The sequence below is a fragment of the Bos mutus genome, chromosome 21 (genome assembly GCF_027580195.1).
Source record: "Bos mutus isolate GX-2022 chromosome 21, NWIPB_WYAK_1.1, whole genome shotgun sequence".
Lineage (NCBI taxonomy): Eukaryota > Metazoa > Chordata > Mammalia > Artiodactyla > Bovidae > Bos > Bos mutus.
Genome location: NC_091637.1, coordinates 57498329 through 57641703, shown reverse-complemented (window position 1 = coordinate 57641703; position 143375 = coordinate 57498329). Strand labels below are relative to the sequence as shown.

Below are 143375 nucleotides of genomic sequence, written 5' to 3'. Positions count from 1 at the left end.
GGCTACAGTCCATGGGGTTGCAGAGAGCCGGACACGACTGAATGGCTAACACACACACCTTCCCCACTGCAGCCCTGATGCCCATGTCACCGGCACTGACTGTGGCTCCCTGACCAAACCCAGGCTGATTCAAATCTCAGAACACCACAGCGTGGGTGCTCCTGCTGGGCCTGATACCTCCCTAACACTGCCCTCGGCTTCCAAGGTGACATGGTCTTTTTCAAAAGGGCAATAAACAGGGTCTTCCCTGGTGGTCCAGTGGGTTAAACTCCTCGCTTCCAATGTAAGGGATCCAGGTTCAAACCCTGCTCGGGAACTGAAATCCCATATGCCAACGTGGTGCAGCTAAAAAATAAATTAAGAAAAAAAAGAATAAGAAAAATAAAATATTTCTTAAAAACAAACAAACAAAGGAAAAACCAAAAGTGCAATAAACAGGCCACCGGAAGCAGTTGGCAGATCTCTGAGCTGTTCTCTCACAGTGACAGTCAGGGTGATGGGCACACTGACAGGTGAATTTCCATCTCTCAGCTGTTACGGTGACCCTCGGTCATGCCCCCGCCTTCCCGAGAGAGCCCTCTTTCGGGGGTGACCTCATCACTCACTGGACAGAAGCAGGGACTGCATCCTAAAACACCCTGGCTGCTACTCACAAGCTGGGAGGGATGGGAAAGCTTTCTTAGCTGTGTATGTGGCCACAGACACCACATGGGTTGGAGGGCAGCGAGGGCAGTGGGCTCCCAGCAGATTCCACGCACCTTCTGCCACCCGTCCTGGGAGAATGTTCCAAGGAGAACCAAGTCGTGAGGTAAGTCGCCCAGCAAGGAAGGGTCAGTGCCAAAGCTTCTACAGATACCTCAAAGGTCTGGAAATCCAGAGGGAGCCTGAAAGATCTAATACAAAGCCCACAAGGGATCCTCAGGCTCTGAAAATGCCCACACTTGCCTTTGACCTCCCCCACCACCCTGAGAGCTGCTGCTCAGGGTATCTCAGAGCACCTGGGACCCCGAGCCTTGTATCCCTTGCTTACCCTTTTGTTCTTGGCTAGCTGTTCACCCTTGCCTAGCCATGGGCCAAGAGGCAAGCATTATTATCCTCATTTCCCAGAGGGGAAGCTGAGTCCCAGAGGGGCTAAGTGATGTGCTTGACATCCCCCAAGGAGTAGGTAGTGAAGTTGGAGACAAGACTCCGCTTTCATCATCAGAGCTGTGGTTTTCAAGCTTCGGTGAGTGGATGCTCATGAGTGAAATGCAGATGCCTGGGCCCCACTCCCAGCGGTTTGACTCAGCAGGTCTGGCTGAAGCTCAGGAACAGGTGAATCTGTTGTAGCCGGTCCAGGGTCCACATCTGGGGAAGGGTTGGGCTAGGTGGTGGTCTCCACAAGGATGCTCCGCCTGCACCTGGCCGCCTTCTTCTCCAAGAGGTTTACTGGAAGGAATCTCTCCCTCTGCACACTCCAACAGAGCATTCTAGCCGAGCCCCCATTCGCTGAAAGTGGTTCAAATACCACTTGCTCCGCTTACCAGCTCTGTGACATTGCCCTGACTTTCTTACCTGTAAAGTAGGAAAAACACCACTACCTGTCTCAGAGTTGTTCAGTTCAGTTGCTCAGTCACGTCCGACTATTTGTGACCCCATGGACTGCAGCATGCCATGCTTTCCTGTCCATCACCATCCCAGGGCTTGCTCAAACTCACATCCAGGAGTTAGTGATGGACAGGGAAGCTTGGCGTGCTGCCGTCCACGGATTCGCAAAGAGTGGGACACGACTGAGCATCTGAACTGAACTGAACTGAACTGATGTCAATTGAGTCAGTGCTGCTGTCTAACCTTCTCATTCTCTGCTAGCGCCTTCTCCATTTGCCTCCAATCCTTCCCAGCATCAGGGTCTTTTCCAGTGAGTCAACTCTTCACATCAGGGGCCAAAGTATAGTTCTGGTTAATGGCTATTATTACTACAGAATGATTTCAAGTGTCTCTGTATCGTCTACATGATAAGATTCTAAACTCCTGAAGAGCACAAGGCTTAGCACAGGCTGGGATATGCAGTAGATATTCAGTTAATATACTCACTGAGTGTATAAAGTCATCATTAAATGCCTAAGTATTCAGATCTTATCATTAATGTGTGGCAGAATAGATAATAATGGTTACTGAAACAATATAATAAAAAAGAATATTATGGATCACTTGTTGATTGCTTAATATATGACAGGCTTCCCACTAAGTACTTTACATGAATATCTCATTTAATCGTTACAATTACTCATGAGACGGGCACTACTTGCAGTGAGAAAACAGAGGCACAAAGAAGTTAAGCAATTTGAGCTACTAAGTAGTTGGGCTGGTATTTTACCCCAGATTGTCCTGGGGCAAGAGCTCATTAATGTAGGAGCACAGTGCTGTGTGCTGCTTTTTTTGTTTCTAGACTGGAAGCTTATCCAGGGGAGCAGTAGAATCTTGTTCATTTGTTTCCCTAGGGTCAGGCAAAGGTCTTCACATAAAGTAGATGCTTAAGGAAATGTCTGTTGTCTGTGTTTGCATGCATGGATGAGTGGATGCATGGGTGGATGGAGAGATGGGTGGATGGATTGATGGAGTGGATAGATGGATGGATGAGTGGATGGGTAGATGGATGGATGGATAGATGGGTGAATGGATGGATGATGATGGATGGGTGGATAGGTGGATAGATGGATGGGTGGATGGATGGATGAGTGGGATGAAGTGATGGATGGATGGGTGGATGGGTAGATGGAAGCATAGATGGGTGAATGGATGGATGGGTGGATAGGTAGATGGATGGATGGGTGGACAGATGGATGAGTGGAATGATGGGTGGATGACTTAATAGATAGCTGGGTGGGTGGATGACTGGGTAGATATGTCTTTGGGACAGCAGGTGGATAAATGAGTGTTCAGACAGAAGAGTGGATGAATGGATGAATGCATGGGCAGATAGGAAAATGAGTAAGTGGTAGAAAGAGAAGATGGGTGAGTAGATGCAGAAGTGAAAGAATATCCTCCCCATGTTACTCTGCAGAGTAACACTCAAAGAATCATTAGAAAGGGAGATGTAGGAAACAGGTGTTCATTTTTTTGGATAAACGAAGCTGAGAAATAATTGCTGGCAGCGCTATTCCTGGAAGGGTGGTGGAGGCAGGGAAGGCACCTCTGGGTTACAGGAAGAGGCGTCCCTCCTCGTTCAACATCTTTAGTCTGAAAGGGCCCAGGGCTCCACAGTGAAGGCACTAATTAGATTTCATTAGAGTGAAATAGATTTCCTACCTCTGGAAGAACTAGCTCATTAACTGAATACATGCTCTACTGGTGGAAGGCACAGGGAGGAGCGACCAGCCCCAGCTCACCTGGGCTAAGGAAAGAGCTGGGAATGCTGCAGTATGCGGCATCACTAGGGTTCTGAGCCCCTGCTCTATGCCAGTGCCTGGGATGGCCACTGGGTATGCAACGATGAATCAGATACCATCACTACCTCCAGAAACTCAGTCTCAGAAGGAGGCAAAAACATAACAAGGCAGGACGTGCACAATGGTAGGGCACTGGACAAGGAAAAGCAAAGTAGACTGTCTGATCTATGCCTCTGGGGTCCTGGGGGTCGGGTGGAGATAAGGCATGGAGAAGGATGAAGCTGGCACAGCTGGTATAAAGGTCATGGACCATGATTTGCAGAAAGAAGGCTGCTTGTTCAAAGTGGTGATGGTACAAAACCAAGGAAAAGAGAAATGGAATGAGTTGGGGGGGTTGTGTCCATCCAATTGTTCAAAAATACTTATTCAACACCCACTCTGTATTAGACATATTATAGATACTGGACATACGATGGAAAAAGCTGACTTGGTACTGGAGTTAAAGAGAGTGGTCTGGGTTGAAATTTAAAATTGGGGAGTTTTGAATATACAAAGAATGGTTAATGCCCCAGCCCAGATGCAGTCTCCTGGGGAGAAAAAAGGAGGAGAGGTTCATCTTGGTTCATTCTTCCTCGTAGAGCAAGAATTCCTTCCACGGCCTCCCTGACAAGTGGCCACTCAGCCCCTGCTTGGATGCTCCAGTGACAGGGAGCTCACCACCAGTCAAGGCAGCCCTGCCCGGCTTTGGAAGTTCTGGTTGATAGCAGATCCTTTTGTCTGTGAACCAAAACCTCCCTCTTGATCTCACTCTCTTGTCCTGTTTCTGTCTTCTGGAGACCAGCTCATCCAGTCACCTCCCACATTGTCATGACCTGCTAGAACCAACCACATCTTCCTTCTGTTTATCTCCTAATAGCAGGGCCCCAGGTTTCTTCTGAGGGTGCCATGCCTTCCCTACTGCCATCTCCCACCTCAGGAAGTGGGTGGGTGGATGGAAGGAGTTTCATTTTAATATCCAAGTCGTGATCTCAGAGACAACAAGGAAAGATACTTAACAATAAGACTTTCCTTCTTGTTCCTTCACTAAAAATGCAGTTCTTGCGTGTGTGCATGCTAAATCACTTCAGTCGTGTCAGACTCTGTGCAACCCTCTGGACCACAGTCTGCCAGGCTCCTCTGTCCATGGGATTCTCTAGTCCCTCTGTCCATGGGACTCCCATTCACTGAAGTGGGTTGCTGTGCCCTCAGGGGATCTTCCAGGGATCAAACCTGCATCTCTTAATATCTCCTGCATTGGCAGGTGGGTTCTCTACCACTAGCGCCACTTGGGAAGCCCTATCCCTCTTAATTGTCTGAGGATTTCTTCAGCTTGTTTATTCCTCTGGGTTGGAAATCGACTCACGTGCAACAGTGGTTGTGCCAAGGGCCACAAGTGGCTGGATGTACCATCCACCTCAGCCCATTTTTGGTTGCCCCTCATCTTAGCATCATTAAAAAATATATATTTTAACTTATTTTTGGCTGTGCTGGGTCTTTGTTGCTGCATGGGGGCTTTCTCTAGTTGTGGTGAGTGGGGGATACTCTAGTTGGGGTGCACAGGCTTTTCATTGCAGTGGCTTCTCTTGTCACAAAGCTCCAGGCTCAGTAGCTGTTGGCACACAGGCTCAGTTGCCCCATGGCATGTGGAATCTTCTCCGACCAGGGATGGAACCTGTGTCTCCTGCATTGGCAGGCAGATTCTTAACCACTGGAAGTCCAGCACACCCAGCATCTTTATAACAACATCCAACCCAGTTGAACTTCCCTCCTTGAATGGATGTGCTCATCCTCCGAGGTGCTTTCCTGCCCTCAACTTCCCTCAGTCTAACTGGGTCAGGCTCCGGGTCAGCAGCTGTCTCCTGCCAGCCGTGACCCAACTGGGCCAACTTCTCTCCTGCCCCCTCTCCACCAGTCTTACCCAGCATGGAAAAGAAACCAGGCTCTGAGTTCTGTCTGAGTTCTGCTGGCAAAGGGCTGGCTCGCAGCAGGCCTGGGTTGGCCACACCCTGTACCTTCCAGAGAGAAGTCTGGCCCTGGATCAGTTCCTGAGACATAACCTTTTCACCCTGGAGATATTCTTCCCAACACTAGTGTCTTGGGGCCATGCCAGGTTGTCTACACAAACAATGTGATTTATGGTGGGGGCTTTGGGCCACGTGGTACCAGTTTGATCTTTGGAGGGGCTGGAGACTAAGGTCAGCCACATCTACACAACTGATGTGGACCCCAAAACTCAGGTGAATATCTTCAGCTGTCACATGTTGCTACATGAATCAGCCCTGTCTGTAAGTCTCTGCTGGGAGATGACAAAGGGAAGCTCATGCCTGGTGTCTCCTGGCCCCCAGCCTGTGCCCCTTAACCCCTTAATCAGTGTCCTATCACTGTTATAAAGCATAACCATGAATAAAAAATAGCTCTCTGAGTCATGTGAGTCCTATCCTAAACCTAAACGTGACCTTGGGGACTCTTGACTGTGTCTGCTGCCACAGCATCCATCCTGCTTTATTAGGTGTCTGTACACCACCCTCCACCCACCTCCATCCTAGCCCATGAGCTAGGATGTTCATCCCAAGTTCCCACCATCCACACTAATCCCTTGTCCCTTGAGCTGAATTCAAGAGACAAGGCTCCAGCTTACCATAGCTTTTCCTTGAGCTACCTTCAGATTTTTGCTTGACAAATGGTAAACCTGGGTTTCTCAGGCCATCGCTGTACCGACTGGCAGTTACACTCAAGCACTGTAGATTTCATTCTTGGATAATAGCTCTGTTGGCAGCTTTTATGGACAGCTCCTGGGTCTTTGATTCTGGATGGAAATCCACAATGAACTAAGCTGCACAAGCTCAGCAGAACCTTGAAGCCTCCTTGCCCCCAACCCCATCCCCATTGCTGATTGAGCTGCCTCCCTTCACCTCACAGCTCTGATCCCAGAAAAAGTCAAAGGCCCCTGGGAGCTCTGAGCAGCACTTCCATTCATATCCCAAGCCATGGAGGGCCAAGGTGACCATGGCCCTCTCAGCACGGGTGCCCTTGGGTACCCACCCCCCTCTCCCCAGAGAAAGGCCAGAACTCCCCTCTGTAGGATGGGAAGAGTGCAGAATCTTCCAAGATTTGGTTTCCTTGGCAAGATGTAAAAAAGAAAAAAAAAAAAAAAACAGCCAAGTTCAAGAGCAAAGAAAATCCTATTTGGTGACTTCATAGCTGAGCCAGAGCCTGGCCTGGCCCCACCACAGGACTGGCTGGAAAGGGCCACTGTCCTTATGACCTGCAGCTGTGATGAGGCCACCTCCTCTCATCCCACCCCTACCCCTTCTCCCCATGTCCCTAACTTCTAAGGAAGGAGACAGCCTGAAAGGGTTTTGCCGGCTCCTCGTTAATGGAGGTCTGGGGATATGAGAGGGGCATATTCAGATTCTTTTTTTTTTTTTTTTAATTTAATGTTTCTGTTCAGGCAACTGGCTCAGCCTCTTGAAAGAAGACAGGAATCTGAATAATATTTATGTTTTATGAAACACTTTTCCAACCATTATCCTACTTGATCTTCATCACAATCCTGGAAACTTGGCAGGGTAGGAATTTTCCCTCCTCCCCCACACTCTGCCCTTTTCCAGACAAGAAACAGGATCAGAGAGATGATGTGGCTGAAAGGGCAGAGTCGGACTAAAATCGGGGTGTCTGTATGCCGGTGCCATGGTGGACACTCTCACCAGAAGCACTGGCTCTGGGAGGAAGAGAGCTGGAGGCAGAAACAGGTCCCAGCCCCCAGAGAATGGTGCTGGGCTCTGCCGCTATGCAAAGCTTGCTCATGCTGTCCCCTCTGCTGGGACCCCTCTTCTTGTTTGCTAGTTGGGCTCCTCCTCATCCTACAAAGCCCCACCTAAATGTCACTCTAGATAAAAGTTCCTGGGTACTTGAGGGCCAGCTGGATTGTGTAGCTCCCTCGGCTGTCACAGCTTCTGGGATGACTTTATCACTCTGGACTGCCATTTTTTGTTTGTCATTTACCTTTCTCATGGGATCCTAAGCTCCGTCTTACATCTCTGCAGCTCCTGTTCCTAGACAGGGCCTGTCCCAGAGGACACACAGTCTTTAATGTCTATTGGCTGAGTGGGCGAATGAATGAGTGAATCAATCAATCAAATCAAGCTGCCACTCCATGTATTTATTATCCACAAAGCAGATTTTCCATTTTCTTGTTGCTTTCTTATGCATTGACTTTTAACTACTAAAGAAGCATATGATTATATTCTTTCTTGTAAGCAACTCAAGCATCACAGAGAAATCCCAATTTCCCCTTGTCAACCTCCACTCCAGCCATATCCTACACCCTTCTCCATTCCAGTCCTTTCCCTAGAAGGAACTCCATCATTGGTTTGGGGTGTCTCCAGACCTCTTATGCAATTACAGACATTTATAACTGCATAGGTAAGCATAAGGCATTATGTATCTTTTAAGATCATTTTTTTATCCCATTTTATATTCTATTCTACAACTTGCTTTCAGCATAAAATGTTATAGCTTGGACTTTGCTCCTTGTCGGTCTCAGAGAGCTCCCTAAACATTTTTTTTTTTTTTTTTGTCTGCACTGGGTCTTCGCTGTGAAGCAAAGGCTTTCTCTAGTTGCAGTGTGCCAGGGTAGTTGCCCCATGGCATGTGGGATCTTAGTTCCCGACCAGGGATCGAACCTGCTTCCCCTGCGTTGGAAGACAGATTCTTAACCACTGGACTACCAGGGAAGTCCTGTCTTAAGCCTTTGTAGTTGCTGATCTATTGTCTATGTATCTAGATCTTTCTAGATGTATATCTATGTATCTAGATGTATTCTAGATCTATCTAGATACATCTACATATCTAGATGTATTCTAGATCTAGATAGATCTAGATGGGCACTTAGGCTTTCCCCAACTCTTCTCTCAGGGGCTTCCCAGGTAGCACAGTAGTAAAGAATCCACCTGCCAATGCAGGAGACTCAAGAGATGCAGATTCATTCCCTGGGTTGGGAAAATCCCCTGGAGTAGGAAACAGCAATTGACTGCAATATTCTGGCCTGGAAAAATTCCATGGACAGAAGGAGTCTGGTGGGCTACAGTCCATGGGGCCTCAAAGAATCAGACATGACTGAGTGAATGAATATACACACACACACAATTCTTCACTCTGACAAACACAGTGACGGTGCCACATTCAAGACATATAATTCCCTTTTCCGGGTGAGTCCCTCCCAGGTCTGCACTGGAGCCCCAGGTAAACTCTGGTCTCCCTCCAGCCCATGTGCACAGCACACTGGTGGAGGATGGTCTGAATCAAGTGCTCGAGACCAAAGGCATTTAGCCCAACCCTCATCTGAGGTTTGTTGCCATACAACAACATGAGTCACTGCTTCCCAGGAATGAAGCCCTTGTCACCTCCCATGGGAAAGTTGCTTCACTGCAGCACAAACAGACATGCTAGGCTTTGGGGCCTTAGGAAGCTGGGGGCTCAGTCTCAGATCCCTGTTCTAAAGATGGAGGGTGGCACTCCCCGCTTCCAGGGCTGCAGTGAGGATTAAAGGAGATGAGACATCCACTGTGCCTCACTTCGCCAGCTCTTCCCAGATGCTCACCACCATCAGCTACCAGATCCACACCCATCTTCTGAGGCTAACCATTTGAAGCCCAGCTCAGCCCCGCCCTGAGCTGCCTTCCTTTCTGGCCTGTCCTGCTTCACCCACTCATCCTTCATCCTGCCTCCATGATCTGATGGTAGGTCATAGCTAAGGAACGGTTTTCTGGGAAGTTTGGAAATATGAGGGCTTCTCTGGCGGCTCTGTGGTAAAGAATCTGCCTGCAATGCAGGAGACCCAGGAGACACAGGTTCTATCCCTGGGTCAGGAAGATCCCCTGGAGAAGGAAATGGCAACTCACTCCAGTATTCTTGCCTAGGAAATCCCATGGACAGAGGAGACTGGGAGGCTAGAGTCTGTGGAGTCACAAAGAGTTGGAAGCAACTGATCTCACACACATATTGGTTGGTTGGAAATATGAGCTTTGCATTTCCTTATGTAACACAGGGTTAGAAATTCACCTGCCACCAAAGTCTCTGACAGTCAGTGTTCCAGGACTCAGAAAGATCTGTACTGGGGCCAGCTCCTTCCCTCACCTCCTCCTGGCATAATCAAGCTGAGCATGGAGGAAAAGGAGACAGATCAGCGAAGGACCTGCTAGGGCCAGGGTGCAGACTCCCACCCCCACAGCCTGGGCCCCGACTCAGCGCAGGGGGTTCTGGAGTCATGTGGGGAGTTGTCCAGAGTCACCAAGCAAAGAGTACCAGGGCCAGGAGGAGGGTGAGGGAAGTGGTACATCCCTTCTGGAAGGAGAGGTCCCTCCCTGGAGGAGGCTACGGGTGTCCCAGGGCAGGGAAATGTGGTCAGGTTGAGTGACATGAGCTTCACTAGTTTACTATGAGATTTTAGGCAAGTCAGTCACCCTCCTTGAGTCTTGGTTTTCTCATCCGTGAAGTGGGAACAGGCTGTTCTCTCACTGCCTTGTTGCAGGAGCATGTGTCAAGTTCTTGATGACCTCTAGAGTCTACAGCATCAGGCAGATGCTAGATTTTCCTGCCAGAACACCCTCAGAGGGCAGAGACAGCTTGCAAAAGACCAAGATAATAGAATTGGTCCTCAGTCAGAAGATAACAAGAGGAGTCACAGGGTGAGTGACAGGAGAGAGGGGAAGTAAAAATGTGGACAGGGAAGAGAAACAACAAAGTGCTTTCTGAAGCCCATTTCCACTCTTCTTCCCTTCAGTGTTGTTTATGTTGATCCTCGGCTCCTGTGGTCTGGGCTGATCTCTGGCGGTGTTTGGGGGAGCTGGTGGGGACTGGGTGCCACCCCAGGCAGCCCGGCCCCACGTAGCCCACCCTGCACTTGCCACCGGAACTTGGAAGCTCACCCTGCCAGGACTTGGAAACTCACTCCAGCTGCGGCATCCTGATCCTCTGGCTCTCTTCATCCTCCCAAGGAGAGTCTCCAGCTCTCCCCTTCACCCCCACACACAGCTTCCCACGTCACCCTCCCAGCCCCCTGGCTCCTGGGAGAGGCCAAGGAATCCCCATCCCACCCTGGGCCTCAGGCCAAGGAGGAGGGGACATGAAATAAAGAAAGAAAAAGGGAGAGAAACAGAGAGATGAGGGATGCGGGTGGGGGTGGAGGTGGGGGGGCTGGCTGGAAGACAGGTGGGTACTCAAGGAAGAAATAAACAGAGACACAGAGATGCAGGAAGGAAAAGAGAGAACTGGAAAGACAAAAATACCAAGGAGTAGGGTTCCAGCCCATCCTAAAGGACATCAGTCCTGGGTGTTCATTGGAAGGATTTATGTTGAGCTGAAACTCCAATACTTGGGTCACCTGATGCGAAGAGCTGGCTCATTGGAAAAGACCCTGATGCTGGGAAAGATTGAGGGCAGGAGGAGAAGGGGATGACAGAAGATGAGATGGTTGGATGGCATCACCAACTCAATGGACATGGGTTTGGGTGGGCTCCGGGAGTTGGTGCTGGACAGGGAGGCCTGGCGTGCTGCAGTCCATGGCGTCGCAATGAGTCAGACACGACTGAGCGACTGAACTAACTGAGGGTTCCAGCACTGAAGTCTAAGGTTATTCTGCCAGATGGTCCTAGGTGTTGGGGATGGGGTGGGGTGGGATGGGGGGTGGTTCTGTCGTCAAGCAAGTCAGGTGGAAAGCACAGGCTACAGGAGGACCCAGAAAAGCTTCTCCTCTACAGGGCAGACCCTGTGGCCACTGACGTGAGTGCGGTGAATCTCCAAGAGGGGGCTCTAGGGCTCCCCAATGACTGTCACCACCAGGGACAAGAAGGACCGAAACCCAGCACCGTGACATACACTGGTTCAGATTCAGAGGAAAACGTGGACACAGAGAGAGGGAGGCTTAGAGATAAAGGGACAGGCAGACAGACAGAAGGATATAGAGGGACAGACATAAAAAGAGCAGGGACCCAGGGAGAGACAGAGACAGAGAAACACACACACAGTCATTCAGGTTTCAATGTAAAGGGAGAAGCAGGGACAAGGCAGAGGCGAAGGCTGATGCTGAAAGAGAAGGGCAGAATCCCAGGGACAGGGGAGCAATAGAGACAGGGAACCAGAGTGAGAGACGTGATGGGCAGTGCCCCTCTGAACCTCAAACCCAGAGAGGCTCTTGTTTGTTCTGAAATGTGGAGCCCCACAGGCTCTGCCCCTCCTGCAGCTGGTCCAAATACCCCTTCTCCCTCGGCGGGCAGCACAGCGTCTGCCAGAACCAGAGGACAAACTCCCCGGAACATCACTTGACCTGCAAGAAAACAAATTCAGCCACCCCTGTACAGAAGGCCTGAAGAGACATCAATACCGCAGCAGACTGAAGATCATTCCCAGCTTCTGGAGAATTATGACAAGGCATTAATAGTTGCCCCCTGCAGCTGTGGCTTGGCTTTCAGAGGGCAAGGCTGAAACAAAGCTCCGAGAGTTAACTGAACCGATTTTAAATGATTTGCCATTAATTTTATGGGTTTGTGAGAGCTTTCGAGATGAGAGATGGACTGGGTGACTTCAGAGACTGTTATTTCATGGGTGTTAATGCCCACTCAGCCCAACAGGCCATCGGCTCTTTTAATCCCTTGACTCTGTGCTTGTTCTGACGGAGAGCAGTCCTGAGGGATTTCTGTGGACACAAGTCCCCGTCACGGCTGATCTATGTGGATCTTTGTACCCGACAGCCCCACTGGTTTCAATTTATGCTCCAGGCAAGATGTACCAAGAAGTCTGCTGCTGCAGGGGGTGATGGTTCATGACCGTCACGTGGCTGCTCTCTCCTGCTCAAATGCCTTCCATGGCTCCCACTTACCACTCTGCCTGCCTGATCCCCTTGCAGTCCTGGGGAGATGTTTAGGCCTCTCTTCTCTTACATCTCTGAGGCCAGTGTCTCCCGTGCTCCCCAGGAACCCTGGATATTTTCTGCACTGGCTTCACGTCCTGTGTTATAGATTGGCCTGTGTTCCCTCCTCCCTTGTTTTCCGGCCATCTTGGGCTGGCCCTGCTTGTCTCTTGGACACTTGATGGGCATGGTGAGAAGGTCCAGCTCTCTGGCTCTGGACTGCAGGGTTCTCTGATGCTGACGGCCCCGGCGGGTGTACACAGGGTCTTGTATTAGACTATAGGCTGAACTATTGGAACACAGCATCCATAAGGAGTGGTAGCATATGGTAAGCACAGCCTTCACCCTAGAACTCAGTTATGCCTCACACTCTAAGCCTTTACATGAAGCCAAACACACTAATCACTAGGCAGAGCCAAGGACCTCTGGTTACTTCTCAAGAGTCATAGATAATATTTTGAGCCATATCCTGTGAGCTGTTTTTCAGATACTGAAGCCCCCTCACCAGGTGGAAGAAGGTGACTACGTGATGAGAAGATGACCTCATGATGACCAGACAAAAGCTGTGACATAAGCCACTCCACTTCCAAGAACTGTCCCCAGGAAGCTGGGACAAACACTGAAACTGGAGACTAACTGTACTGAAAACAACGAAGATGATGCTGAATGGGCTGCCACATCGCTGATATCAAGATGACTATCGGAGCCGACTGTGACCATCGTCACCAATATTGAGATCACTGCAGGAGCCAACTATGACCATCATCACCGATATCGAGATGACTGTCTAAGCTGACTGTGCCATCCTGCTCCCACCCTCTGTCCATATAACCCTGAAACGCCCCCTTAAAAATGTCTGCCTCCCGAGCAGCAACTGGGAGTTGGCTCTCAGACACAAGTCCACCTTGTCCCCCCGTTGCCAGCATCTGAATTAAAGCTTCCTTCCCTTTCCTCCCAACCCTTGTCTCTCGAGAATTGGCTATCGAGTGGTGAGCAGTCGGACCTGGGTTCAGTAACAATATGATAAAGGTTTGACTCTTTCTCATGTAAGTTTCTAAATGTAAACAAACATGGTAAATTATTGGCCTATGTCATCACACCTTTCTGTACTTCTCTTTGCTGCCTGTCTTTGTACTCTCCCCACTCAAGGTGCCAGGTACTTCCCTGCACCGTGATTTGATAATGCTCAGTGACTTGACTCACTGGTGCTTATGGGTGAAAGCTACAATGTGCCTGTGAAACGAGGCTATCAGAGGTCTTGCTTGACTCTCAGCTGGCCTGAAGACATGTGAATGGAACAAATGCTGATTGCTGGGGGCTACGCAGATTTTGCAGTTATCACAGATCCAGGATGGGGAGTCAGCTCCTTCCAGGCGAAGGCAGTGCCTGGCGAGGGACTCAGCTGTGAGCCACCAGCAGTTGGAAGTCCCACCAGCAGAGAGAACAAAGGAATGCCTGGGTCCTGCAGGGGTGTCTGGGTGGTGCACTGTGCAGGTGCTAATTCCAGCTCTGACCACCTTAGCCAAGCCTATTTTCTGTCTCTGTGTCTCTCTCTGCAGACCTGGGGCACACTTTGGCCCATGGCTCCAAGAGACACATAAATAACCAGGCCTTAGCCTCTTGGGCCTAGGAGGAAACTTTCTCTTTTGCATGTGAGATCTCTCGAAGTGTCCACCTAAAGGACTCTTCTGGAGCTGCCTGGGTGTGGCTGCTGAGGAGGGAACCTGGCCCAGCTCTCAGCTCTCCGTGATGGACTCTCCTGTCCTCTCCTTCCACACCCCTAAGTGAGCCCATCTGTGGGCTCAGGGGAGCAGTGAGTGAGAGCGGCCATGCCAGCCAGGGTAGTCTAAACCAAGCTTAACTCTTCCTGGGCTTCCGGGCTCTCTGGGGGCTCCCCTTGGCTTCTGCTAAGGTGTAGGCATTCTTAACTGTCTCTGTCTACAGACCCCTGAGTATAATGTGATGGAGCCAATCAACCCCTTCTCTGAGTAATGTTTGTAAAATACAGAATTACAGAAGTAAATTACAGAATTACAAAATTACAGAAATACAGAATTATGAAATAAAATACAAAGAATTACAAAGAAGAACGCTGAAACAATGACATTGGAATAAACTTCTCAGAACGCTGTAAAAACCAATTTGTGATCTAGTACTGCATGTGCGTCTTCAGTGCATTAATGATAAGACTGGGAAAGAGTAAACTATATCTAAGAGTATCTGATAGCAATCATAATATCAAAGCAGTGATAAGCAGAGATGATATTTTGAGATATCTGTGACAACTATAATACGATAACAAGAATATATGTGCTTTGTCTTGGTTTCAAAGTCCTACTAACGTTACTGTGGTTTGTTGCCTGTGACATGATTTTTCCTACCAAGTTCATGGACACCCTTGAACTCTATCTACAGACCATCTAGGGGTCCAGAGACCCCAGATTGAGAACCCTTGTGCCTTAGTGAGTAACTAGCCAGAAAAAGCTGTGCCCAGCCTTGGAGCCAGGAGCTGGACTCTGTAGTCCTTCCTCCTCTTGGCAGCTGCAGGACTGGTGATTGGCCATAGCAGTCATTCACCATGCAGCCTGGAACCAACTTGTGCATCCATCCATCTGTCCATCCATCCTTCCATCCAGGCATCACTCAACAGATATTTATAGAGATGGGCTCTGGGCTGATATGTCTTTCCCCAACATGCTGGGGAAGTTTCAGGATGCAGGGGGCAAAGAGAAAAAGATGAGAAAAGAGAGAAAAGGATGACAAATCCAAATGCTGAATTTCTCAACAGAGACAAGCAAAGCCAGGAATAACGGAGGAATACCTTCAAGATTCTGAAGAAAAATGACCTCTGATGTAAAAATATGCAGATGGTAGACTATCATTTGGAGAAGGACTTGGCAACCCACTCCAGAATTCTTGCCTGGAAAATCCCGTGGACTGAGGAGCCTGGAGGGCTGCAGTCCATGGGGTCTCAAAGAGTCGGACACGACTGTCTAACACACAGACTATCATTAAGTCTATTACAGTTAGACTCTCAGAAATGCAAGGTCTCAAAGTGTTTGCCTCCTGTGGTAGCCAGTCCCCAAGATGACCCCTGTGACCCCTGTTTCTTGCTTTTCCACCCCCTGGGGGAAGCCAGCTGCTCTGTTGTGAGGATACTCATGCAGTGCCGAGGAGAGGCTCATGTGACGGGCAAATCAGAGGACTTCTGCCAACAGCCAGCAAAGAACTTGGTCTCCTTCAACAGCCATGTGAGAGAGCCATCCTGGCAATGGATTCCCCAGCCTATGTCCAGCCTTCAGACGACGGCAGCTCTGCCTGACAGCTTTACTGCAACCTCACGAGAGACTGATCCACCACCCACTTAAAGATGCATATATGTGGGATCTGAGAGAATTGGTAGCGACGATCTTATTTACCAAGCAGAAAGAGAGACACAGTGGTAGAGAACAGACATATAGATACCAAGGGGAATGGGAAAGATAGAATGAATTGGGAGATTGAGATTGACACATATACACTATTGACACCATGTATAAAATAGATAATTATTGAGAATCTACTGTATAGCACAGGAAACTCTACTCAATCCTCTGTGGGGACCTAAATGGGAAGGAAATCCAAAAAAAGAGGGGATATATGCGTACGTATAGCTGATTCCCTTTACTGTACAGTAGAAAGTAACACAACATTGTATTGCAGCCATACTCCAATAAAATTGTTTTGAATGTTAAATAAATAAATAAACATGATGACTGACCTGGAGGAAGTCCGGGGGAAAAGTGATGGGGGGAAACTCCCTCACCTTTAGGTCCTGAGAACTCCCTCTGAATCACATGTGAAAATCTCTTACACTAATTAGGATGGATTTGGCAGCAAGTAATCACCCAGGCACCCACTCCAGTGTTCTTTCCTGGAGAATCCCCGGGACGGGGGAGCCTGGTGGGCTGCCGTCTATGGGGTCATACAGAGTCGGACACGATTGAAGTGACTTAGCAGCAGCAGCAGCAGCAATCACCCAGACTCCCATTCCATCAGTGAAGCTGTGAGCGTATTTGTATTTTGCAGTAGGAAGTCCAGAGGCAGGTGGTTCCAGGTTAGTTAATTCAGTAGCCCAACCATATCAGCAAGGACCCGATTGTTACCATTCCTCCCCTGGGCCATCCTCAGGGCACAGCTCTGGTCCTCAAACCGCCACCCTCTGGACTCAGATAAGGAAGACCAGGCAATGGATCTGAGAACAAAAAAAACCAAATCACTGGCTTGGATTATTTTCCGCACTTGGCAGAAGCAGAAACTGAAGCACAGAGACTTTAAGTAGACTTTAGGCACAGAGACCTAAAGCAGAGCCAGGTCAGTCTTCTTTTGAAGAGCTCTTTCCACTGGATTATATTGCCACCCATCTCCTACCTGTCCTATATCCAACTAGAGCTTATCTCCCTGCTCCTTGTGCAAGAAGGAGCAGTAAACAGGACAAAAACCTCCAAGATTTGGGAAAAGTCACCCTCTCATGTCACATGACGATGGGTTTAATGCAGAATGTTTTAAACATCTCTACAGTTGCTGTCTCCTTCGTGTCTGAGAACGTCCGTGTATGCTCAGTGACTCAGTCATGTCTGATTCTTTGCGACCCCATGGACTGTAGCCCTCCAGGCTCCTCTGTCCATGGAATTTTCCAGACAAGAATACTTGAGTGAGTTGCCATTTCCTGCTACAGGGTATCTTCCTGACCCAGGCATCGAACCAGTGTCTCCTGCATTGGCAGGTGGATTCTTTACCACTGGGCCACCTGGGAAGCCTGTCTGAGAATGTAACGAGCCCAAATAAGGCTTCAGAGAAATGTGACTGCGAACTGAATATTGGGTCATTTTGATGAATTATAGTTTATGGTATTAGATGAAACACTGAGGTTATGCAAGAAAATAGCCACACACTCCTCTTTTCTGAGATAAAAGTGTAAATATTCATGAGTGAAATGACATGAAGTTTGCAATCAGCTTTAAAATACTCCAGGGAAAAGATGGGAATGTGGTGGGAACACAGCTATTGTGCAAAGTTCTGAGAGCTGCTAACACTGGACGCTGGGCTCATGGCAACTCACCATTCTCTCTACTTTTGAATGTTTTGAAATTTCACAATAAAAATTAAAAATAAATTATTTCTAAATAAACAGCAAAAGGGCCTCCCAGTCACGCTAGGAATGAGTCCTGTAGTCAGTCAATGGAAACAGAGGGGCTAAAAATAGCAGAGAGATTTATTTGGTTTCTCCACATGACATCTTTGATCATTTATCATCGATGCTCACACTTACCACATTTGTTCTCTAGATGTCCTGGATGGAGCTTGGTTTCAGGGAGAGAAAGAAATATTCCCCCATCCTCACTTGAATAAGTGCTCTTGCAACTTCTGATGGTGGATTGGAAGGAAGTGATTTCCCTGCCCTGCCCCTCACTGTGAGCCTGTTTCCCCCAAGAATATGAAACGTGAGGGTACCAGCTTTGACCTCCTCCAATAGGGTCCTTGCAAGGAGCAGAGGAAATGCTAGAACTGAAAACACTGTTTTTAAAAGTCTTAATTTTTTTATTCATAAGTGAGACATGCTCATTGCAGAATATTTAGAAAACAAGATAAGCAAAATAAAAATCACTCACCATATCACCGCCAATATATAACTAGTATTATGGTGGTTGTTTACTCTGCATATGTTCTATTGCTGTAAATTTACACAAACAGGCTCAAATTATGTTAACATTTTATTTTCTAAACACATTGGGGACATCCTTTCATATTGTTACAAATTCTTCCACAGTATTATTCTACATTTTAATTGTTATTCTGTTTTCCATTATGTGCCTATATGGTCATTTATTTAATCAGTCTCGTTGTGTTAGTTTCCTCTAGGAGCCATTTCAAAGTGCCACCTGGTGGCTTAGAACAAAAGACCTGTATTTTCTCACAATTTTGGAGGCCAGAAGTCTGAAATTGAGGACTGATTCCTTCTTGGGGATTTAAAAGGAGAATCTGTTCCATGCATGCCTCTCTGATAGATTCTGGTGGCTGCAGACAGTCCCTGGGATTCCTTGGCTGGTGGCAGCAGAACTCCAATCTCTGCCTCTGTCACGACGTGGCTTTCTTCCCTGTGTGTCTCTGTGTCTCTCTCTTCTCCTCTTCTCGTAAGGACACCAGTCATATAGGATGAAGGATCTCTACTCTTCCCACATCACCTTAACTTAGCTAATTACATCAGTGCTGACTCTATTTCCAAATTAATTCATATTCTTCAGTTTAAAGAGTTAGAACTTCAGCTTATCTTTTTGGGGAACAGAAATTAATCACATTGGTGGGCTTTTAAAGCTCATTTGCTTTACTTCTTTTTCATTTTGTTATCACTAATGTCTCAAATTTTTTAACACATCTATGATTATTTTCTTAAAGTAAATTGTTAGAGGTGGAATTTCTAGGATGAAGATTGTATCGGTCAAAGTTAGGTCAGGAAAAGAGAAAGCATAGGTACTGCAAATGGAGAGGATTTAACATAGAGAATTAATTACATAGGTGGTAAGAAGATGAAAAGCAAAAAGATGCTGAGATAAATCAGAGATTAGTAACTGCAAGAAGCAGCTACCCTCCTCAGGACTTGGGGAACCAAAGGGAAGAGGTGATGTTACTAGGACTCAGGAGCGTGGAGAAGAAGCCCTCTAAGCTCATGCTTGGACTTCTACAGGAGACACAGCAAGGTCAGTGCTTGGAGCTCTTGAGGGAACACTAGCAACTGGTGCTCAGACTTCTGAGAGGAGGGCCCTCAAGTGATCTCTGATGGAGCACCATGTGTCTGATGCTTGGACTGCTGGATGCTGCTACTTCCAGAGGGTACAAATGGCATGGCTGCGGCTGGTGGCATACAGGCCTCAGTTGGAAGCCAAAAAGCAGTCATTTCTCTCTCCCTCTCAACTTCCTCTTTTCACCATTGTCTCCTATTGGCCAGTTAGAAGCCAGCAAGGTGTCTGGAAAAGATAGTTTGCAGACTTCTAGCTCCAGCATCACAGAGCAGAAATGAGGGGGCAGGGGCATGGAGATGAAACACAAGAAATTAACTGTCTTAAAGGCTTTTGATATGCATTATTTCATTGTCTTCCAAAAATGTTGTACCAACTTACACTACTATTAGGAGGGCATGGAAATGTCTAGTTCCAAAGCTCAATAACATGAATTGTTGCTGTTGTTCAGTCACTGAGTCGTGTCCAACTCTTTGCAATCCTATGAACTGCAGCACACCAGGGCTTCCCTGTCCTTCATTATCTCCTGGAGTTTGCTCAGAATCATGTCCACTGAGTCAGTGATGCCATCCAACCATCTTGTCCTCTGTTGCCCACCTCTCCTCTTGCCCTCAATCTTTCCCAGCATCAGCATCTTTTGGAATGAGTCAGCTCTTCAATTAGGTGGCCAAAGTATTGGAGTTTCAGCTTCAGCATCAGTCCTTCCAATAAGTATTCAGGATTTATTTCTTTTAGGATTGATTGGTTTGATCTCCTTGCTGTCCAAGGGACTCTCAAGAGTCTTCTCCAGCACCACAGTTTGAAAGCATCCATTCTTTGGCACTCAGCCTTCCTTATGGTCCAACTCTCACATCTGCATGCGACTACTGGAAAAACCATACCTTTGACTAAACGGACCTTTGTTGACAGTGATATATGCTTTTAATACACTGTTTAGGTTTCTCATAGCTTTTCTGCCAAGAAGCAGGTGTCTCTTAATTTTGTGGCTGCAATCACTGTCTGCAGTGATGTTGGAGCCCAAGAAAATGAAATCTGTCACTGTTTCCGCTTTTTCCCCATCTCTTTGCCATGAAGTGATGGGATGGGATGCCATGATCTTCATTTTTTGAATGCTGAGTTTCAAGCCAGTTTTTTCATTCTCCTCTTTCACCCTCATCAAGAGGCTCTTTAGTTCCTCTTCACTTTCTGCCATTAGAGTGATATCATTTGCATGTTTGAGATTGTTCATATTTCTCCCAGCAGTCTTGATTCCAGCTTGTGAATCATCCAGCCCAGCATTTTGCATAATGTACACTGCATGTAAGTTAAATAAGCAGGGTGACAATATATAGCTTTGATGTACTCCTTTCTCAATTTGACAGGAAAAAATTATAACCTGTTTTGCACTTCTTAAATTTTTAGTGATGCTGAATATATATCTTATGTTTTGGGCCATGATGTTCATTACTTGTTTTGTGACTTATTGAAATATGAAGCTAAAATAATTAAAATGTCAGATTTTATGTTCTTTACTCATTTTTATTACAATATTCACCTTTATCGTATCAATTCATAACACTACTTTATGCATTAAGGCTATTAATCCTTGCTCTACAATATATGCTGCAAATAATGCTTTTTCATTGTGGTTTGACATTTAGTTTTATTTATAGTGGTTTTGATGTCAAGCTTTTCAATTTATATGTGGTCAAACCTATTAATCTTTTCTTTTATGGATTTGTCTTTGGTTTATGCTTAGAAAGTTCTTTCCCAGGCCAACATTACATAAATATTTATGTTTTCTTATTCCTCATGGTTTTTATATTTTTAATATTAACTTTTTTTTACATTTTAGTTTTTGTATGGAATTTATTTGGAATATAGTATAAAGTTAGAAATTACTTAAGATCAATTTTCCTCTATAATTTGGAATGCCATCTTTGTCTTTATTAAATTTATATACGTGCATCTGTGTTTATTTCTGGACTATCTCTCTTTTTTTTTTTTTAGTATTTTTTAAAATTTTATTTTATTTTTAAACTTTACAAATTGTATTAGTTTTGCCAAATATCAAAATGAATCCGCCACAGGTATACATGTGTTCCCCATCCTGAGGACTATCTCTTATTCCATTAACCTGTCTTATTTTATTACATTCTCATAAAAATGTAAACTCCATGGCAATTATCTTGGTACCACCAGCATCTAGCTAGAATGGTGCCTATCACAAAATTAGTACTCAAGAAATACATGTTGAATGATTGAGTGGACTATTTCTGTGCCAGAATCACGTTTAAAAAAAAACAAACATGATTTATATTTAGTAAGATGTTTGTTGAGTATTAATTTACATACAGTAAAATTTTCCCTTGTTAGTGTCCAGTTTAATGAGTTTAACAAACACACACAGTTGGGGAGCCACCATCATAATCAATATATCGAATAGTTCACCTCCTCAAAAAAATAAAACTGTCTTGTATTTTTAAAGTTAGTTTTTTAACTTTAAAATACAGTTTTAAAAGCCTCATATAACATAAAAGTTGCCATCTTAACCATTTTTAAGTGTACAGTTCAGTAGTGTTAAATATATTTACATCATTGTGCAATGGATTGCCAGAACTTTTACAGTTTGCAAAATTGTAACTCTGTACCCATTAAATACAACTCCCCACCCTGTCTTCCTCCAGTGGCTGGCTACCACCGTCCTGTTCTCTGTTTCTACAAATCTGACTGCATTAGATATCTCATGTAAATGAGATCACACAGTATTTGTCTTTTTGTGACTATTTTATTTCACTTAACGTAATATCCTCAAGGTTCATCCATGTTGTGGCAAATGTCAGAATTTCTTTCCTTTTTAAGGTGAATAATGTTCCATGCTATCTATCAAGTCCTTTTGTAGTGAACACGATCCCTACCCCTCCAGCTTCTGTCTCTGCAGTTTGGCCTTTTCCAAAATGTCGTTTTAAATGGAATCCTACAGTTTGCAGTCTGCCTTTTGAGTCTGGCTTCTCTCACTTAACAAAAGGTATGTGAGTTTCATGTATGTCCCAGGTGGCTCAGTGGTAAATAATTCACCTGTAGTGCAGGAGACACAGATTCAATCCGAAGGCTGGGAAGATCCCCAGGAGGAGAAAACAGCAATCCACCCCAGTATTCTTGCCTGGGAAAACCCATGGACAGAGGAGCCTGGCAGGCTACAGTCCATGGGTCGCAAAGAGTCAGGTACAACTGAGCAACTGAACACACACACAATCATGCACATGTTCTTGCAACTATCGGTAGTTCATTTCTTCTTATTGCTGAGTAATATTTCACTGCATGCATGTTTCACAGCTTGTTTATCCACTTCCTAGCTGAAAATAAATTTGGGTTGTTCCTGATGTTAATTACTGTGGTTTCATAATGCATTTTTACAATGGAACCATTTGATAAGATGTCAAATATATGCTAGTTGTAGCCAAAACTGGAGGAGTCCATGGGGATAAAATTTCTGGGAAGAAGGAACCCACTTGTGATATCATTTATTAATTTGGCCATGCTGAGTCTTAGTTGCTGTATACAGGATTTTAGTTGTGCCTGCAAACTCGGTTGCAGCATGTGGGATCGTGTTCTCTGACCAGGGATTGAATCCAGGTCCCCTGCATTGGGTGCAAGGAGTCTTAGCCACTGGACCACCTGAGAAGTTCATTCACTTGTGTTAAATGTGGAGAGCAATGATATCAGAAGACTGGTGGGAAACAGCCAGGTCCTGCCAATCAAACTGAGCCAGTGGGTTCACAGGCAGTGTCATGGGGCATAGAGCATTAAGAACATGGGCTCTGAAGACAAGGAGCTCTGGTGTGAGTCTTTCCTCCGAGGCTTCCTCTCTGGTGATAGGGCAGCATCCTGATCTGCTGGAAAACTTGGCTTCTCATATGTAACATGGGATCATGACAGCACATTACTCACATGAAGTAGTTAGTGCAGCCACTAGTCCAGAGTAAGTGCTTAATAAATGTTTCTTTTTATTAACTACTGTCTTGGGGAAGTGAGGCTGGATGGTGAAAAAGAAATTCAGCTATAGATTCATTCAGCTGTCTTTTTTTCTGATGAGAGAATATACAAGCAAGGCCGTGATTGCGGCCACTTTTAAACATGGATGCAAATTTGTCAATGTTCTTCAAGAGACGAACCTATTTTGGTGGACATGCAACTGTTGCCACAAATAGAGTAGGGCAGAAGTGATGGCATGTGACCCCTGAGGCTGAGCCGTGGACAGCCATGTGGCACCTGCCTGGCTTGCTGGAGCTCTGCTCTTGGAGCCCTGAGCCATCATTTAGCAGGTAGTCAGAATCTCCTGACACCTGAAGCTGCAGGAGGGAGACCACACACAGACCACACAGAAGAAGAGACCCAAACGGGCAGCCCATCCCTGGGGGCCAGATGTGGGGGTAAAGAAGCTTCCAGGGGATTCCAGCTCCCCGCCATTTGAGTCATCCCTAGCTTTGGGGACTCCCCAACCAAGACCCCAGACACCATGGAGGCAAGCCATCCCCTCTGTGTCCTGCCCAAATGTCTGACCCATAGAATTTGTGCATGCAATGGAACAGTGGGGATTTTATGTCACTAAGTTTGAATTGTTTTGTTACAGAAATAGATAGAGCAGCGGTCTAGAAGGGGTTTAGGGGGGAAATAGGGGAGAACCAAAGAAGGAAGATTAATCAGTGTTCCACTAGCAGCTGGTGGAAGCCCCCACCCACTAGAGGAGGTAGGAGAGTTGATCAACCTTTTTCATGACCTCAGTGAAACATTCCCCAAGAATGCGTAACTTTGCTTCCTCTGCTTTTGTGCCTACTGAAAACCAGCAGCTAATTCAGTCATCATGGCCCGGAGTATTTGGGGCCCTGGAGAAGTTCATCAAAGCTTTTAAACCAATAACTCTGCTTTCTGGTTTATACAAAAGTCTCTCAGGACTTAATACGTGTGAATCCCTTAAGCCTAAGGCTTCTGGACCTCCTTAGCAGTACAGTGGAAAGTCATGGGCTGAATCCCAACTCTGGATCTAAGTCCCAGCTCAGCCACCATATGACCTCGGCGTGGTGCTTGGCCTCTGTGAATCTCAGTTTCCCTGACTGTGAAATAGATTCAAAAATGTCTATCTCACCCAACTGTTCCAGGGGTTAAATGAGACAGCACCTGCAAAGGTTTGACACAGGGCGTGACTCATTATCAACTGACTGCTGATATGATTTCTTTTTCTTTTAAATTTAAGTATAGGTGGCGGTGTTCAGTTTCTCAGTCATATCTGACTCTTTGTGACCCCATGGACTGCAGCACGCCAGGTTTCCCTGTCCTTTGCTATCTCCCGGAGTTTGTTCAAACTCATGTCCACTGAGTCGATAATACCATCCAACCATTTCATCCTCTGTTGCCCCCTTCACCTCCTGCCCTCGATCTTTCCTAGTATCAGGGTCTTAAGTATAGGTGGCTCAGTGGTAAAGAATCCTCCTGCCAATGCAGGAGATGCAAGAGACTCAAGTTCGATCCCTGGCTGGGGAAGATTCTCTGGAGGAGGTAATGGCAACCTACTCCAGTATTCTTGCCAGGAGAATCCCATGGACAGAGGAGCCTGGCGGGCTACAGTCCATGGGGTTGCAAAGAGCTGGACACAACTTCATGACTGGACAGGCATAGTATTAAAAAATACATATATGAAAAGACAGCCTATAGAATGGGAGAAAATATTTGCCATTGATGTGCCCAACATGGGCTTAATCTCCAAAATATCATTTCTTAGTTTCTCTCCCCACCTGCTGAAAAGCTTGAAGGCAGGTTCTGGACACAGTGACTCCCCCCAAGTTCCCCTCCCTCTCGGCAGGCATTAACCCTCAGAAAACCTGGCCATGGGGACCTGGTGTCCTCCCCTCTGACCCCTCCACCTCCAGCCTCAGTGCTTCCCGCACAAGTGGAAACTCTTGGCCTGCCTGTTGGCACCAGGCTGGCTTCCTCGCTGGACCCGGAGATGTGTCTTGACTCTGCTCCTAACCCCACAGGCTCCGAATGGAGAGGCTGAGGGAGAATCAAATAGGAGGTGACAGGGGACACGTGGCTGAGATGACAGAGGAGAGTCCCTGAAGGTAAACAGCTTTGTCCCATCAATTAGTAGGGCGGGAGAGAAGACGGGGAGGGGAAATTACAGCCCCATCAGGCTGTCATCATCTCTTGCCTCTCATGAAAGTGATCAACAGCCCTTCAACTCTCATTTTAAAGATTAAATGGGAGGAAGGATGACTCCACCGGATTTCAGCATAGGCCGCTGGCAGCCCCGAATGCCAGAGAGTGTGATGGATTGAGGGACTGAAGCCCAGAAAGAAAACATGAACCTCCATATATCACTGGAAGATGCCAATCTGATCCAAGGAGGCATGTGGTGCTTGCATCTTCCAGCCTTAGGGCAGACCCCTGTGCTCTCTTGGAGGTCCAGGCCCAGGGTCTGAAACATCAGTTTCGGGAAAGCAGGGGGATCAAATCCATTTTGATCAGTGCACATGAGGCACTCAATAAATATTGGTTGAATGAGTGAGTGAATGAACAAATACCTGTTCTATCTTTCTAGCTATGAAGTTTTGGTCAAGTCACTTGGCACAAGTCAAGTGGCCTGTCCTGGCCTCAGTTTCCTCATCTGTAAAATGGGACCAGGAATATCTACTTCCCCAGGGTGGTTGTGAAGATGAAATGACATCGCACGAAGAAAGCACAGTGGCTGGCATATGGTACAAGGTCCCTGGGCAAGAGAGAGGTCAGGTGGGAGGCTCAGCTCATGAGCCAAAGGGGTAGGAGGAGAGCCAGGCAGGGCGGAAGGATGGCTCTGTGGGGCACAGTCCTGAGATGTTTGGGGCAAAGATGGCTCAGCTTTGGCTCATTACCTTCACTCTGCCCAACTCTCTGCGTCCCGTCTGCCTCAGAAGAATCATGGAGAAGGCTGTGACACGGGCTTAGCGAATCCTTCACTCCCAGTGACATGAGAACGGTATTCACAAAGGATTCACTGAGGGGGGTCACCTTGTCAGGAACATTCTGAAGGTATCATGGAGAGAGAGACATTTGTGTCTATCTGTGACAGGCAGACAAGGCATGGCTGGTGGGGCCAGAAACCAGGCACATCTGTGGGCAAGGTGAGCCAAAAGGCCTAGCTGAGGACCTCACACTTCATCATCAAGACAGTGGGAGCTATGGAAGGTTCTAGAGCAGGAATGATGACTCCAAAGAGAATTCCTCAGCTTTGTTAAAAAATTAGGGTTTTGACTCCTCCACAAGAAGGGGTCAACAGTTCAACACTAGTGCCTAGACCATCAAGGGAAAGAAAACAGAGTGGACAGGATGGCCAGAGTGACGCTCTGGGTTCAAGCCCCAGATCTTCTGTGTATGGGCACCAGCCCCACAGGTGGCTCACTTCACAGCTTCAAGCCTTGGCCTCCTCATCCGATTTCCGGGCGGGCAGCACAAGGATTCTCCACGCCAACACCAGGCCGGCTCCAGCACAGGCCCCACTTGGCAGCAGGAGCAAGCAAGTCTCAGCTGGATTTTATTAGTATTTGTGTTAAACAGAGAAGGAGTGGAAAGTGTGGTGAAATAAGTTATCTTGAAGAGGGGAAAGAGGGGCAGGCAGGACCTTGACGTTCAGGCTGCCAGATGCGAGATCACCAGGGTGCCTCTGGGAAGTGATGGCAGCAAAAAATAACTGACCCTGGGTGGGAGGTTAAGCTCTGCTTTACCCCCAGGATTCTTCTCCTGTTCCTCTAGTTTTTCCAAAGCCCCAAGGGGCTTATGTCTGAACGAGGCGAGGTGTGGGTTTCTTCTCTCAGTGCGGGGGCAAACTGGTGGGTGGTTGGATCCTGGGTTTCCACGGGCCAAGGGCTGCCTGGTTACAGATCCCATCTGAGCCCGGGCTTCCTGCAGATACATCCCCACTCCCAAGGACAATGTGGCATCAGGATCATAAAGTCATTCTTTTCCCCCATAGAGGACAAGCAGACAGAGAGATGGGAGTGGGGATGAAGCCCCAGCCTGGGTCATGACGCAGTCTGCTGGAAAGGGATCCTCGGTCCAGAAGGCACGCTCTGCAGCCTGGCAGCCACTGGCCTTGGCAGTCGGCCGATGTTCCCAGAGCCCGTGGCATTGACTGCTTTTCTGCTTAAACAGACTGTGCCTCTGCAGAGTGAGGAGAGGGCTACGAGGCCAGCGTCTGCCTCAGCCTAGCGGGTGTGTATGTCAGTCACTCAGTCGTGTCCAACTGTTTGCGACCCCCTGGACTCTAGCCCACCAGGCTCCTCTGTCCATGGGACTATCCCGGCAAGAATACTGGAGTGGGTTGCCATTTCCTCCTCCAGGGGATCTTCCCAACCCTGGGATCAAACCCACGTCTCCTGAGTCTCCTGCATTGACAGGTGGGAAGCCACCTGGGAAGCCACCTTAGCGCAGTAGGAGGGACCAAGTCAACATGTCCAGGCAAGGTTTGCTTAAATAAACACAATGAGTAAACAAATCTCACTCCTCACTCATGGCTCTCACTTGGACCCCTCACACCTGCCCCGTAGCTGCTGTTTCTTCCACCTCCAGACTCACTGCCTGCCCGTTTACCCCAGAGCATGCTGCCAGATTTCTCTTCCCAGATCACAGCTCTCGTCAAGTTATCCTTCACCTCAAAATGTCAGCCGTGGCTAAAAACCACCAGCACTCTGCTCACTGCCGCTTCCAGGCCTCCTTGCCTCAAGGCCAAAGGCAAATGCCGCCTCCTCCAGGAAGCCTCTCCTGATTTATGTCTCTGAATGGTTTGTAACTGCCCCCCTTCACAATCCCCATCGGCTTTCACTTATACCAGAATCTGTCCCAACGCCTGGGATGTAACACGCAGAGCCAAGGAAGAGAAAAGGCAGTCCTTCCCCAGGGAAAGATGATGGCTTCCCCAGGAGCCTACAACCACACTGCCATCCATCAAATAAAGAACAAGATCACACAGAGAGTCACCCACAAAACTGAGAGGCCAGGGATGCCAAGTGCTGGAGAGCTTTGGGATGTGTGTGAGAGAGAAAGAGAGAGAGAGTACAAGTGTGTGTGAGGGAAGCCTGGGACCTGGCAACATCCCAGGATGACAAATTTAAATAAAATTAGAGCATTAGAACTAAAAGAGATCTCAGATCATCCAGTTAATCCTTTACACCCAGGGAGGCTCAAAGAGAAGGTGGGATGGATTTCCAGTTAGAGATCACAAGAGTCATCCTTTGCTTCGTCCAGTCACTCGGTCATTTGTTCTTTCAGCTATTCAACAACCTTACTAAAACTCTGTTAGATTCCCTACCTCTTGCCAGATTTTGGGAACCCAGAAGAATAAGTGGCCTGGCCCCCATGAGGCTGAGAATCCATGGGGAGTGACAAGTGCCAGTCTGGAGGTGAGCCCAAGGTGGGAGGAAGTAGAGAAGGGAGCAGAGGCCCTGCTGGTGATGGTGAGGTGGGGGGAAAAAGTGACCCTGGAAGGCTTCCCAGAGAAGGTGATGTCTGGTATGGGCATGAGGAATGTGTAGGCATTTCCTGGATGGTCAAAAGTAGAGTTAGCAGAAGAACCCAGGCATGGGGACTTCCTGCCCACTGTTCTTCCCCAGCCTGCACTGTAGGGTTTTAACATCTGAGTGCAGCCTGAAGGTTAAGGGAAGAAATGGGCCCTCTGTCACTCTAGCTTGTTTCAGCCTCCACAGAGCCAAAGCTTGAGGCCATGCAAGGCATGGCAGTGATTATGCAATTGGAAAGGCCCAGAGTGACTCAGAGGCTCTGCAGGGAAACAGAGATGAAAAGTAACTCTGCCACAGACCTTGTGTTCAACGGTTGACTCCACAGCGCAGCACTTGATTCTTGGAGAGGAAAGACTTCAGGGCTCCTTGGGACATTTTGCAGATGAAGAAATTGAGGCCTGTGCAGGGAGCACCTCCTGCTCAAGTTACACGACAAGTCAGTGGCAGAGCTGGGACTCAAAACAGGCTTCTCGGCACTCCCAGTGAGGTCCGCTGGCAAGGGGTCAAAGAAAGCAGAGTTGACTCCCTAGAGAAGACCAAAGTCTTCACGCTACTTTAAAAATCATCACGCTATTTTAAAAGTCTTTAGGGACTTCCCTGGCGGTCCAGCGGTTAGGGTTCCATGCTTCCACTGCAAGGAGTGTGGGTTCGATCCCTAGAAGGGGGGAAACTAAGATCCTGAATGCCACATGGCGCAGCATTTAAAAAATAAATTAAAATTCTAAACAAACAAATAAAAGACTTATAAAACTCACAAATGGAGACAACCAACACAAACGTAGAGGTTAAGAGCTGAGACAAGACAATTCGTGAAGGAAAGTCCTTCAGTATGCAGTGCCTGAGGTTCACTGATTCCCCTTCCCCCAGGAAGCTTTCCCTGATTCCTCTCCAGCTGCACTGGGTGCCTCTACAGAGCAACCTGGATACTGAGTACTCTGTATTCTCATCTATGTATGAAAGCCGGTCAGTTTTGTCTGACTCTCTGCGACCCCATGCACTGTGGCCCGTCAGGCTCCTCTGTCCATGGGACTCTCCAGGCAAGAATACTGGAGTGGATTGCCATTTCCTCCTCCAGGGGATCTTCCCAACCCAGGGGTCGAACTCAGGTCTCCCACACTGCAGGCAGATTCTTTACCAGCTGAGCCACCAGGGAAGCCGATTCTCATCTACACTGGAATTTAGCAGACCTCTTCTCCATGGGAGAGGAGAAGCTCCTTGAAGGCAATAAATGGAATCGTGCCTCTTTTATTGCTGTGTTCCCAGGATATAGAACATGCTCAATAAACATTTAAGTTAATCACTGCACAAAAAGAAAAAGAAATAATAAGTGATACTTCTTCCTGAAGCAAAGAAAAAGAAAGTATGGCCTCTTCTGTGAATTGAATCTCCATCCATCCATTGTCTCTCTACCCTCCCATCCCTCCTTGCATCCATCCATCCGTCATCCATCCATCCATTATCTCCTCCCTATCCCCTTCCTCCCTCCCTCCTTTCTTCCACTTCTCCATCCTGCCTTCCTCTCTCCTTCCCTCCCTCCATTAGTCATCTATCTATGTATCCAACACCATTTTTTGAGTACCACTATGAGCAGTCCCCTGAATTAAACAAAGAGGAACGGAGCCTTGTCTCTGAAGTGAAAAGCTCTCTGTTGGCAGGGGCCCTCAGAAAACCATCATCAGTGTTTTGGAGAAGGCAGCAGAATAATTTGGAAATGTGATTTAATCAATATTTACTGGTCCCTGAAATCCGTCTCTCTTAAGTGACCAATAAAAAGACAGAGACCAGAGAACCACAACTGAAAAGTGAGTGGGGAGAAAACCCAGTGTGACATCTGATGGAGAATAGACCCACCTGCAGGGTTAGGGCTGCAAAAACCCAGGAACCTTTGTTATTAGTAACAAAGGGCTCCTGAGGATGAATGCAATGTGCAATGTCCCCACACCCGAAGCTCTGCAGGCAGGACAACAGGTCTCAGATAATCGTCTGAAAATTCCTCCTTGTGGGAAGCTTGATCTCCAGCTTGACTCCTGGTGGGCCTGCCACTCGGGCCATCAACACTCAAGACCTTCCATCTCCAGAGAACCTGCCCAAGGGCAGCAGTGATGGCCGCAGCAGCCTATTCCTGCAGCAGGACATGCCTTCACATTCTTTTCTCCTTTGAACCGTTTGAAGATCCTGTTAGTCTTCCCCCTTCCCAGGTAAGAAAACGGAGGCCCAGAGGGTGAACCGACTTGACAAAGTAAAGAAATTGGCAACTGTCATCAGGAAGGCAAAGTCGGTTTCCTGATGGACTGCTCGCCTCACCAGGCTTTTTGGGGACTTGACTCAATATCAGGATAATTAAAATCCTAAATGGCATTCTCGACTTAGTACCAGGACATAATTAAAATCCTAAATGGCATTCTCCAATTGACACCTAGAGTGAAAACAGCCCAGTGCAGGCCAGGAATCTAGGAACCCGTATTAGGACTTGGAATTAACCCCACAGCAGGGTGTTTCTGTACCCCAGCCCACAGTGGGGGTGGATGGCCCCTGAGCCCTGACTGCCTTTCAGAGGCTAACAGAGTCCTTAGTCAGAGATCTGTATCATCCATTTCAAAGCAAAAAGGCATTCGCGAGGGCTGCCAGCTGTCATTTCTATAATGGAATTTGCTTTCAAAGCCGGAGGCCGTGCTAATGACAAAATAAAGCAAATTCGAGAGAAGTAGGCTCAGCTAAGGCGGGTGGGAAATGCCAGGAAACCTCGGGCGGGGGCGGAGCGCCAGGAGTCGTGACTGAGTTGCCTACACTTGTGTGTGCACACACACACACATACACACATGCACGTGTACTCACACGCACCCCACGGGGAGGCTCTAGAAACCAGGAAGAAGAGGGGATTTAACCTGGGACAGAGGTCTGGGGGGCATTTGAGAACTGTGAGTATGTAAGTGTTTAAGGGATTTTTCCCTGGGAGAGGAATCAGAATTAATTTGAACAGTGGTTGGTGCTCATTGAGTGCCTACTATGTGCCAAGCTCTGCACTGGGGGCTTTTATCTCCTCAGTCAATCCTTCCAGCAACTGTAGGAGGGACCCTACTCATTCCCATTTAATAGGTGACAAAGCAGAGGCTCAGATGTAAGACCTCTTGTCCCAGTCAGAGCATTAGAGAGGAAGGGAGTTGAGATTTGAAAGCAGATCTGTCCTCATCTCCCTAATACTTCACCTCCATGCAGAAAAAAACAACAACAAGCTATAATAAGACAAAAGGCCAGTGACTCCTCAGGCAGAATGAATCTGGGGAGATTCATTGATTCAATGATGAAGCCGCTGTCTCAATCCAGGAAAGAGCTAAAAGCCAGAGCTGGTTCTAAGTGGAACAAGTGTTGAGACTCCTGTCCCAGGAGGTATGCAAGAGGCAGTGGCAGAAACCAGTCACTGGGCTGACCCAAGGGTCTGTTGGTTCCTGAGACTGAAACCAAAAGAGCTGTTCTTCAGACTCCACACAGCACACCCACCCCCGTGGCCCACAAGCCCGGCACCGGCAGAGGCCTCACCCACGCCTGGCTCCGCAGCGCTCCGGGAGCAGCCACGTGACAGCCCGGCCCCCGCGGGCACTTCGTGGGTTGAGAGGTCCCCCAGGGAGTTCCCACGTAGGCCCTGCCCCGCGGTAACTGAGTTAGGAGCCGCCTGAGTGTCACCACCGCCCCCGCCCCCAACCCACAGCAGGCACTCGGGGGGGATCGTGGCCCTGCCCACCACCCCTAAAGGTCTCAGAGCCACCCTCACGCCCTCTGCCACAGGCGCTGTCTTCTGCCTCCCCAGCTCTGGAGCACCCTCTGAGTGCCTGCCATGTACCAGGGCAGTGCTCAGGAGCTGGGGTCTTGCAGTCCCCCAGTGCATTCCAATCGGGCTTCCCCAGGGCCACCCCAGGCCTCCCGGTTCCCCATCAGCAAAGTCTGAGGAGTCACAGTCTGGCAGGAGCCTGGACGTGACCTAGGCTGGCAGGAGCCCTAGAAGTGCTGGTGGAATAAAGGGCAGAGAAGGGTGCCCAGCACACACCAGACAGCAGTCACTACAGACTCACGGAGTCCACCCAGCAGCCTAGTGAGACGGTAAAGGAGATCTCGCTCTAATAAATGAGGAAACTGAGGCTCAGAAAGCAAAAACCACTTTCTCATGGCGAGGCACAGAGCCTAAACTGGAACCCACAAAGTTCTGACACCAGTTCCAGCCTCCTCCTCTCGTCTCTGCTCAGTCCAAACACCTAGCCACACCTCAAGTATATCCAGCAGCCCACTCCCACCTCAAGCTTCGGGTCACACCTGGGTAGGGTTGCTGTGACCAGTTCCTCTTGGCCCTTTCTACCTGGGGCTCCAGGGGGAGTTCCCACCCAGATGGAGACGGGGGGCTCCCAAAGAAAACCTTGGCTGGAAGGACAGATGGAGCCCCAGGAGGGCAGAGGCCAGCACTGGGCATCTCTGTGCTTCTAACACAGGCAAGGCAGGTTGTGAAGGCAAAGTTTGGGTGGAGTGTACCTGCTGGTTGCTTTGAGGCCACGACAAGATATCCAGCGGGATAGATGACCATCACAGAGGGCAGATGCTGGGCACAAGGAAGGAGGGCCCCGTGGGCTGAGGTTCCTCCAGTTAGTCACTGGTAACTTTGGGACAGGTCATTCCCCAGGTTTTCCATCATAAAATGAAGAGGGAAGAATTCTTGCAAGATTGTTGGGAGGATAAAACAGAAAGATGGGGAGAAATTCTCTACCCCGGGGGCTGGTATACAAAAGTCGCTTACTGACTGAGAATTGGAATTAGGGGTGGATCAAAAAGAGCTCACCTGGTGATCAGAGGCACCGTCTCTTAAACTTCCTCTGCCCTAGAGCCAGGTCTTTGGCTGTTCTGCGCCCCGTAAGTCATTCTTTTCTTAGTTCCTCGACCAGGGACTGAACCCGGGCCCTCTGCAGGCAGAGCTGGGAGAGTCCTAACCACTGGACCGCTGGGGAAGTCCCTTCCCATAAGTCGTTCTAATATTTGTTGAGCACCTACTATGGGCAAGGTTTTCACCAGCTGCTGCACTGAGGCTACAAAGGCGAACGAGGAGGGATCCCCAGCCTCAAAAAGTGTCCATCTGGGGAGCTTTGACACAAAACAGCTCAAATACACCATGTGATGCCTCCGTAAAAGAGAAGCAGGTAAAAAGCAATGCGTACAAGGAGGCAGGAAAACAAGATTCCAGCTGTGGAGGAGGCAGGGGAAGGCGGGGGGGTTAGGGGGGCGCTGGCTGAGATCAGGAAGAGCTCCGGCATCTAGGCTTCAGGGGACAGGATTTGAATCAGGAGATGGGTGAGGGGCTTTCATCTTGGCAAGCACAGCCTCGGCAAAGGTGTGGAGGCTCGAAGCCCAGATGAAGCCCCAGGAGGGCAGAGGCCAGCACTGGGCGTCTCTGTGCTTCTAAGGCAGGCGAGGTAGGTCGTGAAGGCAAAGAGTTTGGGCTGAGTGCTGGTTGCTTTGCGGCCAGGACAAGGAAGGAACCCCTGTCCACTGGATTCTTGGCTGAGGCAAGGCTACCAGCTGAAAGAGGGACAAGTGTGGCGTCGTCAACTTAGGGGGAGTGTGAGACGACTGAGGGCAAGGTGGAGACACCCAGGAGGTCGCATGCACAGGTCACAGGGTTCAGTGTGCTCAGAGCGGTCCTCACATAAATAACACTGTAGTGAACATCTTTGCACGCCAAGACATTTCCATTTCGTACACTGCTTCTTCATGATTGACTCCTCGACGTGGCTGTGGATTAAGGCCTGTGGACATTTTACAGAGGTGTGACAGATGTTGGAAGCATATTGTCAGGTGGCTTCCCAAGCATAGTTGCTCCGGCTTTCGCCTCCTCAGTGACGTGGGAGAAGATACCGGTCTCCACCGCACCATCACCAGAATGCTGTTGTGTTATTATATTTTTTTTTTTTTAAATACCCTCCTAATTGGATAGCAAAGAGGCATATTTCATTGTGGTGTGTACAGCTTTTCCATTTCTTTGATTCATGTTGGAGTAGAGTGTTTTTTCATAAGCTTATTCGTTATTTGTCTTTTCTCTGACTGTAAATTGTCCTTTTGCGGCATATTTAAAAAGTCTCCAAGGTAAGTCTCAGTGGAGTGATGGCCATACAGCCCATTAGGAGTGAAGCAGGGAGGAAGCTTGTAGAGAGGGATTTTGTGGCTATTTCTTTTTCCTGACAGTTGCAAAGGCATGAAAAAACAAAAAGCCTAGAAACTGAGTCAGGGCCATTCACAGCATATTTTAAAACTAATTTAGGAGAAGAGGCTTCTTTTAAACTGTCAGCCCTCTTTCTTACATAAACACAAACACACACACACATAAGCTGATGATAGCGAGGAATTATTTACAGAGTTCTGTCTTGGCTGAGCTTTCTGTGATGACTTTTATTAATTATTGAATAATTCAATAAATAATTCATGACTTCCCTGCTGGTGAAGGCTTCATCAAAAACTCCTGAATACTAGTCAAGCCAGCCAACTGGTCTTCCTGAAGCTGGAATAAACCCTGATTGTATTTCCATATATGTGTGAATGTATGTGTTTGTGTGTGTGCCTGAGTGTGGGCCAGTGAGTGTGGAAGCCTGATGTGAACAAGTGTGTCAGTGTGTCGGGCACGCTGCGTGAGCATGCTAGGAGGGCTCTATAGCTTTAGGTGAGAAGGAATTTCTCTGTGACTGTATTCTGCACACGGTTATCATGTCTCTGATTTCTGATGGTAAGAGCAATAGTTCTTTGTTTTCTGTATAGATCGTTCTTAATATAAACAGGTTTTAGATAAAGGAAATTGTAATAAAAATGCACGCACCTTGGGGAGCAGTTAGGAGCTGGGCGGGCAGGAACATGGGGAAAGATAAGGCATGTCACCTGCACCAGGAAACTTTGCCTGACTCCCCAGGCTGGGCTTCTCAGTGGTTGGCACTTGTTTGGGGCAGGGCTTCCCTGGCGGTCTGGTGGTTTAGAATCTGCCTGTCAATGCAGGGTACATGGGTTCAGTTTCTGGTCCGGGAAGATCCCACATGCTGCGTGGCAACTAGAGCCCTCGAGCGGCAACTACAGAGTCTACACACCACAACTAATGAAGCCCGTGTGCCTGGGGCCTCTGCTCGGCAAGAGAAGCCACCGCAACAAGAGAAGGCATCGCAGTGAGAAGTCCACTCACCGCAACCAGAGAAAGTCCACGGGCAGCAACAAGGCCCAGTGCAACCAAAAATAAATGAATCAACACACAAATCTTTAAAAAAAAAAAAAGTTTGGGACAAATCATGGAAGAGTATAAAAGATATCACAAAAAACTGGAAATTTCTGAAAGAGATGGGAATACCAGACCACCTGACCTGCCTCCTGAGAAATCTGTATGCAGGTCAGGAAGCAACAGTTAGAACTGGACATGGAACAACAGACTGGTTCCAAATAGGAAAAGGAGTACATCAAGGTTATATATTGTCACCCTGCTTATTTAACTTATATGCAGAGAACATCATGAGAAATGCTAAGCTGGATGAAGCGCAAACTGGGATCAACATTGCCAGGAGAAATATCAATAACCTCAGATATGCAGATGACACCACCCTTATGGCAGAAAGTGAAGAGGAACTCAAAAGCCTCTTGATGAAAGTGATAGAGGAGAGTGAAAAAGCTGGCTTAAAGCTCAACATTCAGAAAACTAAGATCATGGCATCCGGTCCCATCCCTTCATGGCAAAATAGATGGGGAAACAGTGGAAACAGTGGCTGACTTTATTTTTTGGGGCTCCAAAATCGCTGTGGATGGTGACTGCAGCCATGAAATTAAAAGACGCTTACTCCTTGGAAGAAAAGCTATGACCAACCTAGACAGCATATTCAAAAGCAAAGATATTACTTTGCCAACAAAGGTCCATCTAGTCAAGGCTATGGTTTGTCCAATAGTCATGTATGGATGGGAGAGTTGGACTATAAAGAAAGCTGAGTTCTGAAGAATTGATGCTTTTGAACTGTGGTGTTGGAGAAGATTCTTCAGAGTCCCTTGGACTGCAAGGAGATCCAACCAGTCCATTCTGAAGGAGATCAGTCCTGAATATTCATTGGAAGGACTGATGCTGAAGCTGAAACTCCAATACTTTGGCCACCTGATGCGAAGAGCTGACTCATTTGAAAAGACCCTGATGCTGGGAAAGACTGAAGGCAGGAGGAGAAGGGGATGACAGAGGATGAAATGGTTGGGTGGTGTCACCGACTCAATGGATATGAGTTTGAGTGAACTCCGGGAGTTGGTGATGGACAGGGAGGCCTGGCATGCTGCAGTCCATGGGGTCACCAAGAGTAGGACACAACTGAGTAACTGAACTGACTGAACTGATAAAGGATAAAGAAAAGGAGAAGAAGCTCTTTTATTTTTTTTAATTTATTTATTTTTAATTGGAGGATAATTGCTTTACAATATTGCATTGGTTCCTGCCACACATCAACATGAATCAGCCAAAGGTATACATATGTCCCCTCCCTCTAGAATCTCCCTAGGTTCATCTGTACCTTCTTTCTAGAGTCCATATATATGCATTAATATATGAAACTTATTTTTCTCTTTCTAACTTACTTAACTTTGTATAAGAGTTAGCTTTAGGTTCTTCTATCTCATTAGAACTGACTCAAATGCACTCCTTTTTATGGCTGAGTAATATTCTGTTGTATATATGCACCACAACTTTTTTCTTTGTTCATTCATGTGTCAGTGGACATCTAGGTTGCTTCTGTGTCCTAGCTATTGTAAATAGTTCTGGGATGAACACCGGTGGGCAGGGCAGCAATGGAGATGCAGACAGAAAGAGCAGACTGGAGAAGCTCCTTTAAAAAGAAAGACAAATCAGACCATCAGTCTCATCAGCAGGGCTTCTGGTGTGACCCCTTTGGAGGAGGGACCAGGGCTCAGTCTGAGGATGGAAGGAAATGGCTATGGTGGCCAATTTGAATACCTCGTGTACGGCAGTTGTTAGCTAATATGTCTATGCATCTGCCTATAAAATCTCAGTAAGAAACCCCTGCCTTGTGACCACTGAGGTTGTTGTTAGAGCCTTGAACACAAGTGAGTGCTATGTGCTTGGGGTTCCCCAGACCTTCGTGGGAGTGGAAAGAACATGAGACAGAGGACACTTCTCGGTTCCTGCTTGGTTTCTCTACCATTTGCTGGCTGTGCAAAGAGGGGCAAGTCATCTTGTTTCAATTAGGCTCAGTTTCCTCAAGTGGAAAATCGGGCATCATTAACTATGCGGTGGAAGCAGATGAAATCAAGCAGGACCGTGGTGAGAATTAATGGCTAACCCTGGCACAGTGTCTGCACACAGCTAGGTCAGGATGGTAGTTTATTCATTTCCTGTTCATCCCCAGTGGCAGCATCTGAGCCCGCAGAGAGGAGTCTAGTTGTAGTACCAGTTACTGATAAATAAACGTTACTATCACCAACTCTGACTGTAGATAGGTCCACTTCTGTTTTATGCATTTGGAAGCTATGACGTGCCACCACATTTATGATTGTTATGTCTTTCTGTTGTGTAGACCTCTTTATCATTATAAAATGTCCCTCTTTCTCCCTAATAATTGGCTTTGTTCTGAAGTCTACTTGGACTACTGTTAAGACAGTCACATACCAGCTTTTTATTGGTTAGCATACACATGGTACATTTATTTCTGTCCTTTTAATTTAAACCTATATCTTTATAGTTAAAGAACACCCTTTAAAGGCAGCCTATATTTGCTGTTTTATCCAGTGGGACAATCTCTGTTTTTTAATGGAAGTTTCCATCCATTTACATTTAGTATAATTATTGTTATGGTTGGGTCTATGCCTACAATTTTGCTTTTTTTTTCTGTTTGTCTCAGCCCTTTAGGAGAAGGCAATGGCACCCCACTCCAGTGTTCTTGCCTGGAGAATCCCAAGGACAGGGGAGCCTGGTGGGCTGCCATCTATGGGGTCGTACAGAGTTGGACACGACTGAAGCGACTTAGCAGCAGCAGCAGCAGCTCAGCTCTTTTGCATTTCTATTTCTCTTGCGCTGCTTTCTTTTGTATTAATTGATTTTTTTTTCTTTTTTAGTTTTCCATTCTGTATTCTCTATTGCATTTTTCCTGGAGGAGGGCATGGCAACCCACTCCAGTATTCTTGCCTGGAGAATCCCGTGGGCAGAGGAGCCTGGCAGGCTACAGTCTGCCAGGGGTGGCAAAGAGACAGACATGACTGAGTGACTAAGCACTGCATTTTTAGCTATACTTCTTTTTACTATTTCTACTGATTATTCTGGGTATTCTAATACACATCCTTAACTTACCATGTCCACTTAGAATCAATATTGTACCACTTCATATTTCACTTTTACATTTCTCAAATTTAAGAACATGATTGCCATTATATTTATCTTCTTATCTTTTGTGATGTTATTGTCATATATTTTACTTCTACATAACTGATAAACTTAAAATTACAATGGTATCATTTTTACTTTAAGCTGTGATTTGTTTGTTAAGTAATTAAGAGAAGATAGTAAAAGCTAATATGTTATACTTCTCAACATCTCTATCATTTTGGTGCATATCATTCCTACCCTCAGATCTGAATTTCTATCTAAATTCATTTCCATTCAGGTGGAGAAACTTCCTGTAGTGTTTCCTGCCACACAGGTCTGGTGGTAAAATTTTTTTTCAGCTTTTGTTTACCTGAAAATATCTTTATCTTCCCCTCATTTTATTTTTTTTAAGAAAACTTTAAATCTTGTATTGGAGTATAAAGAATCTGCCTGCAACGCAGGAGACGCAGATTCAATCTCTGGGTCAGGAAGATCGCCTGGAGAAGGACATGGCAACTCGCTGCAGTATTCTTGCCTGGGAAATTCCAAGGACAGAGGAGCGTGGCAGGCTACAGTACATGGGGCTGGAAAAGAGTTGGACACAACTTAGCGACTAAACAGCAAAGACATAGCTGATTAACAGTGTTGTGAAAGTTTCAGGCGGACAGCAAAAAAACTCAGTCATACATATACACGTAACCATTCTCCCCCAAATTCCCTTCATTTTTAAACAACTTTATTGAGATGTAATTCAAATCTCACATGATCTATGTATGTAAAGTATACAATTCAATGGTTTTTGGTATCTTACAATTATTGATTTTTTAAACTGTGGTAAAATATATATAACAGAATTTGCCATTTAACCATTTTAATGGCATTAATTACAATCACAATTTGTCTATCTCCATTATTTACAAAATTTTTTCAATCAACCTCAAATGGAAACTGTACCTATTAAGCAATAAGGCCCCATTCCCCACCCCAGCCCTTCTAATCTATTTTGTCTCTGTGAGTTTGCCTGTTTAGGTACCACATATAAGTAGAATCACACAGTACCTGATCTTTTGTCTATGCCTTATTTCACTTAGCATTTGTTTTCAAAGTTCATCCATGTGTAACGTGTGTCAATACTTTATTCCTTTTTAAAGCTAAATAATATTCTATTGTGTGGACAGACCACATTTTGCATGTCCATTCATCTGTAGATAGTCAGATGAATTTTGGCAATTGTAAATAATGCTGTTATGGACATGAACATACAAATATGTGTTTGAGTTCCTTTTCTCAATGGGTTTGAGTTCATTCTTAGTTTTTAAGGATACAGAATTCTGTGACAGTTATTATTTTCTGTGCTTTTAAGATCTTATTCCATTTTCCTTTGGGTTTTCCTTTATTTCTGATGAGAGGTCAGTCTTGATTTTTTGTTGCCCTCCTATTTGTGATATGTCATTTTTGCCTGGCTGCTTTTCAGACCTTTGTCTTTACCTTTGGTTCTCAAAAGCCCAACTATGATGTTTCTAGGTGTGTTTTTCGAAGATTTGTTGAGCTTCTTGGGTCATTAATTCCTAAATTTTCATCAAATTTAGGAAATTTCAACCATTATTTATTCAAATATTTTTCTACCCTATTTTCTCTCTCCATGTCTTCTGGGACTTTAAATACATGTGTGTTATGCTGCTTAATATTGGCTCAAGGGTCACTGGGGTACTGATCATAACAATTTTTTTTTGTATCTGTTCTTTAAACAGGGTAACTTCTGTGAATTGTCTTCAAGTTCACGAACTCTCCAATATGATGCTAAACCCATCCAGTGAATATTTTTTCATTTCATATTGTTTTTCAGTTCTAAAACGTTTATACGGCTCTTTTGTTGCCATTTCTCTGCTGAGATTCCTCATCTGTTTACTCAATTAGATCATCTTTTCCTTTAAGTCCTTGAAAATATTTATAGCAGCTTCTTTAGTGTTCTTGCCTGTAATTCCAACACTGGGGTCATCTCTAGATCTGTTCCTACTCAGTTCTTTTTTCTCAATTATTGGACACACAGGGATTCAGATCCCTTCTCCTCAACTCTTTACATGTGTAACCTTGGGCAGATTAACATCTATTAGAGTGTTTCCCCTTGTATCTACTAGGAATAATAGCAGTTACATTGTAGGATTGTCAAAAGGCTCAGATGTAGTAATATATGTGAAGAGCCAAGCACATAGTAGGTATTTAACGTAATGTGTTTCTCATTGACCTTCAAGATTAGGCTCATGAGACATCTCTCCCACAAGAAGCTCTTTCTACAGCCCTATCTGGTCTCAGCTGCCCCTTCTCTGCACCCCTCGATATCCTGGGCTTAGCTTTCAATGCACATTATTGTACTATCTACTCATCCCCATCTCTCCTGCTGGACTATGATTCTTCCAAAGTAGGGACAGGTTGTGAGGCTTCCTGGGTGGCTCAACAGTAAAGAATCCACCTGCAATGCAGAAGACGTAGGAGATGCCGTGGGTTTGATCCCTGGGTCGGGAAGGTCCCCTGGAGGAGGGCATGGCAACCCAGTCCAGTATTCTTGCCTGGAGACTCCCATGGACGGAAGAGCCTGGCGGGTCCATAGGGTCGCACAGAGTCAGACACGAGCACGCACACAGGGACAGGTTGTATTTGGCTCTGGACCCTGGCTCACAGTAGGTCCCAGAACACATTTGTTCCACCCAACCTGTCTCTGAGAAGCCAGGAGAAGTTTCACAGGCAGCACAATTTACTACAGTCTGTAACATGGTAGAGAGTTTCAGTGGTTCAGGAACTCCCTATGCGCCAGCAAACCTGGGGTCCCCTGTGCCTCTAGCCCTGAAAACGATAACTGAAGCTCATGCTGCATTAAGCATTGCTGGTATTAGGCCTCAAGGCAGTGCAGTTGCTCTTTGCCTCTAATATGCTAGTGATCTTTCATTTTTTGTAGCATCAATGTCTCATTATTACATACAGCTTCCGCCATGAGACCACAAATATCTGGCACATGCATTAGCCTTTTCTCCCCACATGACACTCTCGTATCTGAACTGGCTCCCAATCACCCTTCCTCCCCTAACGCAGATACCCGACTCCTGGACCACTGTTCTTTCCAGTGAATTTGCAAGGCAGGTATGGGTGACGGTGTGGATAATTATAAACAGGTTCATAAGGACTAAAGCTAATGGACTGAGGGATTACCGTGTTCCAGGCAGTGTGTGTGTTATCCCATTTAATCCTTACCAACTCTGAGAGATGAATGTCATTATTCTCATGGAACAGGAGGACTCTGGGAGCTTAGGGAAATGATGACTTGCCTAAGGTCTCACACACACAGTAAGAGAAAGTCCAATCTTGCTGACTCCTTGCACAGTGCTCTTTTCTGCTGACTGTTCTTGGTGCTCAGCAACCCTTGACTCCAGGGACAAGTGCCTGTGCCCAGTCCCACCAGTCCCATCAAGATGCCCATGGCTCTGAAAGCTCTGGAGAGTGCTGTTTTTAAAAGGGATGTGCGTATCTGTGATGAGTAAGGTGGGTGAGGTGACCTGGGAGATCTGGAGAGGGTGAGGGCTGGTCCACACAACAATTGTAATGACAGACGTCGTTTCTAGAGGACCCACTGGAGCCAGAGCACACACTGGGCAACTGGTTTACATTATCTCTCATTCCTCACAACAGTCCTGCAGGGCAACTATTATTCCCATTTCACAGATGGTGCAACTGAGGCCTGGAGAGATTCAATAACTTGCAGCTACCCTGTGGGCCTGCTCTCCCCTTTCTTCAGGCCTCGATCCGTCCTCTACCTCTTTCCCTGCCTGGTTCACCCCTGGTCACCATTTGGTTGAACTGAGAAGTCACCTTCCTGGCCTGGGGCTCCCCCAGGCGGGGTCGGAGTCCTCTTGGCCTCATAGCAGCCTTGCCCTTCACCTCATATCACGGTGCTTCACACACCACTGTCCTCGCTCATTTCTACCCTGGAATCTAAACTGTGAGCAACTCACATCCTACTTGGCTCCATATGTTTAAATGGATTAGTAAATATAAAAGCCTGACACAGTCTCCAAATGCTATTACTTCTTTTTAAGATTTTTGTTTTAATATGGACCCTTTTTAAAGTCTTTATGGAATTTGTTACAACATTCTGTTTTATGTTTTGGGTTTTTGGATGTGAGGCATTTGAGATCTTAGTTCCTTGACTAGGGATCGAACCTACAGCCCCCACATTAGAAGGTGAAGTCTTAACCACTGGACAACCAGGGCAGTCCAAACGCTGTTACTTTTATTGTCCCCGTTGCTTACCATAATTCCAGGTACACACGCAGGCATTAAACATTTGTTAAATTAAGAAATGAATGACTACCTTACAGCTGTCACTCACAGAGCCAGGGATATGATTCCTCTTATCCCCGGAACCCACACACCCACTCCATCACCCGTCCACCTGCTGCTGACATGCCTTGACCTCCTGGAAGCACCCCCACTCCTAACCCACCAGCAGAGGCCGGTGTACACTTTGGGAGCAGAAGTCTCTGCGACGGAGCTCAGAGAGGCCATGCTGAAGACCACTGCTGAAAGCACCTTGGGAATGGAGGGTCCAAATTCTGTCTCTGCAGGGCTAGTAGAGGGAAGGGAATGCTCTGCAATTTTTCTTGGAATTCTCCAACATGGAATGCTGACTCTTCTCCTCTGAAAGAACAGGGTTTCAAGATTGGATGTGTTAACTGGCCTTCACTGGTCACCTAAGCAAGCTCCCTCCTCTTGCTGTCCTCCCCTGGGAGGACCAGATGAAGGGCCAAAACCTTCATTTTGGCCCTGGCCCTACTCTCTGTCCATCCTCCATGCCCATGACCTCTGTCATCCTGAGGCAACCATTCTTCAGATGCAAGTTCCAGGCTCCTTTGTTCCTTGTTCAATTTGCTCTAATGATGCATGCCCCACCTCCTGCAGTGCAGCCCAAGGGAATTCCAGCTCCTACAGCCCAAATGCTCACTTTTCCATAAAAGACAGCTGCACTGCCAGATCCTCAACCAGTCCTCACAGAAGCAGACCCACCAGCAGGTGGGGGCTATGATTGCTTTTCTTGCCCAAGCTAGGAATTGTGTGTCCTAGGCATGTGCCTTGGCACCTGGGAGCCCAGTGGGGCTGGGATTCCCTCAGCCCCCTTTCATTGGCCAGGTTTCCTCTTCACCATCATCATCACCATCATTGCTAACTCTTTTTAAGGGCTTGGATGGGCTTACACTGTGTCAGGCACTGTTTGGAACACATTACACAGGTAAACATCATCTCATATAACCAGATCCCCACACTACCTTGGACAACCAGGACCTGGTCCTAGAAAACAGGTCCACTTGGTGGAGGCCCTGAGACCCCCACTCAGGTCACTAGACATTATAACCATCATGGACAGAATGCCTGGGAACTCATCCGACCTATCTCCAAGAACCCAGGTTGTTGCCCAGGTTCACCCATGAAGCTGAATTCCCTTGAGCACTGGCATAGCCTAGATCAGGTGCAGGAGCCTCCTAAGACCTGGATCCCGGATGTGGGTTGCAGGGTGTGCCGGCAGGCCAGTGCAGCTTTGTTTTCCTCCCCTTCCGTAACTCATGCCTGAGTTCCCAGCCTGCCTCATGGCCAAGCCCACCTGGGTTAGGACACGAATTCTCCACTTGACCACCCACAGTGATCAAGACCACCTGAAGACTGCCACCATCTCGAGCTGCATCCTCAATTCTTTTCCTCCTTCTACCCTCTCAGCTTTTATAAAAGGCAGGATGGAAATATCATGGGTGTGACTCTTGTTAAGATTGAAAAAGTCCATGTAGAGACATGATTATCTTGCTAAAATTCTAAGAGAAAATGTATCCCATTTTAGACCAAAGTTAAAGGGTCCCCTATGGAGAGGCTGGTGTTCTAGTTACTGTAGCTGTGAAACAAGCATAGTGGTGTCAAACAGCCCTTTCTTACGCTTATGGATTCTGTGGCTCAGGAATCTGGGAAGGGTTCAGCTGGGCAGTTCTTGTTTGGGGTCTTTAACGAAGGTGAAGTCTGATGCTGACTGGGGCTGCAGTCATCTGAAGGCTTGACCAGGGCAATCACATGGCTGACAAGTTGGCACCAGCTGTTGGCAGGGAGCCTTGGTTTCTCTCCACACTGGTCTCTTCCTGGTGTGGCTTGAGGGCTCTCATGACATGGCAACTGCCTTCCTCCAGAGTGAGATATCCAAGAGGCCAAGATGGAAGCTGCACGGTCTCTTATGACTCAGTCTCAGAAGTCACACATTTTCACTTTCACCATATTCTTCACTTTCACCATATTCTGTAGGTGACACAGGCCAGTCATTATTCTGTGTAGGAAGCGTTTATACAGGCACATGAATACCAGAAGCCAATAATCATTGGGATCATCCTGGAGGTTGTTGCCAATACATCACTCCCAGGGAGGAAGCAGGTTCATGAGGGGGAATGGAATTGGGAACCAAAGAGAAGATGCCACCTCCTTCCCTAGGTTCTGGAATTGGAGGTGTCAAAACGTCCAGCCATGCTCCCCTAAACTGTGGGTGTTACAATACTGTCCACCATGTGAAATAATACTGAAGAGGAGACAAAAGGACCCCGAGGTGAAAGCCAAACTGGAAATGAGTAATTGTCACAGATGTTCCGGTGCCTGCCCTGTACCCCCCACCTCGGTCACCTCTGATGCCAGCTGTAGCTGTGGTGGAGAGCTCTGGCGCCCTGCAGAGTGTCACCCACAATGCCAGACACATATTGCTTCCCTGCCTGATGCTCACTTGGCCCCCAAATACAGCCCAGCCCAGAAATGCAGAGGGGTTAGTAATCCTCTAACAACAGGGATGAGAGTCAAGTGGATACAGACCCCTTCCTCCCTTCCCTTCTAGGAACAATTATGAGGCTTGTGCTACAGAGTTCCTTGGGGGGCCCAGTGGAACTGAGCCCCAGAGGCCCACAGCTGTGCAAAAATCACTTATCATTGCCTACTTCTCCTTCCCTGTTCTCTCCCCTTCAGAATAAACTCCCTTTACCCAACTCCTTGCCCCAGACTCTACTTTGGGGGGAAGCCAAGCTAAGATAGCTTCACCTCTTATTCATTATGAGCCCCATTTCCTCCATCCGTAATATTCTCTGCTGGTGCTTTTATTCAGCAGATGCTTTTTTGAGCACTTGATCTGCACCAGACACTGAGATGCAAAGGTAAAAGACATGATCTCAGTCCTTGAAGACCTCAGCTTGGCCCATGGCAGTCCCAGAGAGAAACACTGACTATTAAAGAGAGTGGATGAGGGTGAGGACCCATGTGTGAATGGAGCCCAGAAGAAGGTCTCTACATCAGACAGGGATATAGAAGTCTTCTCAATATGTGAATGATGCTTGAGCAATTGAACAACAGTGATCTGAGGGGTTCAAAGGATGAAAAGTTGTTAATGAGACCCCACAGGGTGAGGTTGGTTGGAGCCAGGAGAAATAAAAGGGAACATCATTGCCAAGGAACTACTGATAAGGTTCTTTGTTGTTGTTTTTATAGTTCCGGAGTTTTCCTAAGTGCTCAGCCCTCGCATGGATTCTTTCTTGTAATCCTCATGATAATTTATGTGCTAGACACAGTGTTGCCATTTTATAGATGAGAAAACTGGAGGTAAGAGTTCAGTCATTTGCCCATGGTGGCTCATCTAATAAGGGCAGAACCATCATTCAAACATGGGTCAACCTGATCTCAGGTCACAAAGTCTTAGCCCTATGAATGCACGTGCTCGTTTGGCAGTGGTACATGTGGAGACAGTGAGAACAGGGCTGGGAAAGGAGGTGGGGGCTGGATCGCAGCCACAAATTCTGAGTTTAAAGGAGGGAGTGGAGACTTCCCTGGTGGCCCAGAAGCTAAGATTCCATGCTCCCAGTGCAGGGGGCCTGGGTTCAATCTCTGCTCAGGGAGCTAGATTCCACATGCAGCAAGTGTAGATCCCTAAGACTCCGCACAGACAAACAATGCTAAAAAAATAAATAAATAAATAAATAAAGGAGGGAGTGACAAGCTCACGTCTGGTATTTTCCAAAAATAATTCTGGGCGTGGTCAGATCATTCTCTTCTGGGTTCCAGAGAAAGCGAGAATGGTTTTTGTCTATACTGGGCCCAGAGGGGTAAAGGGCAAGCAGCGCCCCCATGAGGCTGGAGTGGGGATGGCAGCAGTGATTAGCACCATCCTCCTCCAATGCAAAGGGTGACTTTCTCCCAGCAAAGCTCAGCACTCCCCATTCCCTGCCCCACTACCCCTGCCCTCACCCTAAGAAAATGAATGCCCTGCAACACTAATCTTCCAGGACATGGGATTTTATTAAGGGAAGTGGCATTTTCTTTCAGGTTTATCCCTCTTGGAAAGCATAACAAGCATCCTCTAATGAGCACCAAGGGCCTCCAGGGCGCAATGCTATCCATGATGGCTATTTTTGACTCACCCTGCTTTTTTCCAGAACAATCTTAATTAAGTAGAAGGTGTCAGCAGCTCTAAAAGAATTTACCAACTCCCTCTCAAAGTAACTCTGATTAATAGCAGAGGCACAAATGTGTGGCCATAACCAGGTCACATGACATAATACAAATGACTGTCTGTTGCTATTTTTAAATAATGTTTATTAGAATCCCTTGGCGCGTAATAAATTTAATTTACAGCTGCTTGCAGCCCAACTTACACATGGCCTCCTGTGGCTTAGCTCATTAACACACTCAGGGACGAAATGAGTTTTCTTTTTAATTCTCCCATTCCATTTCTCCTTTCTAATGAGGCCAGATTGTGAAACTCTTTAGGAGAAAATTTCTCCACTGTCTCCAGTGAAAAATTGTTCTTAAATGTTCAGATTTTTAAATTATCACGGAAGCACATGGCACAAATTAATGTGAGATGGCTCGGGGCGGAGCTGGAGAAAAAAACAGTGAATCATCCATGCTCACATGAGTGTGTGCGAGCCCACAGATGGGAGGGTGAGAGGAGGAGGCCTGTGGGTACCAAGCACAATCCAGTTGGAGGTTTGGAGGCCTTTAAACAAATCCAACGGGGCTTTCCAAGTGGCTCAATGGTGAAGAACCCACCTGCCAACACAGGAGACACGGGTTCAGTCCCTGGGTTGAGAAGATCCCCTGGAGAAGGAAATGGCAACCGACTCCACTATTTTTGCCTGGGAAATCCCATGGGCAGAGAAGCCTGGTGGGCTACAGTCCATGGGGTTGTAAAGAGTCAGACACTGCTGCTGCTGCTGCTAAGTCGCTTCAGTCGTGTCCGACTCTGTGCGACCCCGTGGACTGCAGCCCACCAGGCTTCTCCGTCCATGGGATTCTCCAGGCAAGAACACTGAAGTGGGTCAGACACTACTTAGGTACAAAACAACAACAAACAAATCCAACTGTAATAAGTCCCCTACATACCAGCCTTCAGATTGCAAATTTTCAAAGACGCGAATGCGTATTTGGTTCCAACAAGGAAACCAGAACCTGTGTCATCAGGTCAGGCATGAATGAAATTTCAGCTGGCCCTCCGTCTCCTACGGAGAAGGCAATGGCACCCCACTCCAGTACTCTTGCCTGGAAAATCCCATGGATGGAGGAGCCTGGAAGGCTGCAGTCCATGGGGTCGCTGAGGGTCGGACACGACTGAGCGACTTTACTTTCACTTTTCACTTTCATGCATTGGAGAAAGAAATGGCAACCCACTCCAGTGTTCTTGCCTGGAGAATCCCAGGGATGGGGGAGCCTGGTGGGCTGCCGTCTCTGGGGTCGCACAGAGTCGGACACAACTGAAGCGACTTAGCAGCAGCAAAAGCAGCTCCATCTCCTGTTGCTGACAATCCTTCAGCTCTACCGTCTCCCACCTCCTCTCCCTCCTCAGTCAGTACCTCTTCTTGCCTGTTCGCTCAATGCCAGCCCCTGTATGCCTGCTGTTGTACTGTACGACTATACTTTTCAAGGCACCATTCTGTAAGTTTAAAAATATTTTCTTTATTTTTAATATTTGCTTTTATGTATTATTTGTGTGAAAATATTATAAACCTATTATAGTACTATATAGCCAATTGTTAGTTGGGTATCTAAACTAACTTTGTTGGACTTATGAACAAAACTGATGCTCTCAGAATGAACTTAGTATGTAGGGGACTCATACTACTGTTTATTAGCTTCTCTAGAAAGTAGAAGAAGAGCTCTGGGCCAGGAGACCAGAGACCTGGGGTCTCATTCTATTTCTAAGTTTCAATTAGAAACTCTTTTAACAATCACATTCTTCTCATTTCTGGGCCTAAGGACAAAATTCAAAGACGAAACATCTCAGTCAAACTATCAGAACAAGAGCGGATACACTTGTCCTATAAAGAGCCAGAGAGTAGATATTTGGGGCTTTGCAAGCTAAGAGGCAAAATCAAGGATATTGTATAGATATCTACATAATAAGAACAAATTTCCACGAGTAATTATTGATGAAATTAGAAATATAATAATTAAGTGTTAATTCTGTATAATAGGTCCACAATGAGAAGAATGGAATTCATTTTTGTGGGATAGCATTTGTTCAGCTGAGGTTCAAAGTAACTGTTCCCTATTATCAAACCAATTGAAAATATTCATCGTAATAACCATTCTTAGCTAGTGGGCTGTACAAAAGCAGGTGGTAGCCTAGATCTGGCCTGCAAACCATAGTTTTCCAACCACTATAGAACAGAAGAGCATCTAAGAGTGTGGGCTCTGCAGGCAAGCTCCCTGGATTCAACTCCTGGTTGTATCAATGATTGGCTGGGAATTTACATAGTCTTCTGTACAAGCTATCCAGTGACATGATAATGCTGCTAAAACTCAGTGGTGTACAATGAGAAATATCTACTTAGCTCCTGGATCTGTGGGGCCCCCTTGATCTGGGTAGGCTCTGCTGATCAATTGCAAATTGGCTGAGAAGCTTTGCTGATCTTAACTGGGATCACCTACAGGTCTGAGATTCTCTTGACTATTGGCTGATCTAGGGTGGCCTCATGTGGGAGCAACCCAATTCTGTCCTTCACCTTCTGGCAGGCTAGCCAGGGCATCATGTGGCCATGAGAAGAGAAGAAAAAGGAAGAAAACTCAGTTACACAGCACCCTCCAAGCTTCTGCTTGCATTACACTTCCCAACATCCAGTTGGTCCAAAGTAGGTCACAGAGGCCCAGAGTCAGTGGGAGGACAATACCAAGTCACATGGCATCGAGGATGGATGCCACAAGGGGCATTCATCTGCACTGGTACAGGCTCACCCATCTTTGCCAGTTTCCTTACCTATAAAATGTACAAGAACTTCTTATAAAGTTGCTATGAGGATATAAGGAATTAACACTGTAATACCTTTGAAACAGAGCCTGGCACTTAGTAAAGTGAAGTTGCTCAGTCGTGTCTGACTCTTTGCAACCCCATGGACTGTAGCCTACCAGGCTCCTCCATCCATGGACTTTTCCAGGCAAGAGTACTGGAGTAGGTTGCCATTTCCTTCTCCAGAGGATCTTCCCGACCCAGGGATTGAACCCAGGTCTCTCACATTACAGGCAGATGCTTTAACATCTGAGCTATCAGGAAAGCCCTAGCACTTAGTAAACAGCCAAGGAATGTTATTCATTCTTATTGCCTGGTAGTCAAAGTATTGGAGATTCAGCTTCAGCATCAGTTCTTCTGATGAATATTCAGGACTGATTTCTTTTAGGATTGACTGGTTTGATCTCCTTGCAGTCCAAGGGGCTCTCAAGACTCTTCTCCAACACCACATTTTAAAAGCTTGAATTCTTTGGTGCTCAGCTTTCTTTATGGTCCAGTTCTCATATACATACATGACTACTGGGAAAACCATAGCTTTGATTATTTGTTGGCAAAGTAATGTCTCTGCTTTTTAATATGCTGTCTAGGTTGGTCATAGCTTTTCTTCCAAGGAGCAAATTCTGTGTACCAGAATCTTAATTCTATTAGTCGGGTAGAATCTATGTACGCTAAGAATTTAAAGATAAAAGTACCTGGAAAGAATGATTTACTCTGGGGCTCTTTTAAAACTTTCTCTACACTCAGTTCGATGTGGAACATAGATTCCAGAGGAAGTATGGTGGTGTCTGGTCTCAGCTTGCAGCTCCACCCATCAAGGAGGTGCAGAGAATCTGGGAGAGAGGATCTGAGCCTCCAGGTAGACATTCTTGCATGTTCCAGGCTGTGTGGCCCCATGTTGCCCATATAGGCTGGCTGTCTCTGGTTCAGAGCCTGTTTGCTGCTGCTGCTGCTGCTGCTAAGTCACTTCAGTCATGTCCGACTCTGTGCGACCCCATAGACGGCAGCCCACGAGGCTCCCCCGTCCCTGGGATTCTCCAGGCAAGAACACTGGAGTGGGTTGCCATTTCCTTCTCCAATGCAGGAAAGTGAAAAATGAAAGTGAAGTCGCTGAGTCTTATCCAACTGTTAGCGACCCCATGGACTGCGGCCCACCAGGCTCCTCCGTCCATGGGATTTTCCAGGCAAGAGTACTGGAGTGGAGTGCCATTGCTTTCTCTGAGAGCCTGTTTTACACTCTTGTAAATCTCAAGCTTGCCTCCCTCCTGACGGTTCATCGGCCAGCTGCTAACGGGGCTCTCAGCCCCCTGCCTCTCAGACCTGAGTTCCATGAGGCTGTCCTCTGTCTTCGTTCGTCATCATGAGGTTACATCAACTCAAGGGTCTGCTCAAGCCACCCCTAAGCAGGTAGGTGTCGCTTTCTGCTTTAGGCACGCATCACTGGGGGAAAAGGGATATCCTTGAACCTCTTATATAACACAATCAAGCCTTGCTCTTGCAACACTGTCCCTGGGGTTGCTCTTTCTTCTTCAGTATCCTATGGGTGACATACATTTCACTTTTAAGAAATCTAACATATGAAACTGAACAGTGCATATCAGGAAATTGCTAGTTGTCTGACTGTCCCTCAATATTAGTATCTCTCTTATTCATTAGTAATGGCATTTCTGATTTTAAACTGGGCACATAGCTTCTCTGAAATGTTTTTCCCAGCTCCTCTCGCAGCTAGGTGTTGTCATGTGATTGTGCCCATGTCCCCAGGATATAAACAGAAATGTCATTGGATACTTCTAGAAAGTGTTCTTAAAGGGAGGAAGATATCCTTCTTTTTCTCTTCCTTTTCCCTGTTGGTTGGAATGTGAATCTGATGACTGGAGTTCAAGCAGCCACCTTGGACCACAAGGTAAAAAGCAGCCTATATGCTGAGAAACTTACATGTGTGCTAGGGTCTAGAAAAACCTGCCCCTACTCTGTGGAGGACCGTATTAGACCCAGGATTCCTTCTACCAGAAATAAGTTACCATGTTTAAAGCCCCTGCTGACTACTGATCATGTCTAGTATTTGCATGGTATTTTAGAGTTGTGAAGTCAAGTGGGCCTTAGAAAGCATCACTATGAACAAAGCTAGTGGAGGTGATGGAATTCCAGTTGAGCTATTCCAAATCCTGAAAGACGATGCTGTGAAAGTGCTGCACTCAATATGCCAGCAAATTTGGAAAACTCAGCAGTGGCCACAGGACTGGAAAAGGTCAGTTTTCATTCCAATCCCAAAGAAAGACAATGCCAAAGAATGCTCAAACTACCGCACAATTGCACTCATCTCACACGCTAGTAAAGTAATGCTCAAAATTCTCCAAGTCAGGCTTCAGCAATATGTAAACCGTGAACTTCCTGATTTCAAGCTGGTTTTAGAAAAGGCAGAGGAACCAGAGATCAAATTGCCAACATCCGCTGGATCATGGAAAAAGCAAGAGAGTTCCAGAAAAACATCTATTTCTGCTTTATTGACTATGCCAAAGCCTTTGACTGTGTGGATCACAATCAACTGTGGAAAATTCTGAAAGAGATGGGAATACCAGACCACCTGACCTGCCTCTTGAGAAACCTGTATGCAGGTCAGGAAGCAACAGTTAGAACTGGACATGGAACAACAGATTGGTTCCAAATAGGAAAAGGAGTTCGTCAAGGCTGTATATTGTCACCCTGTTTATTTAACTTATTTTCAGAGTACATCATGAGAAACGCTGGACTGGAAGAAACACAAGCTGGGATCAAGATTGCCGGGAGAAATCTCAATAACCTCAGATATGCAGATGACACCACCCTTATGGCAGAAAGTGAAGAGGAACTCAAAAGCCTCTTGATGAAAGTGAAAGTGGAGAGTGAAAAAGTTGGCTTAAAGCTCAACATTCAGAAAACGAAGGTCATGGCATCCGGTCCCACCACTTCATGGGAAATAGATGGGGAAACAGTGGAAACAGTGTCAAACTTTATTTTTGGGGGCTCCAAAATCACTACAGATGGTGACTGCAGCCATGAAATTAAAAGACGCTTCCTCCTTGGAAGGAAAGTTATGACCAACCTAGATAGCATATTCAAAAGCAGAGACATTACTTTGCCAACAAAGCTTTGTCTAGTCAAGGCTATGGTTTTTCCTGTGATCATGTATGGATGTGAGAGTTGGACTGTGAAGAAGGCTGAGCACCGAAGAATTGATGCTTTTGAACTGTGGTGTTGGAGAAGACTCTTGAGAGTCCCTTGGACTGCAAGGAGATCCAACCAGTCCATTCTGAAGGAGATCAGCCCTGGGATTTCTTTGGAAGGAATGATGCTAAAGCTGAAACCCCAGTACTTTGGCCACCTCATGCGAAGAGTTGACTCATTGGAAAAGACTCTGATGCTGGGAGGGATTTGGGGCAGGAGGAGAAGGGGATGACAGAGGATGAGATGGCTGGATGGCACCACTGACTTGATGGATGTGAGTCTGAGTGAACTCCGGGAGTTGGTGATGGACAGGGAGGCCTCGTGTGCTGCAATTCATGGAGTCGCAAAGAGTCGGACACAACTGAGCGACTGATCTGATTAGAGTTTACAAAACCCATTTACATTTATGTTCTCTTCTGATTTTTTCCAGGAAAAGAAAGTAAATAATTGTCCCCACTTTATAGATAAGGAAACTGGGGCTTGGAGAGTATAAATGATTGCCCAAATCACACAACTAGATAAAAGCTGCTATTCAAACCTGGACTGTGTGGCTGTAAGTCCAAGCTGTCAGCCAGCACTTAGCTTGCCTGCCTTCCGTCTGCTTATCCCTTCATCCATACCCCTCTTCCCCGTGATACCAACATGGTCTTAATAAATCACAATGTATAATGCTGCTGCTGCTGCTAAGTTGCTTCAGTCGTGTCCGACTCTGTGTGACCCCATAGATGGCAGCCCACCAGGCTCCCCCATCCCTGGGATTCTCCAGGCAAGAACACTGGAGTGGGTTGCCGTTTCCCTCTACAATGCATGAAAGTGAAAAGTGAAAGTGAAGTCGCTCAGTCGTGTCTGACTCAGCGACCCCATGGACTGCAGCCTACCAACCTCTTCCATCCCTGGAATTCTCCAGGCAAAAGTACTGGAGTGGGGTGCCATTGCCTTCTCCGTGTATGATGCTATTCTCTTGCTTAAAACTGTTTAGTGTTCCCCTACTGCTCCCCAAATGAATTCTGACTGTGTTAGCATGGCTAATGAGGCTCACCATGGTCAAGACTTTACTTCCCACAGCCTCTTTCCTTGTATTTTCTGATTTCTCACACTCTCCTCAAGCCATGCCCAGGAACCTATAGCAGGGGAAAAACAGTATGGGAGATTCAAACCTAGCTTTTTGACATCAGAGTCAATATGTTTTTCTCCTGAATCATGAGCCCCTCCCCACCAACTCTGTCAATTACTGATCATTCGCACAAGAGAGTATAAAGGGCAGGCTTCACACAGCACAGGACAGGATGAGGTGGGGTGTTGGGATAGGAGGCGGACTGTTTCCTGGATGAAATGATACAAGTTAGGACTTGAAATATGACCAGGACCTTGTCAGCAAGATGGAAAGGAAAGCATTCCAGACAGAAGGAACTGTACAGGCAAAGCTAGAGAGTTGTAAATAGCAAATGTGTGCAGAAGATCACAGTTTGGTTAATTGAAGTAGAAAGTACAATTACTCCAAGATCCTGAAAGCACGTTCTTCCTCAAGTTTGCATCCTGTGCTCAGTTCATCATAGCCCTTCTCACATCATATTTTTAAATTTTATTTTGTTTTATATATTTATTTTATTTTTGGCTGTGCTGGGTTTTCATTGCTGTGCACAGGCTTTCTCTAGTCGTGGTGAGTGGGGACTACTCTCTCGTTGCTGTGCACAGTCTCTCATTGCAGGGGCTTCTCTTGTGGAGCACGGACTCTAGCGCATGTGGGCTTCAGGAGCTGTGGCTCCTGGGCTCTGGAGCACAGGCTCAGTAGTTGTGGAACATGGGCTTAGTGCCCTGCAACACGTGGAATCTTCCCAGACCAGGGATGGAACCTGTGTCTCCTGCATCAGCAGGTGGATTCTTTACCACTGAGCCAAAAGGGAAGCCCCTCACATCATATATATAATCATCTCCTCCCTTCTCTGTCTCCCCTATCAGCCAGGAGCTCCTGGAGGGCTATGAGGGACTCTGTCTCAGGCATTTCTGATCCCCATTGCCCAAGTCTGACACACAATCTGTGTTCTATAAATGCTGATTGAGTGCCTAAATAGGCAGGGATTAGCTCAATTATTTCAGGGAGAAACTCACCAAAGTAATCCTTCTCATCATACTCCAGGATAGGCATGCTCTTTGGACAGCTATAACAAACAGCTGAGTGCTGGGCTGGTCAAGGCAGGTGTTAGCAGGAGATCTTCAAGCTCCTGGATGCTTCTGACATTTCTGACTAAAGTAAATAGTGAAAAAAAACTCATTCCCTGAAAAAAATCTACAAAGTTCACAGCCAGGTTTCCAGGCAGAAGTTTCATTCTGTGAAAATCCTAGTGCAAACAAGAAGAAACAAGATTCAGCAAATTCTCTTTGTGATTAAAAAAAAAAAAAAGTCACCCAAATATTTCATCATAAACCAACATGCAAAATGTAAAATTCTGTAAATTGTCTCTCTTTCTGTTCATTCTTCAACAAACGTGTACCAGACCCTCATAGGTCAAGTATGCTGTAGGCTTGGAGTGTAGTGGTCTTCTTGGGTTCTCCCAAAAGCAGAGATGAGACCAGTATTCAAGTGGGTGATGTGTTTGGGAGGTGAGCCTGGAAGGAAAAGGGAGGATCCAGTTAAGGCTGTATTAATCAAGACTGTTACCCCCACAGTCAAAAGGGCCTCGATCCACTGGGGTCCCCCAAGAAATTGTAAGAATGAGCCTCAGAGGAGTCTTCTCTTCTTAGAAGCAACTAAGCCCGTGTGCCACAGTGACTGAAGCCTGCATGTCTAGAGCCCATGTTTGAAACGAGACAAGCCACCACAATGAGAAGCCCAAGCTTCTCAACTAGACAGTTGACCCCACTCCCCACAACTAGAGAAAGCCCGCACACAGCAATGAAGATCCAGCACAGCCATAAATAAATGAATGAATAAAGAAAGAAAGAAAGGCAGGCCAGAGTATGTGTCCAAAACTCCAGTGACTACATTGTTCAAGTCCTTATGGAGTCTTTACCCCCTGCACTTCAGGTTTCTGCCTGCTTTCCTTGACTCTCAGGCAGAAAAGTAGAGGTGAGCAGCTTAGTAGGGAATTGGGGACAGGAGAATCCCAGTGTGCAGAGGAGCTGTCCATCACGACTGTGCTGAAACCAGAAGTGGATTGAGGGCGTGCGGTGCAGGATGCAGGAAGTGTCTGCTCAGGGCCATGCAACTCCCTGACACATCTTAGTGAGAGGAGAAACATACTAACCACAGGAAACAAGCTTTTAAAGTTTGTATTACAAAAGAACATGTATTACTGAGAAAAATAAAAAAACTCAGGAGAATGAGGAGAGCCAGTGAGCATGGGCTGTCAATTTAAATAGGATGGTCAGAATGGGTGTGGTTCAAAGAACGACAGACAAGCAAAGACCTGGAAGACTTAAAGAATTGGGCCCTGCTGAAATGGGGGAAGTGTGTTCCAGGCAGAGGAAACAGCCAGGCCAAGACCTTGAAGTAGGCTTGGGCTTGACTGTATAAATAGCAAGGAGGATGATGGAGGGGTACTAGGCAACAGTGAGAAAGGAGGTTGGAGAGTGAAGGGGACCCTTCTACAGAGATCCAGTGGCATGGATTTACAGTCACTTTTAAATATTTATGGAGCTCCTGTTGGATGTTGGTGGCTGCCAGGTGCCTGCACTCAAAGATAAACAAAACAGAACCTCTGTCCCCAAGGACTGAAAAATTAGGAGGGGAGACAAGCTTGCAACTAAATAAAATGGACATGATTTCTTGTGGACTTGCGCTATGAAGTCACTGTGCTCAAAGCTTTATATGCATTATTTCTAATATTCCCCCCTTCAGCCCAGCAACTGTAAGGGATTTGATTTAGGTCATACCTGAATGGTCTAGTAAAATTTCCCTACTTTCTTCAACCTAAGTCTGAATTTTTCAATAAGGAGCTCATGATCTGAGCCACAGTCAGCTCCCAGACTTGTTTTTGCTGACTGTATAGAACTTCTCCATCTTTGGCTGCAAGTAATATAATCAATCTGATTTCAATATTGACCAACTGGTGATGTTATGTGTAGAGTCATCTCTTGTGTTGTTGGAAGAGGGTGTTTGCTATGACTAGTGCGTTCTCTTGGCAAAACTCTTAGCCTTTGACCTGCTTCATTTTGTACTCCAAGGCCAAACTTGCCTGTTACTCCAGGTATCTCTTGACTTCCTACTTTGCATTCCAGTCCTCTATGATGAAAAAGACATCTTTTTTTGGTGTTAGCTCTAGAAGGTCTTATAGGTCTTCACAGAACCGTTCAACTTCAGCTTCTTCAGCATTACTGGCTGGGGCATAGACTTGGATTACTGTGATATTGAATGGTTTGCCCTGGAAATGAACAGAGATCATTTTGTCATTTTTGAGACTGCATCCAAGTACTGCATTTCGGACTTTTTTGTTGACTATGATGGCTACTCCATTTCTTCTAAGGGATTCTTGCCCAAAGTTGTAGATATAATGGTCATCTGAATTAAATTCACCCATTTCAGTCCATTTTGGTTCACTGAGTCTTAAAATGTCAATGTTCACTCTTGCCATCTCCTGTTTGACCACTTACAATTTACCTTGATTCATAGACCTAGCATTCCAGGTTCCTATGCAATATCGTTCTTTACAGCATCAGACTTTACTTCCACCACCAGTCACATCCACAACTGGGCATTGTTTTCACTTGGTTCTGTCTCTTCATCCTTTCTGGAGTTATTTCTCCATTCTTCTCCAGTAGAATATTGGGCACCTACCGACCTAGGGAGTTCATCTTTCAGTGTCATATTTTTTTGACTTTTCATACTGTTCATGGGGTTCTCGAGGCAAAAATACTGAAGTGGTTTGCCATTTCCTTCTCCAGTGGACCATGTTCTGTCAGAACTCTACACTGTGACCCATCCATCTTGGGAGGTACTCACAGCATGGCTCATAGTTTCATTGAGTTAGACAAGGCTGTGGTCCATTATACAGTGGAAGAGACAGATAGACTCAAGGGATTAGATTTGATGGACAGAGTGGCAGAAGAACTAAGGACTGAGGTTCCTGACATTGTACAGGAGGCAGTGATCAAGACCATCACCAAGAAAAAAAAAATGCAAAAAGGCAAAATTGTTGTCTGAGAAGGACTTACAAATAGCTGAGAAAAGAGGAGAAGCTAAAGGCAAAGGAGAAAAAGAAAGATGTATCCATCTGAATGCAGAATTCTAAAGAATAGCAAGGAGAGATTAGAAATCCTTCCTAAGTAATCAATGCAAAGAAATAGAGGAAAACAATAGAATGGGAAAGACTAGAGATCTCTTCTAGAAAATCAGAGATATTAAGGGAATATTTCATGCAAAGATGGGCATAATAAAGGACAGAAATGGTATGGACCTAACAGAAGCAGAAGATATTAAGAAGAGGTGGCAAGAATACACAGAAGAACTATACAAAAAAAGATCTTCATGACCCAGATAACCATGATGGTGTGACCACTCACCTAGATCCTGGAATGTGAAGCCGAGTGGGCCTTAGGAAGCATCACTACGAACAAAGCTAGTGGAGGTGATGGGATTCCAGTCTAACTATTTCAAATCCTAAAATATGATGCTGTGAAAGTGCTGCAGTCAATATGCTGGCAAATTTGGAAAACTCACCGGTGGCCACAGGACTGGAAAAGGTCAGATTTCATTCCAATCTCAAAGAAAGGCAATGCCAAAGAATGCTCAAACTACCACACAATTGCACTCATCTCACATGCTAACAAAGGAATGCTCAAAATTCTCCAAGCCAGGTTTCAACAGTGTGTGAACTGAGAACTTCCAGATGTTCAAGCTGGATTTAGAAAAGGAAGAGAACCAGAGATCAAATTACCAACATCTGCTGGAATACAGAAAAAGCAAGAGAATTCCAGAAAAACATCTACTTCTGCTTTATTGACTATGCCAAAGCCTTTGACTGTGTAGATCACAACAAACTATGGAAAAATTCTTAAAGAGATGGGAATAGCAGACCACCTTACCTGCCTCTTGAGAAATCTGCATGCAGATCAAGAAGCAACAGTTAGAACCGGACATGGAACAATGGGCTGGTTCCAAACTGGGAAAAGAGTACGTCAAGCCTGTATATTGTCACCCTGCTTATTTAACTTCTATGCAGAGTACATCATGTGAAATGCTGGGCTGGATGAAGCACAAGCTGGATTCAAGATTACTGGGAGAAATATCAATAACCTCAGATATGCAGATGACACCACCCTTATGGCAGAAAGTGAAGAGGAACTAAAGAGCCCCTTGGTGAAAGTAAAAGAGGAGAGTGAAAAAGTTGGCTTAAAACTCAACATTCAGAAAACTAAGATTATGGCATCTGGTCCCATCCCTTCATGGCAAATAGATGGGGAAACAATGGAAACAGTAAGAGACTTTATTTTCTTGGGCTCCAAAACCACTGCAGATGGTGAGTGCAGCCATAAAATTAAAAGACGCTTGCTCAAGCGTTTTCTTTCACAACTTGGAAGAAAAGCTGTGAGAAACCTAGACAGTATGTTATAAATCAGAGACATTACTTTGCCAACAAATGTCAGTCTAGTCAAAGCTATGGTTTTTCCAGTAGTCATGAACAGATGTGAGAGTTGGACCATAAAGAAAGCTGAGCATTGAAGAACTGATGTTTTTGAACTGTGGTGATTCTCAAGACTCTTGAGAATCCCTTGGGCTGCAAGGAGATCAAACCAGTCAATCCTAAGGGAAATCAGTCCTGAATATTCACTGGATGCTGAAGCTGAAGCTCCAATACTTTGACCACCTGATGCAAAGAACTGACTGATTGGAAAAGACCCTGATGCTGGGAAAGACTGAAGGCAGAAGGAGAAGGGGCTGACAGAGGATGAGATGATTTACCGGCATCACTGACTCAATGGCCATGAGTTTGAGCAAGCTCCAGGAGTTGGTGATGGACAGGGAAGCCTGGTGAGCTGCAGTCCATGGGGTCACAAAGAGTCAGACATGACTGAGTGACTGAACTGAACTGAACTGAACTTAACCCAGCAAAGTGAGTAGCAGCATCTTTCTTTTGCAGACAGGAAGAGAGAGACTCAGAGAGGTGTAGGGAACTTTCCATATTCCCCCTACAGTCAAGCAACACCAATATCCAAGTTCTTTCCATTAAGTCCATGCCCTGTCGTATCCCTGACTGCTCATGTCCTGATAATTAAAGGGCCATGATGGAGGGGTGTGTAAGATCAGGAGAAGGGATGACTGCATAGGAATTAGTCCAGTTGGCAAGAGGAGAGGGGATTCTCAGTGCAGGAACCAGGGGAACAGGGCATGGAGATGTGAAACAGGAGGAAGTGCTGAAACATCAAATACAAAGGGGTGAGTGGATGGGAGGGGGAGGGTGGCAAGGCTCAGGGGTGCTTGGGTGCTGTGTGAGAGTCTTTTGCGGAGTTTAAAGCAGAGAAGAGAAGTGGCCCTATTTGCAGTGTAAGGATCACGTATATTTCTTCTCCCTTGACTAGAAAGTGCAGTCTTGGAGTCGAGGATTTGTCTCCTTCACCTTGATGGCTCCTGCTTGGCCCAGCACATGGAAGAGAAGAGATGAAGTGGGCTCTCCCAGCTGGGTGGGCATTTAGACTTGGCCTGCTGGGCCACAGAGGTGGCCCACCAAGTAGTTCCAACCCAGTGTTCTCTTGGATTATATCTGATTGGACTCTCCCATGACAAAGGAAGTTGGCACTGGGCCAGGCTGTGCCACAAAACATTCTCAATCCAGACACTTTTCCTCAAAGCTTTGATCTTTCTTAGGATTTAAGAAAGGATGACCAAGGTAGTTTTAACAAAAGTTTAAAATCTGAGGTTCTTCCCGACTCTCCTATATGTCCAAAGGTCTGACTACAAGAAATCCAGACCAAAATGTTCTTGGAGAAAGGGCTTAACTCAGAGCTTGGGGCAAAGCAAATCTGCTCACAGAACCCTCATAATGAATCTAGCTCAGCTCTTAGGTTACTGGTTGGAGTGTAGGACCAACCTTAGAAAGACCAGTTGAGGTCTGGGACAACAATACCTAGAAAAGACTTGGGTTCTCCCTCCCCCATATGGGGTCCATCAGGGAAATGTCCTCTCTGGACAGAGTGACAGCTGACCTGTAAAATATGACATGGACAGTTACGTATTTAATTCAAGCAGAGGTAATGAACAATTGGACAACACCAGTGTCTTTTTCAATAATTGTATGTTTATTTGCAGCATTCAAGACATCATTAGACTGCATAATTTCATGGCTCAATGAGCGCTCTTTTGTTGGTCATAAAGTGCTTCTTTTGTTTCTTTGTGTTTTAGTCAAAATGATCCTTGATGCCAATTAGCACTCCTGCAAAAGGGCAGCATTTTTGCCCTTTTATATATACTTCAAAATAATTAGAGATGCTTTCCTTAAACAGTTACTATGCATCAGGCTAAGTGTTTATATGAGTTAGCTCAGTTAATCCTTCCAAGAATTCTGCAGTCTAACTTGAAGTATTGTTATAATTCTTGACAGACAAAGGAAAGGAGGCCAGCTTTAAAGTTTAGGGAACTCTCCAAAGGTTCCACAGCTCATGAGATTCAAGTAGTCTAGCTCAAGAGCTGGTGTTCTCAAGCTGCATGAAGTCTTCCCAGCTAGAATTTGCCTGGATGCACAGGAGTGAGGGCCTGAGGAGCACCATTCAGATACTTAAAGAATTTAGGTATTGAATTTGAATTTGCCACAGTTCTTCAGAGGTTGCAGATATGAAATATCCAGTTTTGCCGTGGCATCCTACTTCATCTTCTACACTTGACCACACCCTCTAGGGCCCACAAAGCCTCTAAATGGCAATCCACTCCAGCACTCTTGCCTGGAAAATCCCATGGACGGAGGAGCCTGATAGGCTACAGTCCATGGGGTCACAAAGAGTCAGACATAACTGAGTGACTTCACTTCACTAAACTCGCCAAAAATGGGAACTGGAAGTAAAGCAGATGTAATGACACATTTGACGGTGGTGGGGGGAGGTACATTTCTAGGTCAGAAAGAATTAGAGGAAATAGGCAGGGAGGCAGGGAAGGAAAGAAGCAGAGGAAATGTGGGGCCTTCACCGTCTGACCATGGGCTTCCCAGGTGGCTCAGTAGTAATGAAGCTGCCTGCCAATGCAGGAGATGCAGGTTCAATCCCTGGGTCAGGAAGATCCCCTGGAGTAGGAAATGGCAACCTACCCCAGTATTCTTCCTTGGGAAATCCCATGGGCAGAGGAGCCTGGCAGGCTACAGTTCATGAAGTCCCAAAGAGTCAGACACGACTTAGTGACTAAACAACAACACTGGTCTGGCCACTATTTTGCCAGAAAACACAGCCAACTGCTCAGCCACACAAGATAGACTTAAATAGGCCAGATGGAGCCATAGATGGAGACAGGGGGATGGATGATAGACCAGATCCTCCTAGACCCTCGTTTCTCCTTGATCAAAGGTCACATCACAGGGAGTTACCTCTCTACACTTTCAGGTCATATTCCTTGGCCTCTATAGATAGCTGCTAGGAAGTCAGAGCCCACCCACCACAGTGGGAGGCTCCACATGAGTACGGAATTAGTGGTAGAAGCCCAAACCTCCATGAGTCTGCTTGGGCTGGGCATGGCCCCATTGCTGCTGGGGGCCCTCCCACAGTGGGCATGATGGAGGCCACAGTGAAGCTCAGCTCTGTCCTGGGGAAGACTGAGAGCCACAGTGTTAGGAGATGGGACAGTTGTCTTCTCTATGGAGCACATTGAGGAAGCAGATTTATTGTTATTCAGTCACTCAGTCATGTCCCACTGTTTGCAACCACATGTCTATAGCATTCCAGGCTCCCCTGTCCACTGTCTCCCAGAGTTTGCACAAATTCATGTCCATTGAGTCAGTGATGCTATCTAACCATCTCATCCTGTCATCTCTTCCTGCCTTCAATCTTTCCCAGCATAAGGGTCTTTTCCAATCAGTCAGCTCTTCGCTTCAGGTGGCCAAAGTATTAGAGCTTCAGCATCAGTAATTCTAATGAATATTCAGTAATTCTAATGAATATTGATTTCTTTTAGGATTGACTGGTTTGATCTCCTTGCAGTCCAAGGGACTCTCAAGAGTCTTCTCCAACACCACAGTTCAAAAGCATCAATTCCTTCACATTCAGCCTTCTTTATGGTCCAACTCTCACATCCATATATGACTACTGGAAAAACCATATTTTTGACTAGACAGACCTTTATTGGCAAAGTAATGTCTCTGCTTTTTAGCTTGTTGTCTAGGTTTGTCATAGCTTTTCTTCCAAGCAGCAACCGTCTTTTAATTTCATGGCTGCAGTCACCATCTGCAGTGATTTTGGAGCCCAAGAAAATAAAGTCTATCACTGTTTCCATTGTTTTCCCATCTGTTTGCCATGAAGTGATAGCAGATAGAGCCAAACAAATATCCAGTGCCTAAATAGGGTCCAATACAATCCACCCCTTGGATTATTCAAAACCGTTCACATGCTCCTATGCTATCTGTGTCTAACTTGAGAAGAAAATGCCATCAGTTTAAGAAGGAAGGTGCAAGTCCAATTTTTGAAGTGGTCAATTATAACCTCCTAACAAGACAGAAAAGCATGAGCAAACCAAGCTATGTCCCACTGCTGCTGCTGGTCTCAGGGCCATAATTGATTGCCTCATCTTCACCCACCCACACCTCCCACTGTAGATTTCTATGGCCAGCTTTTCAGCTGATCTGGGGTTCCTACCTGGAGGGTCTTGCTGCTGCTGCTGCTGCTGCTGCTAAGTTGCTTCAGTCGTGTCTGACTCTGTGCGACCCCAGAGACGGCAGCCCACCAGGCTCCCCCGTCCCTGGGATTCTCCAGGCAAGAACACTGGAGTGGGTTGCCATTTCCTTCTCCAATGCATGAAAGTGAAAAGTGAAAGTGAAGTCTCTCAGTAGTGTCCAACTCTTCGAGACCCCGTGGACTGCAGCCTACCAGGCTCCTCCCTCCGTGGGATTTTCAAGGCAAGAGTACTGGAGTGGGGTGCCATTGCCTTCTCCGACCTGGAGGGTCTTAGGGTATCTTAACTGCCAATTCATATTATCTCTGAGCAGAGATGCTCCAGAGAATCCCAGAGTATCAGCTTGAGCTGCCATAACAAAATACCACAGGCTGTGTAAACACAGGTGATGTAAACAATAGAAATTCATTTTCTCATAGTTCTTGAGGCTGCAAGTCCCAGATAAAGGTCCAGCAGAGTCAGTTTCTGGTGAAAGCTCTCTTTCTGACTTGCAGGGCCTTTCCTCAGAGCACATGCAGAGAGAGAGAGAGAGAAAGTGAGTTCTGATCTGTCTTTCTCTTCTTGAATTAGGAATGTCGGATTAGGGCCCTACCCTTAGAACCCATTTAACTTTCATTTCCACCTAAAGACCATTTCTCCAAATACAGTCACACTGGTGAATTATGGCTTCAACATATGAATTAGAAGACAGTGTACATAATTCAGTTCATAGCACTAGGTATGCACTATTCTCACTGTGCAACAAAGCCTCCCCAATAGCTCAGTGGGTAAAGAATCTGCCTGCAATACAGGAGACACAGGAGATCCCTGGTTGGGAAGATCTCCTGGAGGAGGAAATGGCAATCCACTCCATTATTCTTGCCTGAAAAAATCCCATGGACAAAGGAGCCTGGTGGGCTATAGTCCAAAGGGTTGCAAAGAGTCAGACATGACTGAGCATGAGCACAAGACAAGACACTGTGTAACAGCAATCCTAGATCCCCGGTGATCAAGGATGATCACTGAATCACTGTTGCAACTCCTCTCTCTGCTGGTTCACTGGCAAGAGGAGCCCAAGGTGCCCAGGTAGTAATGAACAGCTTTCAGTTTTGTGCAACCCTTACTGTTCATTGGTGGAAGCTTCAACTTCTAACAGTCTACATTTGCAGAAGCAAGAAGCACAGGAACTGCAGGGAATCTCACTGAAAGGTGGGCTCAGAAGGGCCAATCCTACCTGACTTCTTGGTTCCCAGATTTTGTGTCTTCTTACTGTTGGAGACACACCTGTCAACTCACACTACATCCAGGAGAACAACGGCCCAACCCCACAGGTTGTTGTCTCCAAGCTGAGGTCACAGCTCAGCCTTCAGCAGATTGGGCTGTCATTCAGGGGAGCACTCAGATGGCCAGAGAGAGCTTCCACAGGATGGGTCACGCTTGTCCAACAGATTGCAGAGAGCCTCCCTGGCAATCAATGCTCCCTGGTGAATATGAATATGAAGCAGGAAACTTGTATCTTTTGTGTCCACTCCCATGAGTTCATCCATTGACTGTGTACCTGACCTCCATGCCTTTGAGTTTTCAGTACTGTTTTTTTTTCTGTAAGCAACTAGTTGAACCACTTACTCCTGCAGGCCAAGATTTTCAGGCGTGTTCACCGAAGTGTTCCCATTCTATCACAAGGTCCAGCTTCTTCCCTATCAGAGCCCTGATGTGTACACCTGTATGGCTGCACGCGTAGTATGCTCTCCAGCTCTGCCACTCCTACAATCAGATCCTGAGTCTACTTCTCAGCACAGTCTGCCTTGTGGGTGTCAAGAGATGAAAGTGTCCTTGAAGCTTTACAAAGCATGCCTTAATCTGGCAAACAGCTTCCCTATCACTTGCATTTTGCAAAACCTCTAGGACTGTCAGAAGAAGCCACCTAACCTCACAATCCTTACGATGATCATTTCCTTGCATTGATCAAATGCCGTGGACACTAGACCTCCCATAGCCTTGCTTTCTGTCCCATCTCATTTCACTAAGCCAGTGGCGAAGCTTTAGAAATAGTAATGTCAACTGCATGCCTGATATGATCTGCTTCCCATCAGTAATGGGGCTCCTGTGGCTTCCAGACACATGGAAAGTGCAGCTCCAACATCTCATCCTGAAGACTTGCTTTCTGGAGCACTTGTGGTATCCACTGTCCCTGGTTTCTCAGGAGATACAGCATGAAGCAATGATCACTTGCTTACACTTATTGAGGGCTACAGTCCTAGGACAAGAAAGATAAAAGGAGAAAGGAAGTGAGGAAGGAATTGCTCTGCCTCTAAGTCACTTCAGTTGTGTCCGACTCTTTTGTGACCCTGTGGACTGTATACAGCCTGTCAGGCTACTCTGTCATTGGGATTCTTCAGGCAAGAATACTGGAGTGGGTAGACATTTCCTCCTCCAGGGGATCTTCCTGACCCAGGGATTGAATGCAGGTCTCCTGCATACCACTGAGCCACCGAAGGAAGGTGGGCAGTAAATATGAGGTTGTGTGTTCTCTGAGCTGGCCGCATCTTTGGAAGAAAATGTTGCCAGTTACTCAATCACGTCTCCTGGACATCTCCTGCCAGGTCAAAGGAACCGCTACCATCCATATGCTGGGCCCTTCCCGTCTCTCGTCTTTTGTTGGTCAAAATTTGCTACAAGGCTTCACTTTCCTGAATTTCTGAGCAGAGATGTCTGGCCCGGGTAGGCAGATCCCAGACATCCCAGACAAGGTATGGGTTTCCATCTGGGTCCAGAAGGGATGAAAGGAGTCAAGCCTCCCTGGGTACTGCCATGGCATGAGGGGGGTCCACAACAGAGCCTCGTTTTCACCCTCAGGGAGGGTGAATATGACCCTCAGGGAGGTGTCATATTTCACGGTGTTAGGAGAGTTGTGAGAAGGTGGAGCCAGGTGACACTCAAGAAATGGACAGACAGGGTTCAGTACAGGAATACTGAAGACAAGAATGGATAATTCAGGCTTTCCAGCAGTCATAACTCACCTAGGTTCTCCTGAAGTATCAGCCTTCTGTTTGGGGCCAGACTTCTGAATCCCAGGTGAGCAACTGTGTAATTCTGGAAAGCCTTATCTCGGAACTTGTCAAGTGGGGCAATCACATTTACCCCACAGAGATGTAAGAATTGAATTAAAATCTGATTTAAGAACATTTTTCAGTAGCACAGAGCTGCATATTAGCCTCAGGGGCTGCTGACACATGAAAAGATTGAAGTCACAGACTTAACCAAATACCTGGCTAGCTTAAATGGGAAGGTAATAGAATGTAGAGTGTTATTTTAACCTCAGCTGATCAATAGGCCTCATTTGATGCCTCATTCTCCTGCTTCAAACCATTGGTGAAAGAAAGTCATCCAGGAAGCTCCTCCCTCACTACACCCTAACTATCTTCCCTCCTCCCTAGATGGTGGGTTCCTTAAAGGCAACAACAGCTGGTTTGTCCACTGTCGTATACCCAGTATAGAATGGTCTATCTGATCCTTAGTAGGTATTCCCAGAGACTATATATGGAATGAATGAACCAATGAACAAGTATCTCCACATCTCTGCCCAAGGGGTTCCCAATGCTTGTAATAGTCCCCAACTCCTGGCAGGTTACCCAGTCTTGCAAGGCTTTTCTGACCCTCCCTCCAGTTTTCACTGCTCTGTCCTCCACTTACAGTGGTTTTGTCACATTATAGCTGACACCAGAATGTTAGTGGACAGTGGCATGGCTGTGGACAGTGGGCTGCCTGGTTTTATCTGTCTCCTAGTGTGTGCTCAGTCTCAGTCGTGTCTGACTCTTTGCGATCCCATGAACTGTAGTCCCTACAGGCTCCTCTGCCCATGGGGTTTTCCAAGCAAGAATACTGGCTGCTGCTGCTGCTGCTAAGTCACTTCAGTAGTGTCCGTCTCTGTGCAACCCCATAGATGGCAGCCCACCAGGCTCCTCTGTCCCTGGGATTCTCCAGGCAAGAATACTGGAGTGGGTTGCTATTTCCTTCTCCAGGAGATCTTCTGACCCAGGGATCGCACCTGCATTTCCTGCATTGGCAGGCAGATTCTTTACCTCTGAGCCACCAGGGATTTAGATGTCTCCTAGATCAGATCCCAAGCTGTTAGAGGGAAGGGTCAGGGCCTCATTCTCCCTTGGGTCCAAGCATCTCACTGGCTCAGATGTGTCTGTCTCTACAGAGAGTGTATGGAGAAGTGCCTGGGGTCAGCACTCAGCACAGACGAGGTCGCTAAGAAATTTGCCTGAAAGCAGGTTTGCAGAGCAGCTGATACTCAAAGAGTGTGTATTTATATGGGGTAACAAGGGTGCCTGGAGAGATGGAGGAAAGAAACTAAGTGTTCCTTCGATGAATGAGCTATGATGTCAGGCTCTCCGCTCACTGTCCTGACCCCACCTAAAAATAGGATTGTCCATGCCTTGCGGGAGGACGGAGTGGGGTGCTCTGGAAGGCCACTCAGTCAATCAAAGCCCTTGTCAAGTGCTTCCACCCCATGAGCAGAGGCCATGCGTATCTGCGGTGCGGACCGCGGGGGTGGGGGGCGGGAGCCGGGGCAGCTTGTTTCAGAGATATAACGGGCTACTTCGCCACCGACTTGTTGACAATCTCGCCTCAAATAGGAGTTTGAGAAAAGCAGTGGTGGAGGGTGGAGAGACCCTCCCCAGGGGCCGTCGGCAACTCCTTCCAATATGTAGTGGCCGGAGCGGTGTCCTGGCCTGGGACCACAGAAGGGAGAACACAGCACTTGGCCCCGGGAGGGGCGGCCTGCATCTCCAGCCCGGGCTTCCCGGGCATTTTCGCCTCCTTCGGAATGGGGCGGGGGAGGGGAGGGAGTCCGCAAGGATCGAGCGCAAAAGAAGGGGTCTCCGCAAGTCAGTCCTTACCCCCTTCTCGCCGCCTCGAAGAAACTTGTAAGGGGGGCGGGAGGGGAAGAGGACAGCAGGCAAGGAGCAAGTCCCCTCGGGAGCTGGGAGTCCTCTTCCTCGCGGGTGGATAAATAAATTATTAAGCGCCCAATACACAATAGCCTCGCTAGATGGAGACGAGGAATCACTGCAGCGGCGCTGGCGGCGGAGAGCGCGGGCGGGCGCGCAGCACCAGGCGGGAGGCGGGCGAGCTCTGGCTCTGCTCACGTCTGTTTTCCTTTTTCGTGCGTTATTTATTTCGCCTCCGCCCGCTGCCTTGCGGCCCGAGCGGGCGCTCCAGGCCAGGGCCTCTAGCCGCTGCTTCTCGCGGGCCGGCTTGAGGGGCGGTCAGAGCCCGGGCACCCCCGCGCCCCGGGCAGCCGCGCGGCGCCACCGCGAAGGGCGGGGACCCGGGGAGGGCACGCGCCGCCGGCTCCCGGAGGCTTGGAGGAGACTTTCCCCGCCCTCCGCCTCCGCCTCGGCAGCCCGCCCAGTTCCTAGGCGCGGGGTGCCGCCCCTCCCGGCCCGCGCGCGGCCAAGCGCAGCCCGGAGCCACCGCGCCCTGCGCCCCGTGCGAGCGCGCCCGGCCCGGGCCCCGGGCTCAGCCGCCCGGGAGGCCCAAGCCGCGCGCAAACTTTTGCTCCAGTGCCCGGCGTTCCTTCTCGGCATGTGAAGCCCCTCGGCGCCCGCGCAGTCGCCAGGGTGAGGACCGAGGCCCCGCCTAGAGGGCGGGGGACTGGGGAGGCGGCTGGCTTTAAATGGGGGCCGTCCGGCGGCTAGCGATCAGATTCTGCCTCGGGCGGGGGCAGCGAGCAAGGACCTCTCTTCCCCGCGCCGAGGATCGGTGGGGGCCGCCGCTAGGCAAGGTGGCGTGAGGCACTGGAGGGGTGCGGGCGGAGATGGAGAAGCGGGGGAAGCTCCCGCCCTGAGGCGGGAGGCCGGGGCTCGGCGGAGCGCGCGAGGTCTAGCGGGGAGCGCACCGAGGTGCCTCTGTTGCAGTGTGCGCAGTGAGGGCTGGAGGGGCAGACAGGGTGCCCGCGGCGTGTGATTTCACGGTGCCGTACATGCGGGGGTCAGCGAGTGTGCGGGCAGGAGTCGGTGGGTGTGAGCGGCAGATTCTGTGGGTGTGCACCACAGGGTGAGCGGCGCCCGCCGGGTTTGAAGTGTGCTCACAGTGGGAGAGAGTTGTGCACGACTGTTTCTGGGGAGGTGCACGGGGTTCGGGAAGAGCACTTGGATGTTTCTGGAGGTGTGCCTGGGGCCAAGGTACGCACGCAGGATTTGGGGGGTGTGCGCCACGACGGAGTGTGAGTTCCGGAATGCCGGCCTCCGTGAGTGTGCACCAAGGGTCGGCGAGGGTGCAAGCTGGAGTGAAGGGCCAGGCTTGGGTCACGAGGGTGCCCCAGGGTGAGGGGAGTGCCCACTGCGTTCGGACTGCTGCGGGTGCGGGTGCGCCACCATGATGGTGCCCGTGGAGCCCGGCTGACTCGAGCTTTGCTCCTCTGACAGTTCGCCCCGGGAGCGGGAGCCGCGGGCCGAGATGCTCCTCCGGGATCTGGTGCTGCGCCGAGGTTGCTGCTGGCCGTCACTGCTGCTGCACTGCGCGCTCCACCCGCTCTGGGGCTTCGTGCAGGTGAGCGGCGGCGCGGGCTGCGCGCCCAGGACGACTTCCTGGGCAGGACGGGGTAGCGGGTGGTTGTCCCTTCACTCCCACGACCCTGGCTTTCTGCAGTTGCCCGTCCGATTGGTCCTGGGAAGAGTTTAGGGAAGGAAAAGATGCTCCGGCTCCCGGTACTCTGGCCGTGCAAAGATAAGAAACTCCTGAAGGAGACTTCAGTCCTGGCCTGCTGAGTGAGGCCCGCAGGACAGCGCCTTGGAACAAACAGGTCACAGGGAATGCCTTCTGGATGATAATATTGCATTGCAGAAATGCAGAGAAATAAACCTGAGAGCTTTGGCAAACTTAGAAAAAATGATCCCAAGAATATACCTTCTTGATTTCCTAGCCTTCTTAAACTGGACTTCAACACAGAAGCGACTGTGCTTCTTGCAGACAGTGGAGCTGAGGATGGGGGGCAGATTTTGCAAAGTGGCTATTGATGGGGGAATGTAGGAAGGTGTTGTCCATCTCTAAGGATTGCCGGAGGATGGTATCCTCACCCTGGGCCCACCATGCCTCCTGGACAGAGACCAAATGAGCCACTAACTCCAGTGACCTGTGTTAGGGTCAGAGAGATGGGTAGATGGGATGGTCCCTGGTGCTTCCCAGAACACACAGTCAGTGGTCCATTGGAATGGTGAAGAGGTGAAATTTGTTGCCAGCTCCCTGGGTTGGGAAGGTCCCCTGGAGGCGGGCTTGGCAACCCCCTCCAGTATTGTTGCCTGGAGAATCCCATGGACAGAGGAGCCTGGCAGGCTGTGGTCCTTGAGGTTGCAAAGAGTTGGACACGACCAAAGCGACTTAGCACATACGCACAGTGAATTTTGAGCTCCAGCTCTGCCTCTTACCAGCTGGGAAACTTTAGGCAGTGTGCTTAACCTCTCTGGACCTTAGTTTCTACTTCCTCACTGTGCAATTATAAGTACCTGATGAGATAAAGATCGTTTAGCTCGGTGCCTCAACCATACTAAACACTGAATGGACATTGTTTCTGCAATTATTGATGTTAGGAAGTCACGAATAGTAACATCGCTCATCTGTCTGGCTAGCCAGGTACTCTTGTTGATCGCTACATAGTCCCAGCAACACTTTTGAATTGTTAGAGGTTCCGCAGGGTCTGGAGGACATTTTTACCATTTCAGACACTGAAATGCCCACTCTGGGATATTTGCAGCTTCATGTTCTCCTGGTGGCATTTGGGGGGCTGGGGACTATTCAAGATAGTTGCCCTGAGTAGGAGGTGACAGTTCAGAGAAGAAGGGATGGGGCAACACTGCTTGCCAGGCCACCAAGTTTCATGAGCTGTCCCAAGCGACAGGGCCCCGCTGAGAATGAACTTGGTGATGGCAGCCCTAGTGACCACTGGGAGATAACCAGGGCCCATAATACTGGAACCAGCTATCTAGGTGGAGAGCTTGAGAAAGTGTGTCTGCTTGAGAGGGGAAAGGGGATGTATACACTCCCCCTTCGCCAGTACTAGCCGCATCCTCTGCTCTCTTCTCTGGCTTGCGTCTGTCTCACTCACAATTGTTTTCCTTTAGGAATTGACAGCTTTGTTTAATGTGTGAAACGGCAGCTATTAAACTCAGCTGTGCCTTCTCGGGATTCAGAATTTTGTCACTTCTAAACATTTGGGCGGTTTGGGACCAGTTCTTCTCATTCAACTTTTAGCTGAACCTCAGATGTTCAGCTCACTTCCTTTTTATATTCATTTGTTTAGTTTGCCCTCTTCTGGGAGACTTTTCCAGCTAGTATGGAGAGCAACATGGTGACGTTGTTAATCTCCAAGAACTGGAATTTTGCTGTGGGAGCTAGCAGGATAGAGACTGGAGACCTGCCACCTCCCCACACACCCCCCACCAAGAGAAATAATACTGTAAAGTAGCTCCTTTTGTAAGCAGTGTCCTTCAGCCAGGCAGTACTTCCACCAGCAAATGTGTGTGTGTGTGTGTGTTTCAGATGTCCTTACTCAATATAAATCAATTTTTGTGAAAATAAATTAGAAAGAAACCCTCCAGACAAGTAGACAATAAAATCTTGGCTGGAGGCGCTGGAAAAATAATCTACAAATGATAAGGGCTGAGAAGCCAAGGGGAAAGGGGGCTTTGGAATGAATCAATCTGGTTTTTGAGCAACAGAACTGAATTCAGGAGAAGAGAGGGGAGAAAAGTTGAAGTGCACAAAGCCATGTGTTTCCCTTTAAGTGGAGAGATTATCATGTGTGACGTCACAGGAGTTTCTTGAATAGAAAAAAATCTGTCTATGCTTTTATGAGCTTTTTGCTGGAGGAGTTGTAAACATCTGGCAGTGTGAGCCAGCACAACCAAGTCCTGTAATTAACAGGATGGTTGATGAAGCAGAGCTCTGTGTGGCCCCTCCAAGCACCAGATTCCAACCTTGAGATCAGCCCCGGAGCCTCTGGCTGCTTCCTGGATGAAAAGAAACTTAATCATTAAAGTCAGATGACATTAAATAGCCGCAAGGATGGTGGGGGCACTGTTAAGCCTTTTCTCTCTTTTTTCCTTCATGTGTCTGGAATTGAGATTCTGAGCTTCTGTTATTTAGGGTTCTTCTAAGTTCACTTCCAGATGAGTCTTTTTTTTCTGCAAGTGAAGAGGATGACAGGTTGGCGAATTTATTAGGTGTGACAGGAGTGTGTCTCGTCAAGTTACTGTGGTGCTGGCCTGTCTCGATAAAAGATGTCAGGAGCCATCATCTTTGTGGGCGCCCTCCGAAAGCAGTCGTCAGAGAGTCAGGCTCAGATACGGGCCTGTGGGTCTCTGAGCGACAACAAGGAACCATCCCGGACCCAAGCAATTGCCAAGCCCCTGCCCCTGTGGACAGTCATTACAGCTTCACTTATTTAGTCAGCTGCATTTATCCGGCACCTACTCTTTGCCAGGCCCCGTGTTAAGGGCAAGGGAAATGTACTGCTCCCTGCCTTCATGGCACTGACAGTCTAGCACTGGAGAGATTGTTAAACAAGTCATGGTAGGCAAGTACGCTTGGTAGGAGCAAATAGCTTAGAGATGGGAGCTGGTAGAAGATCCAGAGAAAATGTAGGTACAGTGCTTTAGCCGAGACAGGAACAAGAAGTCAGGAGTCAGGATGCAACTGTGAGTTGAGTGAAGTGTCCAGACTGGAGGGAACAGCCCCCCGGTGGGAGGAGAGGGCAGGGCACTGGAAGAACCCTGGGGAGGGGTTCCCCAGGTGAGACCTCTGTTGTAAGCCACTAATGTCGTGTCTTACAGTTTGGGCTTGATCCTGAAGACTCTGGGGGCCAGGGAAAGTTTTTCTCAGAAAGAGATGACACAGTCTTAAATTAGCATTTTAGAAATCTCCAACCAGCTTCAACAGAAGATTAGGATTCAGGGAAGGATTGAGGCAAGGGGTGATGAGAGTCAGGTTGCCAGATTTAGCAAATAAAAATACAAGCTGGGGACTTCTGTTGTGAACCAGTGGTTAAGACTTTGCCTTCCAATGCAGGGGGTGTGGTTTTAGTTCTTGGTCGGAGAGTTAAGATCCTACATGCCTGGTGGCCAAAAAATCAACACGTGAAAGAAAGGCGATATTGTAACAAGTTCAATACAGGCTTTAAAAAAGGTCCACATCAAAAAATCTTTAAAAAGAATATAGACTGTCCAGTTAAATTTTCAGATAGACAATGGATTATTCTTGAACATAGGTACACTCCATACAATCTTTGGAACATATTTATACTTAAAAGTGTTTATTATTTACCTAAAACTTTACAGGGTGTCCTATAGTTTGCCAGGCAGCCCTGGAGAGAGGCGAGGGAGCTGTGAAGACGTGGTGGTGCCTTGGTTTAGGGCTGTGGCTGTGGAATGAGAAGTGGATGGATTCAGGGACTCCTGAGGAGGCCAGGTGTGGGAACTGGCTGCCACGAGCCCCGTGTTCCCCAGACCACTGTGCCGGGGACCAAATGCAGGTGACTGCGGGACCTCTTGGGGCCTCTCTGGACCTCAGGATTCTGGCCTCAGGAGAACACTGCAGAGCGGGGAAAGGAAGGCAGGTGATGGTAAAACTGGAATAAAAAGCGGCCACAGGAAGTCACGATGCAGGCTTTAGGTGGGTCATTGTCCCTCTCTGGGCCTCTGCTCCTTCTTGGTCAAGTCCAGCTAAGAGCAGGTGACTTCAGGGGCAAGTTTACTCTCCTGTGAGACTTCCCAGGATGTAACCCAACCAGGCCAGGGATTGAGACAAGCGTGTGGTATTGAGGATTCCTCTTTACTGGTCTAAACAAAACACTGCCAATCCGCGGAACTAGTGGTCCTGGAGCTGGGGTCCAGGGTAGGTTCCATGTTTCTCCACTGCCGGGCAGACCTTCCACAGCACACGTTTGCACTGGTCACCAGCTGAGTGTCGGGCCCGGTGCAACTCTGGTCCATCACTTAGCCTTGCCCAGCCTGTCGTCCTATAGGTATGGATGATACCAGCTCCATCTCGCGATTATTCTCGTTGTGCAATCAGCGCATGTGTCCCATGACTGACACACAGTAGGGCTCAGGAAATCATGTTCCATCAGGACTCATAAAGCACAGACCCACCTGCCTTTCTGTTCCAAGATGCTCACAACTTAGTGTGTGTGTGTCTGGTTGGGGGTGGTGCAAAGACAGACATTACGTAACAGGGGGAAAGTGCCCCAGAGAAGAGGTTTATGAAGTGAAGGGGCAGCACTGGGTAGCTGGGTCTAATTCTGGGGGCTGTGGGCTTCAGGATGGCTTGCCCGGGAAGACCGTGTAAGAGCTGGGCCTGAAGGATGTACAGATGTGGATGCAGGGCCTGTGTTACCAGCTGTCGGTCAAGGGAGGTTCAGCAGCCACAGGCTTGTACTGGTCCAAACCAGTGAGGGACCCAAGTGGGCCCCTGCCTCCGGGAGGATAGCCCACCCAGGCTGGGTAATAGGGTGGTGGCAATATTAGTGTGTGCTTATTGTTGGTTAGGCAGTTGTGCTCACTCCCTTTTCAGTGGGACCATGATACCAGAGACCAGATGTTTAAGATGTAGGGTGTGACTTTCCTTCCCCGCCCCCTTCCGCCTCGAAACTCGGTCTCTGCTTGTAATTTCATCACATGAAGCCCTCTGATCCATCTGTGCCCTCGTAGCCTCTCACAAAAATAGGTCACTGGGTTGGGCCAGGTTAAACAAATGTGCTCATCGTGAACCTTCTCGTGTGAACTGCACCTTGGAGAATGCAGAAGTGATTGCTTTGGCAACGGCATTGCTTGATGTTCACACACTTGGTGGAGTTCAGTGTAGAAGCGATCTCAGAGGCCAGCGGTTGGGAGAAGGGAGCTTTCAAGCAGGCCCCAGGGTCTTGGAAGGTCGGAATCCAGAGAACAGTCTCCGTGATGGGTGATGAGAGGGCTGACCACTGCGCTGGGGGAGAAGCCAGTGGTTTGGCCGTGACGTCTAAGGAGCTCATCATCTCCCTAAGACAACCGAGAAAAGGCTTACCATCTGAGGATACTTTCTTGCAAGATAAGATGGCCTTCCAGGGTTTGAAATGCAGTCAGTGGTCCTTTAAAACACTAAAAGGTGGTGAGCAGGAGCTTCATGGCCTTGTACATATTCAGTCAGGGCTGTACATCAGTCCACCTCCTGGTGCCATTACCCATCCTGTTCACTTCTGCCATGTGTCAAGGGAGCAGCCGAGCCCTGCTGGCTGTCTCTGCCAGCTGGGACACATGCAGCAGAGGGTCTACACTGGCCTCCAAAGACAGGTCTACACTGGCCTTCAAAGGCAGGCCTACCCTGGCCGGTTGCAGAGAAACTGAGGTCGTGGGTTTCTACTCATGGGAGATGACAGCCAGAGAAATGAACTCTGGCCCTCCCTGAGGTAGCAGGTGACCACCAACCCCTTCCTTCATGTCTTTAAATCAGTTGTTCTCCGGGACAGTCAGAAAATGCTAGGCTCAAAGATGTATGGCTGTCTGCCATGAGGGATGCTGGGAGTGGGTCTAAACCAGCCATTCTCTCACTGGCTATGCATTGGAAGTTTAACCCAGGATGCTTCAGCAAAATTCGCATGCCCAGCTCCACCTGCAGAAATTCTGATTTGACTGGCATGAGAGAGGCTCAGGCATGAGTATCTTTTCAAGATGCCTGGAGAGTCTAACGAGCAAGCAGAGCTGGCATCCCCTAGGTGAACACCCACCCACTTTTGCTCCCCTTTGTAGCTTATGTATGGGGAGACTGGGACTGAAGTCGAAAGAACACCAACCCAGGATTCAAGAGGTGTGGATTCTGGTGAATTTCAGGCATTTGCTTAGGTGATATGATGGTGAGAGGAAAAAGGCCTGACTCCTGACCCCAGAGACCTTAGAGTCCAGTAAACAGGAGAATGAACTGGGTAAACACTCCAATGTGGATTTCTGTCCCGTAGAGTGAAATCCAGTACCAGGAGGGCTTGTAATGGCCAGGGCGGTCAGAGATGCTTCCCTGAGGAGGTGATAGCTGAGCTGAATAACAGGTAAAGCAGGGGGAAAGGTGTGGGAGAAAATTCCAGGCCATTGGAGCAGCCAGTGCAAAAGGCGGGAGCACAGTCAGGAGCCAAGGACCGGAAAGAAGGTTTTGAGAGCAGAGCAGAGGGCCAGAGCATGAAGGGAGGGCTGCCCTCCCGCTCAGGGCCCTGTGGCCACGGGATCCCCTGAGCTGTGGACAGGCATTCAGGGCTGGTGGGGGCTGAGTGCAGGCAGTTTGATCAGGTGTGTTTCCCACAAGACCAGTCGGGGGCCTCGTGGATAACACTGGGGATGTTGCTCGGTCCCCTTAGTCACACAGCCACCAAAGAAGAGCCCTGGCTGGGTAAGAGGCCTCCTTCAAGATGAGGGGACCTTGGCCCAGAGTGGACACAGGAAGGCCATCAAGAGCTGTGGCCAGAGAGGAGGCCAGGGCTTGAGGAAGACTGGAGAAGCAGGCAGTGGGTCAGGTTACTGAGGAGGTGGAATCAGTGTTCTGGTCTGGGTGTGAGAGCCTCAGGCGGCCACTTCTCCTGCCTGGGCCTCAGTTTCGTTTGTTTGATAGGTAGATTCTAGTTCACCTTAGAGCACTCGTTTGCCTCTCACGGGTACCCAAACCTATTGCCCCGGTCCCATGGCTGGTTCCTGGCAGGGCTAGAAATGAAACCTTGCTCTCCAGTCCTCCCAGGCCAGCCTCCCATAAAGTGGTTTCCTTTGAGCCAACCCAACTTCTGTCCTTCCTGCCGAGGCCGGGGGTGGTGAGGTGTGTTGCGGGGAGCGGTGGGGAGGGAGCATCTGGGCTCCCAGTTGCCTCATTGGCTTCTCTTGGGCACCTGTGCCCATTTCTGCAGGTGACGCACGGTGAGCCCCAGAAGTCCTGCTCCAAGGTGACCGACAGCTGTCAACACGTCTGCCAGTGCCGGCCCCCGCCCCCGCTGCCACCACCACCCCCGCCCCCGCCACCTCCCAGACTCCTCTCCGCCCCAGGTAAGCACAGGCTCGCTCCGTGTTTCCGGTTTCTCTCTGTTTTCCGGGGCCCAGGAAGAACCCCTGAGGAGAGCAGAGGACAGCCCTGCTTTCTTTGTAATTTTCCACTGGCCGAGCAGGAGGGAAGCCAAGGCCCAACTTTTCCCTGCAGTCTGCAAAACGCCTTTCCCACAGCGTGCTCCTGTGAGATGGAGAAGGATGTTTCTCCATCGGGTAATCAGATAAAAGTCAATCTCCATTTGATGAGTGACTCTGCCTGGATTGTTCCGAAGGCCAGACCTTGAAGAGGGGTCAGCCACGGACGCTGGCCTGAAATCCCCCTCCCGTGAGCACGGTTGCGTTTTCTGATTTTCATTCACGTGTAAGACAGCAATTAGTATAGAACCCAAGTGGAGGCTCTGGGAACAAAGTTACACAGATACCTCCCAGCTATTTGCAGTCTATTCTGCTAACCTCCCCCCTCCACCGCAACCCCTACTTGTTTGCCTGGATTTCATCTCTGAACAATTTGATTGTAAACAAAGGAGGGCTTCTTTAGCCAGAAAGAGCCTCAGTCCTGACCGGCAGGGGTTAAGTTCCATGTCTACAATTGCCAGTTGAGAAGGTCTCTAACAAGAGATTCTGTATTTTGATTGGATCACCCAAGTTGCGGCCTGTAGAATGCGTGAGCTCATGCGTGGATCCACCTCATTAAACATATCTCTGTTGAGTTATTTGGGGCATATTTGAAATAACCTTGACGAGGTTTGTTCTCTGGTAAGCCCTGTTTCCAGGCTCTCAGTGTCCAGGCCGGGATGCAGTGTGCTGGGGGACCTTTGGCAGTTCATGCATATTTCTGCATTTTGTCTATAGGTTCTCCCCACCCCCAAAAAAGTGAAAGTGCTCGTATCTCAGTTGTATCCAACTCTTTGTGACCCATGGACTACAGCCCGCCAGGCTCCTCTGTCCATGGAATTCTCCAGGCAAGAATCCTAGAGTGGGTTGCCATTCCCTTCCCCAGGGATCGAACCCATGTCTCTCGAATTAGAGGCAGATTCTGAGCCGCCAGGGAAGCCCTAGGGTCCCTACCTGTGTCCAGTCTTCCCTGACACTTGTGGCTCAGTGCTTTTCAGAGAGTGGCCCTCAACATCACCTGAAGCATTCGTTTTAAAGTGGAGCTTTACAGGCTCACTGTAACCCACCGAGTCAGAGCCTTTGGGGTGGGGCTGCGGAGTTGGCATCCTGACAAGTTCTGAGGGGATTCAGATGCACGTTAGAGTCAAGAGCCTCAGCCTACCAGGCCCTCTGCTGTGGTACCATGCAGGATCCCACTATCCCAAGATGCTCACCTTTCTCCTCTCTCCTGAAGGAAAGCTGTGGGGCCCGGCCTCAGGCCCCTGCCCCTCACTCTCTTCCCTGCCTTAGAATTCCTTCTCCCTCCACTATTCAGACTCCAGGTCTGCGCTGCCTCCAGGCATGTTGGTACCTGATGCATCCACATCCCCCAATTAGAGTCTGTTCAGTTCATCTTGTGCTAACTGAGCCTCTAGTGCCAGACACAGACCTGAAAGGCCATTCTGGTTTCTGGGATCTCTTGGCCTCAAGGAACCCACACAAAGTCACCTGAGGGGGCACAGAAATTGCTCTCTAGGTCCACTGAAAATCCTGGAGTAGTTGGACCAAACTCCAACCACAGGAAACAGTGACACTGACTTGGGTCTTCATAGTAAGTGGAATTGTTCCAGGTCCATGAGGAGGTTATGGGGAAAGGGCATCTGGGCAGGAGGAACGGCAAGAGCAAAGTCTTAGAGGTATGACTCTGCAAGTAGTCTCAGGAGGCCCAAGCCCCTCCGAGGGTTTGAAGGAATGTCAAGGGGTGGACAGTGAAGGGCCTTGTGTGCCTGGCTGAGTAGGTTACATTTCATCCTTTTCACCATTGTTTGCCAAACATTCACCGTATCCAAATGCCTCCTGTGGTTTGCCTTATTTCTTTTTTTTTTTTACTTTAAACAGACTCACTTTTGTGTTTATACAAATTAGTCTCCAAAGGAAACTTTCTGTAACTATTCTCAGTGCAAAACCGGAATCACTTACATAAATAGAAGGTGACTATAAAAACAAAGGCGATGGACACAAACCAGCGTTTTAACGTTCCGGCCTGTCATGGAAGGGTCTGAGCTTGAGGCCTTCTCTCTTTCTGCTAAAAAGGGAGCGCAGTAGGTTGGAGAGACCTGTCAGGGCCACACGTGCCCCGTGCAGAGATGTTCTCTAGAAAGAAACCAGAAGGTTTGCAAGAGAATCAAAAGGAGCTTAAGTTTCTTGTTCTATTACCATGTGTCTGGGTGCCGGCTCTATGTGCTGTCTAAGACCGGCTCACTTACCTACAGGGACATTCACTTCCTCCTTTAGGAAACCCTGCTCTGGGTAGCCACGAACCCATGGAGGTATTAAGCAAATAAGTGACATGCTGTCTGCTTCAGAAAGTCAACTTTCCTGACAACATAGCGGGTGGATTGGGGTCAGCTGCCTGACTGGGGTCAAGTGGGGACCCTTGAGATACTCCAGGCCCCAGATCACCTACGAAGGCCTGAAGCCAGGTGGGGGGCTGTAGAGAAGTGGGCAGGAGTGCCAAGTATGAGTGCCAGATGCCTCATGTAAGCTTGGGGCCTGAGGACACTTCTGGGTGAGAGGACAGCAGGAGTTGTTTGATTCTGTGATGCAACTTTTTCAGTTAGGAGTGGCAGAAACCCATCTTGAAGTGGCGTGAGTGATGTGAAAGCTAGAGAGAGATGTTTGGTTTTTGGCTCATGTATTGGAATATTCCAGCAACAGGTCTTATATGATGAACTGGGTTTCTGTCTCCATCTCTCTCTTCTGATTTCTCCTGGGTCTCCTTTTCTCTCAAGCTGGCCCAGTCCCTGTGGCTCCAGTTTCCAGGATTCCATCAGCCTTACAGTTAGTCATCTCTTCACTCAGAGAGCTTCTGTTTCTCAATCATTCACCTAAGGTGAAAGTCACCCCGAGGCTGACTTTCATTGGACCAGCTTGAGTCACATGTCCACCCTTGGACCAATCATGGTAGCCTGTGAGATGGAATGTGCTGATTGGCCGGGCCTGGGCCATGTGACCACCCTGGACAGTTGAAGTATACAGATAGGGGTTAAGGGGATGGTGGCTTCTCAAAGGAAAATCCAGGTAGAGGGGTTGTAACCTAAGGATGATGATTTAGATGCTGGACAGGAGGAGAGTGGATGTAACACCATAGCCTTGGTATGCTTGGTAGATTAGACCAGTGATGGAGAATGTGTTTTATATACTCTCTTGGTCCTCACTGAGCTCAGCCCAGAAGCTCACCCTTGAGTACAGCCCAGTAATGTCAGACAGACCTACGGCCACATGCACAACTAACGCTCATTCTGTAATCCTTGGGGAATTAGCCTCCCCCAGGGGTAACAGGACTTCAATGCTGTGAAGCCTGTGTGGTCGTTCAGCAGGTGTGCACAGAGCTCCCCAGGTACTGATACATGCCAGGGGCTAGGACATAAATGGTGAGCAAGAGAGGGGCAGCTCCTGTCCGCAGGGAGCTCATGGCCCAGCAGCCCATCTTCTGCAGAGGATGTCCATGGGAGGATCCTTCCTGCCGTCCTTCTGGATACACTGGCTCCGAGCATCTGGCTGGCTCCAGCAATAGGTGACCCACCATCCCAGTTTGGCCAGGACTCAAGAGTTTCCCAGGATGCAGAGCTTTGATCCTTTGGTCATCAGAGGTGCCTGCATCCCAGCCACTCACAAGGGCTTCTGATTTACCTGCTGAATGTTTGTTGAGTGTCTGCTCTGCATCCAGTCATGTGTTGAGTGCACTGGAGGCCCATGGGGACTTGTCCTCACCCGCATGGCCTGAGTAATGAAAAAAAACTGAGAACACAGCTTAAGAGGCCGAGGCCCTGAGCCTGGGTTGGTGTGCTAGCACTGCCACTTCCTCTGCACGATTTTAAGAGGGCTGGTAAGATTTTTTGAATTTTATATTGGTGTACAGTTGATTAACAGTGTTGTGTTAGTTTCAGGTGTACAACACAGAGATTCAGTTACACATATACAAACATCGATCTCTTCTCAGATTCTTTTCCCATATAGGTTATTACAGAGTATTGAGTAGAGTTTTCTGCGCTATACAGTAGGTCCTTGTTGATTTTGTATTTTATATATGGTAGAATGTGTATGTTGATACTAACCTCCTAATTTATCCCTCCCCCCACCCACCTTTCTCCTTTGGTAATGTAAGTTGGTTTTCTAAGTCTTTGAGTCTGTTTGTTTTGTGAATGAGTTTTGCATCACCTTTTAAGGTTCCACACATAAGCAGTATCATTTATATTTCTCTGTCTGGCTTACTTAGTAAGATAATCTCTAGGTCCATCCATGTTGGGGCAAATGACATTATTTCATTCTTTTTTATGACTGAGTAATATATATATATGTGTGTGTGTGTGTGTGTAAAACACATCTTTATCCATTCATCTGTGGTAGAACAGCTAGGTTGCTTCCGTATTTGGCTATTGTAAACAATGCTGCAATGAACACCGGGGTGCATGTATCTTTTTGAGTTATGATTTCCTCCAGATATATACCTAGGAGTGGGATTGCCAGATCATATGGGAGCTCTATTTTTAGTTTTTAAAGGCAGCTCCCTGTTCTCCATAGTAGCTGCACCAATGTACATTCCTACCAAAGGTGTAGGACTGTTCAGAAAGGGCTGGTAAACTTAAGTTTGAGTTTAAGGTGTAAGATTTTCACCTACCAATGGGATTGACTGGAGGATTCATGTCAGTGGACACTGCACTAGTATCCATTGCTGCTAACTGTTTCATGAAAATCATTCTGATGAAGAGCTACCTCGGAGTGTTAGACTTGGGAAAGGAAACAGTGCTTTGGGGAAGGATATTTAATTCTGAAAAAGGCAGGAAAGGAGGATCCAGGATGACATGGGAGAATTCCCAGGTAGACCTTGGATAGGCAGGAGCAGAGAAGGCCAGACAGTCCTTAAAGTGGCTGAAGCAGAGGCCCTGAGTTAGGAGCATCAGGATCACACAGGAGGTGCCCTGCTGTAGAATGTCCTTCTTCAGGAGTGTGGGCTTCAGGGTGTGTGTCTGGGGTAGAAGGAGAAAGAGCACACAAAGGAAACCTCTGCAAAGGATGGATCAGAAATATTTGCCAGAATTGTGGGGCATTGTCCCTGTGGCCAGGCATGTCTCCCCTTTCATCCAAATAGCACCTGCTGCTGCCCTGCTGCTCAGGGCAAGCAGAATGTCTTCGGTTGGCTGGGACTCTCCTGGCTTTAGCCCTGGAAGCTCCACATCCCAGTGTCAACTTAAAAAATAGTCACAAGCTAAAAGTTGAGATGGAGAAGGCAATGGCAACCCACTCCAGTACTCTTGCTTGGAAAATCCCATGGATGGAGGAGCCTGGTAGGCTGCAGTCCATGGGGTCGTGAAGAGTCAGACACGACTGAGCGACTTCCCTTTCACTTTTCACTTTCATGCACTGGAGAAGGAAATGGCAACCCACTCCAGTGTTCTTGCCTGGAGAATCCCAGGGACGGGGGAGCCTTGTGGGCTGCCGTCTATGGGGTCGCACAGAGTCGGACACGATTGAAGCGACTTAGCAGCAGCAGCAGCAGCAAAAGTTGAGAGTTATGTTTTATTAGATGAGAATTTTTAGGACTTCAAGTCTGGGAGACAGCGTCGCAGGTGACCCTGGGAGAACTGTTCCAAGGAAGCGATGGTTATATAGAAGTTTTGCAACAATGGACAGGTAGTCTGAACATCAAAAGATTATTGTTACTTAAAGAAAGCCAGATATCCCAAGTTAAGAAATTTAGTGCTTTTCTCTGTATGGGAAGATGCAAGAGTCTGGGCTGTCTGCAATCATTCCTTTCATATGCATCTCAGCTGTCCTGGGCCAGAATCCCATATTTTTCACATCCTGAGCTCCCTTGGGGCTCACTGTAGGGAGTGGCTGCAATCTTGATGGCTTCTAGATCTCAGGTATTCTTCTCTTTCCTGAGTGCCCTTAAGGCTTAGGAACTCACTTTGGAGGCTGCAGTCGCTAATGACTGTGACATCCTTGTTTACTGACATGGCAGGAAATACTCCTTTTCTCACCCAGAAACTCTTTAGTCATCCTGGGCAAGCCAGGATGGTGGGTCATCTATTACTGCGCCACCCTTCTTCTAGCAAAGGCAACATGGTTTTTCAGTTTATTTCTTGTTGTTTTTGCTGTGCTTGTTTTTGTTCCACCTTGAAACTTTCAAGAGCACTGCTCTCCCCATCCCACTTTCATACTAGAACTTGCTGATCATAGGGGCAGCTTGGCCCATGTTTCCCTGTGGGCTCCCAGCTCAGCTGCCACTCCCAGCAACCTTGGATGTCTGTGGAGACAGCCCTGCCCTGTCTTGCCTGATGGTTGAGAAGGATCCTGGAAAGTGTTCTTTGATGCGGAAGATTCTTGAACAGCATCTCCACTTTCTGCGCTTTGTTTTCCAAACTCTGCCCACAGCGCTTTGCACTGTAAAATTTGCAAACTGTGTGAGGCACTAGACCAGCATTTCTCTAAAGCCGAGTACGGTCAGAATCCCCTGGAGGGCTTGTTTAATCTTGGTTGCCAGAGTCCCTCGCCAGGATTCCTGATTCAGTAGGTTTGGGGGGTGGGACCAAGGATTTCGCATTTCTAAAACATTGTCAGGTAAAACTGATTCCACTCCCCACCACCCTCAAACCCTACCCCAGCCAGGGTGCACCCTTTGAGAACCAGCATCCTAGAGGATGGCAATCCAATCGAGAGACTTTGGAGTCAGATGCAGCTCTTCCAGTCTTAGCTCTGTGACACTGGGCATGTCTTATCCTTCTCAGCCTCAGTTCCCTCATCTGTAAAATGGAGCCAGTGGTACTTACCTGAGGAAGCATTGCAGTGAAGACTGGAAATTATACAGCCTGTACTTAGCAAAGATGACATGCTTAAAAGTGGTGTTACAGCACAGTGGCTCAGCCTGACTGTCCTGCCGTCTAGATCTGGGGTCCAGTCTTGTTCATGAGCTAAGTGGTTTGGGCAACACAGCCTTAATTGCTTGGAGCTTCAATTTCCACATATCTGTAAAATGAGGCGAATGACAATACCCACTGCATATGGGCACTTGTGAGAATCTGATGGTATAAAGTTCACACAGCACAGAACCTGGAACCCAAGTTAACACTCAATCAATGGCAGTTCATAAGTAATATTAATGATAACTAATAATAAATGATATCTATTTAGTAATAATAAATACTAGGTCACTGACCTACAAGTTGGGAGTTGTTTAAAAATGGTTCTGGCACCATTTTTAAACAGAGAAAGGAGTATCTGTTTAGACACTCGGGGAGGAAATGGTGCTTTGAGGAGGTGTAGACACCCCTAGGTATTCAACAGAAAAGGTTCATCCAGAGTACCACTCATGCCCCATTAGGGGCAGCCATCACCAGGCTTGTGATCCCCAGCGTCAGCCCCAGAGCCCCTGGGTGGAGGTATTTCTGCAAGGCGTGGACAAGGGGTGAACTCTGGCAAAGCAAAGGAACACACATGCTCGAGGGCCTGACTGAAAAGCCCACGGCAGCCACCAGGGCTCAGGACCCGGCCGGCTTTGTAAATGTCAGCAATGGCCCACTCGTGCCCGTGTGTGACTCAGATGCTGCGGCCAAGGAAGGAGATGTGTACCAGCCCTCGAGGAAGAGCACGCACACCCCCTCCACAAGACCTGGTTCTGAGGCTGATGGGGCCAAAAATAGCTATGGCAGCACAGAGGCGTGAGCCTGCATTCCCATAGAACCTGTCTTTAAGGAGCTCAAAGCACTGAGATGGATTTGGGTTTTGGTATGTATTTTATTTTTAGAAAAACCAGGGACTTCCCTGGTGGTCCAGTGGTTAAGACTTTGCCTTCCAGTGCAGGGGATGTGGGTTCACCCCACGGTCAGAAAGGTAAGATCCTGCATGCCTCGTGGCCAAGAAACCAAAACATAGAACAGAAACAATATTTTAGCTAATTCAATAAAGACTTCAAAGATAGCCCACATTAAAAAGAGAGAGAGAGAGAGAGAGAGAAACCAGAAAAGAGGTTGACTCCCTCAAGATTGCACAGCAGTGGTGGAGATAGGAATGGGGTCACTTGGTTCCCCTACTATGTGCCGAGGGCCGTGTTTTAAAAGAGGGAAACAAACGGAACTGTGGAAGTTCTAGAATGATTTTATTACTCACCCAGCACACTAGGAAGAACCAGTACTCAGCCCTCCCATTTTGAGGTGGAAGCTCTGTGCTACTCGTCTCATTTAATCCTCACGTACTCATTTGCAAGAAGCTCAAACCAGTTAATCCTGAAGGAAATCAATCCTCAATATTCATCAAAAGGACTCATGCTGAAGCTCCATACTTCAGCTGGAAAAACTGAAGGCAAAAAAAAGAAGGGGGCAACAGAGGATGAGATGGTTAGATAGCATCACTGACTCAATGGACATGAATTTGAGCAGACTCTGGGAGATAGTGAAGGACAGAGGAGCCTGGAGTGTTGCAGTCCACGGGGTCGTTAAGAGTCAGATATGGCTTAGTGACTGAACAACGCCTTTGTAGGAGTATACGCTAGTCCTCATGTTGGCCAGGCTTCCCCTCAAAGTAGTTAACCTCAGCTTGGGCAGATCTGAGCTCAAATATTCTCCAGGAAAACCTTCCCTGACTTCCACAGAGGTCACACCATCCCCTGTTCTGGTTCTCTATGGCTATAGAGTCAGTCTCCCCAAAAGTTAGCGGTTAAAGAAAACACAAATGTCCTATCCTTTCCTCTAACAATCACAGAGGAAGGGTGACAGGCTTCACCAGGAGGGTCTCGCCTGGGGTTTTTCCTGTGACTGTAATCATTTGGCTGGGGCTGGAGCCATCTGGAAGGCTTCCTTGCTGGTATCTGGTGATTGGTGCTGGCTGTTGGGTGGGTCCATAGATGGTCTTGTTCACCAGAACACCTCCATGATGCCCCCATGTGGCCTGGGCTTCCTCTGAGCATGGCAGCTAGGGTCTAAGCGTAAGAAGCAGGTGGAAGCTGAACCCCCCTGAGGATGTAACTGAGATCATGCAGCATCATTTCTGCTGCTTTCTGCTCCTCGGAATCAAGTGACCAAGGTTGCTCACCTTCTAGGCAGAGGGAATTCTATTTTACCTCTTGGTAGAGGAATGTCAGAGAATTTGTGTACATTTTAAAACCATGCACATAGATGCACACACTCTTTGAACTTTTTTCATTTTCCTTTATAGCAACCATCCTACTCTTAAAATATCTAGTCAGTTACTTGATTGATGCCTGGGTCTTTTGCTAGATATAGGTCACTGCCATGTGTCTGCTGTGTCCACTTAGAGCTCCAGCTCCTTAGCACGTGCCTGGCACATCACAGGTCCTCAGTAGCTACTATTTGCTTCTTTTGCAAAGATTTTTACATTCTTCTATATGCCACGCACTGTGCAAGGTTTGGGGAATACAATGATGAACAAGACGGAAGGGTCACTCTGCGTATGCACAGGCAGGGCAGGGGGGCTGGGACAGAAAATAAACCAGAAAAATAGAAGGTGACCTGGGCTATAAAGGTAATTAAAATCATAAGACCTGATAAGGGGTGAAAGTGTTAGTGGCTCAGTCATGTCTGACTCTTTGTGACCCCCTGGATGTTAGCCTGCCAGGCTTCTCTGTCCATGGGATTCTTCAGGTAAGAATACTGGAGTGGGTTGCCACTTCCTTCTCCAAGGAATCTTTCCAACCCAGGGATCAAACCCAGGTTTCCCTCATGGCAGGCAAATTCTTTACTATCTGAGCCACTGACAGGGTGGTCACTTAGATTGCGTGGTCTGGGGACAGGAGATGACGCTTCAGCTGAGAGCCATTTGGAGGGAAGTCATGGGCGAGGAAGACCTGGGGGAAGAGAGTTCTCAGCAGAGGGAACAGCAGTGCGAGTTCCTCGTGTGCTCAGAGTGTGTGAAAGACCAGCGTGGCTGCTGGCTGCTGGGCAAAGCAACACACGAGGAGGCGAGGCCCAGAGGGAGGGCCTGGGAGGCCAGGGAAGGGGTTGGGGTTTTATCTTAAGTGTGAGCAGAAGCTTCTAGAGGGTTTTGAGCAGGGCTGTGGCCTGGCCTCATTTATACTTTACAGACGGGCTCCCAGTAAGGGGACTGTCACTTCAGTCCAGGTGGTGGTAGGGGAGCCAGTGAGGTGGCCCAGGTCGGGGAGGGGAGAGGCGGTCAAGCCCTAGTCTGATTTAAGATGATGTTGGAGGCGAGGTGATAGCTGTGGTTGTAGGGGGAGGAGAAGCAAGGATGCTGTTAGGTTCTGTGGAGTGAATGAGCCTCAGGACATCACTCACAGGCTGCTCTCGGACGTTTGTGGCCTCAGCTGTGGGGTAATGAAGCAGACTCAGGTGGTGCCAGGAAAGCTGGGCGTGTGATGAGGGACTCCAGGCATCAAACGCAGGCCGTGTCACTTGGATTGTTTCTTGTTTCACCGTCTATGTTGGTGCCAAGCTGGTCTTCACTGTCGCCATTGATGCAGACCTTGGGATGTTGGATGTTCATCATTTGCCGAAAGCAGGTTATCTGTCCTGCAATCTTTGTGCCAGTTGCCTGGTCCAATAGTAGAAGGACCAGGAAGTCGAGTCCAGCTCTGGCACTCACTCAACCTGAGATTCTGTTTCCTCATCGGCAAAAGGGGAATCAGGATGTGGTCCTCCGAAGGTGCTTGTGGGAACATGAATAGTATGTGGGCCTACCCCAGTACCTGCTGCATTCACACTCCCAGGAAACAGACTCTTGTCAAACCTCTTATCCAAACAGGTCTCAGCTCCCACATCCATAAAGAGGACTCACTCTGCCCTGTGTTTCCCTCAACACTGATCATCAAGTGTGTGCTCAGGCATTTCTGACTCTTTGCAACACCATGAACTGTAGCCCACCTGGCTCCTCTGTCCATGGAGTGACAGAGGGGAATACCCAGCAATAATACTGGAGTGAGTTACAGTTTCCTCCTTTAGGGGATCTTCCCAATTCAGGGATCACTTCTGGAGTTCTTGTGTCTCCCGCCTTGGCAGGCAGATTCTTTACCATTAGTACCACTGAAATGTGACTTTTTGTGCCTAAAATTGAGCGTCTGATATCCATAATATCATTCATCATTTCCTGCTCTTTTTTAAAAGTGGTTTTTAGAGTTTGTGTTTATCGGAGTCCAGTTGTTGTACCATGTCATGTTAGTTTCTTCTGTAGAGCAAAGCAAATCTGCTATATGTGTACGTATATCCCTTCTTTGTCACCAGGAGCATTGAGCAGAGTTCCCTGTGCTATACAATAGGTTCTTATTAGTTATCTGTTTTATTGATTTCATTTTTGTAAGTGCTGAATTTTATTTTTCCCATTTAGTGCATGGAATTGTCTTTCATGTATTTGCTTGTATCCAACAAATAAAAGATTACAGATTCATGTTAATTTACTCAACAAACCTATATTTAGGGAATTCCCTGGTGGTCCAGTGGTGAGGACCCCGAGGTTTCACTGCCAAGGACATCGTTTTAGTCTCTGGTGGAGGAACCGAGATCCCGCAAGCCTCACAGCGGAAAAACAAATAAACAAAAAAACTATGTTCATTGGTTTATTGAACAAACGTTTGCCAAGAGATAGGTCCTGGGGCTGCAGAGATGAACTGTGCACGGCCTTGCCTGCCTCTGGCTGGATGCCTGAGCCCCGCTATATGTCAGTATCCCCTGGGAAATGACTGATGTCTGAACCCACCCTCAAAGGAGGTCGTTCTTGCATGAATCGAGGCTGAGACCCTCGGCTGTAACCAGAGCCCTGAAGCAGGAAGGGATTTGTGCTGAAAAAGAGAAGTGAGGTACGATGGAATTGGGGCCTAAAGGCCAATGAGACTTGCCCATGAGTGACCTCTCAGTACTGCTTCAGGCACTGTGATGACCCCAGAATTGGGGCCAAACTGGCTCCTACCCTCCAGAATTCAGAATCTTGTAAGAAGTCTAGACTCAACCCTGAGATGAAAATAGGAAAACACACATCTCGGCAAGAGCACATCCAGGTCAACATGCGCTTTCTGGGGGCTCCAGATTCACCGTTTTAACCATTTTAAAGTATATGATGGTTTTCTAAAGCATAAGGTTTTTAGTCTATTTACAGTGTTGTGTAACCATCACTACTATCTAGTCCCAGAACATTTTAATCACCCCCAAAAGAAATCCTATACCTCCCCGTACACCCCCTCTCCCCCAGTCCTTGGCAACCAGTAATCAACTTCCTGTCTCTATGGATTTGCTGTTCCGGACATTTCCCATAACCCTGGGTGTTCTAGGGGGCTCTGAACCTCAGTTTCCTCATCTCCCAGTGAGGATGAAGCCTCCTCCCTCAGTGTTATTGTGAGGGAATTCAGAGGGCGTGGGGAGGGTCTGCCCACTGCCTGGCACAAGGCAGGGAGGGCGTGGCTCTGATAATGGAAGGGAACCCTGCTTGGGAAGCGGGGTTTTATCCTGGTAAAAAGGGCCCCACCTGTTGCACTGGGATGGAGGGCTGTTTCTGACACTCTGTGACTCTGTGTGGACTGCCGGGGACCAGTCCCGGCTGATCCAGGGTATTCGAAGTGGGGACGGCTTCGGCGACCTATTTATTTAAATATTTTATCAAAGATATAAAGAGTAATAGGATGAGGATAGCTCAGTAGGAAAATTCAGTGGAGAAAAGAGGCTGAGTAGCTTGGTTTACGCGGGAGACCAATAAAACTTCAAGACAAGAAGTTTGCACCACTTATGTAGGCTGCAGGCGTCCTTCCGTTCTCCCGAAGGAGAGGAGACACTGAGGCCTCCCCAGTTGGATCTTAGAAGCCCAGGCATAATTAGCAAGCATGGCGGGTTCTGCGCTGCAGATGGAGACTCAGCCAGAATTTGGGAGAGAGAGCGACATGGGGAGACCAAGTTTCAGTGAACAAGGCCCATACTTTATTTTCCAAAGTAGTTTTTATACCTTAAGTTGTGCATAGAGGATAATGGGGGAAGGGGTGGAGTCATGCAAGGACAGCAGTTCCTGGTCCTAATCGAAGCCAGGCTTTCAAACTTATCATATGCAAAAGTTCAGGTGAATTACATCATCTTCTGGCCAGGAGGCCTGTTAACATTTTAAGAAACTTATCTTTCTCTAAAGGTGATTATTCCAAAGTCAGGCACCAGCCTCCAAAAAAGCATTGGACAAAGCTGCATTCCTATAGGGCAAAGGTGAGGTGGGCTCAATCAAGAAAAGACTTAACTCAAGGGTCCAAGGTTACAAACATTGAGGCTACTACTTACATTTCTATACACCCATTATATCAATCAATACACTGCCAAGGACACAGTAAGTAAGGAGTATGGAGACTTAGCAGCAATCATTGGCCCAGTAAGTGAAAAACCCTTCACCAATACAATTTCTAATCAATCTTTTAACTACTCAAAGGAATCTGTGTTTAGACAGTTTAGAACATCTCCTGCCTCTCACAGTTGGGAGGCTCTGAACAATCACATGTGGCCGGAAAAACCTATTCAGGCAGGCTAGAGGATTTCCAAAGGAGTTTGTAGGTTAAACACTGTCACACCCAGGAATTATTAACTGGAGCTGTAAGCTAACTCTTTTTTCAGAGAGAGGTAGTGGGGGACAGCCCCCCGTAAAGTCAGAGGTGTAGGTGAAAGCACAAAGCAGAAAGTAGGCAGACTCTGGTTTTGGGGGTAGATGCTCGAGAATTTCCAGGGGGACTCCTGAGGCTCGATCCCGCCTTTGCATATGCCGAGCCTCCTTCCTCATGACCTTTGTCATGGGCGGAGTTCCTCACGCTGGCTCCCGGCAGTGATAGAATTCCAGTTGAGCTATTCCAGATCCTGAAAGATGATGCTGTGGAAAGTGCTGCACTCAATATGCACTATGCCGGCTCCCGGCAGTGGACCTCATTTTCCTCTGGGCTGTTGAGAGGGGCACATGAGCTTGAAGGTGACGGTGTTTAGGACACTGCCAGCACAGGGTGACCCCCTGTCAGAGTTACTGTTTAATGTCATTACAGATTTCATCTAGGATATCCCACGTGCATCTTGGTCAAAGCAGCCAGCCTGACCTGTTAGGTTTCTGATCTAGTCCCTGAGGTCAGGGACTGTTGATTACCTTTGTCCCGAGACAGCTCAGAGCTTAACGTGGAAAGTGCACACGGAGTGTTTGAATATATGAATGCATGTGTGACTAAGTGAGACAGACAGAAAAGAAACTGTCCAGGACAAGGGGTGGGGGAGAGGGAGGGACTGACGTTTGTTTTAAGAGTCTGCCACTTACCGGGGGGCACTTGGGACCATGTCTTATTTGGGGCTGTACGGAGGTGGGGCCTGTTTCTTCAAGCAGAGCTGCAGCCCTGGCAGTTGCAAGCCCAGTCAGCAAGCCCAGGAGGGGAATGAACAGCATCTGCTACAGGCTGTCCCCTCCTTCCATCATGACTGCCACAGGTGACCTTGACCCTGATCAGACCCCAGTGGGTCCCAGTCCACACCTCTCTTTAGCACCCAAGAGAGCTCATCCATGTTCAAGCGAGTGTTCTCCTTTCATAAGGATACCTAATTTATATATTTAAAGAGCAGTAAATCATTCACATACATTTACTCATTCAACAAATATATGGAGACCTCTCCGCTGAGGTCACAGACTAAGGAGGATGCAGTGGGTAAGAGAGGGTGAACCCAGGGAAGAGTCAGTGGAGCACAATCAGGGTTCTGCCTTATCTCATGTGGATTTTGGGATGCCTATGGACAGCCAGGGGAGGCAGAACACACAGGAGTTGTAGGTTCAGTGGAGTCTAAAGGGGGTTAGTCCCCTGAGAGGAGAGGGTCTGTCCTAGAGCAGATGTCTTGCAGGGGGCCCTGGCTGAGCTGAGGGGAGTGGCTGATTCTCCAGGCGAGGCCCGGGCGTGCTTGGCAGAGGGAACAGCAGGGGCAAAGGTTGGGAAGCCACACAGAGCCAGTCCATCCCAGTACTGGAAGTTATGGGAGGCGTGGTGAGAGAGGAGTAGGGTCATGGCAAAGCCTGACAGTGTGCAGGAATCTCCAGCCCACTCTCCTGGAGGTGCCGAGCCCTGGAGGGTCTGAGTGGAAGGCTGCCACCTAAGCAGCCTTTACTCAGCCCTGCCTGGGGACAGAGAGGAAGGAGGCTAAATGCAGCGCATGGGGAGGAATCTGTGGCCTGCACTAAGCAATGGCTGTGGGCAGACCCAGATGAGTCCATTCAGGATTCAATGACCAGCCACTGTCAGGGATGAGGGAAAGGGAAGACTCTGTATGACAGTGTCTGATCAGGTTCCGCCTTTGGAGATAGGACACAAAGGGGGAGAGATGGCTGCAAGAGTTCCAGGCTTTGCCACGTGCCATTGGAGGTGGCACAGGACAGCAGGGGAGATGGTCAGCTGGTGGGTCTGGCGTTGAGGGCAGAGGTCTGACCTGGCCCTTTGGATGGACTGGGAGCACCAGTGGGCTTGGTACCAAAACCACTGGAGATCAATCGCCTAGGGAGAGTGTGGGGAGGACAGAGTCTGGGGTTTGGGGGAAGAGGAACCCAAAAAAGGGCAGCCAGAGAGGAAGGAGGAAAACTAGGAGAGGTGGGCTGGGAGGGGGTGAGGAGCCAAGGGCTGGAGAGAGCTCACCGGATTTGTAACCAGGTGCTGGTATCTACCCTCTTGCATCCGTTTATCTGCTCCTCAAGAGCAGAGAAGAATGAAGGGGGAGGAAGTTGAGAACTGAAGCAAATGTGTGGCTCCCACTTAGGGACCGTTGGAAGTCAGGTGGTGATAAATTTAGTCTAATCCAGGGAGACTTCAGGGAGGAGGTGAGTACTCTGATGGGAGTTCAGAGGCAGAGTCCCCAGGATGCCAGGAGCTGAGGCTGGGGGAAGCAATGGCAGGGCCCACAGACGTTTATTCATTCAAATATTTATTGAGCCATTCTACATTCCAAGAGCTTGGGCTATACCATGGAACCTTTGTAGGTGCAAAGCTGACATTCTGGCAGAGGAGAGAGAGAAAACTGTAAACCCAGCAAACCTGTGGGCTGTAGAGTGTGCTAAAAATGTAAGTGCTGTGGGAAAAAATTGAACTAGAGCAAGCCAAACTTGGGCCACGTGGACGGAAGACAGTGCTGGAGGGAAGATGGAGCAAATACGTGAAGGTGAGGGAGCAAAACTCAATCATACCTGGGGAGGCTGTCTCTGGTGGAGAGGACAGCCAGGCTGAGCCCTGGGGTGGCTGAGGAGCAACCAGGGGCCAGCAGGGCTGGGGGGAGTTGGGGTTTGGATGGGAAATGAGAGTGTGAAGAGGCAGATGGAGTGGAGCCTGACTGGCCCTTGTGAGGGCATCTTCTGTAATTACTGTCCAGTGGGGGCCCCCGTGGGTCTCAGGTCATGATCTGACTCACCCCTGATAGGATCAATTTGGCTGCTGTGTTGAGACTAGACCAGATGGTGGGTCAGGGTAGAAACCGGGAGATGAGCTAGGAGGCTGCTGCAGTAATCCAGGTGAGAGGTGAGGACCTCTAGAAACAGGTGGCACCAGAGGGGTGAGAAAAATGAGACTTTGGATGAGGGCACATTGCACTTCTGAATAGGCTTGGTTCCAACAGGGGTGTCCTGGGCAACCGGGACAGGGAGCTGTGAGGGGTGGGTGGACCCTGAAGTTCCTCCAAGGCAAGCAGCACCAGTGGTGCTTGGGAACCTGCCCCAGAGATGCTGGATGGGGACTGTCCTGGAACCAGGACACAGCCATTCGGTTTCAGGTCCCAGACAGCCCCTCAATAAATGCTCCAGTTCGTGCAAGGCTCTGATAAAGGGCTTGTAAGTGGGCTGGTATTGGTGTAATTAGAAGGGGGAAAGGGGTTCTGCCTCTGCTGGGTGATGGATGAACTCCCCCTACCCAGTGCTTCTGGTTGCGAGACCCGAGTCCTTCATCACTGTCATGGTTCTGTGATCAGCCACGCAGCCCAGGTTTGCCCCGCCAGCACCCACCAGGACCCTGAGACTGACATTCCCAAAGCTGCCTCTTGGGTCTTCATCCCGGTACCCAGACCTGGCCCAGGGCAGAAGCCTGCTGTGGAGGAATCATCATGGAAAGTTATTGCTGTGGATACAGGAAGAGAGTTGAACTCTATAAGAAGCATAGTGATAGTGTCTCTGAAGAGAATCAATGTTGACAAATGAAAATAACAGTAAAGAGGCTAAATGTACTCAGAAGCAAGAAGTTACTCTTTTTTTTTTTAACTGAAGTTATTATATAATGTACTGAATTATATATATATAAATTACTGAAGTTATATAATATTATATGTTATAGGTGTACAATATAGTGAGTCACAAGTTTTAAAGATATACTCCATTTCTGATTATTATAAAATATTGGCTGTATTCCTTGTATTGCACAATGTATCTTTGAGCTTATTTTATACATAACAGTTTGCACTCTTAATCCCCTACCCCTATGCTGCCCCTGCCGCTTCCTTCTCCCCACTGGTAACCACTAGTTTGCTCTCTGTATCTGTGAATCTGCTTCTTTCTTGCTGCTTTAGGTGTGACATTAGGTTGTTTATTTGAGATTTTCCTTGTTTTCTGAGGTAACCTTGTATCACTATAAACTTACCCCTTGAACTGCTTTTGCTGTTTCCCACAGATTTTGGATCACCGTGTTTTCATTTTTCTTTGTCTCTAGATATATCTCCTCTTCGATTTTTTCTTTTTGCCTTTTCATACTGTTCATGGGGTTCTCAAGGCAAGAATGCTGAAGCGGTTTGCCATTCCCTTCTCCAGTGGACCACTTTTTGTCAGAACTCTCCACCATGACCCACTGATTTTTTTCAGTGTTCCACTGGTTATTCAGTAACATATTATCCAGCTTCCATGTGCTTGTAGGTTTTTCCCTTGTATTTGATTTCTAATCTCATAGCATTGTGGTCAGAAAAGATGCTGGTATGATTTCAAATTTTTCCTAAATTTACCAAGACTTGTTTTGTGGTCCAGCATGTGATCTATCCTGGAGAAAGTTCCATGTTCACTTGAAAAGAACGTGTATTCTGCTGCTTTTAGATGGAATGCTTTATAAATACCAATTAAATCCATCTGATCTAATGTGTTATTTAAGGCCTGTTTTCACTTATGATTTTCTGTCTGGATGATCTGTCCACTGACATAAGTGAGGTGTTAAAGTCCCCCACTATTATTGTAATACTGTCAGTTTCTTCTTTTGTGTCTGTAACATTTGCCTTACACATTGAAGTGCTCCTGTGTTCTGCGCATACACATTTACAGTTGTTATGCCTTCTTGGACTGACGCTTTGATCATAAAATTTCACTCTTTTTTTATGGCTGGGTAGCATTCTATTGCGGAGAAGGTGATGGCACCTCACTGCAGGACTCTTGCCTGGAAAATCCCATGGGCGGAGGAGCCTGGTGGGCTGCAGTCCATGGGGTCACTAAGAGTCGGACACGACTGAGCAACTTCACTTTCACTTTTCACTCTCAGGCATTGGAGAAGGAAATGGCAACCCACTCCAGTGTTCTTGCCTGGAGAATCCCAGGGACGGAGGAGCCTGGTGGGCTGCTGTCTGTGGGGTCACACAGAGTCGGACATGACTGAAGTGACTTAGCAGCAGCAGCAGCATTCTATTACATATATATACTGTATCTTCTTTATCCATTCATCTGTTGATAGACACTTAGGTTGCTTCCATAACTTGGCAATTGTAAATAATGCTGCTGTGAACATTAGGATGCATGTATCTTTTCGAATTAGTGGGTTTTTTTTGGTGGCGGGGGGGGATATATACCCAGGAGTGGAATTGCTGGGTCATATGGTAGTTCTATTTTTAGTTTTCTGAAAAACATTCATCAATAAACCACTCTTGGTTTTTGCTTTAAAAAAAAGTTCACAACCCTAAACCCTTCTAACTTTGTTAGTCAAGAACCAAATGAAACTAGAGTTTATGTGTCCAGGGGGAGATTGTTGCAGGTGTTCAAACATCTGCTGAACTCTTACTCTGGGCCGGATGCTGTAGCAGGAGCTGGGAATGTGAGGATATAATAGTGATTACAGGGCAGAAGTGGGAGACTATGGAGAGAGCCTTCCCTTGGACAGAGTGGCCAGGGTATGTCTGTCCAAGCTGTCTGATATTTGAAGAAGAAGGAACTAGCCTTGTGAAGACTAAGGGAGAGCATTCCAGGCAGAGGAACAGCATGTATGAAGGCTCTGTGTGGGAACAACTGTCAGGGTTGTGTTGGGCACGGTGATCAAGGGGGAAAGTGGTTTAAAATGATGTTAGAGATGTTACTGCCAAGTCACGCAGAGCCTTGTGAAGCACAGTTTACAGACTACAGAGCTGGATTTTTTCCAAAGTGCCATGGGAAGCCATTAAAGAAGTTTGGGCCCTGAAGGTGGCACTAACAGTTTTCCTTTTGAGGACAATCATTGGTGACTGAGTGGAGAGTGGGCTTGAGGGGCACAGGAGTTGTAGGGAAGACCAGCCAGGAAGCTACAGCTGTTTGTCCAGGTGAAGTAAGATGACTGCCTGGATGGGGGCAGTGGCCAAGGGAGAGGTGGACAGACAGATCCCAGATGCAGTTTGGAGAGAGAGCCAGCAGGATGGGGTGGAGGAAAATGAGGAGGGAAAAGAGTCTAAGGGAGGAGATAGGAAGACTATAAGTTGATGCCAACCAGTGTCTGCCAAGAGTTTGTTGGCCCTGGGACCATCTGCTGAGCAAGGTGCTGATTCACTCAGCTCACCTCCTATGCACCTACTGGGTGCTCAGTCAGGCAACACAGAGAGAAGTCAGAATTCTTCCCTGCCCTGGAGGAGGCTAGAGGAGTGGGGGATAAACACAGAGATAAGTCAGAACTGTTCCCTGCCATCACTGGCTAGAGGGGAGGGGGGATAAAAAGCTGTCATCAAGCAGCATACAATGGATACAAAGTGCTGCTGAGCACAGAGGTGGGAGCTCTGAGCCATCAAGGATGACTGCTCGGAGGAGGCGGCATGGAGCTGTGACTCAGAGAGCAGTTAGGACTTTGAAGAGCAGATGGGGCGAGGGCAGGGGGAGAGTAGGGTATGAGCACTGCTGGAAGGTGAAACAAACAGCATGAGGGAAATCGGGAGTCAGAGTCCCAAGGTCTGTTGGAAGCCTCAGCATGGTCCCATTTGGAAGTGTAGGATACTGGGGAGGCGGGTAGGGAGGGTGATGGGAGAGTAAAGCTGTATCAGGATGGACCAGCTGAGGATTTGGGATGTGATTTTAGAATAGTGAAAGCTTTTGAGCTGAGTTAAGCCGATCCGGTGGTGTTTGAAGACGATTAATCTCACAGAGATGGGAAGGAGGCCGAATCCCTGGACACTGGTGCGTCTAAGATCGTGCCAAGATGTTGGCCTTGTTTTGATCCCCGTTACAGCCCGGTTCATGGGGACTTGATTTATGCTCCTTCTCCATCCCGTTCCTCTCTCTAAATATGGTCAGGCTGCAACTGGGGATGGTGTCTGTTAGTCCTTCAGCGAGGGCCTTCCTTCAGTTTATCCAGGCTGGCTGGGACCTGGCCTCCATGCCGCCCTTTGCCCTTTGTCCTCTGAAGAAGGAACCCAGTAAAGATTTAAGATGTCTGGGACCAGTCTGTCTGGGAAGCTTCCAGACTTTGATGTTTACACTGGGGCCTCTGCCCACATCCAGAGCAGGTGGTGACAGCAAGTCCTTATTCTTGGTCACTCCTCTTCCAGGAAGTCCTCCCCTCCTCCAGGTCTGGAATTTGGGATTACAAATGGGCTGCTTCAGCAGCCACCTGAGGCAGAGCTGGGTTTTTTTTTTTTTTTTCCTTTCTTACTGGACCAGGAGAATTGCTGAGCTCAAGAGATTCTAAACTCTGATTGTGTTGGAAATGCAGATGGCAAGAGTGAACACCAGTATCTTAGGAATCAGTGAACTAAAATGGACTGAAATGGGCAAATTTAATTCAGATAACCGTCATATCTACTCCTGTATGCAAGAATCCCTTGTTTCTTTGTAACAGGCACTTCTCTTTCCCTTCCCCTCCCTTTCCAGTCCTTTCTCTTGTACTCCAGGTTCACTCTTTTTCCAAGTTCTGATGAATCTTCTCTTCCCCTCCCTACCACACACACAGGCGGTGCCCTGCTCTCCTCCACTCTCCTTCCCTCTCTCACCTTGAGCTGACTTTGCTCCCACCTGTGGTTCTCAATGGGGTGGGGAGGGGTGTAAAAACAGCCCCCCTAGGGTCCATTTAGAAATGCAGGGATTCCTGTCTCTATTGTCACAATGACTTGGGGCAGAAGTGACGTTTGATGATTGGGGCCAGGGATGACAAATGTCCTGCAATTTACACAACAAAGTCCCTCCTCGGAGGAGTACTAACAGGGACCTGCTGAGAAACCGCATAGCCACCAAGCCTTGTTTTGATGCAGCCAGATTTCAAGTGTCCCGAGGAGAGTTCATTCTTTCCATTTTCGGAAAACTCAGTGACCCACATCGCTACCGTGAAAGACAGTTACTGTCTCTTCTGATGATTCTGTTTCAGTTCGGATGATGGCTTGAGGCTAGTTCACATTCATTTCTCAACCATTTACAAAGCACCTTGCCAACAGCAGAGACATGAAGAATAAGCAAGACCTGGCCCAGGTCCTTAGAGAGCTTGTGGCTATATTGCTGAGTGACTCTAGTGGTCTTTGAGGACTCCAGCAACTCACAGGCCCCTAGAAGGCAGAGGATGGGTCCACTTCATCCCCATGCGCACCCCCACAGAGCTCTAAACAGCACCTTGCTCCCAGACACTCAGTGATTTGGGGCGTGTTGTACTGACCCCAGAATGCTGGTTGTGGCTGTTGGCATCCTGGTCGGCTGGAGGGCAGGGCTCTCAGTGTCCGTCACCAGGGCTATCATTCTTCCTGTGCTGTCGGTGCTGATATATGAAGGTTGAGCTTGGACACACGGTCCTACATGGTCAGGAGTTTGTGTCAGGTTGTACCTTCATGGCGGTCATGCCTTTCTTGACTTTCCTTGGTCATCTTGTCTTATATCAGGTGCCCTAGGGCAGAGTCTGAGCTGGGTTCAGGTGTGTGTTATCGTCACTGAAGGAGGGCTTTCAGGAGGAAGCAGGAGGGAAGTGAGAGAAGCAGGACTGGAGAGGGAAGGAGCCGATCAAGCGTATGATTTCAGGGGAGACCACAAGGAGCTTGGGATGGGAGCGGCCCCAGCCTTTCTTTTTTTCTCGCTCTGTTGGGTCTTAGCTGTGGCACGTGGTGTCTTCGGTCTTCACTGCAGCATGTGGCATCTTTAGCTGCAGCGTGTGGGATCTAGTTCCTTGACCAGGGATTGAACGTGGATCTCCTGCAATGGGAGTGTGGAGTCCTAGCCACTGGACCACCAGGGAAGTCCCAAGGGGGCAACCTTTTATACCTCCAAATCACCGATTGCCCTGGTAATCCAGGGGGAATCCCAATGGCCTCTCCTCATTCCTCTTAGAAGCCAGGAGCATCTCCATCAAGCTAGGTGCCGCATAACATGCTCTCCGTTTCTCGGTTCAAATCTGGCAGCATCTATCACTACACAGACCTACCTAATTTTGTCTTAATATCCTCAAGATTTTAAATGTTTCTCTCAGCGTCTCCCCACTTTTGCTCTTTTCAGTCTTCTTGTCTTCCCTTTCCACTGGTCTCCAGTTCCCATTAGGACAGAGCCCAGTGTGCTGAAGCCCCCTGCTCACCACAGAGACTTGGAGAGCTTGGAGGGCTGCACATGGAGGGGGGCTGTTCACCCCAGCCCTAAGCCACGCCCAATTTGCAGCAGAAAGCCCCGCCTCCACGCCCCACTCCCAAGGACAGAACCTTGCATTCCTTCACAGTCAGAAATACACAAAGGATTTTTGTCTCATTTCTGAGAACATTCTGGGGCTCATAACCAGCAAAGCAGTTCATCTCTGTACTCAACTCTAAGATGCTTTCTGTGGGCCTCTTAAAGCCCTGTGGGATTTACCGGCTCTGATATTTCCACCAAACTGCTCCTCATTCCGAGAGACACTCCAGGAGGGTGAGCAGGAGGTAGAGGTGGTGGCGGCTGACGTTTATTAAGTGCTGCTGTCTCCGAGGCATAGCCATTAAGTAATACGGCTAATTCCTTTCTTGCTTTTTTTTTGAACGCACATCCCACAACTTCTCCATCCCCCCTGCTTGGAAGTCTTCCCACTCTGTGCTGGCGTTAGCAGTTCCATCACTGCCTGGAAAGTTTCTAGATTCTTCCCTATTAGGATTTGAACCTGCGTGGCCAAAGTTTAGCATCTGATTTAAATTTTGCAAGGAAGATTCTGGCAGCCGTGTGGAGGATGGATGAGGGAAGGGAGAGACCAGTTAGAAGGCTGCTGTCAAGGGGGCAGGTGAGGGCAGAAGGGACTGGAGGCCAAATTCAAAGTAAGAACTAACTTTTGTTGGATTGAATGGAGGGAGCAGTGGATGGGGAGGATGGCAGGAAAGACACCCAACTTTCTGAAATGAGTGGCTGGGTGAATGGGTGATTGGGGGAGGTGGGGGTTGTGGGGTGAAAAGTGAGGAGTTGGTTTTGGGACACAGACAGTCTGAAACGACCTGTGGATTATCCAGGTGGAAATGCTCAGTCAGGAGCTTGGGCAAGGTGCTGGGAATAAGACTGTAAATATGGGAGTGGCTGGCACCTGATTGGTGTTTGAAGGCCTGGGACGACATGCATCTTCTGGGGAGCGAGTGTGGAGAGAGACAGGAAAGAAGCCGAGGCAGGCCAGGGAGAGGCCACGTGCAGCCCAGGACCTAAGAACACTGCCACCACTTTCTTTCCCTTTTTCAAGATGACAGCTTCCTTTTCCTCCTTTATTCCCAGAGGTAGATTAAAGCTGATCCGTTACCGAGGCCATCACCCGGGTCATTGCCTCCCAGAAGGATGGGAGCGGAAGGCATATCAGATGCCACACTGATGGGCTGTGGCCTCACGGGCCACGCCCAGTGTTTAAAAAAAAGAAAGAAAAAATTGTGTTGTTTCTGAAATGAGCAGGTGGGTGAGTAGGTGATTGCGGGAGGAGGGGGTTGTGGGGTGAAAAATAAGGAGTTGGGTTTGGGACACGGACAGTCTGAAATGACCTGTGGACTATCCAGGTGGAGACGCTCAGTTGGGAACTTGGGCAAGGTGCTGGGAATAAAAGATACGTCACGTTTTAAAAACCCCGATTTCTGTGTTTTCTTAAAAATCAGCATCTCCCTGTGCTATTGAATGGGAAGTGTGAACCAAGGTTCAGAGTGGAGTCCTCAAGGTGACAAGGGGAGTTTGAGGCAGTGTGGGCTCGGGGAAGGGAGGAAAGGAGAGAGAAGGTGGCTGCAGGTGGCAGGAAGAACTCTGTTGGGGCAGGGGAGCCTGGAGGGACTGGAGGGAGTCTTGTGTTCTTTGCTAAGCTTGGTGGTCCTTTCCTGCTTCTCTAGGGCAGCAGTCCCCAGCCTTTTGGCACCAGGGACTGGTTTCATGTAAGACAATATTCCCCTGAACAGGGGGTGGAGGATGGTTTTGGGATGATTCATGTAAAAGTGAATTACTTTTATTGTGCACTTTATTTCTATTATTATTACCTTGTGATATACAATGAAATAATTGTACAACTCAGAATCAGATCATCGGACTTTAGACTCACAAGGAGCACACCACCTAGATCCCTCGCATGCACAGTTCACAGCAGGGTTGGAGCTCCTTTGAGAATCTAATGCCGCCGCTGATCTGACAGGAGGCAGAGCTCAGACGGTAATGCAAGTGATGGGGAGCAGCTGTAAATACAGATGAAACTTCACTCACTCGCCCACTGCTCAGCTCCTGCTGTGCAGCCTGGTTCCTGAACAGGCCACAGACAGTACCAGTCCATGGCCTGGGGGTTGGGGACCCCTGCTCTAGGAAACCTTTGGTAAATGCTCGTTCCTCATTACTGCCTGGAGGTTGGTCCTGGAGGTGGGGTGGGGGTAGAGGAGATGCTGAATTGGTGTCGGGGTGGATTTGAGACGGGAACCAAGGCCGCAGGGACTCCTTGCGTCTAGTTTACCACATTACCTAACAGAAGTACTGGAAAGGCTCCACACCCCTTGTCTGAAACTTGGACCTAGCTGTGTTTCAGAAATCAGAATGCTCCAGATTTTACAAAAGCAGTGTCACACATGTACTGTGGATCAAGTATCACCCCAGGCAGCCCAGCACCTGATAATAGTTCTGCGATGAAACGTGTGCATGTTCACACTCAATGAGATGAATCACAGACCCCACAACTCAGATTTTGGCAGCAAATGACAGAGAGTTGAGGTCCTGCATTTGAAAGACAGCCTCTTCTGAACTGACTGGCTAAACCCTGGTACATTCATACCGTGGTGGTCCATTCAGCAATTTTTTAAAAAGGCAGCTCTGATCATACTGATGTGAAAGCATTGCCAAAACATAATAAGTGGAATACATATTCTATCTGATAACATCCCTAGCGTGTGTATGGGATGCTGTCTCGCGACCGTGGCCTTTGTGGTACCTCGGGTTTCTGAAGCAGGTGGACACAGCTGGTTCCTGAAGTGTCACCCTGTCTGTATGAGGCAGCCGTCACCTCGAGGCCCCATTGATGTCCCTGTCAAAGGCAGGTGATGGGACTGTTGGTTATGGTGACCTGTGTGGCCAGCTGTCATGAAAAATGAAGAACAGGTGACAGTGTCTGGGTTCTTGAAGTGTTTAATGGCCATTGGATTTTGGAACAGTGTGTCTAGGGAGACTATGACTATATGGAATTAAAGAGGGGAGAATTCATCCTGAATGTCATATGAAAAGTTACTCCCTAGTCTCTCCCTTGCTGAGAATTTTATTTCCCTTTTGCATTGCTCCTGGGGTTCAGGATGGTCATGAAGCAAGCTTTGTGTTCCTAGGTCTTGAGCATGTCACACAGACCCTTTGGTTGAATAAGCCCTGCCCTCCACCCTCAATGGCACCCCTCTCCAGTACTCTTGCCTGGAGAATCCCATGGACAGAGGAGCCTAGTGGGCTGCAGTCCATGGGGTCGCTAAGGGTCAGACACGACTGAGTGACTTCACTTGCACTTCTCACTTTCATGCATTGGAGAGGGAAATGGCAACCCACTCCAGTGTTCTTGCCTGGAGAATCCCAGGGATGGGGGAGCCTGGTGGGCTGCCATCTATGGGGTCGCACAGAGTCGGACACGACTGAAGCGACTTAGCAGCAGGAGCAGCCACCCTTAAGTGGAGAAGGCAATGGCAACCCACTCCAGTACTCTTGCCTGGAGAAGTAAAGGGCTGGTGGAGGCTGGGAGTGTGGCCAGGGACATTCCTCAATGAAGCTACAGGTCTGAGGTCCAGGCACCCCCAGGCAACGTTCTAATCTGTTCTTCCAGCCATGCCAAAGTGCCCTGCTGCTAAAATCCAGTGATTTTAGCTTGGTTAGCAATAGGATATGTATGGTAGGAAGTAAATGGACTTGGGCATCAGTCGGTGCTGGAATCGTGGCTTCTCCCATGACCTCTCCTTACTGAGCTTCTGAAATTGGGGACTAGCTGAGGACAGTGACACCCACGTGCCTTGATGGATCAAGAGACTTCAATCAGATAATGTGACTTAACAAGCAATTACCAAAACAGCGGGGGGAGTGGGGAGTGGGGGTAGAGTGTTATTACCATTATGTTTTTATTAAGCTCCTTGAAATCTTTTTCAGATATAAAAGTATTCCTCCATGAAATCTTCTGAAACCTTAGGCATTTGCTCACCTGCCGGATGACAAACAGGAAACGTTAAGTGAAGGCTCGAAACAGCCTGGGGGGCCCAGTCTAGAGGTCTGGTGTTGCATGTGAACATAGATGATAGTGGCCATGACTTTGTGCAGATGGTGATCACAGCATCTTTGTACCATAGGCAAGTTGTTCCTCGTTCACCTTGTGGGGTTGAATGCATCCTGGGCCTTGGTCTCCTGCACCGGGACATTGAGTTTCTCTGCCCTGGAATAGGACAGAGAAACCCCGCTCCACTGTAGCTTCCGCCATCAAGGGAGTGCTGTTTGAAAGAGGGTGGTATCACCTCTCCAGGTCAGCGAGGGATGGTCTCTGGTGACTTTTTAGAAGAACCACTATTATTGGGCCTCGTCCCCAGGAAAGATGACAAGAGTTCTGCCTGGCGGGTCAGGGAGGAACGTCCATTGGTTTATGTCCCCTTCTTTCACCAAAGAAAAACAAGACAATATGAGCAGTGCCTATTCCCAGCTCCCCAGTTTCTATGTCACCCTCGCCAGCAATCCGAGAAGGCCAAAGGCCACCATTTCCTGGAAGAGATGTCAGCCTGGCCCCTGCTCCTCCCGAGAGAGAATGGGCTCCTTGTTCTCCGATTTAGAATGAACTGGACTGTGGGTGGCAAAGGCACATTGTCTCCTGCCTTGGCAGAGAGAATTATGGAGGCTTTGGAAAATAATGCCTTCGCCTCTTCTTGGACGCTATTACGGGCAGTTCCGCCGCACAGCCTCTCAGCAGCTGGGGGTCATCGTGGAGGCCATTGGCCTGGAATCTCAGGTTCCAGCTGGGAGGGCATCAGGTCTCACTCCTTCCGTTGGCTGGGATTGGTGCGATGCACTCTGGGGGGCGGGTCTGGGCTGCACGGTTGGCTCTGCCCACCCTGGAGGCATCCATGTCTGCACCACGTGGAGGAGCCAGGGAAGAGCCCTGGAGGCCTTCCAGTCCCCTGATTTTCAACTGGGAGACTTTGTTCCCCAGGGAACATTTGGTCTTCACAGTTGGGAGAGGGATGCTAGTGGCCTCTAGTGGGTAGAGGCTGGCATCTGGCATGTCCCATGCACGGGATAGCTCCCTCAGCCAAGAATGATCCAGCCCCACATATCAATAGTGTCGAGGCTGAGGAACCCTGCTCCAGACAGGTCACCACTCCTGCCTGGTACATGGGCGTTTGAAGTCCAGACTGAGGAAGTGACTTTCAAAAGTTCCAGGGGTTTCCAAGCAACCCCTTCAGGTTATGTGGCCTTGATCTTTAGAATGAGCTGCTTGTTCAGAAAGAGAACAGAATTCCCAGGCAGGAGCCAGTTGCCAAGTTTGAGATCCTCCACCCAGTGTCAGTGCGCCCCACCCTTCAGACAGGCTGGCGTCACAGAAGTTGTCTACAGAGAGTGGTGGTGGGGTTCTTATGGGCCTGGGCCCCTTCCTCAGCGGGGAAACTGCACAACTGCTTATCACGGAGGGCAGAGCCACTCGGCAGACTTCTGCCTCATTATCTCAGAGACACAGTGACCACCCTTCTGGTCATGTGTTCCACTCCCCAAGCCACGTGGCTGTTGAGGGTGTCCACCAAGCGTGGGTGTTGGGCTGTGCCCCAACACACTTACATCAGAGAGCTGACGTTGGGCCTCCCCACTGCTCCCATCGTCCTGGAATATCCCTGCAGCAGTGACTCAAGTGTCGCATCTGACTCTTTGCAACTCCATGGACTATAGCCCATCAGGCTCCTCTGTCCATGGCATTCTCCAGGCAAGAACACTGGAGCGGGCTGCCACTTCCTCCTCCAGGACCCAGCAGCGGTAGCAGAAGCCTGACAACTCAGCAGCTCCAGTTCTGTCTCCCTCTACCAGCAGCTCTGTGACGTCGCATCTTTGGTCCTTAGGAACCCTCAGTCTCTTTACCTGTAAAATGGTGCTCATAAGTCCTGCCTTGCCCTATTTTCAGGGGAGAAGAAATGAGAATGAAATAAAAGAATCTGAAGAAAAGAATGCTTTGAAAATAGCACTGTCGCCATATATGGGGCTATCATATTTTGTTTTCCACGAGGTATGCAAACTACTCTTGGCTGCCTTTTTGGAAAGGGAGGTAGAACATCTCACCTCACGTCACCCTGGACCAGTGCCAGCCAGTACAGTTCCTGTGATGATGTGAATGAACTGTATCTGTGCTGTCTCTATGGTAGCCATTAGCTACATGTGGCTACTGAGCACTTAAAACAGCTAGTACAAGTGAGGAACTGCATTTTTAACTTAATTAAACTAAGGTAGTCACATGCGGCTAGTGGCTTCTCTATCGGAGCTCAGCCATGGACCATCTGTATGAGTTTCTTTTCTCCTTAATATTATGATTTTATCCCAAAGCCACAGACACTGCAGGCTTCTTCCTTTTCAAACAAAAACCAACTGAGCGGCAGTGATCTTTTCTAGCTGCATCATCATTCCTTTGAAGTTGCAACCTAGACAAAATTCATCCTTAGGTTAACCCAACTAGGACCTTTTAAATAGGACTTAGAACTAGCAAAGGGGGCTTCTGGGAAGGACCCATCAAGAACGTAGAAAGTGCACATGAATCTCTTTGGGATGTAATTTCATCTATGTTATGCTTAAAAGGCAGACCATGATCATTCAGTACCATGGTGACTTTATGTCTGGGGCTCTTGACATGGACCCTGTCCTCAGAGCTAGGTCAAGAATTCTTTTTTTTTTTTTTTAACTTTTTGTTTTATACTGGAGTATAGCAAATTAACAATGCTGTGATAGTTTCAAGTGGACAGCAAAGGGACTTAGCCATACATATACAGATATAAAAAGCAGAGATATTTGCCAACTAAGGTCCGCCTAGTCAAGACTATGGTTTTTCCAGTAGTCATGTATGGATGTGAGAGTTGGACTACAAAGAAAGCTGAGCGCCAAAGAATTGATGTTTTTGAACTGTGGTATTGGAGAAGACTCTTGAGAATCCCTTGGACTGCAAGGAGATCCAACCAGTCCATCCTAAAGGAGATCAGTCCTGGGTGTTCATTGAAAGGACTGATGTTGAAGCTGAAACTCCAATACTTTGGCCACCTGATGTGAAGAGCTGACTCATTTGAAAAGACCCTGATGCTGGGAAAGATTGAAGGCAGGAGAAGAAGGGGACGACAGAGGATGAGATGGTTGGATGACATTACCAACTCAACGGACATGAGTTTGAGTAAACTCCGGGAGTTGGTGATGGAACGGAGGCCTGGTGTGCTGCAGTCCATGGGGTCACAAAGAGTCGGACACAACTGAGCGACTGAACTAACTGACTGATACATATATCCTGGGCTTCCCAGGTAGCTCAGTGGTAAAGAATTTGCCTGCTAATCCAAGAGTCCCAGGAGATGCAGGTTCCATCCCTGGGTTGGGAAGGTCCCCTGGAGAAGGGAACAGCAACCTGCTCCACTATTCTTGCCTGGAAAATCCTATGGACAGAGGAGCCTGGCGGGCTACAGTCCGTGGGGTCACAAAGAGTCAGACACGACTGAGCAACTAAGCGCGCGCGCACGCGACACACACACACACACACACACACACACACACGTATCCATTCTCCCCCAGACTCCCCTTCCATTCAGACTGCCGTGTGACACTGAGCAGAGTTCTCCGTGCTACACAGTAGGACCTTGTGGTCATCCATTTTAAATACAGCAACGTGTACAGAGACAAGGATTCTGTTTTTTTCAATTTTTATTGGCGTTTAGTTGCTGTACAATGTTGTGTTAGTTTCTGGTGTGCAGCAAAGTGAATCAGTTAGACGTCTGCATGTGTGCGTGCTAAGTCGCCTCAGTCGTGTCCAACTCTTTGCGATCCTGTGGACTGTAGCCCCCCATCCTCTGTCCATGGGATTCTCCAGGCCAGAATACTGGAGTGGGTTGTCATGCCCTCCTCCAGGGGATCTTCCTGACTCAGGGATTGAACCCACATCTCTTAGTGTCCCCTGCATTGACAGGTGGGTTCTTTACCATTAGCACCACTGGTTAGCCCATGTATACATGTATCTCCTCTTTTTTAGATTCCCTTCCCATTTAGGTCACTAGAGTTCCCTGTGCTATACAGTAGGTTCTCATCACTTTTTTTTCTGATCAATCATTCATTTATTGATAGCATTGTCTTTTTTTTTTAATTTTAATTGGCGGGTAGTTACAATATTGTGGTGTGTGTGTGCGTGTGTGTGAATGTGTATTAGTCGCTCAGTCTTGTTAGTTTCTGCCATAGCTGGATGTGAGTCCGCCATAGGTACACATATGTCCCCTCCCTCTGAACCTCCCTCCCAACTCCCACCTCATCCCATCCCTCTAGGTTGTCACAGAGATTCTTAAAGGAGGTGTTCCCAGGGGAGGCTAGAAGGAAATGGAAGAGACGCGGACAAGGAGGGGGCGAAGTCAAGTGAGAGTCCAGGAGGCCTGAGCCCGATCCTGCGGGGACTCTTCGGGTTAGTGAGGCCTCACAGCTATCCCCAGCCGGTGGCGGAGGCTGGATTGCCCCACCTCGTACCGGGCACTGGTTGAGGACTCTCTGGGCTTCTAAGGAGTAAATTCCCAGGCTGTCTGCCTCCGCTTGGCCACTCTAGCAGCCCGGGGCAGGCTTCTAAAGAAAATGCAGGTGCCCAGGAAAGTCAAGGTAGCTGCCCACCTCCTGCACCCCAGCACAGGCAGGAAGCAGCTCCCGCCCTACCTCACATGCCTTCACAGCGAAGTCTGGGGTGGGGCAGCTGCAACAGCTGATGTCCAAATGCCCAACAAAGAAAAAGACCCCGAGGGATTTACCTGGTGGTCCAGTGGTTAAGACTTCACCTTCCCATGCAGGGGTTCGATTCCTGGTCAGGGAGCTAAGATTCCATATGCTTCAGCGCCAAAAAACCAAAACATAAAACAGAAGTGATATTGTAACAAATTCAATAAAGACCTTAAAAATAGTCCATATAAAAAAAAAAATCTTAAAAAAAAAACCCCTGAGATGTACCCTAGGGGCCTTTGGGAAGGAAGAAGGGCCAGAGGTTCTCTTGAGTGCTTAGAACTGTCAGAGGAGGAATGAAACAGAGCCGCCTGTGCCACTGCTGAGAGGCTAAGCCTTTTATCAGAGCCGGAGCCAGAAGTGTCTTGGAGCCTGATGCCAAAGTAGCAGGCTGTCCCAGCCTTAAGAGTCAGCCTGCTCCACTGAGCGACAGTTTAGGCAGCTCCTGGGGGTGTCAGTCCTAACTCTGCCCCAATCCCGTTGTCTCTGCTCACAGGCCCTAGATCTGAATCGAAGAACCATCAACTGTGTTATGGTGGTAACCCTGCCCTTGGTTTTTCGCCCCCACAGTAGGGCTCCGGACGATACTTGGCATATTACCACAGTAGATGCCCCCCATCAACCTTCCAAGGAGTGTCATGCCCACCCGGGAACCGAGCACTTAGGAGGTGTGGTGTGGCCAAGTCACGACTGGCACTGTTGGCCTTCCCTGGTGGCTGAGATGTGAAGAATACACTTGCCAGTGCAGGGGACACAGGTTTGATCCCTGGTCCGGGATGACCCCACACGCCACGGAGCAACTCAACCCGTGAGCCACAACTACTGAGCCTGTGCTCTAGAGCCCCTTCTCTTCCACAAGAGAAGCCACTGCAGTGAGAAGCCTGCACCCCGCAACTGGAGAGCAGTCCCCACTCTCTGAAACTAGAGAAAAGCCTGTGCAGCAACAAAGACCCAGCACAGCCAAAAATAAAAAATTAATTTAAAAAGAAAAAAAGACTGCCACCATTAAAACTCCCAGACAGAACAGGCTGCATGTTACATGTCTAGACACCTCCTGCCAGGGCACTGGTGTGACATTTGGAGTAAAGGGACCTTCTAAAATATAAAATGGAAAGAGTGGACTGTTCACATGTAAAATGAAAATTGGGGGTATCATTTTAGGGGACTGTCAGGTCAACTTTCTAAGCTTATCTAAGAACCTCAGGTGAAGAGCACTAGAAATTAGGGAGGGGTGGACGCACTTGTTCTGTAAAAGGCCAGAGAGTAATAGCTTAGGCTTTGTGGGCCATACAATTTCTGCTGTAGCTACTCAACTCTGCCCATGCAGCAAGAAAGCAGCCATGACATTATGTAGACACATGGGTGTCTGTGTTTCAATAAAACTTTGTTTACAAAAGCAGGTGGTGGGCCAGGTTTGGCCTGTGGACCAGAGTTAGTCAACCAGTGGTCTGAGTTGATCCTGAACCCCTCTCCACACAGCTGTTTGGACCAAGCAGATTCTACCTGACCGGGCAGTTATGAGATTGCCATCATCTAAGTGCCCTCTGGAAGGGGAGAAAGTGATCCAACATGTATTGGATATCAACTAGGTGCTGGGCATTTAACATAAACCATTGGGAGCATGTCCCTGTCCCAAAGTCATGAGCCACTCACAGAGATGAGCCCATTGTTTTCAGTCAACATATACTGGCTCTTCGGGTTCAGGGAATTCTTTTTTGTTTTGTTTTGTAGTTTCCTGCTGTTTGTACCTAAGGCACATGCACAGTTATCTCGTGAGGCAGGAGTCAAGTATGCATTTAGCTGGTGCTGACTGAGTTAGTGTCCATTCTTCAGCAGACTGGATCCTAAGGGCAGGGTCCCTGACTGCTGACCTTCATCTCTCCAGCACCTAGCACAGTATAGACTCTTAGCGGATAGGTATCAAGTGAGTGAATGGATTTGCCCTCGAATGATGAGTCGGGGCCATGAGGGTGGGCTAAGGTGGTCCCCCAGAGGTTTCGCCCATGGCACTGTCTCGTCACTTCTGGACAGCACTCTGCTGTTCTAAACTGGCAACTGTGGCCCTTTGGGGTGGCAGTGCCTCTGTAGCCCTGGGAAGGACCTGAGACTCACACATCTGGGGAGGGTCCCCAGGGCAGGGCACAGACAAAGGGTGGGCTACGGCTCCTGAAAGTCAGCAGGGCTGCCGAGGACAAGTCCCGGCCTTCAGGAGCCTCACAAAGAGGACTGTTTGGGCCAAGAACAAGGGGAGACGTCCTGCAGTCGCCGCCAGAGGCAGGATGAATGGTCCCAGGCAGCGGCCGGCTGTTCTCGGCTCCTGCCCGGCCTCCGCCCATACCTCTCCCTGACATGGGGAATGCTGAGGCCGCCCCCACCACAGAGACTTCAGTCCAATTCATAATTTTCCTTTCCTAATTAGGCCCAGGAATGATGGAGACAGTTATTAATAATGTATCAGGTTTTATTTAGTGCCCTCCTCAGGAGCTGAGCCTCAGAACTGTGTGTTTTATGATAAGCAGCCACACTGCCACCATGCTGGGCTCCGTGCCTGGGATGCCGGGTGGAAATAAATCAGAGTGAACGTCCCATGGCGCTTGGGGAACTGGCTGGGACTCACAGATGGAAGGGCCTGGCGCCCCTCTCCAGGGCTTCACCCCTCCTAGCACCAGCAGAGAAGCGGAGACTTGGGGCACCAGCTGCCTGTTCCCCATCCCCTCCATCGTGACCTAGGCCAACCGAGAGAGGACTTTTCTATAGGGCTGTCCCCTCCCCTTAACCCTGCAGGACTCAGCCAAAATGCCACCTCCTCAAAGAGGCTTCCCCAAAGCCCAAGGTGACACTCATCTCTCCTTTCCACACACGGCATTGCCCTCTCTGGGTGTGCTTGCTCACTTGTTTTTTATCTGTGTAGCAGTTACGGGTCCACCCTGGAGCCAGATGTCTGGGTTCAAACCCCAGCTCCAGCACCCACCCAAGTGAAGTTGGGCGCCTTCATGTGATCACTATGTGTGTCTCAGTTCCTGCCTCTGGTCCTGTGTTAACCCCCCTGGTGTGCCCTCAACCCCTTCGCCCTGCATTCACATCATCATACACGCTGGGCGAACCTGGCTTCCCCTTGGCAACTGAAGGCAGCTGGGCAAAACGGCCAACCTTGAACTGGACTCGATTTCACATCCCTGGTCCTTTACACTCCTCCCTTCCCCAGCCAGTCACTCACCTGCCCTCCTGGGGAAGCAGATCACACCTTCTCTGCTCCCCTCGAACACCCATCACCTGTCCCTCATCCTTCTCTCAGCTGCTGACCTGCCTCCCTCTTCGCTGAGATGACTGACACCGTCTGAAGGCCGCTTCCACCAACTCCCACCTGTCAGCCACCCCTCCGCCCCCACCTTTCCTCCACAGCACAGCTCTCCCCACCTGTGTGCGGGCCGACCCTCCCCTGAGTCACACCCACCAGCACATGTACGCTCCACCTCCCATCTTAGAATCCTTCTCTTCTACCATTTCTTCCCCCAGCTATGGCTGCATGTTGCTGTTCCGTTTTGCAACAAAACTCCACCAATAAGCCGTGCATATGTGCTGTTTCCCTTTCCTCTCGGCACCTTCTCTCCTATATGGCCCCAGTCAAGCTTCTTCCAGGGCTCCTGCAAAACCACCTCTATGATGGTCAACGGTGACCACCATGTTGCTCCCTCCAGCAGCTGGCTCTCAGACTCATGGCGCTTGCCCCTCAGCCACAGTGGACACGGGGCGCTGACCATCCCCTCCTCCTCGACGTCCTGCCCTGCCTTGGCCACAGACTTCACCTTGCCTTGCCTAGTACCCCTGCTGGCCTCTCCTCCTGGCCTCCTTGGCTGCCTCCTCCTCTGTTCCTTGACCTCTTTACGTGGGGCCCCTCGGGGCTCAGGTCTAGACTGTCTGCTCTGCTCTATCCATGCTTTCTCACTTGACGATCTCACGCCATCTCAGGAATTGTGCTGACGGTCCCCAAGCTTATTCCTTCAACAGAACTTTTGCTTCTCAACTCAGAATCTAGATCCCACTGTGAGTTGCCTTCTCCCTTGCATGTGTGATGGCAATTTCAGACTTCACCCCCGATCTCCATACCCAGCAAGCCCGTCCTGCCCAGCCTTTCGCATCCCTCATGGCAGCTCCATCCTTCTGCGTGCTCAACCCCAAATCCTTCGAGTCATTCTTAACTCTTCTGTATCTCTCACACCTACATCCAAGCTTTATATCAATAACCCCAGATATGCAGATGACACCACCCTTATGGCAGAAAGTGAAAAAGAACTAAAGAGCTTCTTGATGAAAGTGAAAGAGGAGAGTGAAAAAGTTGGCTTAAAGCTCAACATTCAGAAAACTAAGATCATGGCATCTGGTCCCATCACTTCATGGCAAATAGAAGGGGAAACAGTGGAAACAGTGGCTGACTTTATTTTTCTGGGCTCCAAAATCACTGCAGATGGTGATTGTAGCCATGAAATTAAAAGATGCTTACTCCTTGGAAGGAAAGTTATGACCAACCTAGACAGCATATTCAAAAGCAGAGACATTACTTTGTCAACAAAGGTCTGTCTAGTCAAGGCTATGGTTTTTCTAGTGGTCATGTATGGATGTGAGAGTTGGACTATAAAGAGAGCTGAGCACTGAAGAATTGATGCTTTTGAACTGTGGTGTTGGAGAAGACTCTTGAGAGTCCCTTGCACTGCAAGGAGATCCAACCAGTCCATCCTAAAGGAGATCAGTCCTCGGTGTTCATTGGTAGAACTCATGTTGAGGCTGAAACTCCAGTACTTTGGCCACCTGATGCGAAGAGCTGACTCATTTGAAAAGACCCTGATGCTGGGAAAGATTGAGGGCAGGAGAAGGGGACGACAGAGGATGAGATGGTTGGGTCACATCACTGACTCAATGGACATGGGTTTGGGTGGACTCTGGGAGCTGGTGATGGACAGGGAGGCCTGGCATGCTGCGGTTCATGGGGTCGCAAAGAGTCAGACGTGCCTGAGTGACTGGACGTAACTGAACTGAACCTTCCAAACGTACTCAGAATCTACCTTTTCTTATCACATCCACAGCTGACACCCACTGTCAGCTCTCTCTTGGGTATCAGCAATATCCTCCCAGCTTCCCACACTCCCCATCCTCACACACACACGCATACACACACACACAGTCCACAGTCTAAACACAGAGTGATTGAGCCAACACTTAAGTCAGACCTTACCACCCTCTCTCCAGACCCCCCGGGCACCTCGTTCTCAGTGTAAAAGCCGAAACACTTCTCACAGCCTCAATCCTGAGCCACCTCATCTCCTTTTGTCCTCCCCTTGCCCACGACACACCAGGCCTGCAGTGACCTCAGGACCTTTGCTCTGACTCTTCCCTCAGGTACTGGTGTGATGAACACCTTCACCAAATCCATCTTTGTTCAAAAGTTGCCCCTGGAGGTCGCTCTACTTTACACTGTAATCCACCCAGCGCCCCGCCCCCCCCAGAGCTGCTCTCTTTGGGGGTAAAGAGGACGTGGCTGTGTCCATGAGGGAAAGAGGCCCACCTATTTCCATGGCTATTTCCTGCCTGTTTCCATGCCTCTCTTGAATAGCGAGGAGACAGCTGTGGAAGTGCCCAGGAGATATTCCCCCTCATGTCACTGGCCAGAACTGGCCAAGGCCTCCTGAGTTTCCATAAACCAGTGATCTCAGTCTACAGTGAACAGAAACCCGGAAAGCTCAGCTGTGGCCTCCACAGCCCAGCTGGCAGGAGTAGGAAGGGAGTCCTGGGCCAGATTTGGGAGGCAGTGGAGACAAGGAATAGGACTATGGCAGGGTAATGGGTGAGACAGCCCCCCTCCCCAAGCAGCCCCAGTACAGCCCTGCTTCCCAAGAACACCATCTCCTCCCGGCCCTGGACTGGAGGCCGGGACCCTCGTTCAGGCTGCAGTGTCCAACCTGCAGGGTGGAGAGGGAGCGCCCCTGAGTCCTGGAAAAGGTGGGGTGTGGAGGCTCCTTCAAGAGCTTGGAATTCAGACCTTCTGCCAGCTGTTACTGGGCAGCCGGGGGCTTCCTGCTCTGAGAACCTCAGGTCTGGGGGAGGCATGAGGAAGACATGAGAAAGGGGGTCTCTGTGCTGCACCCAAAGCCAGATTGCCATTGGCAGAGGAGGGGGAAAAGCCCTCTGAGCTGAGGTGCAAAGGATCACTATTTTCATGTGGACCAACTCAAAGGAGACTCCTCCTTTCTCTGTAGAAGCAGGGGCTGATTTCAGGGCTTTGTATAAAGCACCAAGGTCTGAACCTGTATCTGTGGTTTAAAGCCCGGCCACACACTCTGGCATCTTTGGGGAGGAAATGAGGGCCCCACTCCGAGCTGGCCCGGGCGGGCGGCTGGACGCCCCTGGCACAGGCCTCCCCGTGGAGGCTGGGTGCCCGTGAATGGAGAGCAGTGGCCTGACTTGGTCCCTTGTGTCCAGAGACAATGGGCTCTGTGTGGGGGCGGGGCATGAGAGAGAGGGGGGCCCCCGCCCTGTGCCCCCCTTCCCCCCAGGGGGCCTGCAGTCTGTGTCAAGCAGCCCAGCAGAGGGCTGGGGGCCCCAGGGCAGTGAAGGGGAAAGACCGTGCAGGACTGCAAACCCAGGTCCTTCATGGTCCGTGGGGGCAGCACGTGAAGCAGGGCTGGGGGGCCTGAGACCCAGGTCTGCCCCCCACCCCCAGCCTCGTGTCCTCCTTTGTCTGAACAGTCTGAGGACCAGGTTTTGCCACCACACAAGTGTATTAGCAAAGTTCCTGGACCCCTTGCTGTCTTCGTGAACCAGATAAAACCAACAGGGGTGTAGGTGAGCAGACTGAGGCAGAGCGAGAGAACACATCCTCTTCGATGCTCTTCAGACACTCCATCAACTTGCAGCGTGTGCACAATTCCTAGATGTGATGGACGGGGTCCTCAAGGGCTTCCAGGTGGGCAGGAGAGCGTGGAACCAAGGGGGAGCCCACCCACCCTGAGGGCCAACTGTGCCCCGAGACTGTCTTTTGGATCAAGGCTGTGTGGCCCCCTTGGCATCTACTCCCAAAGCCCAGCCCAGCCCCTGAGACCTGAGGCTGGTGAGTTCCTGGCCATGTCGTGAGGCTGACCTCAGTTTCCATGGCAAAGGCTGAGTGTGTCCACTGTGGTTTGAGAAGCAGTTTCACAGACCTTAGCCCCTTGAAGGAGACCAGTCTCTGCAGCTCAGGGGACCCTAGACAAGCCGCGCTCAGTGGCTGTGATCTGCCTGGTGGGCTGGAAGCTGAGTCTCAGCTCTCCGTGCAGGTCACACCTCCTCCCCTGGCCGTTACCAAGGTCAGCTCCTGAGCATCAGTCGGGAAGCCCCTTGGGCAGCCTGGCCATGAATCACCAAACTGTGAAAGTTAGAGACGTCTAAGGATGCCCTGCACACCTGTGGTGTCACCAGCAGGGCCTGGCACTCAGGCTGCACTCAAGAAATGGGGGGCCAGGTGAGCAGGGGGCTGGCCTCTGCAGGTGATCATGTACAGGTCCAGAGGCCGAGACATGGATAAACCACAGCCTCCACCTCCCAATGGTTTCATCACCGACTCAATGGACATGAGCTCGAGCAAACTCCAGGAGATGTTGAAGGACGAGGAAGCCTGGTGTGCTGCAATCCATGGGGTTGCAAAGAGTCGGACACTACTGAGCAACTGAACCACCACCACAGCCTCACAAGGGAAACATCAGGCTAAAACAAAGAACACAGCTCTCAGTCCCTTCTAGAAATCCTAGAAAAATATCTTGGAGGACTAAGGTTGTTTCCCCGCAACTTGCTTTTCCTTTGATCTATTCATGCCCCATTCAGTTCCTTCCTGCCAATCGGGTATCTCCAAGGCACAGACGGCTCTCTGAGGACATATGGAAGCGGCCCATCCCAAGTCGAAGGCAAACACACGCTGAGTTTGCCATGAGGGCTGTCACAGGCACACTGGGTTCCAGCCCCATCAGGTCCCTGGCTGTGTCCCCACTGCTGAAGGGGGGCACAGCAGTGCACAGCAGCCTCGGAGTTGGTGCTCAGCAAATGCTGGTGCTCCTCCTGGTTCCCTCAAGAACACTGTCTCCATCACCCCATTTGATAGTCACAAACACCCCGGTGAGGAATGCAGGGGAGGCGCTTGTCCCTGAGAGCAGGGGACCTCATGCGGTTCTCCCGTGACACCAGACTCCAGGCAGGCCCACCCGCCCCGACAGGAATCTCCTTGGTCTGCTTAGTATCCATGATGCCTGATCAGACGGGGACGTCGGAAGCGACCCCATCCCAACTGCCTCTTTTCCAGACACTTGTGGGGGCATCTTGGCCTCTTCTCCGTTTCTTTTCCAGCACTCGCCACAGCATGTAATTATCTGTTTGTGGGTGGAATTACTTGTGTGCTTTTGGCTCCGTCTGCTCTTCCGAAAGTCCCTGTGGGGGACTTTCATCTGTCTTGCTCCCTCCGAGCCCAACTTCCCTGATGTTCTGAGTGGGCTGGACCTGGTAGGGTTGGGGGGTCTCGCCCTTCCAGGACTGATATTTGGGACCTGTCTCCCAGCAGTAAGCTAGAGAAGCCATGGAGCTCACCTCTTTTGGATTTTGGGGTTTTGGGGAGAGGTTTGTTCGGCTGTGCCACTTGGCTTATGGGATCTCAGTTCCCCGACCAGGGATTGAACCCGGGCCGTGGCAGTGACAGCTTGGGACCCTACTCACGAGGCCACCAGGGAACTCTCACCTCCTTTGTTTCTTGTCTCTCAAGGATCTGCCTTTTGTTACCTTGATGTCCACTATTTTGAAAACCATTTTTATATTTTTGGTATATTTTTGAGATGTTTCCCAGAGTGGGTATAATGGTGCCAAGTCTGGCCCTCGTTACCTTATCTTGGCCAGAAGCAGAAGTCCCGAATATGAGCTTTTAATGATGCATTTCTTGACTGAAAAGACAGCAACTCCATTGATAAGGCGAAACTCGGCCCATGTCGTTCTAAATCGCTCTCTGGATGCCAGCCTCATTATCTTTACAGGCATCAGGGGTCTTTAATGAATGCAGCAGACAAAGCCTCATTGAGTTCCAGGAGAGAGGGTGTCGTGACCCCTGAGATATCATGACAGCTCCTGCCTTTCTGTCTTGTTCGCAGAATCTTGGCTGAGAGCAGGTGGGTGACAGAGGAGGCAGCGCTCTGGCAGCCTTGTGTCTGGGAATTCACACTCTGGTGGCCTCAGCTTCCTCCATCTGATCACCTGCCTCTCACAAGGCATCACGCCTCTCCCTTGAACCCTAAGTGGCTTCCTCTCCTTGGCCTTGCACGTTAGCACTTCTGTGTCTCTTCTCTCGGAGACCGCTGGCTCCTTGAGCGAGGTGATCAGATTTTGGGCAGCTGGCATTAGATCTGGAAAGGGCACAGTTGACATCTGATTCATCCTTGTACTCCCAGCTCCCAGCATGCTACCAGGCACAGAGGGTGCTTATTAGTAAATGTTTGGTGGATGAACAAATGAATTAATGAATGAAAACCTTCATGATTCTATCTTCTTGAATACGAATCATCAGTCTGCCCACAGGGTGAAGAGTCTTATCTGGACAGACTGGAAAGCAGGAGAGGCCACGCCCAGTGGGAGAGAAGTTCAGGCAGGGGCGGACCTGGTCTGCAGCCTAAAGATCCAGTGTCCTCATCCTGGGCCCTGCAAAAGCTGTTTGATCCTGCGCCTCACTCAGTATTTATTTTCTTTTCTGAAGTGATACCTCCTAGCCTTCCTCTGGGGCTTCTTAGGTGGCGCTAGTTGTAAAGAACCCACCTGCCAATGCAGGAGACGTTAAGAGATAGGGGTTCCATCCCTGGGTCAGGAAGATCCCCTGGAGGAGGGCATGGCAACCCAGTCCAGGATTCTTGCCTGGAGAATCCCATGGACAGAGGAGGCTGGCAGGCTACAGTCCATAGGGTCGCATAGAGTCAGACACGACTGAAGCGACTTAGCACACACACACACAGCCTTCCTCTGACTCCAGCATCCCCTGATCTTCTCTAATATAAGAAGAATGAGTCAAGCAGGGATAAATAAGGACACATTCTTTGAACACAATAGCTGTTTTCTTGGCAAAATCCAAGATTTATGTCTTGGACTGTTTCATAGAACACCTCCCTCTTTTCATATCTGGTAGTAATCTTGCCTGGGGTGGTTTCCTCACACGCAAGCGGTGAGTAATATTCACACTGCTGAATATTAGCAAGGAACTCTGCAGAAGGACCTTCTTGAACAAACCTTCCTGCTTTCAGCATTAATTGTGCTTGAAAACAGTCAGCAAGAAGAAGATTCTCGCCTCATTAATAGTGAATGAAAAGAAAAGAACATCAAGAGAGGCGCTCTGAAATTTAGCATCTAATTCCAAATGAAGTTTAGAATTAACTTGTCCTTCTGTTTCCACGGATGGAATTTCTCAACAGGAGCCCTGGTGGGTTTTGGAGGGACAGTCCTACCATGTATCCATAGCTGCTGGGTGATCAAAAACAGCCCCTCCCACCTCCGCCATCAAAGATTTTCAAGTGCTGCCTGGGGAGGGGTGCTGTCCCCACTGGGCCCACTCTCTGGTAGACAAACGCCCCAGCCTTGGCAATGTTGGGTAAACTGTGGGCCACTGATGCGGGCATCCCCACGGGCTGCTGTCTATAGCCTATTTGTGAGTGTTTACAGCAGCTTTGTTTACAAAAGTAAAAACTTGTGAACAGCTTAGGTATTCATCAACAGTTGAACAGGATAAACAAACTGTGGTATATACATATCATGGAATACTGTTCAGCTGTAAAAGAAAGGAACTATTTAAATATCCAACAGTGTGGGTGAATCACAAAAACACTGCTAAATAAAGGAAGCAAAAACAAAACAAAACAAAAACCCAGGCACTGCATGATTCCATTTATGTGACTTTCAAGAACAAGCAAATCTAATCTGTGATTTTAGAAAGCAGAACAGTGGTTGCTTCTGGGGTCAGGACAGACTAGAAGGCGCAAGGAAGCTTTCTGGGCTGATGGTGATACTGTGTGTCATGACAGAGGTGTGGTTTACACTGGTGTATGCATTTGTCAAAACTGATCAGATGCTACACTTCAGATGGGTGTATTTCACTATATGTAAATTATACCTTGATGATTCAAACAACAATATCATCAATAATAATATAATAATGAAACCACCCATGGCATCCTTTGGGAAATTATTCACTGAATCCCCACATACTGTTGCACTCTTCATGGTGCCTATTATTAAATCTAGGGCATAGTTTTGATTCTGTTACACATATTCACATGTCTTGAAGAACCATCCCGAACTAATAGTGTCTATATAAACTGTCTATTTGTCCCTCCACCCTCTCCCTCTCCCCTTTTCTCTTTCCCTCACTTCCGTTCCTTTTGCAATTCCAAGCAATTCTTCCCAGTTGGATGTAGGTCTTCCAAAACCTCTGGGGTAAAGCTATATGATGTCTCTGCTTTTCTCAGAGCAGAGCAAACCGACTTTGTTGCAAGCTTTGTCTGTACATGGGTCCCCTCACTCAGCCTGTGCCAAAGGGAAGGACGTGTTCTCCCCAAGGACCCCACGGACTGAGTAATGACAAGGGTGGTCCTGCAGCAACCCCTGTCAAATGCTCTGTCAATGACTTTTTCAAATTGTGGCCACTGTGCAGGCTGAGACGCTACCAGTACCCACCACAGGGACCAAACCCAAGAAGAGAGAAAACTTGTCTCTTGTAAAAAAAAAAAAAATAGCTTAAGAAACTGATGTTGACAGGCCTCCCTTTCTCTCCTCCCTGTCCCTGCCCCGCACCCTGTGTGCTCTGTGAGCCCAACTCCTCACTCCCACCTTCAGAGGAAGCAGATTTAATACCCACGCTGAGAGAAGATGTTCTGTTATTTTTCATGGGAAATTAAACCCGACCCTGCTGTCAGTTAGCTCATGCCCAGGAAGGATGGATAGCCCAGGCTGCAGTGCTTAACCCCAGCTCAGAGCACGTCACCTGGCTGGGGGCCAACCATGACGTCACCTGCCACTGGGTGGGGGTGGGGGTGGGGACGGCAGGACAGGTTGGAGAGGCTTCATCTGGGTGATGGATGGTGGCGAGGCCAGCCTTGGTGTCACCTACAATGGTTCACCCCTGACACCAGCTTGGACCCACACATCCAGGGGACACTCAGGCTGCTCCTGCCTCTTTCAGCTCCCAATGCTACCTCGTGTCCCGCGGAGGAGAGCTGGTGGTCGGGGCTGGTGATCGTCATCGCGGTATGCTGTGCCTCCGTGGTGTTTCTCACTGTGCTTGTCATCATTTGCTACAAAGCCATCAAGAGGTGAGTATTCACCCAGCTCTGGCGCCAGAGGGGACTCAAACTGGGCTCAGGGCTCCTCCACCCTCCTCCATTCGTTTTTGTTTTTTAATAATAAAAATTGTCAAGCATTTAAGAAGCAGAAAGAATGTACAAAGATCACCCACCTACCTTTACCCTGATTCAACAGTTACCAAGATCTGGCTAATATTTACTGTTTCCTGTTCCTTGTATCTTTTTCTTTGCTGAAGTATTTTAAAGTTGATCTCAGATATTATTCCCCTCCCCCCCCGTCATTTTAGGGGGTTCTATGAGCATTTGACGAGCACCAGTTATATGTCAGGCTGGAGGCAGGATAAAGCTCCTCTACCCACTGCCAGGGGCTCACTCCAGGCCTGGGAGGATGGAAATAATTCTTGCAGGGTGGGTGACGAATCCCCTGGAGGGGGCACCATGCTGGTGTGGAGCTGGAACTAGGTTTTGGAATCTGATCAAAATTCAGACTCCAGTTCAAGCTGTGTGACCAGGAGGAAATCACCTTTCTGGTCCCCAGTTTCCCTATCAGTAAAACGGGGGTAAAGAATAATGATCTTGCCCCCAGGGAGTGGTGAGATGCCCTCTGTGAATGGTCTGCACAATATATAGCAGTGCTACATGGTCAGCAGTGCCTGGCATAAGTGTGTGCTCACCAAGAGCTGCACCAGCTTTCACTGTCTCCATAGTGGAAGATGGAAAAAGGATGAGAGAGAAAGGAGCGAGGTTCTCTTGGGAGAAGGAGAAGTAGAAATGCCTCAGAGAAGGTCTTCTGTGAATGCTTTGGCCAACTGATGCGAAGAGCTGACTCACTGGAAAAAGACTCAGATGCTGGGAAAGATTGAGGGCAGGAAGAGAAGGGGGAAGTAGAGGAGGAGATGGTTAGATACCATCACTGACTCAATGGACATGAGTGTGAGCAAACTCCGGGAGGTACTGAAGGACAGGGAAGCCTGGCATGCTGCAGTTCGTGGGGTCCCAAAGTCAGAGACAATTAGTGACTGAACAACAACAACAAGGCTGGGTTTTGAAGGATGAATAGGAGTACTCCCAAAGGGTCATGAATGAACCAAACAGCATATTATCTTTCAGTAACACTTGCTGTTATTTCTCTTAACTACCATCTCGCTTTGATGCTTTTGAACTGTGATGTTGGAGAAGACTCTTGAGAGTCCCTTGGACACGAGGGAGCTCAAACCAGTCAATCCTAAAGGAAATCAATCCTGAATATTCATTTGAAGGACTGATGCTGAAGCTGAAGCTCCAATACTTTGGCCACCTGATGCAAAGAACTGACTCATTTGAAAAGACCCTGATGCTAGGAAAGATTGAAGGCAGGAGGAGAAGGGGATGACAGAGGATAAGATAATTGGATGGCATTACTGATGCAATGGACATGGGTTTGAGCAAACTCTGGGAGATGGTGAAGGAAAGGGAAGCCTGGCGTGCTGTAGTCCATGGGGTCGCAAAGAGTTGGACATGACTGAGTGACTGAACAACACTATCTCACTTTGCCTTTCAGACAAGGTTATCAAGCACCTTGTTGAGTTGGGGTCTGAAGCTCAACATTGTTATTGTTGAGGCCTGAGGCCGAGGTGTTACAACACAGAACCTCTGGCCCCACCCCTCTATTTCCAGTTCTTAGCCTTCTCCCAAAAAATGGCCTCCCTGGCCTTGGGGGACATTCAGTCAGTCAGTTCAGTGGCTCAGTGTGTCCGACTCTTTGTGACCCCATGGACTGCAGCACACCAGGCTTTGGAGGACTTTAGGGGACAATATAATCAAAAGAGGAACAATAATGTTGCTTGCAAAATACCAGAGGATTTGTTAATATGTTTTTAAGAAAGTTTTTTTTTTTAATTCCCTAAGACCCAAAGTTAAAGGATCTCTATTGAGCAATCATAAGACCAAAGTTATTTAAACTTTACCCTTTTAATCAGCTGTTCTATGTGGTTTCACTTTAATAATTCAAGAGCAGAAAGAGTAAACTATCAAGTTGAGTTTATTTTTGTGTATGGTGTTAGAAGGTGGTCTAGTCTCATTCTTTTACAAGTGGTGGACCAGGTTTCCCAGCACCACTTGTTAAAGAGATTGTCTTTAATCCATAAACTATCAAGTTGAGAGTCTTAAAACCTGCATGTGGTCAGGCACCCAGGGCGAAGGGCCGCATCAGGCCAACAGCCGGGACCAGGCAGGAGAGGCAGGAGTCATGTGAACCCTAATGTGGATGAAAAATCGTTTCAGCTGAGAGCCTGCTGCAGCGGGAGGAGGATTTTAAGAAGCAGAGCAGCGCAGGCATTCAGAAGCGCCAAGCATCAGGAAGCCCCTGTGATGGGGGTGGGGGGTTGGAGATGAGGGTGGAGGGAGGCTGGAGGAAGCCCCAAGCCCGATGGGGATGTGGTTGTCCCACCAGCTGTAGCTGCTGGCCCATGATTCAGCAGACACAGGGAGCCATTGAAGGTTTTAGGGCAAGTGTTCAAGATCCACCCGGGGCACTGCCAGAGAGTGGGGGCACTAGTCCCCTCAAGGACCCCCTTCCCTCAGAGACAGGCTGCATCATCCTTTCTTTTTTTTTTTAAGATTCTTTTCTTTCCCATATAGACCATGACAGAGTACTGAGTAGAGGTCTGTGCTATACTGTAGGTCCTTGCACGCTATGTTGCTTTAGTCGTATCCAACTCTTTGCCACCCTATGGGTTATGGCCTGCCAGGCTCCTCTGTCCATGGAATTCTCCAGGCAAGAATACTGGAGTGGGTTGCCATGCCCTCCTCCAGGGGATCTTCTTGATTCAGGGATCAAACCCACGTCTCTTATGTCGTCTGCATCGGTATGTGGGTTCTTTACCACTATCGCCACCTGCGAAGCTCTGTAGGTCCTTATTAGTTATCGATTCATATTTTATCTATAGAAGTGTGTATATGTCAATCCCAGTCTTCCAATTTATCACTCCAACCCACCCCCTGGTGGGTTTCCCTGGTGGCTCAGTGGTAAAGAATCCAATGGCCAATGCAAGAGACGTGGGTTCCATCCCTGGGTCAGGAAGATCCCCTGGAGAAGGAAATGGCAAGACACTCCAGTATTCTTGCCTGGAAAATCCTATGGACAGAGGAGCCTGGCGGGCTACAGTCCATGGGGTTGAAAAGTGTCAGACACGACTTAAGCGACTGAGAACAAACTTATTAAAAAGATGAGGCGTGCATCTTTTTGAATTACGGTTTCAAAATGCATCATCTTTTTAATAAACTGAGGCTCTTCCAAAAGATATGCTTCTGCCTCCTCTCTGCTCCAAAACTCTCCTGAAGAAACAGGCTACCTGCTCCAACAGTAGGAGGACTGGGCAAACCTAACAGGTGAAGCAGCTCACTTGGATGTCTCCGCTCTGGGCCGTGTCCGCCGCGTCTGTCCTGCCGGGCTTTGTTTCAGCGGAGCTGGGGGACTCCCGGGAAGGCGAGGGGAGGCACCACCCCACCTCCAGTCAGAGCACCAGAGAGCCTCCCTTGTCTCCTTCCACAGGCTCTGGGTCTTGGTTCCCGAGCCTGTCAGCCGCCTGGAAAAACAGATAACTCACTTCAGATGGCTCAATGGATCTCTTCCAAGGCGTGGATGGGACGCCTTCCGGGGTGTGGGCGGGGCTTCCTCCCCAGGGGTGTGGGCGGGGCTTCCCCCTACCGTGTGGGCGGGGCTCCAGCCAAAGGAATGGGCGGAGCTCCCCCCAGGGGCTTGGGCAAGTCCTGAGAACAATAGAATTTCTGAAGAATTTCACGAATAACAGAGGTGCGAGCTGTTAGCAATCCCAGGACAGAGGATGGACGCAGTACCAGGGAAATGTACAGGGCCTGGAGACTCAAAAGAGGGGCTGATCAGCAGGACCTGTGGTTGGAACTGCTGGAGATGCAGCCCTAAAAAACAAGTGCGGGGAGAAAACGCCCCAACCTTTCTCCATGCTCCCAGATATCCTGAGGTGCCGCCCACTGGCTGAAACAGGGGAGCCCAGGAGATACCTACAAAGGTGTCAGCACCCCGACCCATGTAGTAAATGGAGCGCAGTCCTTTTCTGCCTTGGCGCCAAAATGTGCATCCTCTTCTGGGGCAACACGCAGCCCTCTGCCTGTCCAGATCCTCACGGTCCAGAGAGGGTGTCCCTGGCGTCCTAAGATGGATAATCAGTGTCAGGAGTGGGTGCTACTCGCGGCCAGTGGAGGCAACAATAGAGTCTGGTTCTCCCAGAACCCTCCTGGAAGGTAGCTTGACCTGGGGAAAATGGATCAGCCCCTTGTGGGCTACGGAAGGAGGAGGCAGCAGAAGTTACACCCAGTGCGGGACAGCAAACGCCCCTTCCCTGCTCCCCCAGCCGACCTCTGTAAGAGATAGCCTGGCCAAGCAGCTGTCTGTGTGCATTTCTATCCAGAGTAAATGGAGGATTTCTTCCTCACAGTCAATTCTCTTTGGTTAATAATTCATCTGAAACATGCCTTTTCTCTCAGGAAACAAAAGCATTGCATGTCGCTGTGAAACCATTAGAAGGGAAATTCAGTGATAAACCCTGCTTTCTTAAAAAAAAAAACAAAAAACACCTTCTCACAGCCTGGAGTCCTAGTGGAGGACTTCCTAGAGATCTTTGTGAATGGCCAAAACACAGCCTTATGGAGCCAGATTGCTGGAAGGATGGTTCTAGAATCAATTGCAATGGAAATGAGGTGATTCTGCAGGTGCCAGCTTGGCTTGGTATGTGGGGTGTGGCCTTGGGGAGGGGAGGAAACTGGGGAGCAGATGCAGACAGAGCACCCCCTCCATGCCCTCTCTAGTCATTGACCTTGATAGCAGGAAGGTGGGGTGTGGTTAGCACTTTCTACATACAGACCCCACTTCCCAGGTGGCACTGGTAGGTAAAGAATCCACCTGCCAATGCAGGAGACATAAGAGACACCAGTTTGACCCCTAGGTCGGGAAGATATCCTGGAGGAGGAAATGGCAACCCACCCCAGTATTCTTGCCTGGAGAATCCCATGAGCAGAGGAGCCTGGCAGGCTATGGTCCATCGCAGAGCCAGACACGACTGAAGTGACTTAGCATGCATGCACACACACACACACTCAGTGGATCAAATTTCATCTTGTGACTCAATAAACATTCCCAATGTCCCAGCTCTGCTGGGTGATAAGATGCTCAGGGGGTATCCAGGTTGGGGGAGCTCAGAGGAAGGGAACCTCACCCAGACCAGGGCCCCTGAGAAGTGTTTTTGGAAGAAGATGGGCATCCCATGTGTTAACCAGTGGGACTAACACATGCAGTAGCCCCCAAGTCCCTGTCAATAACCCGAATTCTGGAGACTTCCCCACCATGGGAGGCCCACACAGTTTGCATTTCAGTGGCTCATTGCCCTGGCATTGGCGTGAACAACTTCTTTATCCACAGGCCCAGGATGGTCAGGCCCCAGGCTCTCGGGTGTTCTGGATGTCATGCTCCATCCAGGCCTCCTCCCCACCCAGGGTCTGGCATGTACCTGTCATCAGACCACAGGACGGCCTGGAGCTGTTTAAAGAACACAGGACTGGGTATCCAGAGCCCTGCATTCCATTCCCAGCCCCAGCCCAGTTCAGTGGGTATCACTGCCCTCATCTATAATGTGGGGGAGCCCTCCTAGTCTCTACTCAGATCCCTGAGCTTTTGCTTCCTGGCCCTGGGATGTTGGGAGGACCAAGGCCACCGGGTCCTTCTGCTGCCAGATGTGTAAATACTGGGCCAGGTGCCAGGGCTGTGCTTGGCCTGGGCACTCTGGTAGTGGGCACTTCCAGCATAGCCCCTGGCCTCACTGCCCACACTTCTGCAAGGACACCTGTGTGTTAATCAGACCCACCCCACCCACCCCTGCAACAGTTCAGTTCAGTCACTCAGTCATGTCTGACCCTTTGTGACCCCATGAACTGCAGCACGCCAGGCCTCCCTGTCCATCACCAGCTCCCAGAGTCCACCCAAACCCATGTCCATTGAGTTGGTGATGTTATCCAACCATCTCATCCTCTGTTGCCCCCTTCTCCTCCTGCCCTCAATCTTTCCCAGCATCAGGTCTTTTCAAATGAGTTAGCTCTTCGCATCAGGTGGCCAAAGTATTGGAGTTTCAGCTTCAACATCAGTCCTTGCAATGAACACACAGGACTGATTTCCTTTAGAATGGACTGGTTGGATCTCCTTGCAGTCCAAGGGACTCTCAAGAGTCTTCTCCAACACCACAGTTCAAAAGCTCAATTCTTCAGTGCTCAGCTTTCTTTATAGTCCAACTCTCACATCCATACATGACCACTGGAAAAACCATAGCCTTGACCAGACGGATCTTTGTTGGCAAAGTAATATTATTACAATGGGAGAGTCGTGTCTGGAGGGAAGACCAAGGTTCTGTGAGCAGGGAGGAGGAATCTTGTCCATGGTGAGACAAGGACAAGCTCCAAGGTGCACGGTGTCCACTGCCCGGGTAGGAGGGCCAGGGAGCACCCCACAGGCATGAGGACTCCCAACACTGAGGCCGCTATCCTAGGTGGGTTTTGTGGCCTCCACCCTTCATCCGGAGGAGAGACCTGTGTGGCGGAGACATGGCCCCACCCCTCCCAGGCCCCTCCCTGGAGTCATCCCCACTCCCCAGGCACCGGAAGAGCTCCCCGCCTCCTCTGGTTGCGCACAGCATGGGTCCTGCACCCTCTGCCATCGATTAGCCATTAAGTCACTTGACAGCCATTTCCTTCTAATTTACAGGGTATTGGCTGAAAGACCAATAAAAGGCTATGGAACAGTTTGGCGGACCCTGCAGGCCGCTGATTGCAGACCATGAGCAAGCCTGCGGCTCCTGGGAGCAAGCGGCAGTGTGTGCGCGTGCCCGAGCGTTCCCGGGCACACGCGTCAGCTTTTTGTGGTCAAGTTGCTTCCAGTAGAACAGGCACTTTTGAACACCCAGGTCTGCTTGACGGGCCTTAGGACCCAATGACTGGCACAGACTGCTCACACATATTTATTGAGCACCTACTGTGTGCTGGGGCCTAGACTAGGCGTTGGGGATGTAGTGATAAACAAGACTGGATTCCTGTTCACCTCCTCCAACTGGGGGAAGCAGATCAAACATATACACACCAGCAAATTAATAAATGAACTGTTTTAAAAGACTATGAATGCTATGAAGAGGGGAAAAATGAACCTCAGGGTAATGAGGAAGAGGAAGAGAAGGGGGGTAAAGCGAGGTTGCTTCTTCCATTCCAACTGTCAGGAGTATCATGCGTGACCCTTGAGGGGGCTTTATGGTTGGAAAGTATGGTTAGGGCTTTGAATGTTCATGATCACTTTTTAATTCAATTTTTTTTTACTAAAGCAATACATGCAAGTAATTAAAAAAGTAAAATGAGCCTCAGCCTATTCATAAAACCAGAAGCCCCCTGAGTGTCCCTCTTTCTCCCCCAAATCTCATTCGTAAGAGGCAACCACTTTTTAAAAAATATTAATTTACTTATTATTTGGCAGTGTCAGGTCTCAGTTGTGGCGCATGGTCTCTCCTGGTGTGGCCCAGGCTTAACTGCTCTGTGGCAGGTGGGGTCTTAGTTTCCTGATCAGGGATTAAACCCAAGTCCCCTGCATCGCAAGGTGAATTCTTAACCACTGGACCACCAGGGAAGTCCCAAAGGCAACCATTTTTGAGTGTTAGCTGTTTCTTCTGGTATTTCCCTCCATGTTCTAAGTGATATGGATACTCTACATTTTCTGTTGATTTTAAACATTATCCACTGTATCCATTATCCATTTTTCACTATAGAAGGTACAAGATTTAGAAACTAATACTACTCTGAAATGTAAATACAAAACACCTGCCCTCTTCCCAACTGCTTCCTCGAGGTTCCTTCAATGAGTGGATCAACGACTACCCAAGGTCCCCTCCGTATGACACTGTATAAATATTGTTCACAGCTGAGTCATGTAGTGTACTATGATTAGCTTCCTTCTCTGGAGTTAGCAGTGCCTTCTCCCAATATGTTCAGATACATTAGGTGATCAATTTGTCAGTTCCGTGTTTGTCTTGGAGATTCCGTCCTCCTCTCCAGGTGGATGGTAGCTCTCTCGGCTTGATGTGCAGCCATTGGGCTATCGTTGTCTTCAGCAGCTTTCCAAGCCTCGCCTCTGGGAACTTGCCACACTCAGCTCTCTCCCTCCCCATCTCCCACTCCAGTTCTTCCTTTCTTTAGCTTAACTCCATCATAGAAGATTTTTCCAAGGTCTTTCCTGAATCATAGACTCAATAGCAAATCAGTCAGTGAAGTTAGTTTTCTTTTTAGGATTTACATTATTTGGGGAGCTTTGGGGTGCCCCAGCAGAGGGTTAGCTCTTACTGAGTGTGTGGCAAGTTGAGAAGCCATGGTTCCTCGGGCAGCTGGGAGACTGTGGAGGAGGGCAAGAGAGATCCCTGTGTTGTCTGAGCCAGAATACGCCTCTGTGGTCATAGGAGGAAGCTGTAGCTCAGGTCACAGAGGTTTCCAGCCTTCCTCTCACATTCTTTGAGGACTCAGGGAGCTGCCCTCCTGGCTTCCAGCTGAGTCCTTACTGCTCACTCAAGACCCAGCTCAAACACACCTCCTCAGTCATGGGGCCCTGGGCTGGGGTTGACCTTTCTTTCTTGCCAAGTTCTTTGAGTTGTAACTCTCCCTTGATTTGCATTTCTGCTTTCTGCTCTTAGGTAAGTTAAAAACAGTTGGTGTTTGCATGTTTGTGTGCTTGTGCACAAGTGTGTGAGTGACTGTGTGTGCACACACACACACATTAGAGGGGGAAGCTGTCGTCCGGTCTCACCCATGTTGTCTGTCCCCCACAGCGCCTGCCATGTGCCTGGCAGGTAGTAACTCTTCCATGACTTTCTGTGTCATGAATGGAAGCTTGTTGTGTAGATTTGAGAAATTCCACCTTTAAAACTGACTCATGGTAAAGAATCCACCTGCAATGCAGGAGATCCAGGTTCTATCGCTGGGTCTGGAAAATTCCCTGGAGAAGGAAATGGCAAGCCACTCCAGTATTCTTGCCTGGAGAATCCCATGGACAGAGGACCCTGGTGGGCTACAGTCCATGGGGTTTCAAGAGTTGGACATGAGTGAGCAACTAACACCTGTCTCCAAGGGGCCTGGGTGCTGTGGTAGGTGATGAAATCCCCTCCCAACAGTAGGAGGCAGGCTTAGGGGCCAGCTTCTCTGTGTGCCTGGGATCCTTGGTGCAGTGGGGCCGTGGAGCCCAGTGCTGGCAGATGGAAGACTCAGACAAGTCCCTGCTGCTTAGACCTTTCTATCCCCAAGAAACTCCATTCTCTTGGAACTCAGCTCTCCAGATACACTGGGTCAAGGTCATGGGGCAGTGTAAGGGGATAGATAGCAATTCCTCATACAAGGAGTCCTCAGTGGCTCCCACTGCACTCAGAATAAGATCCAGAGGCCTTGTCCTGCCAGCCGGTTCCCACGAAAGACCCGAGTCCCAGAACCTCTGCAGCACCATCTTTCAGCTGGCTCAACAGACATGACTGAACATGGAAGCCCTGGGCAGGGGGGGGGTAGGGGCAGTGAACACAGGGGGCTCAACTGAGTGGGGCTGCTCATCAGCCACATGCCTGGCTCACCTTCCCTGGTGATGGCAGAGGATTCAGGGCGAGAAATGGGCTGCTGCTTCTCATCTTCAGGGGACACCCTCAGAGGCCCAGAAAGGCTGTTTTGCTTTTTGTTTTTTTTTCGTTTCTTGACCCAGCTTTGGAGAAGTCTGTGGTGTACAGAGGTGTCTCATGGTGGAACTCTGTGTATGTGAGCGTGCATGGATGTGTGTGTGTGTATGTGTGTACAATGCATATGTATGCATGTGTGTATAGGCATGTATGAGTGTATATGTGCATGTCTGTGTGGATGTGTGTTATTGAATGTGCATATGGGCATGGATGTGTGTGTAGTGTGATGTGTGTGTGTGTGTTGGGGGTAGTACTGAGGTCCAGCCCCGGTTGGATCCAGGGATTCCCTCAGGATGACGGCGTTGGCGATTAGAATAGCGATAGCTTAATTAAGTATTAATTAGAGATATAAAGAGTGGTTAAATAGGGATAGCTCAGTGAGAAAATTCAGTGGAGAAAAGAGGCTGAATAACTTGGTTTACGTGGAAAACCAATAAAACTCCAAGACAAGGAGTTTGCATCACCTCGTAGGCCGCAGGCGTCCTCCCGTTCTCCCGAAGGAGAGGAGACACCAAGGCCTCCCGGTCAGATCTTAGAAGCCCAGGCAAAATTAGTAGGCTTGACGAGCCTCCAAGTTCCAGATGGGAATTCAGCCAGAAGGTGAGAGAAAGAACGACATGGGGAGACCAAGCTTCGGTGAGCAAGGCCCGTAGCTTTATTTTCAACAGGGGCTTTTATACCCTAAATTGCACACAGAGGATAATAGGGGGTGTGAAATCATGCAAAGTCAGCAGTCTTTGATCCTTATCGAAACCAGGGTTTCTTTTCTGCAAACTTATCGTATACAAATGGTTTAGGTGATTTACATCATCTTCTGGCCAGAAGGCCTGTTAACATTTTATGACTCTGACAAAGGTTTGTCAACCATAAGACTTATTTTCTCTAAGAGTAATTATTTTAAAGTTTGGCGTCATCCTCCAAAGGTGTTAGATAATGTTGCATTCCTATAGGGCAAAGGTGCAGTGGGTTTACAACAAAGGAAAGAATTTATTACCTTAAGGGTCTAAAGTTGTTAAAACCAAGGCCACTACTTATTTTTTCTACATACCAACTATATTAATTAATACACTTCCAAGGATACAATACAGGAGATGTGGAAACTTGGCAGCAAACATTGGCTCAACAATGAAATCTACTAGTTTTATTCTAACAATTTCTAACTCTCCGAGAGGCTCTATACTATTTGAATATCTTAAGCTTCCCGTGCCTTTCACAGTTGGGAGACTGTAAACAATCGTATGCATAGCTGTAGGAGTCCGGGTAAACCTGTCAGGCGAGTTAGAGAGCCATCTGAGGGGTTTGTGAACTAAAACACTCTTGTCACGCCCAGGAACTTTATTAACTGGATCTGTAAGTTAACTCTTTTTCAGAGAGAGAGATGGTGGTGGGGGACAGCCCCCCGTAAAGTCAGAGGAGTAGGTGAGAGCACAAAGCAGGAAAGTAGGCAGACTCTGGTTTTGGGGGTAGATGCTCGAGAATTTCCAGGGGGACTCCTGAGGCTCGATCCTGCCTTTGCATATGTCGAGCCTCCTTCCTCATGACCTTTGCCATGGGCGGAGTTCCTCACGCTGGCTCCTGGCAGGGTAGGCCATGGGGGGAGTCTGAGACCTTTAACCTCATGTCGCTAAGAACAGACCCTCAGTAGGCTGCAGGACACAAGAAACGAGCCAGCAGCCTCTACTCTCAGGCTCTCAGAGCTGTTCTTTGCCTCCAGCTCCCCCCACCCCTCACAGAGCAGGGGGCTGAAGGGGGAACCCATCACAGTGCTGTCAACAGGAACCACAAGGGGGTCCTGGCTCTCCCTGCCCGGGCATTCTGCTGGTGGCGAGCCATTAGGGCCACCCTCCAAGCAGAGAACATGGGACCCCCAGGGTGGGAGTTTTCTCGAGGTGGGAGGCCCCGCCCCATGGCATTTGGGAATCAGACGTGGAGCCAAGGAAAATCTCACTTTCCTTTTTCTTGGTTTTAGGAACCAGGCCATGTAGGCAGCCGTGTGTGCCCAGCTTTTCCCGCACCCAGGCAGACGGGCCTTTCTCTGGTTTAGCAGGAACCCCTGGTGGCTCACAGAGGGCCGTGCTGGGTCCCCACCAGCCGCCCTAGCACTCAGGAGCCCTGCAGGTTGCACATTAGGTAGGAAGTCTCTGCAGACTGGAGACCACTGGCAACAGGAGCAGCTCTGCACTGACCCTTTCCAACTGCATCATCCTGAGAACTAACATGACTTATGGAGCACTTACTGTGTGCCAGATGCTCCTTAAAGGGCTTGACATGCATTAACATATTTTTTAATCCTCCCCATAGGACTCTGAAATGGACCCCGTTGTTGTGCCCATTTTATAGACCAGGAAACTGAGGCATGGTGAGGTTAAGTGACTTGTCCAAGGTTACACAGCCAGAAAGTGGGAGAGCTGGGTTTAGTGAGCTAGACATCTGCTTCCCAGCCCTTCCGCAGAATCACCCTAAAGTGCTGTGCTGAGAGAGAGGATGGGGATGAGGGTAGGTGTTCAAGGCAGAGTGTTGTCCTGCTGTAGGTAAAATTCCAGTGTCCACCAGGCTCCAGTGAATCGCAGAAGGGCTTCGGGGATGGGCTGGGGCAGCAGCCCAGGGAGCAGAGTGGCTGACAGCTCAGCTCCATAAGGGAGGGGAGCAGACCAAGTGTACTTCGCAGGAGAGCCCTTGGGACAGCCCATTCTCCCCTCGCCACACCCAGGTTCTTGGACTGCTCCTGAGAGGTGCTGCACTAGCCAAAAGGTGCCCTCTTTGCTGGATGGAGCCCCACTGAGACCCCCTTTCCTGCCTGGGAAGCTGGCTGAGCCATTGAGAAGGCATTGAGAATCCCCCTGGGATTCTCTCCTGGTCCTGACCCCAGTGTCCCTCCAGCCACCATCCCCTCCACCCAAGCCCCAGGAATAGGGGTCTTGCAGCCAGCAGCCTGGCTTTAGAAATGTCTCCTCTCCTCCTGGCAAAAGGAATCCTACTCATTTACTACCCTCTCCCTAAAAAAGGCTGGAACTCTGTGCCCGCCAGGCTCTACCCATCTCCCTTGTAAGTTCCAGCATTCCTTCATCTTGGCATTATCTACCCTCAAAGGCCCTTAAGCCTCATCGCCCCTGTCCTTACCCGTTTTAATAGACTTTTCAGACCTAGCCCAAGACTGAATATTTTAGGGAGAAAAGCAGAAAAATCTTTGGGCCCAGAGATTTTTGGGGGGAGAGGGGGCAGAGATTTTTGTCTTGATTTTCTGGAATTCTGATTCTGACAAAATCCTCTATATTGATGATAAATTTAGGAATGTCAATTAAGTCCCTGCAGGGCCTCATGTTGGGGGCCACACAGGATCTCGCTGTAAAAAAATGCACCCCTCACCCCCAGTTTTCCAGGTTAGGTAGACCTCACTGAGTCAGAAATCAAGCCCACACAGCAAGGTCAGAACTGCTTGAGGCCCCTGGAAAGGGGTGGGTGGGAGGGAGGAAGAGTAAGAGAAACAGAGGAAGAAAGGTCCTGGGGAGAGGGAGACTCAGAGTCTGTCATTTCCAGGAGCCCATCACAAACAAGGCAATTCATCTGAGCCTTTTCTGAGTTTCAGAAAGTGTCTGTGAGCATCTATAAAAATGGGGTTGGGGGCCCTAGAACACAGTATGTGCTGGATTAAAGCAAGATGACACAGGCTTCTGGGAGCAGGGTCCTGAGAACTTTGGGGAATCTCCAAGAGGAGGGTGGCAGAGGGCCTTCCCAAGGTGATTGGACCACAGGGCCCATTTGGGGATGGAGGGCAGAGAAGGCCTGCTTTATCATCAGGAGCAGCAGAATGGTGATTCAGTAGAAAGATGTCTGGGTCAAGACATGGTAGGAGTGAGTGGTGCTCCAAGCCCACCACAAACTGGTGGGGGGTCATCGGGCAAGTCATAGCTCTCCCAAAGCCTCAGCTTCCCCATGAAATGAATCTCGCAACTTCAGGCCTGGCTTCTTCAGGAGACCATTGTGAGAGGGGACAAGACAACCTGTGGCTGCTCATCGTGTCGCCTCTGAACAGGCCTGATAGTCCCATCCCCCTGAAACTACTGATAACTACCGCACAGACCCTCCCTCCCCTAAACTAATCGCCAACAGCCTTATCCCACAGGCATCAAACTGTCACTGCCTCCCAGTCCTCTCGCTGGGTTTGGGGAGGCGCTAGGGACATTTGAGAAGGCAGAAGCAATCAATCCCTAGGCTTTCAACGATGACTGTAAACATTCAGTTTAGTGAACACACAATGATACAGGAGGTGACCGAGCTGTCACCTCTTGGGCCTCAGGTCCACCCAAGAGACAGCAGGATTGTACCATGGGGTCAGTCTACCCAGCATGTATGGCGTGGACCCATCAGGAGGCTGTGGTCACTCAGGCCTGGGGCCAGGAGCTAAAGCCCTTCTGAACCCCAAAAGAGAGGAGGTGGCATCCGAGCCAGGCTGGAAAGCAATGCTGCGAATTCAGTCTCAGCAAGTGAGCACAAGCCTTCTCAAAACTTCCCTCCCAGCCTTCCCCATGCCCAGCGTGCCTAGGAGGAATGGCTCCTGGGGCTAAAGGGCCTTTGAAATGAGCTTCCAGCGGTGCAACATGAAGTGTTTGAGAACCACGGGTGTGCACTGATTTAGTCTGGACATTCACCATCATCCTCACCACCATTTCCCTCTCTGCCATCACCATGACGATCACTGCCATCCACTACACCACCGTTTCTGTTACCGCTGTCATCACCACCATCCACCACCATCACCGTCACCGTCAGCACCGCTGTCCCCTCCACCACCAGCATCACCATCACTGTCATCACCACCATCAACTCCACCATCGTCACCACCACCGCCTCCCTTACTATCACCACCATCTCCGCCCACCATCGCCACTGCCTTTACCGTCAATGCCACCACCCCTACCATCACCATCCCCACCTCCACCGCCATGACCAGCAACAGCACTACCACCACCCACCTCATCACATTTTCCTCTTGCCTTTGACCACCCAGAGATAAGACTACAAAGCCCAACCATGAGCACCTCGCCTCTTTTAACCCTCTGCACCCCCAATATTCATCTTCATGTCGATTTGCTCATATCAAAGAGATCAACCGAAGGCTGACCAGAGAGCATACCAAGCTGAGCATACATCGTGGTTTGTCCAGAACAGTTCCAAGTCACACCTATCTTCCCTGCTTTGTTATTCACTATGCCCTGGTTGCCTGACACAGTATATGGTTACCCTATAACATAAGACCACAAGGACTAGCGCCCCAAGGAAGCTGACCTGGACCAGAGCCTGGTGGGGTAACTGGGAGGGTAAGATACGCCCCCACCAGCTGCTGATAACTAATGGGTGTGCCTGCCTCCCCCTCCTTTGCCTTCCCTACTCCTGCCCCCAGGAAACCCCTGAGAAAAGAGGAGAACGGCACTGGCGTTGCTGAGTACCCTATGACTTCCTCGCAGAGCAGCAAAGGGGTGGACGCGAACAGCGCTGTGGTATGAGTCCGTAGGCCCCGGACTGCTGGCCAGAGGGATGCCTTGGTGGTGCTGGTGGAGGCGGGAAAGCAGGTGGACACGAGCTGACACTGGGCTTGTCCAGGACTTCATCGCCTTGCAGGCTTCGAGCCTCCCAAAGGAGAAAGCCTCCTTTGCCCAGCCTCGCCCCTTGGTCAGCCCACAGCGCGGATGCTGCAGACACCAGGCTGAGCCAGCAGGCAGCAGTCTCTGGGGTAGCGCCGCCATCCGATGCCCCATATCTCTTCCTCGTCTTGTGTCTGATCCGTGGACTGTCCCCCGGCTGGTGCCCAAAGCACACACCCAGGAAGGCCGGGAGCCTGTCTGCTGGGGCGAAGAGGTCCCCCCTCCCTTTCGCCTAAAGGAAACCTCCCCTCCCCACCAGGAAGCCCACCTTCTTCTTCCCCGACCACGCCGTTCCCGACAGAAGCCATGGGCACAGCCACGAGACGTCCCGTTCAAAGGTGCTCCCACCCATCCTCCCGCCGCCCTGTTGCTGTCTCAGTCTTCAGGGCCTGCCTTCACCCTCCCACCTCCATCACAGGCCCCTGCCTCCTGACTCCACCACGGGGGGCTGTGCGCCTTGTCTGCAGAGTCCAGACTGAGCCGAGAAGCCCGTTACACCCCCGGGTGGGGTCTGACCGTCCAGGGCTAAACGACGCCCTGAACCCCAGGCCTGGGGCCCTGGAAGGACGGGGGCCACTACCCCTGTCCTCAGACTCACTCCCACACCTGACCCTCAGAGGACCTGACGCTTCCCTGTGAGCCAGGCCCTGCCTTCCCCTGGCAGAGGCCACCCCCATGCCAACCCCACCACCGGCACTCCGGCCTGGGCCCCCGACGCTCCCTGAGGCCTGGTACTCCCCTGAGAACCCCCAGGCCTGCCATCATCCCGAGGGAGCCAGTGTGCTTCTGTGGCTGCCTTGAATGTCCCTTGTGTTCTGAAAGTGCTGAGCCCTCTGGAGTGGTTGGTGGACGAAGGGAAGGAAAGGAGACGGGAGGAGAGGGACCCTCCCGGCCTGGTGACCCCGTCTACTGGCGGAGTGACCCCCACCTGCCAGCCTGTTTCGCTGGTGGCCAGTCACTCTGTGGGCACATCACTGGGGCCCTGGAGACAGCAGCCTTGTGCTTTTGCACTCCCGGAGGGTTGCAAGAACACTTCTGGCCCTTGATTCCCTCACCCTCCATGCACTTGCATGGAGGAACCCATCACAGCCAGCGGCTCCACTCTCTGGCTATGCAGGGTCCGAGCTGGGGACCCTGTCTGTCTCCCAGCCCACAAGTGTCAGCTGTTCTCTGGAGGGCGTCTGGGCCACAGGTGAGACTTTCACATCCAGGGGAGACTGACAGACTGAAAACCAATCCCCGTTTGGGCTGAACCTTGAAACATCCATCATCCGGCAGCCCTGGTGCCCACAGAGGTGTCTGTGTGCCGAGAGCAGGGGAGAAGGTGAATGCGCCCTGACCTTGGCCCAGGTCCTGTCGCCAGGTCAGTGACTGCAGGCTGAGGACAGGCCCCGGGCAGAGCCTCCAGAAAGGGTCTTCCCTTCTTTTCAGTGTTCCCCGTGTGAGGACTGGGTTTGGCTCTGGACTGGCTTTTGCTCTCCCTGTGCGACCCCTGTGCACCTTAGCATGGAGCCACCTGTGGCCTTCCTCCCTGCCCCCACCCAGTGGGTACTCTGGTTCGTGCCCTCCACTTGCCAAGGATGCAGAGCTGAGTGAAAAGCAGGCCAGAGGCTGTGGGCCCTCAGCGGGACAGACCCCACCCCAGAGTACTTTCCTCACTGCCTGCAGCTCCTGTTGAGTCCCCTGCCTGTTCCCTGAGCAGACACCCAGGCAGGACCCCAGGCTGACGCACACACTTTTCTGGGTCCAGAAGTGATGCGAGAGCATCTTTGGCCAGAGGGAAGAATCCTGGCTAAGCGGTCGTGGAGCCCTGGGCAGTCAGTCTGGGGGGACATTGAGGGAGGCTGGGCACACCCCAACTTTTGCAAAAGCTCACTGATCCCACCTTCCCCAACCTGGACTTAAACCTGAGTGGCTCAGATTTTGCAATTAATCCTCCAGCCCCAGCCAGGCTCCCCAGAAAACCATCAGTCCTTCACTCTGGAGCTACTGTCTGCTTCCCTGGGGACACACAGCCCGGGCTCTGTGCAAAGCTAACATTTGCACATAAATTCCCCCAAATTGAGTTTGTCAAATCTCCTCTCACCCAGTCTTTTCTTCTTTACTAAGAAAAGACCCCAGTTTTTAAAAGAGAACAAACCCAGAACCGGCCATTTGGAAGACAGCCCTCACGGGTGCAGCGAGAGAGCCCCCATGGATTTTCAGCTTAATCAACAGAAGATCCCTAAAACCACCCACCCTGGTATTTGAGCTTAAACTTAAATTTCAGGAACGTATCTTCAGCCCCTCAACACGGACCAATCCTCAGGCTAGCCTGAACTTTCGAGAGTTCAGACTCTCGAAAGGAAAGGCACATTCCTCTTCTGCATTTTCTCAAATAGATATTTTTCGACCGTCTCCTGTCAAGCCCAGCTTTAGAATGGCATATAAGATCTTCCAGAGGTTTCAGGTGTTGCTTAGATGCTTCTAAAGCAAGTTTTGGAAGAAAGACTAATAGCTGTAAAAATAGACATATATATTATATACAGTTATATATATTTAAAGACATATCTATCTATATATATATATATAAATACTGTACTCTCTGAATCTGTACAAAGTATGATTTCAACAGCCCAGGTAGTGTGCGATATCTAATGCATGAATGTAAATACCCTCAGACCTGCCTTCCTCATGGTTGCTAAGAGTGCACAGGAAGAAGCCTCCTGTTCCCAGTTCTGTCTCAATGGACCAATACACACGTGGGTGCCCTCCTGTCCACCGCCGAGCCTCTGATGTTGATTCTGTGCTGACATGTTGTGCAGCAAGCAGGACAGGCAGCGTGGAGTGTGGGCTACATGCTGCTTACGAGGAAGAAAGCACCATGCCTTTTTATTTTCAATAAAAATATACTTATGAAGATGGCTGTCTGTTGTCATTTGTGGTGGGGGCTTGGCCCCGGGCAGAGTGGGAAGGAGCGAGCAGACAGTGCACAGGTGTGGTCCTCCCTTGAGGCCCTGCTACAGACCCAGGTACCTGGGATATGGCTGGTCTTGGTCCCTTGCCTGCCTGGTTTCTATATGGTTTCATCGTAATTCCCTGAGGTCGGCATTTATGGGGATTCCAAGGTACTCAGCTTTTCCCTCACCCCCCATCCGGCCACCTTGATCCTTGACTCAATCAAAAGGAGGCTGGTCAACCATCCTAGCTCGCCTGGGACTGGGAGGTTTTCCTAAAATGTCGAACCTTCAGTGCTGAAACTGGAAAAGTGCCAGGAAGATTGAACGAGCCAGTCACTCTCATTTGACAAGTTCTCGTGGGAATCATGGGGGGTCATGAACCCGCGGGCCACTCTGGAGGGGAGATGGCTAGAGCTGTGGCCAGTGGCGGGGCTCCTGCTATGTCCTTCTCCGGTCCAGACCTCGGCTCCCATGTCAGTCTGCAGCACCTCCTCACCCAGCTGCTCAGAGCGCTGTGGTGGCCGGCCCTGCACCCCCAAGCAGACGGGTCCCTGCCCTGCAGGAACAGTCCTGTTTCCCCGGACTTTTGGAGGAAAGGGGTTCCTCTCTGATTGGCAGGGCGAGATGGAGAGAGAAAGCAGCTGCCCTGCAGCCTCATCGGTTTTATCTGAGGGCTGAGACAACAGTTTGGAGACAGCCAAGGTCACGCAGACACAGACAGTGGGTGGGGCTGGGGTTTGCATGCAGACATGAGTATCTTCAGCACACAGCGCCAGACATGACTGAGGGAACCCCAGCTCAGACTATCTCCCCACAGGTGGGGTGCCGCAGGGCCCCATCACCTCTACATGTGTCCCCACAGCTTCAGAGTCAGCTCCACGGAGGCAATCAGGAGGGCTCTGTGTGCCCAGAGTCGGGGGGTCAGAGTGCTCTCCAACCTGACAGCTCAGGGGGATGTCGGCTCAGCACAGGGTCTCAGGAGGAAAGGGCCCATGTCCCATGCCGCTGGGATCAGGGCAGAGCGGGGAATCCATGGAGGTCCCCATCGAGAGCCAGGAGGTCGTCATCTCGGTGGTACCCCCTGGAATTCCACAAGCTGTCATTTGCTGAAACCCAGTACAGGTCCTGGCATACAGTGGGTCCGCAGTGGACAGTGGCCGTCACTGCTGTCATTGCCACTGCGGTCGTTAATAAGCTGCCACCTGGGCCACAGCAAGAGCTCTTCTATCCACTGGCGGCTCACTCAGGTCCCCCCGGAGGAGATGCAGTGGAACATTTCGGGCCTCGTCTCAGTGGCCCTGCGCTCCAGCCTGGTTAAACTCATGGTAGCAAACCCTGAGGCCAACCAGGCAGGAGGCAGGGGACACCAGGCCTGTGTGCGAGGCGCTGCCGACTCCTGCAGGTGCCTGGGCGGGGAGTGGAGCATGAGGGTGGCAGCAGGAAGCAGGGCCAGCCTGGGAGAGGGGCGGGGAGGGGCTGAGGACTGGGGCTGAGGAGCCATCAGCACAGAGAGGCAGAGTCCCCTGTCACGTCCCATCTCCACCTGCATCTCTGAGGCTTTTTGCCAAGATTCCAGCTCCAGAGACCAACACGGCAAACAGCAGCATCTGCTCTGCCCACCTGCCGGCTTCATGCCCACCCATGAGCCTCCCACCTCCTGCTCAGGGTCCTGCCCCTGGCACCCTGGTGTGAGACACAGTGAGATCCACAGGTCCCCCCGGGGGGCCCCCGGAGGCGTACTGGAATGACTGCCCCTGACCAAGGGGGGATGGCCATTCTTCCTTCTCGGCAACACTGCGCTAAGACACACCAAGTGTGGCATCTCAGAAGATGGTTCGGTGAGTGGGAGTGAGCAGTGGCACTTAATTCCAGGTGGTGGCCTCCCCAAGGCCTCATCTTGGGGCTCACACACGTACCCCACCTGACTAGTGACCAGCCCCACCAGACACTCACTCTCCTCCTCCACTCTACCCTGCCCCCCTATCCCTGCCCAGGCCCTAAATGCCTTCTAGTTCCCCTATCCCTTGCCTCAAATTTGTTGCTGTTGTTGTTCAGACACTAAGATGTGTGACTCTTTGCAACCCCATGGACAGCAGCATGCCAGGCTTCCTTGTCCTTCACTGTCTCCAAGGTTGCTCAGACTCCCATGTCCATTGAGTGGGTGATGCTGTCTAACCATCTCATCCTTTGCTGCCCCCTTCTCCTCCCACCTTCAATCTTTCCCAGCATCAGGGTCTTTTAAAGTAAGTCAGCTCTTCACATTAGGTGGCCAAAATATTGGACCTTCAGCTTCAGCATCAGTCCTTCCAATGAATATTCAGGGCTGATTTCTTTCAGGGTTGACTGGTTGGATCTCCTTGCTGTCCAAGAGACTCTCAAGTCTTCTCCAACACTGCAATCCAAAAGCGTCAATTTTTCGGCGCTCAGTCTTCTTTATGGTCCAACTCTCACATCCATACATGACCACTGGAAAAACCATAGCTTTGACTGTACGGACCTTTGTCAGCAAAGTGATGTCTTTGCTTTTAATATCTATGTCTAGGTTTGCGGTAAAGAATCTGCCTGCAATACTGAACACCCAGGTTCCATCTCTGGGTTGAGGAGATCCCTTGGAGAAGGAAATGGCTATCCACTCCAGTATTCTTGCCTGGAGAATTCATGGACAGAGGAGCCTGGTGGGCTCCAGTCCATGGGGTTGTAAAGAGTCGGACACAACTG

The 143375-nt window shown here is 49.0% G+C and overlaps 1 protein-coding gene across 3 annotated transcripts; it reads left to right on the top strand.

Annotated features, from left to right (window-relative positions):
- The first annotated feature begins 69690 nt into the window (after positions 1–69690).
- On the top strand, positions 69691–140617 carry PRIMA1 (proline rich membrane anchor 1). Of its 3 annotated transcripts, XR_011461549.1 has the most exons (6): positions 69691–69921; positions 70729–70852; positions 78213–78348; positions 122207–122336; positions 129094–134206; positions 137478–137581. XR_011461549.1 is itself a non-coding variant. In XM_070357880.1 (5 exons), exons 2-5 carry the CDS (start codon positions 70760–70762, stop codon positions 137578–137580), a joined length of 462 nt encoding a protein of 153 aa, XP_070213981.1. In that variant the 5' UTR covers positions 69702–69921; positions 70729–70759; the 3' UTR covers positions 137581–140617. The 3 variants fall into 3 exon arrangements, 2 of the variants coding, with proteins under 2 accessions (XP_070213981.1, XP_070213982.1); XM_070357880.1 differs by lacking the exon at positions 129094–134206 and having other exon boundaries at positions 69702–69921; positions 137478–140617; XM_070357881.1 differs by lacking the exons at positions 69691–69921; positions 129094–134206 and adding an exon at positions 69998–70085 and having other exon boundaries at positions 137478–140617.
- The last annotated feature ends 2758 nt before the right edge of the window (positions 140618–143375 follow it).

Excerpts from the sequence above, each read along its gene's own strand:
- PRIMA1 (XM_070357880.1), top strand. The coding sequence starts at position 70,760 with ATGCTCCTCCGGGATCTGGTGCTGCGCCGAGGTTGCTGCTGGCCGTCA. Across the intron at positions 70,853-78,212 it reads CGCTCTGGGGCTTCGTGCAG|GTGACGCACGGTGAGCCCCA; the intron begins GTGAGCGGCGGC and ends CCATTTCTGCAG. Across the intron at positions 78,349-122,206 it reads CAGACTCCTCTCCGCCCCAG|CTCCCAATGCTACCTCGTGT; the intron begins GTAAGCACAGGC and ends TGCCTCTTTCAG.